This window comes from Mercenaria mercenaria, chromosome 6, assembly GCF_021730395.1.
Source record: "Mercenaria mercenaria strain notata chromosome 6, MADL_Memer_1, whole genome shotgun sequence".
NCBI lineage: Eukaryota > Metazoa > Mollusca > Bivalvia > Venerida > Veneridae > Mercenaria > Mercenaria mercenaria.
Window position 1 is genome coordinate 54,622,510 of NC_069366.1, and position 121,896 is coordinate 54,744,405.

General features: G+C 35.4%; 1 protein-coding gene across 1 annotated transcript; it reads left to right on the plus strand.

Moving 5' to 3' along the window:
* The first annotated feature begins 4,412 nt into the window (after positions 1–4,412).
* On the plus strand, positions 4,413–120,802 carry LOC123548847 (uncharacterized). Its single transcript, XM_045336431.2, has 7 exons — positions 4,413–4,566; positions 24,338–24,585; positions 31,298–31,386; positions 50,127–50,215; positions 84,930–85,076; positions 106,333–106,641; positions 109,960–120,802. Exons 1-7 carry the CDS (start codon positions 4,470–4,472, stop codon positions 110,283–110,285), a joined length of 1,305 nt encoding a protein of 434 aa, XP_045192366.1. The 5' UTR covers positions 4,413–4,469; the 3' UTR covers positions 110,286–120,802.
* Positions 120,803–121,896: the final 1,094 nt, after the last annotated feature.

Consider the following 121,896-nt stretch of genomic DNA (forward strand, 5'->3'; position numbering starts at 1 on the left):
TAATTTCCCTCATCAAATAGAACTATTATTATAAAAAAAATTACAATATTCGTTAATTTTCCAGGTCGGTGCCTCCCGAGACAAGACACGAGCGCTCAGTCATCATATGGAACCTTCTCTCGCAAAGGATTTTACTGAATTATTTCAACTCTATGCGCAGCCGGTGCCAAGCAGTCATCCGAGCTTGATTACTAAATTTCTAACCTTAATATTTGACCTTTATGAAATGGAATAAATAAAGTAACATCGTCGAACTCGAATCCATCACAGTTTATTCGTATCTAATTATTGTATTTTAATACTGCTTTACCATAATTAACAATAATGATAATAAAAGCTGGACAAAAACTTCAAATGTATTGGGTGAACACAACATAATAAACATTGGTTTTCACGGCCATCACCTGTGCGCCAGTTTTGTCGGGAATGAAAGTCAGTACAAGAGATGACAAGGAAGAAAACAAGACAACTGTGATACTGCGTATCACAATCCAAGTCAATATAAGTCAGAAAGGAAAAAAGTATTGAAGTAAACGTAACAATTAGAATTAAAGTATATCTTACGTTGATAAGCTATTAGTTATTAAGGTTCTAATAGCTAAAGATAAAAGTAGTATTATTATCATTTTAATCATAAACATTTATTTATTTATTTATTTATTTGGGTTTTACGGCGCACCAACACAGTATAGGTTATATGGCGCAAAACAGGACTACAAATTTTGGTTTCACATCTCATTTACATCGAAATAAAAACATAAGGTATGGAAAAGCGTTCGCGAAGTCAGTTATTACACTTGCAATTAATTACAGACAAATACATTTGTAAGCGCACCATGAAATGAAGATTAGACTTCTCGGACTGTAACATATTTTCCCCTTGAACAAGGACTTAAATGAGGTCATTGCCTTGAATAACGTCCATAATACACCACTTAGCGCAGATTTATTTTTGTAATCTTTAATCCTTCAAATGAGGGGTGGGGGGGGGGAGAGAGAGAGAGAGAGGGCAAATGAACAAGTAAACCTAGCATTACTACGATACAGATCGGTAATATCACACCAGGCCAGTGTTCTCCACGGTAGAGAGACAATGGTAGCTTACTCCAAACCACTGGACTCTCCTGCTGTTATTGGGTTTACATTCTTTTATGTGGATTCAGATAAACCTAAAGCTACATTCTTAATGTTAATTAATTATATTATTAATTATTAATTATAGTTATATAAGTAAATATTATGAAAATACTAAAATGAATTAAAACACAGGTTAACAATATGTACTAGCAAGGTACTTTGTTCCAGCAGATGCCAACACATATATATCATTGGCGTAAGAGCGATTTTAAAGTTGTTGGGTGGGGTGGGGGGAAGCAAATGTGGATGGAAGGGTAATTTGCCCTTCCAAATTTTCCCTGAAAAAAAGAAAAGAAAAGAAAACAAGAAATATCTTTAAAAATGATGGTCGGCGAATTGTAATAAGGAAAGAAGTTTATGAATTTTTCATCTAACATTCATCTTTCATCTAACATTTTTCAAATTGCAAAACTAAATACCACACTTTAACAATTTAAATGGTTCTCTTTTAATTTTTCGCAAAAGTTTCGTAGGGTTGCAATTTTTGTTTCGTTTATCCTTAGACGAATAATTACAGCAGTAGTTTGATGAAGATTCATGAAGCAGTTTATGAGAAGAGGTCATTAAACGTGTTTATATTTTTAGCTAAATTGGTCCCTATCCCCATTTGTAACAAAATAGCAGGAGACCTTACGATATTGTTACACATCGAGTTTGATAAAAATCCATTATATTTTAGTGGTTAATGCGAAGAAAGGCATATCTACTTTTAGCTATAGTGGTCCATAATAGGGCCCAAGTTCCTATATAAATAAATTTGGAAGAGGACCTTATTATGATGCTCCAGACCAAGTATGACAAAGATCCACCAAGCTGTTCATGAGACGCTGTATAAAGGCATTTCTAGTTTTAGCTCTAGCAGCCCCTAAAAGGGGTCAAATGTCCCAGCTGAACAAAGTCGGCTGCGGGCCTAATAAAGATGCTACAAATCAAGTTTGATTAGAATACATGAGAAAAAATCAATTAAAGGATTTTTTTATATATTATTTTTATTTATTTCTGAAATAGGCCAACTGATCCCGCTTCAACAAATGCATATTCGCTATTCGTGAATCTTTGGACAATGACGTCACACCTATAAAAAGTGAAGGTCAAGCAAAACATACAATTGTAATTATTTCAATATTTCATATATAAACTGTATGCAACGTACCTTCATTTCAGTGTAATGAGATTCAGTCATTATATAGCATATATATAATGAAACAGATTTCAACTGAGTTCAATATTTGCATACCATACTAAAGAAAAATCTTCATATATAACAGATCAGTTAAATAATTTGTAACAAATATATCAAAGCAAACAAGTACTCATTTTAATATGCAAACTGAATAAATCACAAAAGCAAGAAACCTTTTCATATACAGACGATAACAAGGAAAATCTTTTAAAAAGCACTTCTCTACATAAAAGACTCTTATCACATCCTTATTCATGTGATACGCAGACCGTATTCAGCTCTTTCTTTAATTTGATATATGTTGGTATTTGAACAGGTTTTTATCATATTTATTAAACTTACTTATTATTTTGAGATATATCAATATTCTTGCTAAATATACTGAGCCGAAGTTAATTTAAAACTGTGAGTAGCGTCGTTTAGGATAAACGCTTTGTCTACATTTCACTCAGCGTAGCACAATCAACAGAGTGAAAGAAATTGACACTCTTGTCCAATCAGGCAGAGTGTTGCATAAATCTTCCATTTTGATAAATTATCTATGATGCGTTATCAAGTAGTTTGATTGGCAAACTGATGTCACGTGGCATAGGTAAACGAAAACGAATTTAGACGGCGTCGCCGAAAAAAAACGCTTTCCCCATATTGACAGTAGAATTCACATCGATTCCTTAGCAGTGCATCTACATGCTCTCGAAAATTGGCTTTTTTCCTTTATTTACTATTACCTCTAAGAAAAATATTTTTTTTGGGGATCAAGAGTGGCGGAAGAGGTGGGGTGTTGGGGGGGGGGGGGGGGGGCAAACATATGCCCCACTACCCTTAAACTGGAGGGGCTAAACGTAATATTCTTTTTATCCCATGTAAGCTTTTCCTGTTGAAACATCAAAATTTCTTCTTTCTTTACCTATTATAGACCAAGTAAATTCTACCAACGTCCCCTATAAACAAACGACGCCAGTCTACATAAATGTAGTTTGCAATACGTCTTTTACAGCACGAGGGTCATCTTACACCCTGGGCTGTAGGATGTATTTTTCCAGCACCGGTAAAAATACAGGAAATCCCCGTCTGGTATGCAAGAACAAAGCTTTATCACACTAGTGTATTATCTGTAATGGTTTTATTTCACTCCCACGACGCCAAACATGTGATAAGTTAGATTATATCATGCCTAAAGTGTCTGCAATCTCCTTCACTATGGAACGACTATACTTATTAGACCTTTTCCTGCTTCCTGCATTGACTTGTATTAATTTGCTGTATTGCATCTTTCATTGCCTTTTATGACAGACTCCTTCAAACCGAGTTTGCTTTTATTTTACTTTGCTGCATTTTATGTTGCAAAAAAAAAGCATATTCTTATCGATTCTATTAGTTGAGAGGATCACTGGCATGACAAAGAATGGTTTCAACTGCGGAATCTTTCAAAATACAACCACATACACTTGGAGTTCGGGTCCCACTTCCCTGTTATGAATTCAACATGTTTTAAAAATTTCCATATAATTTAATGCATTGATAGTTAATGGATTTTTTAAAAACATGTTAAACTTATAATTAATGATCGACAAGACATGGGCTAAGTTTGCTTTAAAAGGCTAATAATACTAGCTGGCATTTTGCTGGTCCGGAGAGGGAACGGTGTCCTGTAACATCCAAGTGCATGCTGAGATATTTTTGTGCAGTTCGCATGGCAGCTGTCGTTACAGAGTCATTCAGTATATAAATGCATGAACAAGATTTGTAATAAGGCCATATTTAAAAAAAAAAAAGTCAGAAAATCATCTGTTATCAAATAATATTCCGCAGACCCAGATAATGCTCACATTTAAGTATAGGCCTTTAATTAATATAGGCATATATATTTCCATTTTTAAAACTTTAAAGTATATATCATGACAACACTATGATTTAACGAAACGATTTTTGTTTTAACGAAACGATTTTTGTTTAAATAACTCTCAACATTTCTGGGCCAATTTTTCATTTCCGTTTCAAGCACATTGAATATTTGCGGTTGCTGACCGTTCATATACCGCGCCACGTGCTTTTTTCCAATTTACGGGCACTTGTCAATGTTTACAGAGGGCGCTACACGGAAGCGTAATGTACACTGTACATCAATGATCAGCCAGTTGTTACGATCATGGCGAAAGGCCATGGACTGGACTTAAAAACCGGGAGTTTATTATGGATTTTAATTGTGATTTTAGGAAAATCAAACTGCAAATCATCGCATACGTGTAAGTGTTTATCCATGTTGTAAATGTCAAATTTCCGGCGCGTTTTTACACTGATTTCATTGAATGAAGTTTTTGTTTACATTGACACCAACTGACACAGAAATTTGCCCAAGAATTCGTTTTATCTGTTGTATTGTTCTGGAAACGATGTCTTTGTCTGAAGAACTTGCATTATAAACTACGCTCTTAAACAACTGAATTCCTTTTGACAGCATTTTGCGACTTAAATTCCGTTTTTAAATCTCCTTCCGTACTGTAAGTTCACACGTTTTCGTCGCTGTACTGATTTCGTTGAATGATTCATCATTAACTTTAGTTAGAAAAATGGAAATCTCAATTCCTGTGTATTATTTAAAAGGAACAAAAGCAAAATTTAGAATGAATTGGAATTATTTTAGGAAAGTGATTTAAAATTTAAAAGTGATTACAAGAAAATAATATTATAAAACTTTAGAACTAGATGATGGATCAAACCATCAGTTGTGGGGACACTGAAAATTAAGCAGTATTTTACAGACAGCAACCCAGTGTACTCGTTAGCAAAATAATGTTGAATTGTTCTAAGGACACAGTTACTTCTTATTATGATAGGGCACATATTGTCATCAAATGTCATATTTACATTTTGTACAATGTAGATACAACAAAATGTTGATGCCAGATATTCTATGTCCTGTTTTATCAGGGTAGTGGTATCAATTAATGTGTCCCTGCAGGCCAATCCGATCTTTGTTTTTATCCAATGTACAAACAATAAACTAATCCCGGAGCTATTGAAATGACTGAGTGGCGTGTCAATGTGGGACTAATATCTATTGAACTGTGACACCTGTGATCCAAATATCAATATTTTGCAGTTATCCTTGTGCACAAATTTCCCAGTTTTTTTTATGTTTAATAAAGTCAATTAGCTTTATATAATGATTTATTGGTTAATTTGATAATTGAATAACATTATGAGGCAAATTTTGCAGGCTTTTTATCAGTCTTAACAAATGAATGCATTAGAAATATTGTCAATTTGATGATTAGTAAGTTATTGATTTATATCAATAGTATTTATAGTGGTTAGACTTTTATGAAAACAAGCCAGGTAATTTATCATTGTACCCCTTTAATTTTGGAATTGAAAAGTACTTAAGTACTGCTTTGGAATAAAAAGAAACCCAAATAATTCTTGGAGAATAAGACAGGTAAAGAAGCCAATAAAATATATCATCAGATTTCATACTTTTGAATTTCTCATCAAGTTTGTATTAAGACCTTTTGATGATGATGTTACTCTGGTTAAATTAACATCTGGTTTGAGTCCCAAACATACAGCAATAGATTAACTGAGTTTCTAATCATCCCATCGAGTTGTGGTAAATAATATTATTACAACAAATAATGTATTTTAAGGTTGTTTTTACTGTATTGATCTGAAAATGCATGAAAATCATTTTGAAACAGCCATTTGAAACAAACATCACTAAGTGTTTTTTTGTTGTTGTCTTCTGAAATTTGGAATACATGTTGTATGTTCTAAGTCATCTTGGAATATTGAGGGATTTTATGGTGCACCAATTTAGTTTAATTGACTTATCAGAAGTTATCTGTCTATCTTCTGCCCAGTCTATTTAATAAGGTAATAAACATGTAGACATTATCTCAATTGGTCATAATTGGCAATAATATTAAGGTTATTGGTGTCATTTATGGCCACCCTCAGGTGATTTAAGGTCAGCCATTGTAACCTTACCTTCAAAATAAAACATTGCCGGTTTTGGCTATTTTGTGACCACTTCAGTTCAAATTTTAAAGTAAATATTACACTCTTGAACCTGTTTAAGGGGGCATACCTTCAGGTGGACATCACAAAATCAAAAATTTATCAGGTAGCAACACAGTCTTTGAAATAAAACAAAATAGAAGTCTATGAAAGTATGATATATTAAGGTCTGAATTTAAGGACAGCTATTGAAAATGACCACATCACTTTCTTACTTTGTCACATGTATACTTTAAATACAAAATGTACCTTTCCTAAACATTTGAAAATTTACGTAATAAAAACAGAATGGTGCCCAGAATTCATCAAGACTACTTCTACTTTTTATTTATATAAAATCAAACAAAATGTTAGTATTTTATGAATAGAAAAATTGACATAATACTATCAGTCTTGAGGCAAGCCCCTTTAAAATACCAGAATATGTCCGGAGAAAAAAGAAATCAGTTAGAAATTTACATTTTCATCAGCAATTGTTGCAACATCATCAAGAAGTTTCAAGTTCTATTATGCAGATAATAATTGATGCAATGGGAGAATCACAGAGATACTTCTTCTTTTGATCTTTCATGTTCAAAAAATAATTGAAAGCTTGCTCTACTGTAGCTTTTGTCAATAATGTACAAGGTTAATGGGCAGATTAATTAAAATGATGAGCAAATGCTCTGAGCTTCAACGACCCTGTGTTTCCTGTATGAATGATATATTAGGAGCTTTAATAAAACATCAAACAGATAGTTACCACAGAATGGTTGTAGAAAATAGCATTAATCAAGGCTGCAGATTGTGCAGATTTTCAGAATTGGACCATCTGACTTTGCAAGTATGTGTTGGCCTAGGTGCGTAAATGTATGAGAGGTAAAGTCCTTCTTTTGCACTTTTTTTCTTTAACCGTTAGCCTGCTGGTGGCAGGTGATTCTGCCTTTGCGACCAGTGCAGACCAAGATCAGCCTGCATGGATCTGCACTGTTCGCTGCTGCAATGTTCGCTATTCAGTTAGTAAATTTTCAGTGAACACCCCTTCAAATAGTAAATGGTCTCGGCCAATTAAATGATGGACCAGTCCTTTTTAGAAATTTAGCAGGGTAAAGGTTAATAATGTGGGAAAAAACATTTCAGGGAAAGTCAAGACTATCTAGGTAGGAGATCTGATCACCATATCTTTTCCATAATGTTTTGATGTCATATTCTGATGTCATAGTGTGTGAATGTTATTTTTTAATTTACAATATTTTCAAATAATTACTGTAGGCAAGAACAATGATCTAATATGTCTGAGTAAAGCAGGTGTTTTCCCAGCCCTTGGGACAGTGTGGATTAAAACCTCTCTAGGTCTGAGTTTTCCATTCCAGCTGTCCCTTGGGTTTTGGGAAAACCATGTCTTACACAGATAGTCATGTAAGATCCATATAATCTTTAATTGATAATCTTATCCGAAATATCATTGGAAGACAGATGATAAAGAGGCAAAGACTTAAACACATACAGGTGAGATGATAATAAGAATCTGCAAAGTATGAGAAATATCTTAGTCTTGTGGCTAAGGATAAGCTGTACATGGGTTTACAGGTTTAAGTAGCAAATTAGTTTGAATGTCTTTGTTAGGTTAAAATTGCAGAATTCCGAATTTAGTTTGGTGACATCCCACTGTAGGAAGACCCCCAGGTGCCCTTCTGGTCATTATTTCAGGCATAGGCAGACACCTGGGTAACAGTAACCACCGACCTTCTGTAAGCGCGCTGGATGGTTTCCTAATATGAAAGAATTGCACACACCAATCAAGACTTCAAACCTGCAGTTGGGAGAGGCAAATGTTTTCTAAGCCAGCAACCTTAACCACTGGGCCACAGAGGGCCTGCAGCATTTTGAATTTCTGAACCACAGCAGTTCACATTATGCCTACCTGTATAAGTATAAAATCTCAGCGTCTCTAATCTTTTGTGATGGGGATTTATCTACCTATGATTTCAGATATGAATGGCCTGGGGACTTCTTTTCTGATCAGATGCATCCTGTAAACCCTTTGCATGTTTTATGATGTAATAATTGTTTGTTATTGTATACAGATATTGCTAAGTGGGAAACTGTCAATTTGAAGTGTTATGTAAACTTCTGATATTATCAAGTTTTAAAATTGACTTACCATTGAGATAAACGCAATTAAGGAAGCTGATAAAGAGAGGAACAACATGGCTAAAGAAATGATGCTATGTCTGATAAAATATGAGTCATAGAATGAGTTACAAATCAATTACAAATTGAATTTGAAAATGTTCTGGAGAAAACATTGTGGCGAAAGAAAGTTGAAAATTGCTTTGTATGGAAATTCATGAAGGCAAACTTTTTTGTCTGTTTGCCGTCCCTCAACAAATTTATTTTTGAAACAGTGTCTGAGCAAATTTTAGAGCTTTATAAAAAAATTTTGTTTTGTGGATACATGGATACTGAAACGAAACCAAATTGAACAAATTAGGGTGTACTACTGTTGTCAAGGGTTTCATGCATATAAAAGCCATGAAAAAAAAGATGTACATGTATGCATCAGGTCTATTATGAAAGAAATTTGGCAGAAATGTTTCATGTAAAAAAATTGCACCAGTTGGAGTTGTGAAACTCTTGAGGGCGATATTTATAAGGTCATCATGATCCTCTTGTTTAATATGTCTATCATATTCTAAGATCTCTTATGGAAATTTAATATGTTCTTAATCTACTATTGTTATAATGTGTAGCTGGCCTTTTGTGTATCATAAAAGGTTGCTCTGAAAATCAAAATGCCAGTAAATGCTGGTAGAACATAGTAAACCATTGTCATTATGTTGTGCATAATTTATCAACATTCTTCACAATCCGTCAACCAGCAGACTGGTTCCATTTTTCAAATACAGAAGTTAACAGATTTACTAGCACAGACTGGTAATTTCTCAAACTCAAAAGTTAAAACTTTAATGCAGCTTTATTTCATCCTTATACAGATTTTGCAAGAAAATCTGATTATTTCCCAGTTTTTCCATTTAATGTATTTAATGGTATTTTTCACTTGCATTCAAAATGTAAAAGTCAAAAATGTCCCTTTATACATCTTTCCATGGTTTTATTAGCCTCAACAAAGGTTGTGAGTCTGATCCCCAGATTTGGGGGTGGGGGTGGGGTGGGGGGGGTCTGCACATGTTATATTTGTGGGGAAGTTGTGAGTTTGGTCCCCAGATAAAGAGAAATTTTCTGCACTGTTGGTACATGTAGTTGTACTGTAGTTGTGAGTTTCTAGCAAAAAACATGTAAATCAAGATGCAGAATTGTGGTTAATGAGAGACTACCTTGCATTACTGAAAAACAGTATGGCAGTGGTATTTAAGGTTTGAAAGTGGGATTTTAACCAATCATCTTTGACATGGACTATTGATAAATGCTACTAGCATGACTAGTCTAATTTTAGCAATTTGGAATGATCAGGATTGTGTGGTGTTTGGCTTTCTATTTAGCATTGTGTACACAATATGGAACTTGTTATAACTTTTTCATTCAATAATTCCCTGACCTTATTGCTAATTAATCCCTGGTTTATCTCTGTTGTTTGGTAGACTAGAGATTGTTTTTGCCGTGGGGAAAACAGTCTGATTTGTTTCATCAAAGAAAACAGACTGGAAACTGGAAATTAGTTTAATTCCTGTCATTTCTGACAGATTTTCTTGATATAGTCTAAGAGAAAATCCCTAAATTATTAATACTGAACTGTAGTGTAAATTGAAAAATCCATTTGTAATTTTCCTATAGTCAAGTATAACATATCGGGTCACATGCAGCTAGGTTTGAACTTAAACCTGAGGCCTTAGACTTTTGTTTCGATGCTTTACTGACTGAGCTGAGCTACCAGGCAGCAACTTACAAATTTTCTGTGACACATTACGGTAACTGCTCCCCCCCCCCCCCCCCCCCACACACACACACCACCACCACATTCCAGTACCATCAATACCATGTGAAAAATACTGCTTGAATTTCCAGTGGAACAGAAGACATGGTGGACATGATCGTGGAACAGTACAGTTTGGTCTTATGTTTGGGGCAGCATGCTAAAGGGGCCTGCCTGTTACATATTTTTGATCTAGTTTTAAAATAAAGTTTTGTTCAGTGACTGTTTGTTTGAGTGAGTTGGGTTTTATGGCGAATCGACACAAAATGGTCGCATATCGAACGTCAAAGTTTGTCAGCAATGAAAAATGTAGTAGCTGATCACATAAATGGTCTTGTTGATGCTGTGATTGAACAGTACGTCACTGTTACAAAAGGGAAAATTATTTCCAAAAGAAAAATGCCTCTTGAAATTAATTTATTTAAGACACCTCAGAATAAAATATGCAAGGATACAGCATTGGAAGTATAAAAGCCACAGTTGACAATAGTGAAATTATCAGTGAAATTCCATTTGTAAAATTATTTCTTGCTTGTGCATGCTTTTGTTGCAGAAGTTTATTACAAGATAAAGATATTAAAAGGTTCAAGGAACATTTATTGTACTTCCTTGCTTGAAATCATAAAAGAACACTTATTTCTGCGATTAAACCCATAAACTGCAACATGCACGGACGTTTATAGCCATCCAGCAGCCTGGTGAATGCATGAAACATGACGCTAATGGCAGAAACTTGCTGCCATTGGCGTGTTTCCTGGACGGAACATGAGTACGCTGTTGTCGGAACAAGGTATCAGGTGTCACGGAGTCACACTAAAAACTATGACTGCAGAGTCGTAAAAGTGGTTTCGGAATAAATTGCATTCCAGATAAGGGTTCTTTTCCAAGGATTTTATGTAGAAATAGGGAGCATTTCAGTATAATTAGAATTTTTTTTTAATTCTCCGTGATATTTGTAGTATTTCTGTACTAGCAGAGCTTCATATTGTTCAGCCTTTAATACAGATTGCAGAATATTCTATTTAAGTATAGTATAGATTTTGAAAAATCATATAGGACAGGAAGAAAGTCTGCCATTGCTCTTGTTTATCAAATATGAAAACTGTGTCTTTTAAAAAGCTGCTTTTCATATTACTACAGGGTGTCTTGACTTCAGCTGGCACTTGCCGCAGTACTGTAAATTTGAATCTGGTGTGTGCACATTTTTCATTCATTTTGTTGTTTGGTAGGTAACTAATTCCATCTTGTCTGAAAGTGGATAGGGGGAGGAAGGAGATGGGTCGTAGGTATGGGAGTGGGCCTTGGGTCTTTATCATCGGCCACAGTAATCATATCATCATGGGCTTAACTAAGGTATGATTTAATTTTTAGCTCATCTGATTTTTTGAAAAAAAAATGATGAGTTATTGTCATCACTTGAGCGGTTGTTGGCGTCGGCGTCAGCGTCGGCGTCGGCGTTGCCTGGTTAAGTTTTATGTTTAGGTCAGCTTTTCTCCTAAACTATCAAAGCTATTGCTTTGAAACTTGGAATACTTGTTCACCATCATAAGCTGACCCTGTATAGCAAGAAACATAATTCCATCTTGCTTTTTGCAAGATTTATGGCCCCTTTTGTACTTAGAAAATATCAGATTTCTTGGTTAAGTTTTATGTTTAGGTCAACTTTTCTCCTAAACTATCAAAGCTTTTGCTTTGAAACTTGGAATACTTGTTCACCATCATAAGCAGACCCTGTACATCAAGAAACATAACTCCATCTTGCTTTTTGCAAGAATTATTGCCCCTTTTGGACTTAGAAAATCAGTTTTCTTGGTTAAGTTTTATGTTTAGGTCAGCTTTTATCCTAGACTATCAAAGCTATTCCTTTAAAACTTGCAACACTTGTTCACCATCATAAGCTGACCCTGTACAGCAAGAAACATAACTCCATCCTGCTTTTTGCAAGATTTATGGCCCCTTTTGGACTTAGAAAATATCAGATTTCTTGGTTAAGTTTTATGTTTAGGTTAACTTTTTCTCTTAAACTATCAAAGCTATTGCTTTAAAACTTGCAACTCTTGTTCACTATCATAAGCTGACCCTGTACAGCAAGCAACATAACTCCATCCTGCTTTTTGCAATAATTATTGCCCCTTTTGGACTTAGAAAAATCATTTTCTTGGTTGAATATTATGTTTAAGTCAACTTTTCTCATAAACTATCAAAGCTATTGCTTTAAAACTTGCAACAGTTTTTCACCATCATAAGTGGACACTGTACATCAAGAAACATAACTCTATCCTGCTTTTTGCAAGAGTGATGGCCCTTTTTAGACTTAGAAAATCATGGGTAGGACAATATTTCTATTATACAAAAAAAATCAGATGAGCGTCAGCACCCGCAAGGCGGTGCTCTTGTTTTTTACATAATTCCACTTTAATATAGTGTACTATTATATAAAGACGGTATTTGAAAGAGAACTGAAGCAATACACTATTAAAACTGCCCCTATCTAGTTGTGAGGTTTCCATGATGAAACCAATATATCAATTTCAGTGTAGAAAAATAGGAAATGTTTTCTTCATCAAGATTAATACCAAATGTCAGTTTTCTTCATTGCTTTCCAATAGCATTACCCACATTATACCATCGGAAAAGACCAGCAGAGATAATCATTGTACATACAAGTTACATTGAGGTATTAAAGAGAATCTTTAGATTATTTTTGCTTTGTGGCTGGTTAGTTGTTTCCTTTATCTCAACAAGCTCCAGCTTTTCATTAGTCGTGTATTGAATATAATTTAGCTGAAAGCAACCTCAAATGGAAGTGCAGGGACCGATGTGTGTGAGGGGGTGGGGGTGGGAGAGGAGGGGATCTCTTAGCTAGGTGTAAATAGTCAACAATTCTGATGAATTTCAAACCAAACTTTTCTGTTACCGGTATTAGGGGTCCACAACTATACAAAATGATACACCAGGTACCACTGCGTGGAGCAGGATTTTAAAAATGATTTTCCTTTAAACAAGTACATGTATTTGGTTAGAAACATCATCTGCCATTCTGGTGTAAAGGATTCAATTTTTTGTAAGTAATGGTAGCAAACAACCCAAGGGGATGGACACTTCTGGGGTATTACAAGGATTTCTGTTCAAACAACTTCTGGAATTCATCCAGATTTGGTTTGAAGTTGCCTCTAGACGTATTGCTGCAATAATGAATTACTTTGAACCCCCTTGTGGACAACATTTCTTTGCCTGTCTCTTGAATAGATATTTAGGTATTACTTTTATTGGTCTAATCATCTGCCTAATCATCCAAGCCCATTTTATTTTTACCTTATTTAGATGGCTTCTGTCAAAACCAGGAAGCAGATCGCACCCAGGGGATGCTTAAAAGAAATCACTTGAAATTATTATACAGTTTTTACAGACTGATTCAGTTGTATTCAGAGAAGTGAAATTACTTCTGTTCCTATATTTGTGGTAATTAAGATGATTTTTGCTAAGCTTAATGAAAAGTGTAACAGTTAATGGTGGTTGAATAATCATCTTTGCTAGTGTAGAAAATGAATATTAAGTGTCCCCTATCCAATTTTAAATGTAGTAATATGTTACATTTCATAGTGTTTATGTTTTATAAAACATCATTGTGTCATTTTGTAATTATCTTTAGCGCTTAAGGATGACAGAAAACGATATATGGGAGTCCTCGGGAGATAGCTTTTACTATGAGGGACTGTATATTGTTATTTTTTTCTCTTTAATGTCCCCATAAACAAAGAAAAAAATGCCAAAATAATTTGACTGCTGGTTAAAGTCATGAATATAAATAACACACCCAAAAACAGTCCATGATCCAAGGTTGCTCAGAATCCTCTCTTGTCATTGGTCTATTCAAATATTGATCTGTAAATCAGCCAATGAGAAAAGACCAGTGTCCAAGCATTGTGAGCATCAGTTTTTAATTGACCAATGGCAGAGATGCATTTTATTGGTTTCTATCACCTGTTTTATAACTTTGGCTGGAGTTTCCATAATTATGTTTATATAAAACTGCTTTTAGCAGATTGAGCCCCATACACCTATTCTTTATTCTAGGTTATAGGTAAAAAAATCTTAAAAGAAAAAAGCAAGATAAACAAAATGCCAAGCATGCTGAAACTAATTCTCATCAGTTTTGATCATTATCTCTAGAGTTTCAACCCATTTCCTGCACTTTTTCTCAGGTGTATGTGCATCAAAGTCGTTCAAAGGATTGAGTTCGATTTACATGTTTTGGCATTTGCGACTAATGAGCCATGGCCCTGTAATGCTTTCTGGTTTATGTTAAATTGCCTGACAGATTTGAAATATTAGAATAATAATGGGGGAAGTGCATGCACATGTGTGTGCATTTGCATTGTGAAGGCATTTGTTTTTGAGGATGATTTCACCCATTTTTCTCAGGTATCTTTGAATGAGAAGAAATGAGCACCTGTGATACGTATATGGCAGTCTGAGGAATGACAATTTTGTGTCTGAGCCCATGGGATGACCTTGATTTGACATATGGGTGTTTTATGTATGAAATTTTCTTCTGTGTTCAGTAAACTGGTTACAGGTGCAAAAAGGTCTATTGTCATGGTCAGTATCAGCTTGGAGTTGCCTGTGTTGCTGTCAGCCAGCTGTGAAGGGTTGAGTCCAGTAGCATTCGAGGTCAAAGTACAGGCCTAAACTGATACTTCTTCTCTTCAGCTTGCAATATTAAACTTTTTTTCTAGATTAAAGCTGCAAGGAATGCTTAACTGTGCACAGTAGCTTTTGAATGCTAGCACATGTTGAATATTTCAAGCTATGTTATAACTGCAATGTTTTTTCGGCAAAAAAATTATTACTTCTGTATAAAATATATATTTTAATTGTTGTATGTTACATTTCAGCAATTGTTAGTAAAAAAATAAACCAAAAAAGTCAACCTAATTTTTTATCAATTTGACCAAATTCAAGTATGTAGAATTCTTGTAATTATAATAACTAAAAACATTTTTTGGGCTCCTCCTTTGTCATTTTGTAGGGCTTTATCTCGAGCGATAATCAGTAACTGTCAGAAATGTGGGCACCCAGTGGTAACTTTGTAAATTGTTTTTGAGATCGCTATCAGTACAAAACATGAATTGATGACCCTGAATGGATGACTGTGAGCTGGTCCACAGATGATCTGCACAATTTTGGGACAAAATTGGCGATTTATTACTCTGTGTATATTTTGAGTTTTTGCTATTTTACTGCTCTTCCTTGTTTATAGGAGGTTGCATGGTGAAAACATACAGGTAAAATGCAAATTAAATTCAACTTCCCTGTTAGTTTAAGGTCACGGTTGTAAAATATGATATGCAGTATGATCTTGAGGTTATTTATGTTGGTGGTCGCCATTCAGATTATTTGCAATTTTGTTGTTGTTGTTGTTGTTTTTTTTATGCCCCCGAAGATGGGCATGTTAAAATGGCACTGTCCGTCCATCTGTCTGTGTAAATTCTTGTCGGGGCTTTATAACTCTGCCATCCATAAAGGGATTTTGAAATAACTTGGCATAAATGTTCACCATAATGAGAGGGTGTGCCGTGCGCAAGACCCAGACCCCTAGCTCCAAGGTCAAGGTCACACTTAGAAGTCAAAGGTTAACAGGGTCTGTTTCTTGTCCGGTCCATAACTCTGCCATTGATGCAGAGATTTTGAAATTACTTGGCATAAATGTTCCCCATAATGAGACGACTTGTCATGCGCAAGATCCAGACCCCTGGCTCTAAGGTCAAGGTCACACTTAGAGGTTAAAGGTTAACATGGTCTGTTTCTGGTCTGGTCTAATAACTCTGCCAATGATGAAGGGATTTTAAAATTACTTGGCATAAATGTGCCTTATATTGAGATGACATGTTGTGTGCAAGACCCAGATCCCTAGCTCTAAGGTCAAGGTCACACTTAAAAGTCAAAGGTGTGTTTCTTGTCAGGTCCATAACTCTGCCATTTATCAAGGGATTTGAAAATAATTTGACACAAATGTTGACCATTTTGAGAAATTGTGGAACCATGATTGGTAGAGTGAAAGAGTTATCTTAATTTTTGAAAGTTTGTTTTTGAATTCAGTGGAAATCAATGTTACCGGTAGTTTTAATGATTTCCGAATTTAAGACAACGGGTGTTGTTTTTAAAAATTTATACTTTTTTGGGCGAGTTAAATCTGCCTCAGTACAAACATGATCATTTACGGAGTTTGAAGAATCAGTCAGACCTGAATGCAAAAAGCCGAACTTAGTGTATGCAGAGAATAGTACTGCAAGGGAGTCTACTCTATCAGCCAGATAGTGTTGATCAGGTTTGATATAGTATAAACTGTTAGTTGAATGCAAAACTGTTGCAACTCCCTTATTTGTTATGAAAAACAAAAGCTTTGAGTTCATCTCTTGGATGTGAATCATCAGAAAAACTGACATCCTCACATATCTGCATAATTGAACAGAACTTATGTGATTGGTTCTGTACAGTGGTTTGGCAATTTTAGTATTTCAACAAGATGTATTTCAGGAACAACATTAAGTTTACAATAAATTTATCTTTTATAGGGGAAAAACAATTAAAAATTCTTGAAAAAGAACACACAATTTTGCCAATGTTCACATTTTATAAATAAATCACATATTTTACTAGTATTGTCTCATGTTAATAATTTTTACCACATCTCGCCTCATCAGTTTTCTGAAAGTTTGATTTAGGTAAGACAATAATTCATACGATTTGGTATTAAAGTTCCTCCTCGGAAAAAAAAATAAGATAAAATGTAATGCCATCATTATAGGCAGCTATAGTAATTGTCAAGCCTTAGAGGTATAGAGCGATCTTGGAAAGTTGAGATGATGTGATATGAAAAATTAGGAAACCTGAGACTCCATATGATGGTCATCAAATGAAGCCAGAGATTTTTATGGTCATCAAAATGTTGACCGTGGACAGTTTAAAGAATTTATTTCTTTTATATGTCCTCAATTAAACTGCATGACTTGTCATTCGTGAATTCTTGCCCTAATGACTGCACAAATAGATTACAGATTGATTTCTTGGACATTTATGGACTTTGGCGGCCAAATACGGCTCAAGTATTGTCTGGGAGACATACATTACTGCACTAGCATTTTATTATTGAGGCATGTTGCTGCATAATTATTAGGAGTTACGCCCCATTCCCTAGCAATGCAGTTTGAAAATGTATTGACACTAAAAGAAGTTTTTATGAAACAAGAATTCTATGGTTTTTGTTACTTCGTAAGGGCGATTGAAAGGCAAAAAGTTTCAGAGTCAGGTGTTGATATAAGCTGGTACGCTTAGAATTTCAGACATTACTTAGATTACAGAAAAAATACTGTTAGTACTCGGGCTGTTATACTTTTCTCTTCTTCTTCACAGCCTGAACTTTTTTTAAATCTGTTGTTGTTTTTTTTTCATTCTTTCTGATTTATATTGTTAAACAGTAGATTCTACAGTACCGTACATTTACATGCCCTATATTATTAAAGAGTACCGGTAGTAATAAACATCTTTTGCTATCTTATGTATGACATACAAAATAGTCCCAAAGTAAACTAACGCTAAATTAAAGAAAGCAACTTCATTTTATATATCTGATGACATCTCAAATTTATTCAAAATGACAATTTTATATCTGCATATGTAAATGAAGATTTAGCGAATTGTTTATTTAGCTCAAAAGACTTCATCGTATTACTACCTTGTACGCTAAAGAGGCGCTAAATTTCATAAAAGACGCTATTAAACCTGTACAAATATGTTCATTCACAAATAAATCCGACAGTATTTAGAACGATTCATAAGTGGCTCTAGTATTTATATTGTATTATGTTACCTCTATAGTTGAAGTGCAATACCCGTGTACCCGTATCGGATGTACATAATGAGGTTTTTTGTCGTCTTAATTGCCGAAAGGCGGGATAATGTTTTTGTCATCGGCAAGATTACGACTCGAGAGACTTAACACACTGGTTAGAACAATGTTTTGACGATTTTAAAAAATCGGTGTTACAGAATGATTTCATTTTTCCGTGCCATCGATTTTCAAAGGGGAGGTTGTATTTGACGAGCATTAAATCTTGCTGTTTGACAGGCTCCCTGCAAGCAAATGTTGAATAGTCGTTTCATCAATGATTGGGACATTGACAAGTCGTAGTTGGGGGTCCACGTTTGTTCAAATCTGATACAGAATAAGGGCTATTGTGGGTCTCCGAATCGAACAAAGCTGGTTAAATCTTGGTGACTTTGACAGCCAGATTCCCAGCTTCAGAAATTTAGCCCAAGGACAATGCATTTTTGAATATTAAAGCTGGGGACATGTTGTAAAATTATTGTAGGAAACAATAGATGATTACAAATGTTGAGAAGTTGCCATGACAAAAAGGAAAGGACAATGACTTCTGGTATATTAATTGCTATCTGTCAGATCATCACTTCTGTTCTGGAATATAGGAAATTTTGATTTTGTGGATTTCGTGATCAGGTCAATCTATAAATTTAAATCCAAACGAACAAGTAAAATTTCTTCTTATTTCAAATGCTTACCACGAAATCTCTTGTCAGCAAAATTAATTTATTTCGCTATATATATACATGTATATATATATATATATATATATATATATATATATAAATATATATATATATATATATATATATATATATAAAATTTCACTTTATAAATATTGAGCATAGTTTCATGGGAGGTTGAATGGTCTAAATTGTGATCACAGACTATTAACCAAGCGTTAGATATTTGCCTTTAAATGGTGTTGGTCATGCGATTGTCTTTAGTCAGACGATTTATGATTCATTCAGGGCATTTACATTCTACAATCAATCGGCTTGATCTTACTGGATCTTAATTATCCATTGTAAGTTTGTACATAAATAATTATTGATAAATAATACTTCCTTTGTCCAGTAATTTTCCTGGCAAACTTGGTGGTGACTAAACATTAAGATCTCAGTTTCATTCCCTGATGTAACGGTATTAGTTAGAACCACCAGTAGTTCTACTCAAGATTATGCTCAAATACTCATGATATGAAATCATTTAATTCCGTGGACAAGAAATTTTTGTGATTTTAAAGTGAAGAGAAGGGGTCGGTGTTGAGATTTAATTTTTCGCGATTTGACGCGACCACGAAATCCACGAAAATTAGTCACCTACAAATAATAATGATTTCGCAGTTTATAAAATGGTTTATAAAGAAATAATTTAGAATTTAATATTTGAACTTGGTGTCTATAGTGCCCTCATATGTTAATGCACAAGTTCCATTTAAATATATTAATATTGTTGATTGGATGATATTCGTGGTGGTCTTATTTACGAATAGTGACAATAGTGACAACACTATCGTACATCTTACTGGAATGAATTTTCATGGATTTTGTGGTTGTTTCAATCCATAAAATTAAATCTCAACTCTCATTCATTTTTTTCTGTAAAACTGGAAATACACAAATTCAAGTCCTGACAAAGAAACCAACTTGACATTAGCCCAAAAAGTTTACACCAACAAAGTTGATTGATTTCACGGTACTTTAAAATTGTTTATATCCATGGGTGCTACTTTTAACAGATTCTGCGGTCAGGTCAATCCACGAAATTTTATCCAAAGGATACAAACAAAAATCACAGCTATTGTGTCATAATCTGAAATCTACAAACTCATGTCCACACAATAGACATTTTTACCAAAAAGCATAAAATCTTATGTTTGCGAAATTACCGTAATTGATTTCACAGTTAATTATGTCCCTTTGAGAGGCCAAAGCAGGGTTGCATGTCTTTTATCACATGTTTTTAGCTCACCTGAGCAATGCTGAGTTATTGTAATCGCTCAATGTCCGTCTTCCATCGTCTGTCAACATTTAGATTGTGTATGCGATAGAAGCTGTTTTTTTCAATTGATCTTCAAGAAATTTGGTCAGAATGATTGCCTTGATGAAATCTAGGCCAAGTTTGAAAATGGATCGTCTGGGATCAAAAACTAGGTCACTAGGTCAAAACAAAAGAAAAACCTTGTGTATGCAATAGGGACTTTTGTTTGTTTTGGGTTTAACGCCATTTTTCAACAGTATTTCAGTCATGTAACGGCGGGCAGTTAACCTAACCAGTGTTCCTGGATTCTGTACCAGTACAAACCTGTTCTCCACAAGTAACTGCCAACTTCCCCACATGAATCAGAGGTGGAGGACTAATGATTTCAGACACAATTTCGTTTATCAAATAGTCACGGAGAACATACGCCTTGCCCGGGGATCAAACTCGCGACCCCGAGATCCGTAGACCAACGCTCTTACCTACTGAGCTAAGCGGGCGGGCATGCAATAGGGACTGCATTTTACACTGGATGTTCATGAAATTTGATCAGAATGTTTGTCTGGATGAAATCTAGGTCAAGTTCAAATATTGCCTTGATGAAATCAAATATGGGTCATCTTGGGTCAAAAACTAGGTCATCCGGTCTGCATTTTACATTGGATTTCTCATAAAATTTAGTCAAAATGGTTGCCTTGGTGAAATATAGGTCAAGTTAGAATATGGGTAATCTGGGGTCAAAATCTAGGTCGCTAGGTCAAATAAAAAAAAAACCTTGTGTATGCAATAGGGACTACATTTTACACTGAATCTTCATGAAATTTGATCACATTGTTTGTCTGCATGAAATCTAGGTCACATTCATATATGGGTCATCTTGGGTCAAGAACTAGGTCATCCGTTCAAATAAAAGAAAAACCTTGCATATGCGATAGAGGCTGTATTTTTCAATTGCTCTTCATGAAATTTGCTCAGAATGATTGCCTTGATGAAATCTAGGTCTATTTTAAAAATGGGTCATCTGGGGTCAAAAACTAGGTCACTAGGTCAAATCAAAGAAAAACCTTGTGTATGCAATAGGGGCTGCATTTTTCACTGGATTTTCATAAAATTTAGTCAGAATGGTTGCCTTGATAAAATGTAGGTCAAGTTCGAATATGGGTAATCTGGGGTCAAAAACTAGGTCGCTAGGTAAAATCAAATAAAAACCTTGTGTATGCAATAGGGACTGCATTTTACACTGGAACTTCATGAAATTTGATCACAATGTTCGTCTGGATGAAATCTAGGTCAAGTTCAAATATGGGTTATCTCGGGTCAAAATCTAGGTCACCCAGTCAAATCAAAGTCGCATTTAAAGTAGGATATTCATTAAATTTGATCAAGAGCGAACTCTTGTTGATTCTATCTTCATAAAACTTGGTCAGAATGTTTGTTATCATAATGTCTTGGATGATTTCCAATCTGGGTCACATGGGGTCAAAAACTAGGTTACTAGGTCAGATCAAAGGAAAGGCTTATATACACTCAAAAGGCCAATTGTTTGCTCCAGTCTTCCTGAAACTTTGTCAGAATGTTTGTTTTCATGAAATTTTGGATAAGTTCAAATCTGGGTTATGTGGGTTAAAAAACTAGGCCACTAGGTCAAATCAAAGAAAATGCTTGTTTACACTCAAGAGGCCACATTTTTTGGTCCAATCTTAATGAAAATTGGTTAGAATATTTGTCTCCATGAAATCACTAGGTAAAACATGTTTACACTGTTATGGTGTGTTACTCAGGTGAGCGACCTGGGGCCAAGATGGCCCTCTTGTTTCTTTTAAATACCAAAATATTATATTTATGCTGGTAACTATGCAGCTTTATTAAACTTTGATTTTGAGATATGATATTATTTTTAAATACTATGGTATGTATCACACTTAATATTATGTTTTGAAAAAATGAGGTACTGTCTTAGCATGCAGAAGACACTTTTTGTTCCCATCAGAATTGTCATTTAATTCAATGGTGTGGAGTGAAGTCTTGAGAAGTACTTTACGCCTATAATTTAAGACTTTTCATTATTTTCTTAGGACAGATTCCGTGCTGTAATCAGATTATGGCTGGAAGCAGATAAATTCAATTTGAACAAGAAATTCAGGCACATGTCTGCCATTGATTTGTGGAGATTTTAGTGTTTTAGAGAGTGGCTTTGAAGGGGATATTCTTGAATTAATGGACACACTGTATAAAGAAAATTGATGACCATACAAAATTTGCATGCCAGGCAAAGTTTTGAGAGCATGATGTGACTTGGTAAAGCTGCTGTCACACTTTTTATTGCCACCAGAGGGAGAGCAGCATGTTAAATAATTTCACTTATTATCTTTGTTAACTTTAGCTTATACATTAGTGAGCATCCTTGCAAGTCTTTTCCTAATTAAAAAAAATATGAGCCGTGCCATGGGAAAACCAACATAGTGGGTTTGCGACCAGCATGGATCCAGACCAGCCTGCGCATCCGCGCAATCTGGTCAGGATCCATGCTGTTCGCTTTCAAAGCCTAATGCAATTAGAGAAACCGTTAGCGAACAGCATGGATTCTGACCAGATTGCTCGGATGCGTAGGCTGGTCTGGATCCATACTGGTCACAAAGCCACTATGTTGGTTTTCTCACGGTGTGGCTCATATTAAGAAGCTCACATTCATGACTCTTTTGATATATTTTTAAGTGGACTTGGTATGAAGAAGCCATCCAGCTGGCTTTCGGGAAGGGCGGTGGTTCTACCCAGTTGCCCGCTTGTGATGAAATAATGCACGGAGGGGCACCTGGGGTCTTCCTCCACCATCAAAGCTGGAAAGTCACCATATATGACCTATAATTGTGTCAGTGTGACGTTAAACCCAACAAATGGTATTAAGAATGCATTGGCCTGTTCCAGTCTTGGGGTAATAATTCCATGAAAGCTACAGCTCACAATAAGTAAGAAATAATAAAAGAAAACAGCACATGATTGAAACGAAAGTGTTTGAACATAATTAGTCAATACATGAACCTCCTTGAGTTCTCCACTTTAATCATTGCTTACATTTTTATGCCCCTGGCATCTACTGATTCAGGAGGCATATAGTGATTGTCCTGTCCGTCCGTTCGAACGTCCGTCCGGTTAACCAAATGGGACCGTTTCGTCTAGCAACAATACACCTTACTAGAATGACTTGATACTAATGCAGATGTAACCTGTGACCATTCCTCATCTTCAGACATCACCTGACCTCAGTTTGACCTTGACCATGACCTCATTTTGGACTTTGGTTGCTTTATATGGGCCATCTCTTGGTTAACCAAATGGGACCGTTTCGTCTAGCATCAATACCCCTTAGTAGAATGACTTGATAATAATGCAGATGTAACCTGTGACATTCCTCATCTTCACACATCACCTGACCTCAGTTTGACCTTGACCTCATTTTGGGCTTAGGTTGCTTTATATGGGCAATCTTTTGGTTAACCAAATTGGACCGTTTTGTCTAGCGTCAATACCCCTTAGTACAATGACTTGATACTAATGCAGATGTAACCTGTGACCATTCCTCATCTTCACACATCACCTGACCTCAGTTTGACCTTGAACTTGACCTCGTTTTGGACTTACGTTGCTTTGTATCGACAAGGATGCCACCGGGGGCATCAAGCGTTTATTGAACGCAGCTTCTTGTTTTATATTTGTTTTGCTAGAACATTCTTAAGATAGTCTTTTCTAGACGTATGCTAGAATTTGGGGCTAAATTTTTCCCAACAACAGAATTTCTAGGGCAGATAACTCTTTTTCAATACTGGTGACCTATGCTTTTTATTGCATATTTTTGTTTCTTAGATGATTGTCCTTCAATATCCAAAGTTTGAAGAAATTCTGTTATTGGGAAAAATTTTGCCGATCTCATATATAGGGAATTCTAGCATACGCCTTTAAAGTTTTAATGTAGTGGACCTAAAGATTTAATGTAGTGGACCTAAAATGTGAATCAGTATTTTTCTGTTTGATTACATGTGTGAATGTAGCTTTTGCCGGCTGTTATGAAAACACAATTTTCTGTTATGGTCAAATGGTGACGAAATAGCATACAACAACATATTTTATGTATTCATACAGAAATTGCTGATTTTCATTACAGTTTCATTACCTTAAATAAAGATGACATTTTTACATGACAGTTTTGTTTGTCTATTTTCAGATTATATGTCTGGTCAAGACTGTGACTCAACTATCCTACTAGGAGGTGCTGTTGTGTATTCACATTATGTTAACCAGTCTAAATCATATAATAATGAAGTTGATTGTCAAATAAAGTTTAAATCTAAAAAAAGTGATTGGAAAATAATGTTACGGATGTTAGAAATGGATATTCCAGATCGGAGGGAAAATGGAATTTGTAATGATGCTTTATATGTGTCAGACTCAGATAAAATCTATAATACTATGGTAGGTATACCGTATATTTTATTAGCTCACCAGGGGAGCTATTAGTAAAGGTGGATGGTCTGGCATCCATTGTCCAGTTGTCCGTCGTTCTGCTTCAACATCATATTCTTAAACATCTTCTCTGAAACTTCTGGTCAGAATTACACCAAATTTGGTCAGTAACATCATGTTATGGACCTCTATCAAGTTTATTAAAATGATTTACCTTGGCACCTTTTAGGGGCCACGGGAGCTTAAAATAGAACTTCCTTTCATGAACCTTGTGGATGGATATTCATCAAACTTGGTCTGGAGCATTGTTATATTTAGATCCTCTCCCAATTTTGTTCAAATGGGGTAACTGAAAGGGCTTAACAACTTTTCATGAACCGCATGATGGATCTGACATCAAATTTGGTCTGTAGCATCATTATAAGTTCCTCCCAATTTCGTTCAAATGGAGGCACTTGGCCCTTTTTAGGGGCCACTAGAGCTAAAAATAGAAAGACCTTTAAACAAATTCTTCTCATGAATGGCTTGATGAATTTTCATCAAACTTTGTAGCATCGTTATAAGGGCCTCTCCTAGTTTTGTTCAAGGGGTCGAAAGGGCTAAACATGAAAATTTCCTTTAAACAGCATCTTCTCATGAACTGCTTGATGGATCTTAATTAAAGTTGCTGTGTAGCATCACTATAAGGTCCTCTCAAAAACTTGTTCAAATGGAGGCACTTGTGACTACTAGAGCTAAAACTAGAAGTACCTTTAAACGACTTCATCTCATGATTTGCTTGATGGATCTTCATCAGACTTTTTTGGCAGCATCATTATCACGGCCTTATGCCAGATGTATTCAACTGGGGCATTCTGTCCCTTTTAGGAGACTACAGAGCCAGAAATCGAAAGTTATTTAAACAATCTCTCATCAAGTTTGTTATAATATTTATGCATTTTTAATCTATCACAGCAAAATCTAGAAAAAGTCTTAAATAAAATAACTTTTATTTTAATGAACTGTTCACCAAACTTGGTCTGAAGCATATGGTCGGGGTCCTGTTCAGGTGAGCGTCATAGGCCCATTTGGGCCTCTTGAAATGGGCCTCTTGTAATTAAAAAATGTGTGTTTTAGTATATTATGAGATTTAACCACTGAATCAAGGTAAGTGGGCAAACTAAACAAATTTTACAAAAGATATACATAGGAAAAGAAGTCTATTTTTTTTTTCTGGAAATGATGCAAAACCAGAAAGAAAATGTCAGTCACAATTTATGTCTCGTGACAACTTTAAGGCTTTAATAGTGGATGAATAGCTCAGGTGCTGCTTCCAGAATGATTGGAATTGCAATTAAATAATTTCATTTTTTTCCCTCGTTTTAATATGGGATTACTTATTTCATTGAATTGATCTAAATGAAGAAGTCTGAGATGATCTATAGCTGACAGATATTTACAGACTTTAAAGCATTCTTGCAATGGGACTTCTTTATGGTTTTTTTGTAAGGCGGGTCACTTACTGTAAAATCATTTAATTTTGTGGGCACGAAATTTCGTGGTTTTGGTCAAAACTGACATTTCGTGGGAATATGAATTCGTGGATTTCAACTTTTGAACATAAAATGAATGGGAATTTTCCTTGTTCGTTGGGATTAAATTTCGTGGATTGACTCAACCATGAAATCCATGAAAATTAGTACCCCCCCCCCGCAAATATAAATGATTTCACAGTAATAAGGCAAAGTCAGATAGATGTATTGGGTTGACCTTCCACCAACACAATTGTAGGTCATAGCTGGCAGCTTTCCAGCTTTTCATGGTCGAGGAAGACCTAGCTTCCCCTCATTATTTTAGGCATGTTGGACACCAACGTAGAACCACCAACCTTAAGGCAAACCTACTGGATGGATTCCTCACATGAAAGAATTTTAAATAGCCTAAGCAAGGTTTCAAAACCACAGCGGTGAAGGGCCAGTGATTCAAAGCCAGTCACCTTAACCATAATCAGCCAAAGAGCCCCTCAGATGGTCTTTTATAAAACAATTACTCCTGAACATACATATGAGATGTGGTCGGTCTTTGAAGAAGAATTACACCCTCAACGTTACTGCTTTTCTCTGTTTGACAATGTTCCTTATGATCGTTGCTAATTTTTGTTTAGTCACTTTTTACATCTAAATCTTTTTGTTTACAAAGTAACCGGGTAAACCCGAATTTCACAAGAAGATATATATTTCTTATATAAAACAGAATTTGATCTAAGAGTCGGCAACTCTATAAAATTTGTCTAATATGTCTTCTCTTTTTTTTGGACAACTCAACAAGAGATAGCTTTTTAACATCCATGACTCGGCATTATTATATATTACATAAACTTCTCATTTCTCATCATCGCTAGACAAGTTCTCAGAAAATTGCATAACCTGAACAGACCCATACATCATTATCTTTCAACTAACGGAAACATTCCACTACACTCACAGACTGAGAAAGAAAAAAACGAGGAGAAAATGAAATATTTGTAATCAATTCAAAATACACTAATCAATTCAAAATACCATTCCTTTATGGGTTCCTTATGGATTTGCATCACACAATTGGATTATGGGTAATGCTGTAGCCATCTGGCTGCTTCTAGGCTCTGGGGTAATAAATCAAGATGTTGCTTAGAAAACATGTGCCAAGTTTAAGTAAAGATCATGCATTGTGTTTATGTTTTGTCAGAATTGGCGGCCATTTATCATTCATTCAAAGACTTTGTCAGTATACAGAAAGGATGCAAATGTAGGCTTTGGCACAAACAAACATGCTGGAATCATTCTTTGGAATCTTTTTATTCCTCTGATTGATTAGCATTAGTTATTACACATGATTGGTAATCTGGACAATTACCTACCGAATTATTGGGAATCTGTAGGCAGGTTGTCTAGCCACTGGTGACTGGATGGATAAGAATGAATTTACAAGAATGCATAATCAAATTATCTTTTCTTGTAATTTTCTGAGGGAATTGGCTTTTAAGTAGGTTATCTTTATTTGTTTGATTTTTAGTAAAATGCTGTTTTTCAAAAGTATTTCAGTTATTGTATTATTCCCTAGCTAATTAATGTTTTCTCCCTAATAAAAGCCCCCTCCCCAGTAGATTTTAACCCTTAGCCTGCTGGCGGAAAGTGATTTTGCCTTTGCGACCAGTGCAAACCAAGATCTGTGCAGGGCTGAGGCTGATCATGGTTTGCACTGTTCACTGTTCAGTCAGTAAGTATTCAGTGAACACCCTTTGAATAATAAGTGATGCTGCCCAAATTGAATGATGGACAAGTCCATTTTAGAAATTTAGAAGGTTGATATAATTTTTTTTCTTTAGTTAATTTAGGTCTTTAACTTAAGTGGATACCAGGACTATGGTAGTCACTAGTGATGTACATGTAATTGTTAAATTCATTCATTATAAATTGGTTTAGAGTTTATATTTACTGAAAAAAGAAACATTTATAGTTTATACTCATATATTTTAGGTTGATTGTGAAGCAAGTTCTACAACTTACATTTATCACTCTCGACACCTCATTTCTGATGGAATCCATCGCCACGAGGGTATGAGGGACAAGAGAAGCCAGTTTCCCTTTTAATGCTGAGCAACCTCTACCACTAGGCTATTGAGGCGGTTCAGATATTTATGGCCTTATTAAACATCCCCTAAGGCCTTATGCAAAATATACCCCCCCCCCCCCCCCCGGTATGTAGTACCAATAACAGCAGCCTGACAGTATTTCTAGTTTCTGTAACAGGTCAGTCAGTACCAACTTGTTCTCAGCAGGTCACCTTGTCACCAACAAATTCCCAAAATAATGGAATGGTGGAAGAAGAATGAATTCAGACACATTGTCTTCTGTCAGATTGTCAAAGAGAACATATACCTGACCATAGGTTGAACTCCTGACCACAGTTTATAGTCGTGTGCTGTCTCTGCAGAGCTTACCTGAGGTTTAGACCAAGTCTATCCTAACATTTTCCCCCAAAAAGATTACTTAGAGTACTCGAATAATGGAGAATCTTCAGTTGGGTGTTAAAAAAGAACATCATTTATGATTCAAAATGTCAGCCACAATTTATAAACTGGGTTCATAAAGAGACGTGATTTTGTTATATCCTTAGGATGGCCAGCACATATTTATGCAACCTCGCCAGGTATATGTATGTTTTTGACAACACAGAAAATGATGTCACTTGACCTTCAGCTATTTCCGGAAGTAAATAAAATGAAAGTAGAAATGCTAAACTTTGAAGCGAAAGCTGCATTTTGATTCGTAGATAGTCAAGGGTTACGCGCAGGGGTCACCTTGTCTAAATGTATGCGCGTGGACTTTTTTTTTTCCTATTGGGGAGCCAATTTTCAGCACTTTATCGAATTGAAATTACCTGGGCTTTAGTACAGCATGTCAGCTTTTAATCTATTAAAAAGTATTTGAGCTCTGGATAAACACAAATCCCACAGGGGTCCATAACGGACCAAGGGTACATTGATAATTTCGGAACTTCATCAAATCACTCCAATTGTCATTTTTGATGTTGTCTGAGAGTGTCAGTATATGCCTCAGATGTAAGATATAACCGTATTTAAGAGCTGCAAACCTAGACATTTCAGAAATATTTTCAAAATAAGTTTCGTGTAATAAATGTTCTTTCTACGGAAGCGTGAAAGGGCCATCAGACGCTAATACGTTTTAGTATGTTAAGGCTGCGGAAAGGATATAAGTTAAATTTTCAAAGTAGGTAAAAATATCTTTATAAGTATTTTGAAGTTGTAAAATAAACATTGCTTGTTGTTATTGGAGTTTTTTTTGGTCCTACATTTAACCATATGGCAGTTCTAATATGTTTCATGAAAAGAGACACTGATTTATTTCATAAGCTGCCTTCATAAATCTTAACAAAATGAGACTGTATCAAATTGCAAAAGGAAAAGAAAGAATGCCACACATTTCACTTTCATTTTATTTGACTCTGATATTCTATATGAACCAAATTACCAAATGAGATACTAGGGTATCTGGGATAAGAACTAGGTCAGATAGGTGGTACAGGCCTTTAGGGCCCTCTCCTTTTGAAACTTATTAGAAAACATGCGGGGGAGAGGGCGGGGTTCATTAATGGTGTGGGAGGGAGTGATTTACCCCTTCTATAGTGGCCTGAAGCCCCAGCAACTTTTACTGTAGCAGTTCTAAATGGGAGAACCTCTAGACCTCCAACCACTTGGCAACTTTCACCTTCTACTTCTATTATATCAGTGAAATCCCGGAGTTTGATCCTAGGATTGATTTTCTACAGTGTCAAGTATTTACCCAGAAGCGTTTTGTTTTAGATTAACCTAATCCTTAAAACCACACAACAGTTTAGCAGTGTCAAGTAGAACTGCATATGTTTTCCAGGTTTTGATTAATTTACCAGTAGTAAAGTGAAGGATATAATTTCCTGCAATCCATGTTTATTCCATTACCAACAGCTGTATGTGGAAGTTTTATGTATTTTCAGGCAATGAACTACCTGTTAGCATCAAAATAGTAAAGTTTTGAGTGTGTTATAGAAATGAATGAGGAATAAAATGCAAACTACATTAAGTCCAGTATTTATTTTCAGTACAATTATTGTTATAAACACACACTTCAAATTATGCTAAAAACAGCTGCTAAAAAGTGTCCACAAAATTAATTGAATAGATTGTTGCTTGTACAGGTCTGTACCTTGTTTTGAAATGTAAAAATAGGTTTCAAAGGTATTTTGTGAACGTTTGCATGTCAGTAAATACTAACATTCTGAATTTTGGCACTTCAGATGCTGGGTGCGAGATGGTGACATTTATTCGTAATCTCAGAATGCATTGTCTGTACAAAGTCTGTGTAAAATTTGAAACTTGGTTGTCTAGGGTCAAAAACTAGGTCATTAGGTCAGAGCATAATATTATGAAAACTTGGTAAATATGTTCTGCCTGATTTACATAAAACTGTGTCTGCTTTAATGAAATATAGGTCATATTCGATACACGGTCATGTGGGGTAAGAACTAGGCCACGTGAGCTATACAGGGCAATCATGGCCCCATATGTAAGCTGGTATCTTAGTAACTACGAGGTGAAATGGATTTAAATGTAACACTACTGTACACTGTAATTATCTGACTTGCAATGCACAGGTACCATAACTCTTTATGCTTTTCCGTTTCGTATGCCCGTGAAATGGACATAATTATTATGATTGACATATTGTGATCACCTGAGGCGGCAGGCACGATGGGGATAGATTATCCGCTGGAGTTTTCTGCTCACTAACTTGACCTGATGTTCACCAAGCTTGATTGCAATGTCAACAATTTCTCGGCCAAAGTGGATAACCAGCTAGATTGTCCCAGAGGCTCTGGAGTTATGGCCTTTGAATTACTGAAAAATTATTTAAATTGACAGTGTCTGGTCTCTAACTTGAAAAGTTCTTATCCAACATTCACCAAACATGGTCATAATGTTTAAGGATATAAAATCTCAGCCAAGTTATAAAATCTGCTGGATCCTCCAATTAAGTCTGTATGGAGTTACAGCTCCTGAATTACTCAAAATTGCAAAAACGCCAAGTGTCCACTCTTGAAGTACTAATGGCTCTTACAAAGGTACATGTGGCATTTCCATTCTCAGACAACTCCTGCCCAGAGTTCAGCAATATATTTTTCATTAATCTATTTTATATTTCAGGTTGAAGCAGGGGGTAACTTTGGTTTATGTGGGAACAAGCTGCCATCTACTATTTATTCCTCAGGACAGTTTTTAACAGTTCATTTTAGGTAAGGTTTCACAATAATTTTTTTTTCACAATATAAGTATTTCAGAAACGTTTAGCTAACTTTGTTATACATGTAGCTAGTGAAATGCAGGAGACTGTAAGACACTGTGAGAAAGCATAGGCTCATGTCAACAAATATATTTTTTTCCTATAATATTTTAAAAACCAATTATCCTTACATTAGGAAAGGTCATGGGTTCACTGTGCAGAGTCTTAATAACAAACCTCACGGTTATAAAGTAGACCCTAAGACATTGAAGACCAGGCTCACAGTGCAGCATTGCTATTGGCCAATTTCAAGACTGGTCGCAAAATCAACCAATCAGATGCTGTAGATTTAGACTGGCCTCACATCTCAGTTTCATTACTCTCAATAAGCTGAAAGCTTTCTTATCTGCGGTGTGCTAAAATCATTTAGCGTGCTATAACCATTTAACTTAAAAACTGGATGTGGTATCTATATCTTTAAAGTTCTCATTCATAGAAATGAGTAATTTACATATTTTTATTATATTAAGGGCATAAGAAATGCTATAACTTGAAAAGGGTTTCAGAAAATATGTCTGTCAAAATTGACAAGATTTGTGGGGAACTGACTAGGGAAGGCAGCTTTGGAAGACATATTAAAGATGCTATCTCAGGCAGGAGAGTGATGCCGGACATTTAAATGTCAGGATTGGTAATTTAATAGCTTTTCAATCACTATATCTTTGTAAGAAATCTTCATTTGGGGATTATGTATTTTAGTCAGGCATTTTGTTACCAGCGTGACATTTTTTCAAATAAAAGGTGGCATTTTATTTTGTATTAAATATAGCAGGAAAAAATCATTGCAGACAGCATTTAATTGCTGTCTTTGAGACAGCACTGTAGATTTGATAATATTAATAATTATTTTATTTTCTCTGATATTCTTGAACAGATCTGCTTTTGACTTCAGAACAATTCAAGAATAGTTAGCACCATCTTCATTCTTGTGACTGTATGTGACATTGTACTAATGCATTGTTAAGTCCTAAATAAATCATTTTTAGCTCATCTGATTTTTTGAAAAAAAATGATGAGTTATTGTCATCACTTGAGCGGTTGTCGGCGTCGGCGTTGGCCTCGGCGTCTGCGTCGGCGTTGCCTGGTTAAGTTTTATGTTTAGGTAAGCTTTTCTCCTAAACTATCAAAGCTATTGCTTTGAAACTTGGAATACTTGTTCACCATCATAAGCTGACCCTGTATAGCAAGAAACATAACTCCATTTTACTTTTTGCAAGATTTATGGCCCCTTTTGTACTTAGAAAATATCAGATTTCTTGGTTAAGTTTTATGTTTAGGTCAACTTTTCTCCTAAACTATCAAAGCTATTGCTTTGAAACTTGGAATACTTGTTTACCATCATAAGCAGACCCTGTACATCAAGAAACATAACTCCATCTTGCTTTTTGCAAGATTTATTGCCCCTTTTGGACTTAGAAAATCAGTTTTCTTGGTTAAGTTTTATGTTTAGGTCAGCTTTTATCCTAAACTATCAAAGCTATTGCTTTAAAACTTGCAATACTTGTTCACCATCATAAGTTGACCCTGTACAGTAAGAAACATAACTCCGTCCTGCTTTTTGCAAGATTTATGGCCCCTTTTGGACTTAGAAAATATCAGATTTCTTGGTTAAGTTTTATGTTTAGGTCAACTTTTTCTCTTAAACTATCAAAGCTATTGCTTTGAAACTTGCAACACTTGTTCACCATCATAAGCTGACCCTGTACAGCAAGCAACATAACTCCATCCTGCTTTTTGCAATAATTATTGCCCCTTTTGGACTTAGAAAATCATTTTCTTGGTTGAGTATTATGTGTAAGTCAACTTTTCTCATAAACTATCAAAGCTATTGCTTTAAAACTTGCAGCAGTTTTTCACCATCATAAGTGGACACTGTACATCAAGAAACATAACTCTATCCTTCTTTTTGCAAGAATGATGGCCCTTTTTGGACTTAGAAAATCATGGGTAGGACAATATTTCTATTACACAAAAAAAATCAGATGAGCGTCAGCACCCGCAAGGCGGTGCTCTTGTTAAAATTTGTTCTCAAGACATACTAAAAAAAAAAAAAAATATATATATATATTATCACATAAGACCTTATATAAATTGCTGGTCAATAGTTTTTGCTGTTGACCAGTCTGTAGTTCAACAGTAAATTTGGCTGGGATCAAAACTTCAAAGAGCAGCACAATGGTCCAGTGGGTAACTTCCTATTATGAAACCAAGGTCCTAGTTGAGCCGCTACTCCAACAAATATTAAAAACCTTGGGATAAGAGTCCATGTATGATCTTTACACTGGATGCTAAGAACACAAGCTTGTGGGATTGGAGCATTTGAATCTGATATCCTTTACGGTCTCGGAGGTTGCCTATATGGGCTGCGGTGGTGATATATAAATAGCTTACATAGATTCCACATCAAAACTTAAGAAAAAAAACATTTTTTTCTGAGTCAGCTAGTTATAATATTTATGACTGCTTTGCAAGATAAACTATACAGGATTCGGCAAAGTTTGATATACACAAGCTATCAAGAGTGACTCACTCAGGTAATTGTAGTTCTGGATGCCAATCACAAGTACCTTCAAATTAAATGATGATCATCTCAAAGAGTAGCTAAATTAATTTGAAAACCATTGATTTATGGAAACAATAAAAATGTAATGTCGATATCTGATTTAATGAAAGGAAGCTGACTGTGTCATATGTACTTAGTCAAGAGAAATTACCGACTAATTATCTTGATCACCAAACACCAGTGGGTTTTTATAAAGACAGGTGCTCTGTAAAATCGGTATCATAGGTAGCTGTGAAGTTTGTAACAGATTACATCTTTCCATTTTTTGATGATGTCCGATACAAAACTAGAATCTGGAAAAACAGGTAGAAGGTGTTGCAGATATCTGTCCAGTCATCAAGTTCTTATTGTTCGTCATAAAATTGTAAATAGTTGCCCAGATGTATATTGTAATGAGAAATAATGATATTGCATGAACCAGTGAAGATGCATTAAAGCATCTGGCAGTTGAGCATCAAACTTATAAATGTTTTGCAACATAAGTAAATTAAATAATTATGTTTCTTGTGTTTTCATCAAATTTATATTTCTTGCTATAATGTGTTGCATTTTATGTCAGTGTGTGTTGTACAAGTGTGTGATGCTAGAGTGCAGTATACCCTATGCAATTCCTGTTGATGTCTTGAGTGTTGAATTTTCTAACAAAAGTGGTGCCATGCATAACCTTTCATTTCCAAGGCCAGTGCTTCTTTAAATAATATAGGAATAACGTTTTTAAGTGGAACGTTACCTGCTGCTCAAATTAAAAGAATTATTGCCCCTTGCATTTTCATTATAAGCTGTATTTCTTGTGTTCAGTTTTCAATGTACATCTTAATTGTTGCATTCAATTTCGATTCATCCAGGTGTTTTGTATGCTTTTGCATAGGGAGTTCTCTAAATAGAACAAAAAATATACATCCTGTGATGCAGCGTGTCAAGAAAATGAAAACATTCTTGAGACGCAGTTCAGTATTCAACAGAGACAGCAAATGGTATAGGTAAAACTTATGAAACATTCTGAATAGTTTCCAAATAAATGAAAACAGCAACAAAGTTTGTGTGTGTTTTCTTTGGTTAGAAATTTAAGTTATTCCTTGCAAGTTGTCTGATATCCAAGAAGAGCGAATGAAGGCTGTACTTCTATAGAGTCATTTGTAGGGAAGTTTCATTTTACTTGAGAGAAATTGAAAAAGTGTTATGAAGTTGTCAGTTTTAGGAGAAGTTGTTTCTGCTTCTGGAATTAACAATCATGTAATCAGCCTATTAATACTTTGCAGTGTCATTTATTTAAAGATTGACTGAAAAATGCTGGCATTCAGGCAAAATTTTGGCATTATAATAATGACACAGTTTTGTATTATCATTAATTTCAAACATAAATGTAGCAGTAAAGATTATTTCAATTGAATTGTTTTGTCAAGATTTATTTTCAGTATGATTTTTTATTTCTTATCAAAATTGTAGCAAAAAAATAGTCCAGGATGTTCAATAGTAGCAGCAGACACAGCTCCTCTCTGACATTACATTGTTCCTGGTTGACAGAAGTATGCATGCCATTTCAGTGCTCCTGTTTGACAGAAGCTTGCATGTCATTAGAGTGTTCCTGGTTGACAGAAGCATGCATGTCAGACTATACAAACATAAACTGTTATGAATCTCTAACTAACAATGCAAACGTTATGTCATGAAATGATAAACGATGTTTGTTTAGTCATTGATTAAAATAATGAGAAATATGGTTGATTAAATATCTGTTCCTGTCATTAATCTAGATATTTAAAAGCTTTTAAGTTTCTATATGTTCTGGCATCATAAACTTAAAATTTATGTACATTTCTGTGAGTTTAGAGCATTTTATTTGTATTTTAATTACTATTTGAAGAATAGGTAGAGCTGTAGAGCTATTTCACTGACCCATTCATCTGCGTCGGTGTCCCAATTTGGTTAAGCTGGTATCTCAGTAACCCCTTGTGGGAATGGATTGAAACTTCACCCACTTATTCACTGTGAAGAACTGACTTACACTGCACAGGTTCTATAACTCTGTTTTGATTTTTTACAAAATTATGCCCCGTTTTCGACTTCCTGGTTAAGTTTTTTTTATGGTATCAGTTCCATTTGAATCGTGTCTATTGGTTATGTTTCGTACACTTAAAGATGAAATTACACACGTCATGTGATGGTCTGACTCAGGACAGGTTCTCAGTAACCTTGTGGAATGGTTGAAACTTCCCACTTATTCCTTGAAACTGACTTACACGCACAGTTTATAACTGTTTGATTTTTACAAATTAGCCGTTCGACTTCTGGTAGTTTTGTATGTTGCTGTAACTCATTCTCATTAATGGAATCGGTCCATTGGTAAGCTGGTATCTCGTAACCACTTGAGAAATGAATAACACCTGTTCACTGTGATGGTCTGACTTACACTGCACAGGTTCTCAGTAACCCCTTGTGGGAATGGATTGAAACTTCACCCACTTATTCACTGTGAAGAACTGACTTACACTGCACAGGTTCTATAACTCTGTTTTGATTTTTTACAAAATTATGCCCCGTTTTCGACTTCCTGGTTAAGTTTTTGTATGTTAGCTGGTATCTCAGTTCCCATTAATGGGAATCGGTGTCCTGATTTGGTTAAGCTGGTATCTCAGTAACCACTTTTGAGAATGGATTGAAACTTAACACACTCGTTCACAGTGCGTACTTCCATAACTATTCTTTGCATTTTTACAAAATTATGCCCCTTTTTCAACTTAGCCATTTTTGACGAAGTTTTTGTATGTAAGTTGGTATCTCTGAGTAACTACTGACGGGAATGGATTGAAACTTCACACACTTGTTCACTATGTTGATCTGACGTACATTGTACAGGATCAATAACTCTGTTTTGCATTTTTACAAAATTATGCGCCATTTTTGACTTACATTCATTCAATCAACAAGGCTGTTAAATACTCTAGCGTTGCTGGCTTCCGACAGCTCTTGTTTGCTCAGCTATTTGAAATTTTTCAGTAAACAGTTGACTTGCTGTTTCTACATATCATTTTATAGGTGGGATACAATAAGCAATAGAAATTAGATTATTTAACAATGTCTTGTACAATACCTGATATATTTAGACTGGTATCCATCTGAAAAATTAGATAGACTCACAGCATTCAAATATTTTGCTGTATTGTACTGAACAATTTTCATGGATGATCTGATAGTAATTTGGCTTTATATCTCCTTAATTTGTTGATGCCGACTTTCTGACAAGCTAAGCTATTCTTAAAATTGTACATTTACAATAATTTCACACAAATCATGTCCTTTTTCTACGATTTTGTGAGAAACATCTGAGTAATCAATTTCGCATTAACAAAATTGCACAACAGAGGGTAATAAAACAAGAGTGAAAATGGATCTAGTTAGATTCCATTATGATATACGAGTGTTATGATTATAGTTGTTAGTTCTGTTTGACATTTTTTTGTCTTGTAATGTATGGAGAGATAATTTTTATTGCCACATAGTATAGGGCATTACGCAGAGAAACAGACATTGTTTTGAAAGACCTTTAGGCATCAGTCGTAGTGTGTTTTCAAAATTCATAGAAGTGAAAAAGCCTGGTTTTTATGGTTGTCTCATGAGATTAGTGGCAACACCTATCAGTTTCATCAGTGTAAATACTAGAAACGGCCTCTGTAACATTGCACTTTAGAATGGTTGTTTTTGTGTCAGAGCTTTGCAGATACTTTAGACAGAATGCTTTCAAAGTCCAGGCATGACATAATTGGCATCATTTTAGTTCAAGAATGTATTTTGCATCATTTTAATCCAAGCATGTATTTGGCATCATTTTAGTTCAGTCATTTATTTTGTATCATTTTGATCCAGTCGTGTATTTGGCATCATTGTGATCCAGGCATGTATTTGGCATCATTTTGATCCAGGCATGTATTTGGCATCATTCCCAAACCAAAATACAAGCATGCGGCAAGCTTGTGAGAAGTTTGCCATAAGCTTGCGCAAGCTTACAGCAATCTTAAAAAGATTGCAGCTATGTAATATAATGCTTGCGGATGCTTGCATAGAAATTAAGTTTGCGGAGAAGTCTTTCTTCGCAAGCTTGCAGCGAGCATCCTGCGATCTTAATACTATTTAAGGTTGCGACTAAGCTTGCGATAGAAATTAAGTTTGCAGATAAGTCTTGCTTTGCAAGCTTGCAGCGGGCATCCTGCGATCTTAAGACTATTTAAGATTGCAAGATTGCGACTAGCTTGCGATCCTGTAACCTTTTTAAAACTCTTTTAGTTCACTGATACATATAAAAGGGAGGTAATATGTTAAACCATTAAAATTAAACTTTTTATGTAAAAATAAGTTGTTTTAAAAAAATATTGTCACTGACTGTTAAATCTTCATCTACTTAGCACTAAAAATATTGTTTTATGAAAGTGCGAAAGTTTTACAAACTGTGCAGTTTGTCAAATTGAAGGAAGTATATAATTAAATTTTTAGACTTTTACATTATTAAAACTGTCTCACAAACCTAAGTAAGGTTTAGGAAGATAGTATAGTTTGCAAGCTTGCAGGCAACCTTGATATGATTACAAGGTTGCAGGAGGCAAATGATTTAGTCTACACCCATAGAAGTGTGTTTAAGCTTGCAAGATTGCACAAGCTTGCAATCTTGTTATGATTGTGTAAGTTTGCAAGATTGCGCAAGCTTGCAATTTTATTATGATTGTGCAAACTTGCAAGGTCGCAATTAAGATTGCTAGGGTTCCAATCGCAAGCATGCGCAACCTTACAAGCTTGCAAGATCTTAAATAGGTTGCTGGAAGCACGCAAATTAGTTTGCGCAAGCTTAAATTATGGTTGCGATGGTTCCAATCGCAATCTTGCTGCATGCTTGTTAAGATTGCAACTGCAATCTTGCTGCGACCTAAATGCAAGCTTAATTAAGCTCGCCATTTTGGTTTGGGTTTTAATCCAGGCATTTATTTGGCATCATTTTAATCCAGGCATGTTACATATATAAATGGCAAGTTCACATGTGACTGTAAGCTGATGAGAGAGCATTTTCATGAACTTTTTAGATTTTGTCTTTTGAAATAATCATTTACGATACCTGTCCGATAATACCTCATGCAGTCATTGTTACTTGTCATGTCTAAACTTAATCTTTTTGTATAAATTTTGTGCCTCCATTGCTCATCATTCATGTTTCAAAATTAGTCCCTTATGAATTGAAATGAATTAAATCAAGAATAAATTTGATATCTAAAAATTGCTCTTTAGGTAGTGAAGACTGCACATTTGATATATTGAAAGTAATTGCGTAATGTCATTTTTCCAGATAATTAATAAAGCCTTGATTCGGCATATGGAAATGAAAATCATTTTAAAACTTAATGACAACCCGTGAGTAAATTTATTAAATGGCAATATTACTACCTTAAAGATAAAATATGATATTAAAAAGTTTGACACAATAACAGATTCCCAATAATGTCTTAAAATCTGTTTGAAATGCATGGGTGTCTTTAATCATGTGCAAATATAAAAAAAAACAAGCACCTTTACATTTTATTTCACCATGTCATAAGAATTATATGTTTAATGACAGCTATGAGAAGTTTCAGTAAGATCTGCTTGTTAGAAAAATTTCTGTCGGAGAAAATGTAGAAAAAATTATAAGCCGAATGTGCAGAACTACATTAAGGAAAGATAGAATAGTCACAAGTATTCCCCATGCAATCTTCTGTATCCATTATGTCAGAGAAACAGGATGTTTTTTTTTTTTATTGCATGCATAAAAAATGATAAACTCTCAAGATCAAAGAAGAAAAAACAAATTCAAGAAATATAAAATAAAGAGATTTAATACTCAGCAGTAAACACACCTGGAAATTAGTCATCAAATAATAATGTACAAGGCTCATTTTTTTGTTTCACTTACTTTGCTAGTAACTTAGGTCCATATTCATCACGAGTTAGAGTCAGAAACAAAAAAATTAATAGACTTAAGAATGGCAAATATTCCAGTTGTCATAACTTGGTTTCTACTTTCCTATACTAATGAAATTTTGCAAGCTGCCTGTGGCTAAGGAATGAATATTCATGCAGAGTTTCATCACTCTCTATGCTAATTTAAGAATGCTGGAGCAGAATGAATATTTAACATTTGAACGTCTTAAGTTTCAGAATTACAAACCCTGGCTCCAGAGATTGAGTTTGAAATGTAACATTGTCATTGTCCAGTAACTGTTTAAGATTGAGCTCAGAATGCTTGATTTTCAGGAATTGTCTTATTGTCTTATGGCCATATACCATAAACTTGGACCAAGGACTAGACTGCAGTCTTCAAAATTCCCATAACAAAACCGTGGACCAAAGACTAGACTGCAGTCTTCAAACTGCCTATAACAAAACCATGAACCAAAGACTAAACTGCATTCTTTAAAATCATCATAACAAAACCATGGACCAAAGACTAGACTGCAGACTTCAAACTCCCCATAACAAAACCATGGACCAAAGACTAAACTGCATTCTTCAAAATCCACATAACATAACCTTGGACCCAAGACTAACTGCAGTCTAACATTACATTGGACCCATGACCAGTCTGCTGTATTCAAACTCCACATAGAATAACCTTAGATGCAAGACTAGACTGCATTTTTCAAAATCCTCACAACATAACCTTGGACCGAATGAAGGAAAAGTGCTCAAAATCAGTTTATTAGATGTCATTAAAAGCAGAGCATTCTAAATCCAGTTATTAGATGGTTACAGGGGCAAAGTCCTTTAAATCCGGTTATTAGATGGTTATAGGGGCAAAGTCCTCTAAATCAGGTTATTAGATGGTTATAAGAGCAGAGTACTCCAGATCAGGATATGAGATGGGTATAAGGGAAAAGTGCTCTGGATTATATTATTAGATGATTATAGGGGCAAAGTCATCTAAATCAGGTTATTAGATGGTTATAAGCGCAGTGCCATCTAGATCAGGTTGTTAGATAGGGCTCTAGATCAGGTTATTGCATGGTTATATGGGCAAAGGGCTCTAGCTTCAGGTTTATAATATTAGATAGTTACAAGGGCAAAGAAAAGTTTCATAGTTCATTGTCTTTGTTCAAAGTGCTTGTACTGTAGAAAAGAATCAGCAGACTGAAAAGCAATCTTCTGTACAGAAAGCTGTCTGCAATTTCCCTCACTGGAATAATGTGGTTGTAAATTTTGTCTCTTGAATAATAAAGTGACATTGCATGATACCATGCAAGGTGATGAACATGCTTTGAATCATTGAATGTTGAGAAAGCTTGAACATTGTATTTAAGGGTTTTTGTCAAGTCTTCGGTTTGACAGAATAATTGAAAGACAACAAAACCATGCAGGAATTTCCATAAAGAATTAGATCTTGATGGCAGAAATATCTTCTTAATATAGAAGAAAGAAAACTTCTAAAATTATGGTGTCCCGTGAGGCAGAAGTTTCCAAGTGTCACGATGTCCCTTAAGACACGCTTTTCTGTATAACTTTAATAAGTCAGCCAAAATGGAAGTAAATGTAGAATATTTGTCTGCAAACAAAATAACGTTGTGCCCTTATCGTCGTGCAATATTCCATAGAGAGATCTTCTTGTATGTTTAAGATGGTAAATTGCATTAAAGCAACATGTTTTGACATTTTTCACTTATTTATTTAGAGGTTTGTTGAAGAACAAAAAGGTGCCAGATTGCTGTCAAAAGATATACCTTTAAAACATTTTGTGAGTGCTATAAATTCCTTGTTTCACCTTCCTTTTGATAGGGTTTTGAAGAACAAGTAAGCAAGTTTTACTTTTAAGTATATTGTAATGTTAGAAAAGATTAATTTTCAATCCAAGGGGCAGAATGGGTAAGGTCGCTGACATAAAACAACCAGCATCCAATAAGTAACCATGCCAAGTCCAGTGTATGAGATAATAACTGTATGACAAAATAGTAGCAGACTGAATGACAAGATAGTAGCAGATTGAATGACAAGATAGTAACTGACTGAAAGACAAAATAGTAACTGTCTGAATGACAAGATAGTAGCAGATTGAATGACAAGATAGTAGCAGACTGAAAGACAAAATAGTAACTGACTGAATGACAAGATAGGAGCAGATTGAATGACAGGATAGTGGCAGACTGAATGACAAGATAGTGGCAGACTGAAAGACAAAATAGTAACTGACTGAATGACAAGATAGTAGCAGATTGAATGACAAGAAAAGTGGCAGACTGAATAACAAGATAGTGGCAGACTGAAAGACAAAATAGTAACTGACTGAATGACAAGATAGTAGCAGACTGTTTGACAAGATAGTAGCAGACTGAAAGACAAAATAGTAACTGACTGAATGACAAGATAGTAGCAGATTGAATGACAAGATAGTAGCAGACTGAAAGACAAAATAGTAACTGACTGAATGACAAGATAGTAGCAGATTGAATGACAAGATAGTAGCAGACTGAAAGACAAAATAGTAACTGACTGAATGACAATATAGTAGCAGATTGAATGACAAGATAGTGGCAGACTGAATGACAAGATAGTGGCAGACTTAAAGACAAAATAGTAACTGACTGAATGACAAGATAGTAGCAGACTGAAAGACAAAATAGTAACTGACTGAATGACAAGATAGTAGCAGACTGAAAGACAAAATAGTAACTGACTGAATGACAAGATAGTAGCAGACTGAAAGACAAAATAGTAACTGACTGAATGACAAGATAGTAGCAGACTGAAAGACAAAATAGTAACTGACTGAATGACAAGATAGTAGCAGACTGAATGAAAAGATAGTAGCAGACTGAAAGACAAAATAGTAACTGACTGAATGACAAGATAGTAGCAGATTGAATGACAGGATAGTAGCAGACTGAATGACAAGATAGTGGCAGACTGAAAGACAAAATAGTAACTGACTGAATGACAAGATAGTAGCAGATTGAATGACAAGATAGTAGCAGACTGAAAGACAAAATAGTAACTAACTGAATGACAAGATAGTAGCAGACTGAAAGACAAAATAGTAACTGACTGAATGACAAGATAGTAGCAGACTGAATGACATGATAGTAGCAGATTGAATGACAAGATAGTAGCAGACTAAAAGACAAAATAGTAACTGACTGAATGACAAGATAGTAGCAGACTGAATGACAAGATAGTAGCAGATTGAATGACAAGATAGTGGCAGACGGAATGATAAGATAGTAGCAGACTGAAAGACAAAATAGTAACTGACTAAATGACAAGATAGTAGCAGACTGAATGAAAAGATAGTAGCAGACTGAAAGACAAAATAGTAACTGACTGAATGACAAGATAGTAGCAGATTGAATAACAAGATAGTAGCAGACTGAAAGACAAAATAGTAGCAGACTGAATGACAAGATAGTAGCAGATTGAATGACAAGATAGTAGCAGACTGAAAGACAAAATAGTAACTGACTGAATGACAAGATAGTAGCAGATTGAATGACAGGATAGTGGCAGACTGAAAGACAAAATAGTAACTGACTGAATGACAAGATAGTAGCAGATTGAATGACAAGATAGTGGCAGACTGAATGACACGATAGTAGCAGACTGAAAGACAAAATAGTAACTGGCTGAATGACAAGATAGTAGCAGACTGAAAGACAAAATAGTAACTGACTGAATGACAAGATGGTAGCAGACTGAATGAAAAGATAGTAGCAGACTGAATGACAAGATAGTAGCAGACTGAATGTCTGACAAGATAGTGGAAGACTGAATGACAAGATAGTAGCAGACTATGTGACAAAATAGTAACTGACTGAATGACAGGATAGTAGCAGACTGTGTGACAAGATAGTAGCAGACTGTGTGACAAGATAGTAGCAGACTGCATGGCAAGATATTAGCAGACTGTGTGACAAGATAGTAGCAGACTGAATGACAAGCAGTAGCAGACTGCATTACAAGATAGTAGCAGACTTTTTGACAAGATAGTAGCAGACTGCTTGGCAAGATAGTAACAGACTGTTTGACAAGATAGTGGCAGACTGTGTGAGAAGATATCAGCAGACTGAACGACAAGCAGTAGCAGACTGCATTACAAGATAGTAGCAGACTGCATGGCAAGATAGTAGCAGACTGTTTGACAAGATATTAGCAGACTGAATGACAAGACATTAGCAGACTGAATGACAAGCAGTAGCAGACTGCATTATAAGATAGTAGCAGACTGCATGGCAAGATAGTAGCCGATTGTTTGACAAGATATTAGCTGACTGAATGACAAGCAGTAGCAGACTGCATTATAAGATAGTAGCAGTCTGCATGGCAAGATAGTAGCAGACTGTTTGACAAGATAGTAGCAGACTGAATGACAAGATATTAGCAGACTGAATGACAAGCAGTAACAGACTGCATTATAAGATAGTAACAGACTGCATGGCAAGATAGTAGCAGACTGTTTGACATGATAGTAGCAGACTGTGTGACAAGATAGTAGCAGACTGAATGACAAGCAGTAGCAGACTGTGTGACAAGATAGTAGCAAACTGCATGGCAAGATAGTAGCAGACTGCATTACAAGATAGTAGCAGACTGTGTGACAAGATAGTAGCAGACTACGTGGCATGATAGTAGCAGGCTGTTTGACAAGATAGTAGCAGACTGTGTGACAAGATATCAGCAGACTGAACGACAAGCAGTAGCAGATTGCATTACAAGATAGTAGCAGACTGTGTGACAAGATAGTAGCAGACTGCATGGCAAGATAGTGGCAGACTGTTTGACAGGATAGTAGCAGACTGTGTGACAAGGTATCAGCAGACTGAATGGCAAGATAGTAGCAGACTGTTTGACAAGATAGTAGCAGACTGTGTGACAAGAAAGTACACACTGAATTTGAAAACTTATTGAATGAGCTTAGTGCATGATGGTCTACTGTTTATTTTGCATGAATTCCTTCCTTTACTGCACTCTTTTATGTCAGTTTTTGATATGCAGTTTTTGTTTTCTATACTGATTAGTGTATATGCTATGTATATATATTCTGTTTAGTTGTTTATTGGTTACAGTTTCTACTGCAGTGCCAACTCACGCCCTGAAATATTGTCTGGAAGTGAACCTGTGATATTCCACCTCCGTAAAAAGCTGGAAAATTGCCTTAAAGGTCCAATACTAATTAAAGTGAACATTTTAATTTCTTTTAAAAAGCACAGAAACTATTTCATTTTATTGGAAAATGAAAGTTGGTATGTAGAAATTCGAAATAAATCGCAGTATATGTACAATTATTTTTCTATGAAGTATGAAGAAAGTTAAAAAGACCTGGGGGGTCATTCTGTCGATTCATTGACATTTCAACATAATACACATACATTTCTTTGAGTTCCAAAGACCTTCTGTAAATTTTTACCTGCCAGTCTTCATTATTTAGTGTCTTGCAGAAGTCTATGCACTGGCTATGAAAAAAATTGCCAACTCACTTTCCCTTAGTAATGGACCTTTAAGACTAATGATGTGCCGTATAAACATCAAACCAGTAACAGCAATAACAAAGTCAAACAAATTGTTTTCAGTTTCCTACTTTCATGTATGGTTGTATAGTGTGTATGAAAGAAGTAGGGCCTCCTTTGGCGAGGGGTTAAGGTCGCTGACTTAGAATCATTTATCCCTTACTGCTGTAGGTTCAAACCTCTCTTGGGGTTTAGAATTCTTCCATGTGAGGAAGCAGTCCAGTTGTCTTACAGATGGTCTGTGGTTCTTAGTAATCTAAGTGCCTGCCCAGAAATAGTGCCAGGAGGTGTACTTGGGGGTCCTCTTGCACAATCAAAAGCTGGAATGTTGCCACATGACCGCTATAACTATGTCGTTGTGTCGTAAAACTCACCAAAAACAAACAAATAAAAAGGAAAGAAGACTTAATGTTGTCCTTGCAAAATTATTTGCCAACAGAAAATGCATCATCAGTGGCATATACTGCAGTTGCTATTTATGGAACAATTAAATAACTGCAGCAGCGGACATCTTGTTGTCTACCATCGAAAGCTACATGGATGTCCCTGAAGAATTGGCTATTGTCAGTCAATATCTAAGAGCAAAAAACAAACATTCATCATTGGAACTCCAGTTTATCTGTTTTAGATAACAATGCTATTTCCTCAATAGGGTGTTATTTTGATGGATGGACGTGGGTCAAGGGACAGTTGTTCCATGTCCATTTTTGGAGAAATCCTATAGGGATTTGACTGTTTTTTTTGTGCTGGTGAATGTTACTCATGTGTGATGAACATTTGCACAGTTTATTGGCTTTGTACCATGATGTTGCTAGTTTCACCTTTAGATCTATGGATTTGTTTGCCTTGATACCGGTTAATGTCGTTTAATAATTTCTCCTCTGTCTGGGGGAGATAGATTGTTTTTGCTGAGTCCACTTGTGATTAGCTCGACATAGTCGTCAAAATAGCTGTTCAGTACATTTGCATATTTTTAGCGACAATAAGTTGCCTTGAGCAGTCTTGTTTATATTTGGCATTTGAATGTTAACCAAAATGAAACTGAGTGCATGCAGTGCACAATTCCCAGGTCCGCTTCTCAAAGGTCAAGATCACACTCTGGGGGTGGTGGGGGGGGGGGGGGGGGCAAAGGACATTTTAGATATTGTCTGGGCCATAACTTTGAAATGCATGGAGCAATCTTATTTATACATGGCATAAATGTTTGCCTAAATGACACAGTGTCCATGGAATCCCGCAGTTGAATGGTTTTTAGCTCATCTGAGCATGAAGTGCTCAAGTTGAGCTTTTGTGATCGCCCTGTGTCCGGCATCAGTCATCTGTCATCAACAATTTGACTGTTAACACTCTAGAGGTCACAATTTTAGCCCAAACTTAATGAAACTTGGTCACAATGTTACCCTCAATAAAATCTTGGACGAGTTCGATATTGGGTCATCTGGGGTCCAAAACTAGGTCACCAGGTCAAATCAAAGGAAAAGCTTGTTAACACTGTAGAGGCCACATTTATGACTGTATCTTCATGAAACTTGGTCAGAATGTTAATCTTGATGATCTTTAGGTCCAGGTTCAATCTGGGTCATGTAGGATCAAAAACTAGGTCACCAGGTCAAATCAAAGGAAAAGCTTGTTAACACTGTAGAGGCCACATTTATGACTTTATCTTCATGAAACTTGGTCATATTGTTCAAATCTTGATGACGTTTAGGGTAAATTTGGATCGGGTCATCTGGGGTCAAAAACTAGGTCACCAGGTCAAATCAAAGAAAAAGTTAGTTAACACTCTAGAGGCAACATTTATGACCATATATTAATGAAACTTTTGCTGAATATTAATCTTGATGATCTTTAGGTCAAGTTCTTGGTCAGGTGGGGTCAGAAACTACTAGGTCACCAGGTCAAATCAAAGGAAAAGCTAGTTAACACTCTAGAGGCCACATTTATGACCATATCTTAATGAAACTTGGTCAGAATGTTAATCTTGAAGATCTATAGATGAAGTTCAAACCTGGGTCATGTGAGGTCAAAAACTAGGTCACCAGGTCAAATCAGAGGAAAAGCTTGTTAACACTCTAGAGGCCACATTTATGACAATATCTCTATGAAACTTGGTCAGAATGTTAATCTTGGTGATCTTTAGGTTAAGGTCAAATCTGGATCATGTTGGGTCAAAAACTAGGTCACCAGGTCAAATCAAAGGAAAAGCTAGTAAACACTCTAGAGGCCACATTTATGACCGTATCTTAATGAAACTTGGTCAGAATGTTAATCTTGATGATCTGATCTTTAGGTCCATAGGTCAGGTGAGCGATACAGGGCCTTCAGGGCCCTCTTGTTATTGAGTTATGGCCCTTTAATTTTTGTATATAAAGCCCAAATATAGAAATTATAATCTTGACTTCATCAACATATAAACCCTTGTCTTGAATTCAATGAAACGAGCCAAGGTATGCATAACTGACTTGATCGGTCATCTGAACCTGTGTTTCTCGAATTCATACTTGCACTAGTCAACTTTTTCTGTGCAAGTAACTGATTTTGTTGCTTCTCTGCATGTGTTATATTTATGTCTCTTTGATACTGCTTCTCAAGGAAACCCCACTCCTGTTCACAATTTATAAATGCAAGAATACTGTAGTTTAATGACCATCATTAAAATGGATCCAGCAGAGTCATATTATATGGACATTAAAGACTGTTAAAGCATCTGTTTTATGTGGTAAATTAAAGAGGCTTTTTCATCAAGAAATAATTTGTGACCAGACACATTGAAAGCAGATTTTTTAAATTGTATAATTGTTTAAGAATGTTTCTTGTGTATCAACATTAATTTAAAATCTTTGCCGCCAAAATGGCACATCAGCCTTCTTAGCTCAATAAGGAGAGCACAGATCTGTGGGTCGCAAGGTTGTGAGTTTGATCCAAGAGCAATGCATATGTTTCTCTGTGATGACTGATAAAAGAAATTGTGTCTGAAACCATTCGTACCCCACGTCTGATTCATTTGGGTAAGTTGGTAGTTTCTTGCAGAGAACGGAGGACTGGTACAGAATCCAGGAAAAATGGTTAGAACTTAACTGCCTGCTGTTACATAACTGATATACTATTGAAAAAACAGTGCTAGTTACATAACTGATATACTGTTGAAAAAACAGTGCTAGTTACATAACTGATATACTGTTGAAAAAACAATGCTAGTTACATAACTGATGTACTGTTGAAAAAACAGTGCTAAACCAGAAACAAACAAACAGCACTAAGGTGTGTTTAACCAATCGATGTCATTTCATTTGCAATTACAGTCAGGTTTAGGTGATCAGACAAAGACTGACCGCCTGTGTACCTTATTTTCTGTTACCAGACAGCAGCTAGGAAAATTAAATTAGACATTTTTAAACAGACTGTCAGTGGTTAAGAGCTCAGGAGTGTTCTCATAATTTTCCCTTATTTAACCTTTTTTGTATCTGTAACCATCAGAAATGAGGTGTGGCACTGTTATGTTTTGACATGATTAATGTAATATTCGTTGGGGAATAATTTTTGTGGATTTCACGGTTGTGTCAATCTATGAAATTAATCTTTACCCTGCTAACTTTCTAAAATGGACTGATCTATCATTCAGTTTGGGCAGTACCATTTATTATTTGAAGGGGTGTTCACTGAAAATTTACTGACTGTGCTGCACTGGTCACAAAGGCAGAATCACTTGCTGTCAGCAGATTGAAGATTAAATCTCAGTGAACACACAAAATTCATCAAATCTTCAAATGTTGAAAATCCAAAGAAATGGTTCAAACCACGAAATTTTATGCCCACGGAATTTAACGATTTTACTGTATAACAGGAATTATAGCTAGATAATGATCTGTCATGGTTGTTGGAATTATTCCTTATTTGACAGATATTTCTGTCTGGTAAAGACTTCATTTGACACAGTTTATGGTAACACCTGAGACATAAAGTTTCTGCTCCAGTCATACTTCCCAGCAGTCTCACTAATCAAAGGTTTCATACAGTCCCCAGACGAACCTCTCCTCTGACTGATTTATTTATTTCTTCTGTTTATCAATAATTTCAACTGAAAATAATTTCAGTCACTAAGACAATAAAACAAATCATTTTGAAAATACCTGTTACAGAAATACCTTTTAATTGTGATTTAGTGATGGTGATCTTGCTGCAAATCTCATAAAAGTTTGATGTACCTATGATGGTAATGGCTGTGATCATACTGATAATAATTATATCAACATTGTTTTAGAATATTGAGAAATGACTTGATTTCTTCTCTATCAGACACTGCTTTGCAATGTGGAAATTGAGGCAATAATTTCATAACACATTCCAGGAAAGCAGTCTCCATGAAATAAAAAGTCTTTGAACCAGTCTTCATAATACCAGCATTTGATTGGTTGATACTGAGCAATGTTTTGAAATTGACCAATGGCATGGCGGCATGGTCTTTGAACCAATCTTCATAATACCAGCATTTGATTGGCTGATATTGAGCAATGTTTTGAAATTGACCATTGGCATGTTGGCATGAAGGTCTGCAAATCTTTGATTCAAATAATTATGTCTTTTGATATGAAATTGATGTTTTCTTTTCATTTGTATTTTCAGAACAGACAAATATAAACCTCCTACACGTTTTGATGATGGAGGACGTAATGGGAGAGGCTTTAAATTTATCATTACATCTTATAGTGAAGGTGAGTTTTTGCATGTACCAATATAATAATAATTATAGCTTTAATATAGAAATGATTCTGTCTATATTACTGAGTCAAAATTAAAAAAAAAAGTAATTTCTTTTTACAGCCTCATTTGTTATTCTGCTATTATCAAAGATTTTCAAAGGAGTTTAAAATCATCTGTATTGATGTAGATAAATTCTCATTAATATTTGCTTCAGATTGTGGACACTAAGTCAAACACAGGAGACATCTCTTTTCTTGCAAATTACCAGACAAGAATTTCTGTTTCAACATTTTGCTGTAGAAGATAAAAGAAGAATTGTTGTTTGCCTTTGCAAAGTCATGACATCTTTCCTGTTTATAGTTTCCCACACTTTGTGTTGATACACTACTGTCATTTGTGTGATTATTTATTTACTATGAATTGATTTATATAGCATGCAAGCACTGATTGTAGGGGCAGATCATCCGACTTGCAGGTAATTGTTAACAAGGTAACTTTACTGAGCCCCATGTCTTAACAGTTACCGCCACATCGGCATTCTTAAGTCAGCTACAGACAGTGCGGACCTGATTCACTGGATGCTTTAAGGCAGCCACTATCAGTTTAGTTTTTCAGACTGGATAACCAGCTATCCAGAGGCTTGGTTTAAATTTTATTAAACCAGGATGTAGATTGTCTCTCCATTTATTTCTGTTTGTACAAAGCAGATTCTTACCAGTTAACATCACAGTTTATTTTTCAGCTCACCTGAGCCAAAGGCAGGCTCAGGTGAGCTTTTGTGACCACTTGATATCCGTCATCCGTCGTCCGTTGCAAGTCCTTAAACAATTTCTAAAAAAATCCTCTTTTTCAAAACTACTGGGCAGATTTACAGTAAACACCAAACTTCACAGGATTTATCCTTGGGTTGCTCCCTTTCAAAATTGCCCAAAGAATTAAAATCCATGCAGAACTCTGGTTGCCATGGCAACCAAAAGGAAAGATTTTAAAAAACTTCTTGTTCAAAACCACAGATCCTAGGGCTTTGATATTTGGTATGTAGTATCTAGTGGTCCTCTAACAGGATTGTTCAAATTATCCCCTTAGGGTCAAATATGGCCCCCGCCCGGGATCCACATGATTTATATTGACTTATATAGTGGAAAACTTTGAAAATCTTCTTGTCCAAAACCACAGGGCCTAGGGCTTTGATATTTGGTATGTAGCATCATCTAGTGGTCCTCTACCAAGATTGTTTAAATAATCCCCCTAGAGGTTGTTGCTAGTTGTTTGCACTTGTCTTCAGTAGTCAGTTAAAAAGCTCAGTCAGAGCTTATGTTGTATTGTTATATGTCATGCCAACTTAAAATAAAACTTATCTTATCTTATCTTAAGGTCAAATATAGTCCCACCCTGGGGGTCACATGGTTTATATAGACTTATATAGGGAAAAACTTTGAAAATCTTCTTGTCCAAAACCACAGGGCCTAGGGCCTAGGGCTTTGATATTTGGTATGTAGCATCATCTAGTGGTCCTCTACCAAGATTGTTCAAATAATACCCCTAGGGTCAAATATGGCCTAACCCTGGGGGTCACATGGTTTAATTAGACAGATATAGGGAAAAACTTTGAAAATTTTCTTGGGCCCTAGGGCTTTGATATTTTGTATGTAGCATCATCTAATGCTTCATAGTCATCAAGCTTCATAGGATGATTTCCTGTGGTCAGTAGAAAAGCCCCGTGCTTTAGGGGTCAGTAGGTGAAAGGTCAAAAGTCACAGTGACCTTGAAACTGAAAATGGTTTCTTTTGAATAACTCAAGGACACCTTGATCAGCAGCAGTCATAGGATGATACAGTGGTCAGTAGATGACCTCTTTTGTTTTTGGGGATATGTAGGTTTAAGGTCAAGGTCACAATGGTATTGATACTGAAAATGATTTCAGAATGCTTTGGTCCATCAGTACATGACCCTTATTGTGTTGGAGATTAGTAGGGCAAAGGGCAAGGTCATAATAAGACTGAAAATGGGACTGGCCATCATGGGGAGGGGGAGTGGGAGGGGGGCATTTGTCTTATACAAATGCTTCTTGTTTGTGATTTTAATAATCATTCTGTGCTTAGATATTTAATCACAACAAATGGTTTTATGGATTGCACAATGTCATGCAATTTTTGTATGTGTAAAGATACCTGGACAAGTCTGTTGAAGTGCTCCAGTATTTTTATATTCCTTCTTCTACAGAATACAATGGTATAAAATGTTCAATCAAAGCTTTTAGAATCTGAAAATAAGCAGAGTGGCCATTAAATTTTCCACTTAAACAGATAAAGTAAACTGGTAAAAATCCATGCAAAACAGCAATTTGTTAAATCCAAACTTGAAATCTCATAAGAATAGGCCAATTAAGCATATTGAGAAATGAGAAGTGATTTTCCAGACAATATGTCATTTAAAACCAGTCGTCACGAGGAAGAAAAAAATATGAAGATGCGCAAAAAAGCTTATTAAAGTATATATCCTGGAGCGGTAAATAGAATGTCTTCGTTGATTAGGTATGTGACTAGACTCTAATAGGGAAAATCCGATTTATATCAGATTAATGTTGTACGATGGGTTGCCAAGCATTATGTGTTCCCGTACTAGCAAGACACTTTCTGTAATATGTGAAGAAATGCCGCAGAATTTCATTACTTTTACAGATTTCTTTGTTCGAACTTTATTACGTGAGATTTAAGATGTCTGTCAGATAATCTTCAGTCGATTTATATGCAATGTCCAGTTGTAGGGCATTATAAGATTTGTAATGATTATGTTTGCAAATCGTTTTTTCTTTATTTTTGCCATAGAAAGTAACAGACTGTATGCAGATATTTAAGCAGAGTATAGCAGAAATTCTGAGAATGTATGATGATATTGAAAACTGTTGCACAGTGTTTACTACCAAATCATCCCGGAGAACATTAACTCAGGAATTGAACTAGCGATGCAACTAATGGTATTGTTAGATCTAGGGTCTTGTTTCCTGAGCTAAGCAGGCAAGCACAGACTGAATCTAAAATGTGGCTATTTTTTCAATCGTTGTAATCATGAATACCATTTAAAGGACTGTAAATGAGCATTTCAAATAGTTCAGGATTAATTTGTAAAACTGTACCAGCATCCTGATTTAGCCTTAGGCTTATTCGTTTTGGAATGTATGGATAATTTGAATCACAAGTTTCATTTTTCCCCCGATAAAAGAAGAACTAGAGACGTGATGACTTGACGAGATACTGTATTACTTTCCCGAGGAACTTCAGTAAGCAGCATTATGAAAAGAATTTGTTATTTCCGCAGCTGACGACAGCATGTCTGTGTCCTCCAGGAACGTGCGCTAGAATAGCGGAAAAAAATCTAAGTGCATCTTGCCCAAAGGATGATTGAAATAGTCTCATTTACTTCTACAGGAGGGCAGTTTGCACTTATGTAATTATTCCACTTCGATCTGCATTTAGTAAAAGACTGGGAGCGAGCCGTTTGTTTAGATGAATACTGTGACCAAAGTCATGAGAGTGAGCTGTTAGTTTAGATGGATACTGTGACGAAAGTCTTGAGAGTGAGCTGTTAGTTTAGATGGATACTGTGACAAAAGTCATGAGAGTGAGCTGTTAGTTTAGATGGATACTGTGACCAAAGTCATGAGAGTGAGCTGTTAGTTTAGATGGATACTGTGACGAAAGTCATGAGAGTGATCTGTTAGTTTAGATGGATACTGTGACGAAAGTCTTGAGAGTGAGCTGTTAGTTTAGTTGGATACTGTGACGAAAGTCTTGAGAGTGAGCTGTTAGTTTAGATGGATACTGTGACCAAAGTCATGAGAGTGAGCTGTTAGTTTAGATGGATACTGTGACCAAAGTCATGAGAGTGAGCTGTTAGTTTAGATGGATACTGTGACGAAAGTCATGAGAGTGAGCTGTTAGTTTAGATGGATACTGTGACCAAAGTCATGAGAGTGAGCTGTTAGTTTAGATGGATACTGTGATGAAAGTCATGAGAGTGAGCTGTTAGTTTAGATGGATACTGTGACGAAAGTCATGAGAGTGAGCTGTTAGTTTAGATGGATACTGTGACGAAAGTCATGAGAGTGAGCTGTGTGTAGATGGATACTGTGACGAAAGTCTTGAGAGTGAGTTGTTATTTTAGATGGATACTGTGACGAAAGTCATGAGAGGTAGCTGTTAGTTTAGATGGATACTGTGACGAAAGTCATGAGAGTGAGCTGTTAGTTTAGATGGATACTGTGACCAAAGTCATGAGAGTGAGCTGTTAGTTTAGATGGATACTGTGACGAAAGTCTTGAGAGTGATCTGTTAGTTTAGATGGATACTGTGACGAAGGACTGAGAGTGTGCTGTTACTTCAGGTGAATACTTTGGAATCTGTTTGGCATATAGTTTCAACAGTTTTCTCTAGCTGACATCTTCCCCTGAAAGTTTCTTTACAAAGTGTTACCACACTTTGTCTTATGTTGTCCTTCTCCATTAAAAAGCTTGAATGTCACCATATGACCTGAATAGTTGTATGTGATTTAATAAAGAACAAAACAAAAACATCATTGACCTTAAACGAGGATGTGAGAATTTAAAACCTCCTTATCAGTTAAAAAAGCATTCTAAAGGTGTGTCACTTGGGGTTGAAGCAGCTTTTGTTAGACAGGGATGTCAGCAAGAAAAGACATTATTTCCCAGAATGTTGGAAATCCTTTAAGATTCATTCAGTTATTTGATATCTACTTTTCAGTTTGCTAACTCCATATGCTCATGAAAAGACCTATTTATGTCTACATTACCGTCTTAAAGATTATATAAAATGAAATTAATTAGTCCTATATGGCTACTTATTGTATATAAGAAAGTAGTGCACCACCTGCCTACAATTCAAAATGGGCAATTAATTCCAGAAGGCATTGTGGTTGAGTTAATTTCATTTGACTTTTCAAGGAAATTGTTCATAAATTGTTCATAATGTTTTAAATTGGTGTTCATGTTATTTGGCATTGTATGAATAAAAGACAAATCAGTATAATTTACTTCAGGATTTCAATAACAATTGGTTTCAATGTTTTCAAGTTAAAGTGGAATTATGCACATTTTTCAAGTAAAAATCCAGCTGAAATAGATGTGTGTGTAAAAAGGGTTGAGGAAATGATAGCTTTTAACCAAATATACCAAATTCTTCCTGTTACCAGTACGAAATAATAAGTTTCCAAATATGACTTTTCTTATTTTGACTGGGGCAGTCTTTTTAAGAAAAGTGTAACTGCATGCAGGAGTTGCTCCCCTTCAACTTCAGAAATCTCTACCTATAGGTAAGGGAGATCACCGGGTAGAAGATTGAAGAAAAGAACTATCATCTTGTTAGTCCGATTTCTTTATTCCTAAAGCATCAACTTCAAATACTTATGCAGCATTATCATTAATTTAACACATTTAAATGCACAGCAACCGAAAATTGCTTTTATAAAACATTCACCAAAAACACACTATATACAGTAAGATGTGCATAATGCCACTTTAAGTTTAGTTGATACAAATTTATTTGAGCTTGATTTTGATTAGAGCTTTAAGCTTCATTTGAATCACTTTTCAGTCTGTTTCTTTGATGGCTTATGAGAAGGCATGCACTTTCAGAATTTCAGGTTAAAGTATTGATGCACTTTTAATCTATCTTAGTTATTACCACTGGTGCCAGACCAGAAAGAAAATGCCTCTGTACATGTTATACCCTACCCCTAGGTATTCTATAAGAACCATGGTCATGAACGGGAAAATATACTTACCCGTTTCAATCGTACATTTCTCAACCTAAACGGCAGTTCGCTGAATGGGTACCTAGTATATTGAACAAGCGATAATTTATCTTCCATCGTGCACCAGATACATTGTCTCAATATTCCATATTGCTGAGATTATCAACATTTTTTATGCTTTCGTCAACGTTACAGGAAAAACTTGCGTGACCTTCCCTAATGAACATCCGGTCTAGAGGTCACGACAGTGTGCACATGTTTGGCGAAATGTAAACAAACAAAAACAGAATTAAAAAAAAATCACAATTTTACACTAAAACTCGAAATGATGAATGAAATTCATCTTGTATATGATCTTTAATTTGAAATCGTACATTGCTCTGCATCTGTTCTATTTATTTTATTCATTTTGCACATTTATGCTGCATTGTCACATTTTAGCGAACACGTGTAGTAAAATGACGATTGACATACATTTTCACAACAGCCAATCAGAATGGTTTTGTAATCTAGGACGGAACTTCACCAGGGAAGTTCAAGCCAGTTTTTTGTGTAACGTTGAAATAACTGTAAACAACGCGTTGTTTTTCTAAGATATGATGTATTGAAGAAATGTGACCGGTTCACAATGGAAGATAAATTACCACTTGTTTGATTTCCATAGTAAACATTTACCGAACTGCATGTTTAAGGTATGAAATGCGCGATTGAAACGGGTTAGTGTATTTCCCCGTTCATGACCATGGTTCTTATAGAATACCTAGGGGTAAGGTATAACATGTATGCTGCTTTCTCCTTGATTCGAGCCTCTTAAATCTTTTAGGGTTGTGCATATTTTTGTAAACCTGTTCAATTAAATAATTTTTGTTTTTTGTTACAAAAATATTTGCATTTAACAATGGGCAATAAGAATTACAATTTTATCATCTTTAATTATGTATTTTTTGCACGAGACTAAAGGAGGTCAAACTCCACATCATTTTAAAACTTTCTCATGGATTCGAGCCCTTTGTTTGGAAGGTCATTAAGTGTTAATGTCTGCATATTCTATTTCCGTAAAGCAAATTTCTATCAAGACTGACTTCTTGTTCACTCGTTACAACAGCCGAAATATGCTCAAGATGCTTTTAGCTTGAAATTTGGGCCCACAATATTACCCACTATGTAAATTCCTTTTGATATAAGCAATTTTTGACGCAAAATATTAAAACAGGTATTTACTCATTTTTTCAGAGGTTTCATGACTAATATTTTCCAAGGCATTTTAAAATGTAAATGACACAAGTTTCTGATGGAAGAACATGCTACATGAGCATGAATTTTACTAAAACACAAGGGCTCGAATCGATGAGAAAGCTCGAATCGACGAGAAACAGGCATACAGAGGCATTTTCTTTCTGTTCTGGTGCCATGTGCCGTGTTCTTGAGCAATGAAATAGTGCACTGTCTTCCTCCTCTGACAGCTCTGTAAAATGTCTCCAAGGATTCGCTTCCAAAAAAATCTAAGTAATTGAAACAACCATAGAAAATGACACAATAGATAATAAGATTGTATCAGCAAAAACAAAACTAAATAATTTCCATATTGAAAATTAATGTGAGCATGATTTAAAAAAGTGCGAACGTGTGGTTCCTGTATAAATAAAGGCATTTATAATTCTGTATTATACAAAAGAAAACTTTCCTACATTTGACCTTTCATCTTACTGTTATACTGACTTGGTTTATTTCCTTGGGGAAAATTAAGAGAAGGTCTGCAATGCAATTTCCGCTAACAGAACAATTTATGTCATATAAATAATTCACTAACAGGAAAGTTGTTTCTGTTAAAGGGTTATGAGTAGCCTGCTGTTCCAGAGATTTCTACATATAATAACGTAATGAATAATTGATATAAACAAACGGAATTGCTTAACAGTTGCAAACTTTGATTAAATCCTTGGGAAAAGTTTTGTTTCGCATCTGTTTATATTGGTTAATGATAAGGTATCATTTATAGTGACAGAAAATACTACTTTGCTATAAAATGCCAGGAAATGCACTGGCGTAGCTCCTTTAGTGTTTGACTTTACAAAAATCCCCTTTGGTTAACTAAACTCCTCTTTGACTTACTAAAATCCCATTTGGCTTACTAAAATCCTCTTTGACTTACTAAAATGGTCTACTAAATCGAGTCCTACTAAATTCCCTTTTGGCTTACTAAAATCCACTTTAGCTTAATACTAAAATCAAAACAACAATTTACTGGTTTGATTTACTTTCATATCCAATGAAAAGAGCTGCACTACTGTTTTTGCTCATCAGTATTAGATAGAATAATAGTCTCAGAAAGTTACTAGATCTGGTTTTAACAGTAATAAAGTTGCTTTTATTGGATTAAGTAAATGTTTTTTCTCTAGAATCTGTAAAAGCTGTTTATGGAAGCCATTTTGCTTAATTAAAATAAAATCCCTGTAACAGTGCAAACTAAATGAAAGCACTCTGCAAGGTTTCTCAGATAGGAGTTTATGTTTAAAGCGGAAAGATACAAGACAGAACAAAAAAAATGGTTGAAATTCATTTGTAATCAAGAGAAAAGCTGCATATGCATTTGTTCATTGCAAGGGGATGAAAAGGAAAATCTGTCAATTCGTCCCTTCATCAATACAAAGAACTGCCAGTTTGCAAGCCTTCATTGAAAGTCAAAGCAGGGATTGCAGGCCATCATTGGTAGTCATTGCAGAGAATGAACAGTCTGTAATTGCAAGCCTTCATTGACAGTCAAAGCAAAGAAAGAGTTGTCATTGCAAGCCCTCATTGACAGTCAAAGCAAAGAAAGAGTTGTCATTGCAAGCTTTCATTGACAGTCAAAGCAAAGAAAGAGCTGCCATTGCAAGCTTTCATTGACAGTCAAAGCAAAGAAAGAGCTGCCATTGCAAGCTTTCATTGACAGTCAAAGCAAAGAAAGAGTTGTCATTGCAAGCTTTCATTGACAGTCAAAGCAAAGAAAGAGCTGCCATTGCAAGCTTTCGTTGACAGTCAAAGCAAAGAAAGAGCTGCCACTGCAAGCTTTCATTGACAGTCAAAGCAAAGAAGAGTTGTCATTGCAAGCCCTCATTGACAGTCAAAGCAAAGAAAGAGTTTTCATTGCAAGCCCTCAGTGACAGTCAGAGCAAAGAAAGAGTTTTCATTGCAAGCTTTCATTGACAGTCAAAGGATAGAAAGAGCTGCCATTGCAAGCCCTCATTGACAGTCTGTCAATCTGTCAATTCGTCCCTTCATCAACGCAAAGAACTGCCAATTTGCAAGTCTTCATAGAAAATCAAAGCAGGGATTGCAGGCCATCATTGTTAGTCATTGCAGAGAATGAGCAGTCTGTAATTGCAAGCCTTCATTGACAGTCAAAGCAAAGAAAGAGTTGTCATTGCAAGCCCTCATTGAAAGTCAAAGCAAAGAAAGAGTTGTCATTGCAAGCCCTCATTGACAGTCAAAGCAAAGAAAGAGTTGTCATTGCAAGCCCTCATTGACAGTCAAAGCAAAGAAAGTGTTGTCATTGCAAGCCCTCATTGACAGTCATCGCAAAGAAAGAGTTGTCATTGCAAGCCGTCATTGAAAGTCAAAGCAAAGAAAGAGTTGTCATTGCAAGCCCTCATTGACAGTCAGAGCAATGAAAGAGTTGTCATTGCAAGCCCTCATTGACAGTCAGAGCAAAGAAAGGGTTGTCATTGCAAGCCCTCATTGACAGTCAACGCAAAGAAAAAGTTGTCATTGCAAGCCCTCATTGACAGTCAGAGCAAAGAAAGAGTTGTCATTGCAAGCCCTCATTGACAGTCAGAGCAAAGAAAGAGTTGTCATTGCAAGCCCTCATTGAAAGTCAAAGCAAAGAAAGAGTTGTCATTGCAAGCCCTCATTGACAGTCAAAGCAAAGAAAGAGTTGTCATTGCAAGCCCTCATTGACAGTCAACACAAAGAAAGAGTTGTCATTGCAAGCCCTCATTGACAGTCAAAGCAAAGAAAGAGTTTTCATTGCAAGCCCTCATTGACAGTCAGAGCAATGAAAGAGTTGTCATTGCAAGCCCTCATTGACAGTCAAAGCAAAGAAAGGGTTGTCATTGCAAGCCCTCATTTACAGTCAAAGCAAAGAAAGAGTTGTCATTGCAAGCCCTCATTGCAATTCAGAGCAATGAAAGAGTTGCCATTGCAAGCCTTCATTGACAGTCAGAGCAAAGAAAGAGTTGTCATTGCAAGCCCTCATTGACAGTCAGAGCAAAGAAAGAGTTGTCATTGCAAGCCCCCATTGACAGTCAGAGCACTCATTGACAGTCAGAGCAAAGAAAGGGTTGTCATTGCAAGCCCTCATTGAAAGTCAAAGTAAAGAAAGAGTTTTCATTGCAAGCCCTCATTGACAGTCAGAGCAAAGAAAGAGTTGTCATTGCAAGCCCTCATTGACAGTCAAAGCAAAGAAAGAGTTGTCATTGCAAGCCCTCATTGACAGTCAAAGCAAAGAAAGAGTTGTCATTGCAAGCCCTCATTGACAGTCAATGCATAGAAAGAGTTGTCATTGCAAGCCCTCATTGACAGTCAAAGCAAAGAAAGAGTTGTCATTGCAAGCCCTCATTGAAAGTCAAAGCAAAGAAAGAGTTTTCATTGCAAGCCCTCATTGACAGTCAATGCATAGAAAGAGTTGTCATTGCAAGCCCTCATTGACAGTCAACACAAAGAAAGAGTTTTCATTGCAAGCCCTCATTGAAAGTCAAAGCAAAGAAAGAGTTGTCATTGCAAGCCCTCATTGACAGTCAGCAAAGAAAGAGTTGTCATTGCAAGCCCTCATTGACAGTCAGAGCAATGAAAGAGTTGCCATTGCAAGCCCTCATTGAAAGTCAGAGCAATGAAAGAGTTGCCATTGCAAGCCTTCATTGACAGTCAGAGCAAAGAAAGAGTTGTCATTGCAAGCCCTCATTGACAGTCAGAGCAAAGAAAGAGTTGTCATTGCAAGCCCTCATTGACAGTCAGAGCAAAGAAAGAGTTGTCATTGCAAGCCCTCATTGACAGTCAGAGCAAAGAAAGAGTTGTCAGAATGGTTTTGTAATCTAGGACGGAACTTCACCAGGGAAGTTCAAGCCAGTTTTTTGTGTAACGTTGAAATAACTGTAAACAACGCGTTGTTTTTCTAAGATATGATGTATTGAAGAAATGTGACCGGTTCACAATGGAAGATAAATTACCACTTGTTTGATTTCCATAGTAAACATTTACCGAACTGCATGTTTAAGGTATGAAATGCGCGATTGAAACGGGTTAGTGTATTTCCCCGTTCATGACCATGGTTCTTATAGAATACCTTGGGGTAAGGTATAACATGTACAGAGGCATTTTCTTTCTGTTCTGGTGCCATGTGCCGTGTTCTTGAGCAATGAAATAGTGCACTGTCTTCCTCCTCTGACAGCTCTGTAAAATGTCTCCAAGGATTCGCTTCCAAAAAAATCTAAGTAATTGAAACAACCATAGAAAATGACACAATAGATAATAAGATTGTATAAGCAAAAACAAAACTAAATAATTTCCATATTGAAAATTAATGTGAGCATGATTTAAAAAAGTGCGAACGTGTGGTTCCTGTATAAATAAAGGCATTTATAATTCTGTATTATACAAAAGAAAACTTTCCTACATTTGACCTTTCATCTTACTGTTATACTGACTTGGTTTATTTCCTTGGGGAAAATTAAGAGAAGGTCTGCAATGCAATTTCCGCTAACAGAACAATTTATGTCATATAAATAATTCACTAACAGGAAAGTTGTTTCTGTTAAAGGGTTATGAGTAGCCTGCTGTTCCAGAGATTTCTACATATAATAACGTAATGAATAATTGATATAAACAAACGGAATTGCTTAACAGTTGCAAACTTTGATTAAATCCTTGGGAAAAGTTTTGTTTCGCATCTGTTTATATTGGTTAATGATAAGGTATCATTTATAGTGACAGAAAATACTACTTTGCTATAAAATGCCAGGAAATGCACTGGCGTAGCTCCTTTAGTGTTTGACTTTACAAAAATCCCCTTTGGTTAAATAAACTCCTCTTTGACTTACTAAAATCCCATTTGGCTTACTAAAATCCTCTTTGACTTACTAAAATGGTCTACTAAATCGAGTCCTACTAAATTCCCTTTTGGCTTACTAAAATCCACTTTGGCTTAATACTAAAATCAAAACAACAATTTACTGGTTTGATTTACTTTCGTATCCAATGAAAAGAGCTGCACTACTGTTTTTGCTCATCAGTATTAGATAGAATAATAGTCTCAGAAAGTTACTAGATCTGGTTTTAACAGTAATAAAGTTGCTTTTATTGAATTAAGTAAATGTTTTTTCTCTAGAATCTGTAAAAGCTGTTTATGGAAGCCATTTTGCTTAATTAAAATAAAATCCCTGTAACAGTGCAAACTAAATGAAAGCACTCTGCAAGGTTTCTCAGATAGGAGTTTATGTTTAAAGAGGAAAGATACAAGACAGAACAAAAAAAATGTTTGCAAAATGTGGTAGAAATTCATTTGTAATCAAAAGAAAAAGCTGCATATGCATTTGTTCATTGCAAGGGGATGAAAAGAAAAATCTGTCAATTCGTCCCTTCATCAATACAAAGAACTGCCAGTTTGCAAGCCTTCATTGAAAATCAAAGCAGGGATTGCAGGCCATCATTGGTAGTCATTGCAGAGAATGAGCAGTCTGTAATTGCAAGCCTTCATTGACAGTCAAAGCAAAGAAAGAGTTGTCATTGCAAGCCCTCATTGACAGTCAAAGCAAAGAAAGAGTTGTCATTGCAAGCTTTCATTGACAGTCAAAGCAAAGAAAGAGCTGCCATTGCAAGCTTTCGTTGACAGTCAAAGCAAAGAAAGAGCTGCCATTGCAAGCTTTCATTGACAGTCAAAGCAAAGAAAGAGTTGTCATTGCAAGCTTTCATTGACAGTCAAAGCAAAGAAAGAGCTGCCATTGCAAGCTTTCGTTGACAGTCAAAGCAAAGAAAGAGCTGCCACTGCAAGCTTTCATTGACAGTCAAAGCAAAGAAGAGTTGTCATTGCAAGCCCTCATTGACAGTCAAAGCAAAGAAAGAGTTTTCATTGCAAGCCCTCAGTGACAGTCAGAGCAAAGAAAGAGTTTTCATTGCAAGCTTTCATTGACAGTCAAAGGATAGAAAGAGCTGCCATTGCAAGCCCTCATTGACAGTCTGTCAATCTGTCAATTCGTCCCTTCATCAATGCAAAGAACTGCCAATTTGCAAGTCTTCATAGAAAATCAAAGCAGGGATTGCAGGCCATCATTGTTAGTCATTGCAGAGAATGAGCAGTCTGTAATTGCAAGCCTTCATTGACAGTCAAAGCAAAGAAAGAGTTGTCATTGCAAGCCCTCATTGAAAGTCAAAGCAAAGAAAGAGTTGTCATTGCAAGCCCTCATTGACAGTCAAAGCAAAGAAAGAGTTGTCATTGCAAGCCCTCATTGACAGTCAAAGCAAAGAAAGTGTTGTCATTGCAAGCCCTCATTGACAGTCATCGCAAAGAAAGAGTTGTCATTGCAAGCCCTCATTGAAAGTCAAAGCAAAGAAAGAGTTTTCATTGCAAGCCCTCATTGACGTTCAAAGCAAAGAAAGAGTTGTCATTGCAAGCCCTCATTGACAGTCATCACAAAGAAAGAGTTGTCATTGCAAGCCCTCATTGAAAGTCAAAGCAAAGAAAGAGTTTTCATTGCAAGCCCTCATTGACAGTCAGAGCAATGAGAGTTGTCATTGCAAGCCCTCATTGACAGTCAGAGCAAAGAAAGGGTTGTCATTGCAAGCCCTCATTGACAGTCAACGCAAAGAAAAAGTTGTCATTGCAAGCCCTCATTGACAGTCAGAGCAAAGAAAGAGTTGTCATTGCAAGCCCTCATTGACAGTCAGAGCAAAGAAAGAGTTGTCATTGCAAGCCCTCATTGAAAGTCAAAGCAAAGAAAGAGTTGTCATTGCAAGCCCTCATTGACAGTCAGCGCAAAGAAAGAGTTGTCATTGCAAGCCCTCATTGACAGTCAACACAAAGAAAGAGTTGTCATTGCAAGCCCTCATTGAAAGTCAAAGCAAAGAAAGAGTTTTCATTGCAAGCCCTCATTGACAGTCAGAGCAATGAAAGAGTTGTCATTGCAAGCCCTCATTGACAGTCAAAGCAAAGAAAGGGTTGTCATTGCAAGCCCTCATTGACAGTCAAAGCAAAGAAAGAGTTGTCATTGCAAGCCCTCATTGAAAGTCAGAGCAATGAAAGAGTTGCCATTGCAAGCCCTCATTGACAGTCAGAGCAAAGAAAGGGTTGTCATTGCAAGCCCTCATTGACAGTCAGAGCAAAGAAAGAGTTGTCATTGCAAGCCCCCATTGACAGTCAGAGCACTCATTGACAGTCAGAGCAAAGAAAGGGTTGTCATTGCAAGCCCTCATTGAAATTCAAAGTAAAGAAAGAGTTTTCATTGCAAGCCCTCACTGACAGTCAATGCATAGAAAGAGTTGTCATTGCAAGCCCTCATTGACAGTCGGAGCAAAGAAAGAGTTGTCATTGCAAGCCCTCATTGACAGTCAAAGCAAAGAAAGAGCTGTCATTGCAAGCCCTCATTGACAGTCAAAGCAAAGAAAGAGTTGTCATTGCAAGCCCTCATTGACAGTCAATGCATAGAAAGAGTTGTCATTGCAAGCCCTCATTGACAGTCAAAGCAAAGAAAGAGTTGTCATTGCAAGCCCTCATTGAAAGTCCAAGCAAAGAAAGAGTTTTCATTGCAAGCCCTCATTGACAGTCAATGCATAGAAAGAGTTGTCATTGCAAGCCCTCATTGACAGTCAACACAAAGAAAGAGTTTTCATTGCAAGCCCTCATTGAAAGTCAAAGCAAAGAAAGAGTTGTCATTGCAAGCCCTCATTGACAGTCAAAGCAAAGAAAAAGTTGTCATTGCAAGCCCTCATTGACAGTCAAAGCAAAGAAAAAGAAAGAGTTGTCATTACAAGCCCTCATTGACAGTCAGAGCAAAGAAAGAGTTGTCATTGCAAGCCCTCATTGACAGTCAGAGCAAAGAAAGAGTTGTCATTGCAAGCCCTCATTGACAGTCAGAGCAAAGAAAGAGTTGTCATTGCAAGCCCTCATTGACAGTCAGAGCAAAGAAAGAGTTGTCATTGCAAGCTTTCATTGACAGTCAAAGGAAAGAAAGAGCTGCCATTGCAAGCTTTCATTGACAGTCAACGCAAAGAAAGAGCTGCCATTGCAAGCCCTCATTGACAGTAAATACCAATAACTAAGGAGCTATCATTACTCATTCACAGTAAAAACCAAAAAGGAGTTGCCACTGCAAGCCTTCATTGACAATCAAAACCATGAAGGATCTGATATTGCAAGCTTTCACTAACGGTCAAAACAAAGAACTTTTATTGGCAGTCAAAGCAAAGAAATTTGCCATTGCAAGTTCATTGACAGTCAAAGGAAAAAAAGAGCTGCCATTACAAGTCAGAACTAAGATAGAGCTGCCATTGCAAGCTTTCATTGTCAGTCATAGCGAAGAAATTTGCTATTGCAAGCTTTTATTGATGATGAAGGCAAAAAAGAGCTGCCATTGCAAGCTTTTATTGATGATGAAGGCAAAAAAGAGCTGCCATTGCAAGCTTTCATTGATGGTGAAGGCAAAAAAGGGCCATTGCAAGCTTGCATTGATGGTGAAGCAGAAAAAGCGCTGCCATTGCAAGCTTTCATTGATGATGAAGGCAAAAAAGAGCTGCCATTGCAAGCCTTCATTGATGATGAAGGCAAAAAAGCACTGCTGTTGCAAGCTTTCATTGATGATGAAGGCAAAAAAGAGCTGCCATTGCAAGCTTTCATTGATGGTGAAGGCAAAAAAGCACTGCCATTGCAAGCTTTCACTGATAGTGAAGGCAAAAAAGAGCTGCCATTGCAAGCCTTCACTGACAGAACACAAACAAACAGACTCTTTGACAATCAGAGGAAAGAAAAGTCTTCAAAGCAAAATAAGAGTCTGCAATCATTTATGGATTTAACCAAGTTATTAGAACTTGTCATTTCTAGCAGCCATCAAACTAATATACCATCTCTCGAAGGACAACAGAATATACCATTGCAAGCTGCCATTAAAGCATACATTGACAGAAAAATAGGGGAAAAGTCCTATTATGAAAATCTATTGGATACTTACATTTGCAGCCAAAACACAAGAGATTTGATGTCACATCTATGCTAAACTGCCTTTTATAGAAACTCTGTGGGTCAAGTGGCAGTGGTTTGATCTTAAGGTCATGTATGTGGACTCTTTTCTATTGGTTTTTACGTCTATTAGGTCATACGGCATAATTCTTTCTAAGATGGGAGTAAACTTCTAGGCACCCTTCATGGCATTACTGTTGGCATGGGTTGGTACCTGGGCAGAACCACCAACCTTGTTGGAACTGATACGAGCAGTGTTTTATTTTATTATTTTCAGAGAGGTGTAACTAAGGGTGTGCCATCAGAATCCTGATATTAAAACAAGTTTGAGATCAGTATCTGGCTATTTTTTTATGTAAACTGTGTTCAGTTCCATCTTTATAGGTATTAACTCTAGGGGTCCTGATAATTTTTGAGTAGATAATGAGATTATTGGCCATTACATGGCTTTATTATCATGGCACAGAGTACCATTGATCAGACAAGGGCAACTGAGGTGATAGCCAACTGGGATCGCTGGTACAAAACTTTTAACTTGATTAGAGATTATATGGATGTATTAGAGATTATATGGATGTATTAGAGATTATGTTGTACATTTAATAAGAATATTTGATAGGCAGACAAAAATATTTTCTTTTCATCTCAAACATTAAACATTTTGACAAATTATTATTTATGCAAGCTTTGATTCATTTGTAAATGAATTGTTCTTTTTATTAGATTTATTATATTATTTAATTATTTATGTTGAAATTTGGAATTATATAGTGACCTAATTTTATGAATGTTAGGTTAATAAATGAAAAGACATTTTTCATTCTCTGCAAAAACCATTTCCCAAAAAAATGTGTACCACTTGACAAGTTATTGTTTTAATATTTCATTAGCAGATATGAGTGTATGGCTGTTATTACTTGTTTATGTTTCATAATTATAAAGAAGTGTTTAATGAATGATGAGGTTTCTTAGGAGGGTGCTTAATTAGCTAGTTTTCTCAGCAAATTGCATGTTTATGCCTTGTAAAAACGTTTCTTGGGATACCATACTTATACAGGTATAGGCCAGAGGTTGAATGAGTAAAGAGTCTTATTCCGAGTTATTGCAGAATACATAATGATATTTTAACAACTTGAAGGGACTATTGATGCAAAAAAGATTCGGTCAAATTGATCTAAAAAATGCTTTTTTCCTTTGCGAAATGAAACATTACAGTTCATGAACTATTCATGATTTGTTCATTGCAAGTTCACATACACTATTCATAAAAAATCGTGAAAGATTTATCATTGCTAAATGAGAAAAATCTTAAATGGTTCTTAAAAATAGCCGTTCATGAACTGTACATGAACTATGACCACGAACATTTCAAGAACATTTTTTGTCTGAAATGACCTCAAATATTCCTCATTAGTTCACGAACTAGTCAAGCACAACATTTTATGAACAGTTCATTACCTATTCTTGAACTTGTTGTCCTTGAATAGTTCACGAACTTCTTGCTATGTAATTGTATTGTCTCATTTAGCAATCATGAACTTTCTGAAAATGTTCTTCAACAGTTCATGAACTAGTCAAGCAAAACTTTTATATCTACTTCAAGGGCTATGCTTGAACTGGATGTCCTTGAATAGTTCATGAACATTATAAATCAGATATAAAATTTTAAAATAGAACAGGGTTGGTACTGATATAGTTTCCAGGAATACTGGTTACGTTAACTGCCCGCTGGTACATAAATGAAATACTGATGAAAACAGACACTAAACCCCATACAAACCAAACAAGTCTTTTCTAGCTTTTTTTTGTCTTTGAAGAAATAAGCCTAGTTTTTGATCAACTAAGAGGTCTGTGGTTTTGGCATCATCATTTAAAAACTGTGATAAAATACTCATCCATGGATGGAATTGATACATTCTTGCGGTCATGGTCTCGAGAGAAAATTCCTTCATATTCATTTGACATTGACATAAGAGTGACCTTGACATTGGAAAAATGTTCAGTTCATGAAAAGTTCATGAGCTTTTTCAGTGAAAGTTCATGAATAATTCATGAAACTTTCGAGTTAGTTGCAAAGGCAGTAAATACCACCCTGTCGAAAAATTTCATGAACCTCAGATCTTAGCAGGGGCCACAAACAACATTTTTTTTGAAACTGCAATTTTTTAGCAGAGTGACCATCTAAGCCAATGGCACATCCTATGAAATCTGACAACTGTAGTAGTAGCCAGAGACTGTTTTTTTTAAGTCTCTGAGTCACTGTGACAATGACATTTTACACCCTCAACAAATGACACGAGTAAGACAGTAAACTCAGAGCGGGATTGGGAGCATAATAAGAAGTAAACAATTGCTGCATAAAATACAAAACATTACGTTAAACAATGTATAATTTACTTAAATCTCCTCAATTATAAGAAATGTTTCTTATCAAATTTCACACCATTTTCGTCTCTATTTCCAAGAAAGATGTAATACCAGACATATTGCCAAGTTTCATTGTGAAATTCCGAGATTTTGGAGAAATATAGACATTTAATAGAAGCCACCCCATACCATTTACAGGGCTTAATTTTGGCCTTATGGACCTTTATTGTATATTTTGGTAAAAGTTTCACTTTTTTGCATCATTTTTCACTGGGATTCTGAAATATTATTCATTCCGTCATGAATAAGACCCAGAAGGATGCATTTTGTGCGTTTTCTGACATTCTGGAGACAAAGTATTGGCTCTTAAATCCCAGAAATCGCTGCTGAAATAGACGCATCTACATAAAATAAGGTCAAAATTCAAAATTTTTCAAATGTCATTATTATTTTGCATTGGAAACAGTCTTTTATATCATATACAACCGATTTATGGCTATAAAGACTAATTACGATGTGTTTCGAGAATAGTCTTATTTCAGCTCTTATAGGTTAAAGGTCAGTAATTCAAATCCTTCTTTGTTTCATATAAAAAACGACAACTTCATGTCGTCTTTACGTATCTTTAGAGAACATCACTTTTTCCTACACCAATTTTTCATGAAAGTTCTATCACAAATTAACGAAAAAATGAAAAGAAAATAGGGGGTTGAATAGTTCCTAGTGAAATGCCAGTCAGTTGTGGTCTGCTACCCTAAAAATGGCACATATTTGCTCTCCTCCGCGCAATAAACACCTACTTCCGGTTTCGATCTGCAAAACTTGCCATGTGGGTTGTATGAACATGAAAACCGTCTCATTTCATGCAGAATGTATTCTAGTAGCGAAAAAGTGTGATTAAAACACTCGTTCTACACGAATTTGCGCAGAAAATGGGAAAATTAGGATCTATTTATTATGGACTTCTTTCGACTACACCACGGAAGCACATTTTCGACCGAATTACTGACCTTATTCCTATCAAGATTGAAATTCAGAAACTTGCCTTGCTTCAGGGTCGTGAAAACTTGTGACATTTTAAAAGGATTTTATTTGTTTAAAATGAACGATTTATGACAACACCATAATTACTTATTTGATTTTCAGTATACTCATGTTCCTTTTAAACCATTCCTAACTGTAGTATGATATAATTATTTCCTTCTTATTTGCTATAAAAACTTCTAAAAAATTGCGGAATCACATGCAAAAAATTCCCAGCATGCAACAAAATAATGGAAGCTGATCATGTGACATTATTAATTTAATGTTCATAAAAGTTCATGAACTTATTCATTATTGTAAAAGGTTGAATAAACCTGAGTATATAATATTTATTGATACAGTATTTTTTTCAACCAAAGGCAATAATGTACTAGCATTATCTATTCATAAACCTGCTAATTCAGCTAGATCCAAGGATATTTCATGAGTTCTAAAATGTTCCACATTAATTTGTAAAGTGGTCATATATACATATAAAGAGCATTTCATGTGTAAACGTTCATGATACAAATCTAAGAAGAATTCAAGAGCTGTTCATCAACAGTTCCTAGTTGGCTTGAAATGCTCATGAAATCATAAACTACATTTTGCATGGGCAGATCAAGGACAGTTCATGAATTTTAAAATGTTCCACATTCATTCATAAAATGTTCATGAACACATTTTAAGAACAGTTCATGTTCAAAAGTTCATGAACCACATACAAGAACTAATCAAGAGCTGTTCATGAACAGTTCCTGATTGGCTTGAAATGCACATGAAATCATGAATTGCATTTCGCAAAGGCTTGGCCTCTACTAAGTGGTTAACACTTAGCCTGCTGCCGGCAAGTGATTATGCCTTTGCGACCAGTGCAGACCAAGATCAGTCTGCATGGTCTGCACTGTTCGCTATTCAGTCAGTCAATTTTCAGTGAACACCCCTTCGAATAATAATTGGTATTACCCAGATTGAATGATGGACCAGTCCATTTTAGAAATTTAGCAGGCTAAGGGTTAATGTCACAGACTCAAACCACTTGCTCCTAACCACTGTATGCTGAAGCCATTCAGCTGGCTTACAGAAGGTCGGTTGTTTTACCCAGGTGCCTGCAGGTACTCAGGTGCATTTTAAGTCCTCCACCATAAAAAAACTGGAAAGTCACCTTATGCACTAAAATTTTGTTGGTGTGACATTAAACCCAATAAAACAAATGAAACCTGCTCCAAGTGAATGTGAATTTGAGGAGAGCTCTACAATAGAAAGATATATCAGCCACCATAATTTTACTGCATTTTCTTTAAGAAAGAATTATTAGACCTGCAGTCATATAATACAAACTATAGACATGCGATTTATATGTAGTACCTTACACTGATCGTCCTCCAGGCACATGTCACAAGGTGAGAAAAATGTGCAACGTCAGGCCGGGACTCAAAACCGGGGCCTCGGTATACCATTCTGGTGATCTACCGACTGCTACCCAGCCATGTACACACTTTCTCCGTGTTTAAATGATTAAGTCCTAGCTAGGCCTGTACCATGACAATCACTTTCTAGTATAAAACATAGCTACTGCTCCCAATGTGAGAGTTTTTGCTAACGGAGCATAAATGAAATTATTAAGAGTCGCGTAATAATTTGCAGATGATAATTACTTACAAATTAACATCTTGAGAAAACAGTTCAAACTAATTGTACTTCATTTAACAAGCAATATTCACCTAAAAAGAAATCATGTTTTAGAATGAGTTACGCCCGAAGTTAAGAGTGGTGCCAAGATGTTTTCTTGCAAGTCGTCCTTGAAAGGTCGTCACTTCAGCACCTCCCTTTTTGCAGAGCACTTCTGCTGCAGTAACACTCAAGAAGAACAATACTGCCAATTTAATAATGAAGTCCTATGGAACAAAAAATTCATCAATTCAAGAGACTTTCTAAGAGCTTTACTTGCAAGTTGTTTGATTGAAAGGTCGTCTTCAAGCTCATGCGTTTTCTCAGAGCACTTCTTTTGCATTATTTTTTAAAAGAACTATACAGTCAGTCAACATAATGCAAATTTGATTATGAAAATTTACCAACAAACGATATTTCAGTTTGAGTTACCGGTATACAAAAAAGTCGAGGGCTTTGCTTAGAGCATTTCTTACAAAATGTGATCAAAAGGTTGTTATTAAACACTGAGTCTCATCATATTTTCAGTACTTCTGCTGTTTTGACAACATGGGCAGCATCAACAGCATCGCAGGATACCACTTTATGGCAATTTTGTTGATTACATAACAATGATATTTATTTTTTGGAATAGAAATAATCCCGTTATACCTGGCGAAAAAATGTCTGGCACTAATTACGGTTAATGGAAAAGGGGTTGTTAAAAGAGGCTAATGATTATTGAAGGAGGTGATTCTATGAAATACATTTCATCAGGGATGTTTATTGAAAAATGCATTTTTGCATGTTAGCCAAAGCTGTAGTGTAAACTGTTCATGTAAATACTGAGTGTTTAAGATACATATGTTTGATAAACTGTCAAAAATAAGCATTCATATGTTCCACAGGAGAATGGGGTACATTGTATTAAGTTCTTTTTATATTTTTGTTCCCCTGTCACTGAAACAATTTTTTTTTTTGCAATACTTTGTTTATGTATCAAGACTAAAAAGTAAATGGAATAGGTTTGCCTCAACAGAAGACTTTATTGAAGTTTAATCAGATAATTTATACATTGGAAACAGTATATTTTCGCAACCCACAATTTTTTGTTGTGTGCTCTATAAACTCATCTGCCATGCCATGAGAAAAGCAAACTTCAGTATTGTAAAAGGATAAATACAGGCAAAGATCTGATGCTCAGCTTTCCTTATAATTGATTTACATTCTATTCTCACTATTGAACCGCAAAAGGAAAGGTGCCAAGGTGCCAGAGTTACCATAACCTGCAGCTGTTTTAACGACGCCAGCATGTAGTCAGGGAGAACGTTCTTAGATGACGTCACAGTTGTTCTGTCTGTGGTGAAGCAGATTCCAATGTTAAATACAAGATATGTGCATTTTTTAAAAAGAACATGTGAATGTATTGAAAAGAAATATTATAGTGTAAATATAAGAAATGAAAGAGTTTTTTTTGGAATTCATGCGATAATTAAAAACAGATAATTTTGTTATTCATTTCCAATGAACTAGAATATGAACGGTAACTCTATGAATCACTGCTGCAAGTCGTAGATTTGCCGATCATATTGTCAGTCTTTATGCATGAGCTCTGAAAAATAATTTCATATTGGGCATATGGGTAAGATTTTAATTCAGTAGTTTTGCACATATGAAGAAAAGTTTAAATTATATCTTTTGAATTTTAATATTATTTATCTTAGTTGTTATTCAAAAATTTACCATATATGGCAATAGCTCTACAGTAAGCTGGGTAGCATACAGTTTGCTAGAAATAGCTTGGGAACTTCAGTTATCAATGCTTGAGTGAGTGCTATTTCACTGTAAATGCCTAAAAATTGGCCACCGCTGCTCTGGAAGTAAGATTTTGAATTTTAACTGTACCTTTAACATTAATTGTCAGACTTATTTTTTTCATCTCTGTTTATGTTTGAAAATCTTAATCTGATTTCATATGTTTTCAATTTTTTAGCCGTCCCCTTCAAAAATATACATACTTTAGAGATTTTCAGCTGGTGTAAAGAAAGCATCAAGTTTCAACTAGAAGTCTGCCATATAAATAATCAGTCGTTAAAAATTTTGACAGGAACATTAATTAACGTATTTAATGTTATCAGATTTCAAGTTTATAGGATTTTATAAGAATGAAATTAAATTTTATGATGAAGTTAATGACTTATAGGCTACTTGTATGCACATTATCTTCTTGTAAAGCATAATCTATGGCAGCACGATAACAGTTAGCGATCAGTTAGCATCAAGTAGCGATCTTTTTGATGTGCGTAATTTACGAGAAATTACATTTGCTGATTTAATACTGCGGCTATTAAAGCTATAACTAATGAATGAGCTAAATTGAATTTATGTGTAAATGATTTTTGATTGGTTTCAATATGCATTGCCAGATACATCATGCTAAATATGCATTTGCAGATATGATGTTTTATGATTTATTAATTCAAAAAGGCAGTAAATATGTAGCGAAAATGAGAGAAAATTGTTTGTATCACATCTTAAATCTGAATTAAATGTGTGACAATTGAGAATAATGATAAAAGATAATTTAGTGAAAATTGTTTTTATTTAAAGTGTATGTATAATATAATTATTATGTATATGAGACTACCCTAACTGTTCAGGTGTAACTTCAGGCAAGAACAGACAGACACCTTAGGAAAGAATCACAGACCTATTGGACACCTGAGCTGGATAATGATATATTAAAGAATTAACCCAAACAAGGCTTGAACTCGCGCAGCAGTAAGTCCCTAATGATAAGAAGTCGGTGACAATTACCACTTGAGTCACAAACATTTATCATTCAAGTCAGTGACATTAACCACTTATGTCAGTGACATTCACCACTCTTTGTCATTGACATTTACTGTTAACGTCAGTGACATTTACCAGTCATGTCAGTGTCATTTACAACTGTCTGAGACATTTACTGTTAAAGTCATTGACTTTTACTGCTCATGTCAGTGGCATTTACCACCCTTTGTCAGTGACATTTATTGTTAAAGTCAGTGGCATTTACCGCTCATATCATTGTCATTTACCGTTCATGTCAGTGTCCTTTATCACTGGTCAGGTTCATTTACCACTGATCAGTGTCATTTACTGCTCATTTCAGTGACAGTTACCACTCCTGTCAGTGATATTTACCACTCCAGTGTCATTTTCTGCTCGAGTCAGTAACATTTACCATTCATGTCAGTGACAGCTTTACTGCTCAAGTCAGAAACATTTACCATTCATGTCAGTGACAACTTTACTGCTCAAGTCAGTAGCATTTACCATTCATGTCAGTGACAACTTTACTGCTCAAGTCAGTAGCATTTACCATTTATGTCAGTGACAACTTTACTGCTCAAGTCAGTAGCATTTACCATTCATGTCAGTGACAACTTTACTGCTCATTTCAGTAACATTTACCATTCATGTCAGTGACAACTTTACTGCTCAAGTCAGAAATATTTACTGCTTGATCACAAAGGTCTCTATTTTAAGACGAAGTTCAACTTTACAGTATAATAAGTCATGAGAATTAAAATCTAATAGCTCAAAAACTGATAAGCACCTTGGCAGGGTATGGCTTTTATATTTCATCGAGAGCACTTAGTAGGTAATTAGTTATCTGAGGTGGGCTAAACATTTGTATTAAGAAGGCATTTTGATGCTTGTTTGATGATAAGAGGGTTTATTTTCCCTTCTGACAGTGTCAGAATTTGAAACATAAACATATTGTTCCCATGAAGTGGGTTTCTGACAACTGACATGCTTTTGGAATTTAAGAAATTGGCTAATATTTTCTTTGAAAAATGATTTTTTTTTCGCTTTGCATTAATGGTTTTATACTGTAAGTTTATCTGTTTGCCCTCAGATACTAGAGAATTTACAGAACGATTGCAACAAAATGTGTTTGATTTCGTGCAAGGAAGGTTAAAGCAGGTAACTGAATGGTAGAAATATTAGAAACAGTTAGAAGCATGGGTATTTAACCTTTATAGCCTGCTAAATTTCTGGAATGGATTGTTCCATCATTCAGTTTTGGCAGTACCACTTGATTATCAAAGGTGTGTTCACTGAAAATTTACTGACTGAATAGCGACCAGTGCAGACTATTGATCTTGGTCTGCACTTGTCGCAAAGGCGGAATCACTTGCCCGACCAGCAGGGTAAAGGTTAAAGAAGCCATAAAGGGAGGTAATCAAAACAGTGGATTTAATAATACCTTGTGCAATGTTTATTAAAAAATAAGATTGATCTCAAATATCTCAGATAACAATTACAGAAAAAGAAGAAAAAAAAACAACAACAATTAAGGAATTAAAATATTTAATGTTCATGTAAAAATGTTTTAGCCATGTTTTCAAACAAAGCCTTTAAAAACATTAGGATAAAATGTAAAAGTAGTTATATCTATATCACAAATTGTTAGGTTCCATTCGAAATAGGTTATCTCCTAGTTTTGAAAACCAGGTGAAAATTGATGATAAAAATGTAGCAAATGGAGAAATTGATAATTATGTCTAAGAAATATTGATGCCAGCACCTGCCAAATGTGAGGGTATTATCATTTGTGATAGTGATCAAAAACTGTTACAAAAGTCCATACATGAATAATATCAGATTGTGATTGTGAAATAAGGAGGAATATTTTTTTTTATAGCTTCACGTTGGTGCTAAAACACAAATATGAAATCTAAAATATAGTGTTTGATTACCAACTTTAAGTTTTGTGAAAAAAGTCACCTAATTTGTATGTATCTGCTCACCTATAAGGCAGATCGCTTATAAGACAGGGCCCCAAGTTTACAACAAAACTGGCATTTTTTAAGACCCACCCATAAGACAGAATGATTCAGACCGTCTAAAGGAAACTTAAAGGTAAGATGAGGGGATGACTACATTATCAATTGACAACACAGGACAGATGAAAGGAAAAAATGCTGGTAGTACTGATAAAGTCCAAGATTTGTCGCTTTGTTAACATACAGACTTTCTATAACTGACAGACTATTGGAAATGCAGCTTTGACAAAATAAATTAAAACTGAATTCAAGAACTTACTGTTGAGTTCTGAATTATCAAACAAATTAAAACTTTAACACAGAAATACTGTTTAAAAATTGTAGTTAACTCTGAAATAAAAGAATGAAACAAAGAAATTTCTGCTGTCAATGATAAGTCAGATAATGTATTAATAAAAGGAAGTAGCAAGCTGGTTTCAAATGACAAAACAAGAAAAAAATCAGCTTGAAATAGTAACAAAACAGTGCAATACAAAACAATAGTAATTAGTTTAATTGATTAATTGATTGAAGTAGAATGTACCATGTCTGCTGATAATAAACATGCAAGCTTCTTGACATAAGGCAGCTTTCAGCCATTTTTGCTCTTACACTATCTAGATGAAGATAGAGTGTATATGAAATATTAATAAAGGTAATCATTTGTGTCAATTACAGATCTATTTCAGTCAATTACCGCTGGGCCTTGTTCAAAGGAAATCCGTTGATAAAATTTTGTGAATCATATCTCATTGGATTTTCTTGTAATGTGTGTAATAGGAAATGCGGCAGATGCTGAATACCATTATAAACACAGTTCTGGCACTGAAGCCAAGTTTCGTGAAGAAGTCTCCATTTGAAATGTTAGTATTGAACTTACAAAAGATAAATTATTTGATCTTTTTTGTTGTATTTTCAGTTTCGTTGAAGATCATTTAGTTTAAAAATTGGTAATAATTACATGTAAGTTATTAGATGTAGTGAATGTCACTTGATGTCACTTATTCAGAAAATGATGGTCTTTTATAATATTTTTAGCTCACCTGTCAAGTAGTGACAAGGTGAACTCTTTTGATTGCCCTTCGTCCGTTGTCTGTCCACAGAACACGATAGAGACTACATTTTGTAATCAATTTAAATCAAAATTGCAGACAGCTTGTATTGGCATAATATTTCTGTTCCCTCCGAAAACTGGCCAGATCCCATCATGGGTTCTAGAGTTATGGTCCCTTAAATGGCCAAAATTTGCTATTTTGGCTTTTGCATGCAGCGATAGAGAGACTTCGTTTATGGTTTGATTTGATACAAACTTGCAAAATATCTGTAACAACATAGGTCTTGAATTCCTTGATGAATCCTTCAGATCCAATCATAGGTTCCGGAGTTACGGCCCCTGATTAACCCCTGAAAGAGCCAAAATTTGTTAATTTTTACCTTATGAACACGATAGAAATGACATTTTACATTCGATTTTAAGTACACTTACAAACAACTTAAGAGACAATAAGAACTTGGTTCCATTCGAAAACCAGCTAGATTCCTTAATGGGTTTTAGAGTTACTGCCCCTGAAAGGGGCAAAATTTTCTATAGAATGTTCATCTTGATGATCTCTAGGCAAGTTCGAAACTGGGTCATGTGGGGTTAAAAATTAGGTCTCTAGGTCAAATCAAAGGAAAAGCTTGTTAACACCCTAGAGGCCACATTTATGACCCTATCTACATGAAACTTGGTCAGAATGTTATCTTGATGATTCCTAGGCCAAATTGTAAACTGGGTCATGTGGGGTCAAAAACTAGGTCACCCAGTCATATCAGAGGAAAAGCTTGTGAACACTCTAGAGGCTATATTTAGGACCATATCTTCATGAAACTTGGTAAGAATGTTTATCTTGATGATTCCTAGGCCATGTTCAAAACTGGGTCATATGGAGTAAAAAACTAGGTCACCACTGAAATCAAAGGAAAAGCTTGTTAACACTGTAGAGGGCACATTTATGATCCTATCGTCACGAAACTTGGTCAGAATGTTTACCTTAATGATTCCAAGGCCAAGTTTGAATCTGAGTGATGTTGATTCAAAAACTAGGTCACTCGCTCAAATCAAAGGAAAAGCTTGTTAATTTTAACACTCAAGAGACCACATTTATGACCATATATCATGACCCCTAGGGTTACATAGACATATGTAGTAGTAAACTTAAAATCTTCTGGAACCACATGGTGCAAACCTTACATATATTGCATATAGCATATTTAACAGGTGAGCGATATAGGGTCATCATGACCCTTTTGTTAGCTCACCTGAGCAATGCTCAGGTGAGTTTTTCTGATCGCTCGATGTCCGGCGTCCGTCGTCTGTCGTCTGTCGTCAGTCGTCAGTCAACATTTAGCTTGTGTATGCGATAGAGGGTGTATTTTTCAATTAATCTTCATGAATATTGGTCAGAATGATAACCTTTATAAAATCTAGGCCGAGTTCGAAAATGGGTCATCTCGGGTCAAAAACTAGGTCACTAGGTCAAATCAAAGAAAAACCTTGTGTATGTGATAGAGGCTGTATTTTTCAATCAATCTTCATGAATATTAGTCAGAATGATAACCTTGATGAAATCTAGGCCAAGTTCAAAAATGGGTCATCTGGGGTCAAAAACTAGGTCACTAGGTCAAATCAAAGAAAAACCTTGTGTATGCAATAGAGGCTGTATTTTTCAATTAATCTTAATGAATATTGGTCAGAATGATTGCCTTGAAAAAATCTAGGCCGAGTTCGAAATTGGGTCATCTCGGGTCAAAAACTAGGTCATTAGGTCAAATCAAAGAAAAACCTTTTGTATGTGATAAAGGCTGTATTTTTCAATTATTCTTCATGAATATTGGTCAGAATGATAACCTTGATGAAATCTAGGCCGAGTTCGAAAATGGGTCATCTCGGGTCAAAAACTAGGTCACTAGGTCAAATCAAAGAAAAACCTTTTGTATGCGATAGAGGCTGTATTTTTCAATTGATCTTCATGAATTTTGGTCAGAATGATTACCTTGATGAAATCTAGGCCGAGTTCTAAAATGGGTCATCTCGGGTCAAAAACTAGGTCACTAGGTCAAATCAAGGAAAAACCTTGTGTATACGAAAGAGGCTGTATTTTCAACTGATCTTCATGAAATTTAGCCAGAATGATTACCTTGATAAAATCTAGGCCGAGTTTGAAAATGTATCATCTGGGGTCAAAAACTAGGTCACTAGGTCAAATCAAAGAAAAACATTTTGTATGCAATAGAGGATGTAGTTTTCAATTGATCTTCATGAAATTTGGTCTGAGTGATTGCCTTGATGAAATCTAGGTTGAGTTTGAATATGGGTTATCTGAGGTCAAAAACTAGGTCACTAGGTCAAATTAAAGAAAAATCTTGTGTATGCGATAGAGACTGTTTTTTTCAATTGATTTTTATGAAATTTGGTCAGGATGATTGCCTTAATGAAATCTAGGTTGAATTTGAATATGGGTCATCTGAGTTCAAAAACTAGGTCACTTTGTCAAATCAAAGAAAAAACTTGTGTATGTGATAGAGGCTGTATTTTTCAATTGATCTTCATGAATTTTGGTCAGAATGATTGCCTTGATAAAATCTAGGTCGAGTTTGAACATGGGTCATCTAGGGTCAAAAACTATGTCATATCTAAGAAAATGCTTGTTTTATCGCAAGAGACCAATTTTTTGGTCCAATCTTAATGAAAATTGGTCAGAATATTTGTTTCCATGAAATCACTAGGTCAAACATGTTTTACACTGTTATGGTGTGTTTCTTAGGTGAGCGACCTAGGGCCATCTTGGCCCTCTTGTTTTAAAGTACTTTCCACACTTTTCTTACCAAGCATGCAATAACAGTATCGATTTTAGAATGTCTGAATTTCTGTAATATCACTGTGCATTACTTTGACTCTTAGTGAGAAAACCTTCATCCCGTGAACATAATGGCTGGAATAATAGTATATAAAATTACAATTCTCAGTAAGCCCTGCTGTAATGCAGTGTCTTTCAAAGTAATAAATTGATCAGTAGTCTAGTCTAATGTAAATGAATTTCTTTTAGTTACTGGGATGTTTCTTCACAATAAATATTAGAAGCTGTGTCGTCTGCTTTCTTATTGCTTTCCATTGCACTTCTTGTTATAAATTGGATATCAATTTAGTAGATGCCATGTTTTTGATGACCTGGTGCCATATACCGTTTACTATAAAGTGTTGTGTCTGCTTTCTAAATAGGGAACATGTTTTTATCATTTTTGCAAAAATTTGCAAAATGTAACGTTTTATTACATATTTTTTTACTTGTTAACTAAATTCCCTCTCAGGGAGGTAAATCACATGCCTGAATTCATAACTTATACATACAGCAGAATGGGTGGCATGAAAAGTAACATGCATGAAAAATGCATCAGATGTTGATATTATGTTCTGGTAAATTAAATAAAGTAATGCCAGTTGTTTTTAAGTTTGCCAGAGCAGAAAACTGCAGGCAGTTTTATTGCCCTAATTCATTTTTACATCTGCGGACAATAGTTTTATTAGTGAAAATGCAAAACAGATTCTCCGAATGAAAATTCAAATTTTACATTTAATTGTTTTAACATCGAATAAGCATTGTTTTTGTAAGTCTGTGTATAACTAGGTTGTAAAAGACCAGTCTGAAAATTCCAGCATATGATTGGTTGATTTTTAACTCGGTCTCAAATTGACCAATGGCAATGCTGCATTTGTTAGACTTGTCTCCAACCAAAATGCTTGTCTCTGTTAAAACATGCTTACGCTAGAATGATGTCACGTTAACGTGCGGTGACAGTGTTTTTTTTTGCAACCAAGAAAGAGCGCTACTATATTTTATCTACTGTTTTAAATTCAGGGCATATTAGAATTGAAATAATTTATAGCAAAACCGTGTTTTAACACTATTTATACACTCGGGCGGTAATATGTCGTACAAATAATTTCACAAGGGCTGTGCCGTGCCCTCGTAAAATTATTTAGCTCGACGTATAACCGCCCATCATGCATAAATAGTATTAAAACACTCTTTTGCTATAAATTATTTCTTAAATATTTACCTCAAAGCCAGTACTTTGTTTTAACTGAAAATGACAACAAGATTTAGACTTTAAAAATGATTCTTTCCTGTAAAATGATGAGGAAAAGAAATTAACATACATATTGAAGTAGAAATGCAGTATCCATTTAAGGCAAATATTCCACTCTTGCGGCTGATATACAAATATTTTGATAAACATTTATCATTATTCATTAAATCTGATATAATATGGTAATTTCTTTTGTGATACTCTAAGCGTGACCTTTTAAATAAATTTAAAAATTGATGACAAACTCTTAGGTAAACCACCATTTCATCAAGATAGCTCAACATGCAGAAAATCATATGAGCACCATGAGAAAACCAACATAGTGTGTTTGCGACCAGCATGGATCCAGACCAGCCTGCACATCCGCGCAGTCTTGTCAGGATCCTTGCTGTTCGCTAACGGTTTCTCTCATTGTAATAGGCTTTGAAAGTGAACAGCAAGGATCCTGATCAGACTGCTTGGGTGCGCAGGCTGGTCTGGATCCATGCTGGTCGCAAATGCACTTTATATAACGTTGGCTTTCTCATGGCGCTGCTCATATTTTCATTATAATTGTTATCAACCTTTATTCATTATGCCCACAATAGACATTTTTATGCCCCCGAAGGGAGGCATATAGTTTTTGAACCGTCTGTCCATCTGTCGGTCTGTCGGTCTGTCAGTCTGTCCGCAATTTTCGTGTCCGGTCCATATCTTTGTCATCGATGGATGGATTTTCAAATAACTTGGCATGAATGTGTACCACAGTAAGACGATGTGTCGCACGCAAGACCCAGGTCCGTAGCTCAAAGGTCAAGGTCACACTTAGACATTAAAGGATAGTGCATTGATGGCTAGTCCCGTCCATATCTTTGTCATCGATGGATGGATTTTCAAATAACTTGGCATGAATGTGAACCACAGTAAGACGACGTGTCGCACACAAGACCCAGGTCCGTAGCTCAAAGGTCAAGGTCACACTTAGACATTAAAGGATAGTGCATTGATGGGCGTGTCCGGTCCATATCTTTGTCATCGATGGATAGATTTTCAAATAACTTGGCATGAATGTGTACCACAGTAAGACGACGTGTCGCGCGCAAGACCCAGGTCCATAGCTCAAAGGTCAAGGTCACACTTAGACTTAAAAGGATAGTGCTTTGATGGGCGTGTCCGGTCCATATCTTTGTCAACCATGGATGGATTTTCAAATAACTTGGCATGAATGTGTACCACAGTAAGACGACATGTCGCGCGCAAGACCCAGGTCCGTAGCTCAAAGGTCAAGGTCACACTTAGACGTTAAAGGTCATTTTTCATGATAGTGCATTGATGGGCGTGTCCGGTCCATATCTTTGTCATTCATGCATGGATTTTTAAATAACTACGCATGAATGTGTGACACAGTAAGACGACGTGTCGCGCGCAAGACCCAGCTCCGTAGGTCAAAGGTCCTAAACTCTAACATCGGCCATAACTACTCATTCAAAGTGCCATCGGGGCCATATGTCATCCTATGGAGACAGCTCTTGTTCAAAAATCTATTGTTGAAGCATTGTAACACCACAAGACCAATTAACTTTAGGTTATTTTGGAATGATGGAAATGCAAGAAGTATTACTGGGCAGATTGAGATATAAGAGACTTTGTGTGACATCAACACATCACTATTTTCAATCACATCAGCATCACATAGGAAAGCGTTTTACAATGTTAAAAGACCTAACACTTTTTTAAATTGAAAATATTGATCGGTTTAATTACTTTTTTGGTTTAACAACTTTTACAGATATTCGTTACAGACTATCAAAACTCTATATATATCCGAATAAAATTCACCCGAATGTGAGTTTCACAGGTGGTAGTTACATCAGTTAAAACACAAACTCAAATTGTCACAGAGAACATGCATCTCACTCGGGAATTAAAACACAAACTCCACCTGCACATGTGACAAAACTCATGTATCAAGTATCAGTATAAAGCTGTTCCCTGCAAGTCACTGCCAACTTCTCCACATGAATCAAAGATGGAGGACAAATATCAAATCGTCAAAGAGAACATACATCTCACTCAGGAATTGAACTTATGGTCATGCAATCCATAGATCTGGTCATGCAATCCATAGATCTGCGCTCTATATTGAATGAGAAAAGCAGGCAGGTTAATATGATAGCATTGCAACTTTTCCTGGATTCTCCTGGTAAAGTGATTTTATGTTCCTTTTATATGTCTCTGATGGACGAAATCTTCTCTGTGTATAGAATTTATGTGGTTGTTTTGTCATGTCTACAACAATATGCTGTTCTCAGATGGCCACATAAAAACCCTGCAGATGTGTCAGTTTTGTCATATTTCCGTGGAATTACCAAGTTTAAGAGCAGGCAAGTCAACCACTGCTGCTTACAAGGTTTAAATTTGGACATAAAAAAGGTTGGGATGTCATATTTGTATGTAGTCTTCAGAACATTTCAGTTTTAAACAATTCAGGCTGGTTAGGAGGGGTTATAAAAGTTTGCTTTACATATGACATCCCAACCTCTTTTTATGTCCAAATTTAAACCTTGTTAGCAGCAGTAGTTGACTTGCCTGCTTAAACTTGGTAATTTTAAGGAAATATGACAATACTGACACATCTGCAGAGTTTTTACAAAACACAGCAATGTATCTGTCTTTTGATATGATAAACACAAATGAAAAGTAAGACCATAAAAATACAACAAAGTGAAATCATGTGCATTTCAGTGTATAGAAAGGGTGTTTCTGTTTCAGATTGTGACAAAAAGCAACCCTGTTGCTGAGCGATTCAATGTATAGAAAGGGTTTTTACTTTACAGATTATGACAAAGTGAAATCATGTTGCTCAGCAATTCAATGTATAGAAAGGGTTTATGACAAAGTGAAATCATGTGGCTCTGCAGTTCAGTGTATAGAAAGGGTGTTTCCATTTACAGATAATGACAAAGTGAAATCATGTTGCTCAGCAATTCTGTTGATGTATAGAAAGGGTGTTTCCATTTACAGATTATGACAAAGTGAAATCATGCTGCTCTGCATTTCAGTTGATGTATAGAAAGGGTGTTTCTATTTACAGATTATGACATAGTGAAATCATGTTGCTCAGCAATTCAGTTGATGTATGGAAAGGGTGTTTCTATTTACAGATTATGACATAGTGAAATCATGTTGCTCAGCATTTCAGTTGATGTATGGAAAGGGTGTTTCTATTTACAGATTATGACATAGTGAAATCATGTTGCTCAGCATTTCAGTTGATGTATGGAAAGGGTGTTTCCATTTACAGATTATGACAAAGTGAAATCATGTTGCTCAGCATTTCAGTTGATGTATAGAAAGGGTGTTTCTATTTACAGATTATGACATAGTGAAATCATGTTGCTCAGCATTTCAGTTGATGTATGGAAAGGGTGTTTCCATTTACAGATTATGACAAAGTGAAATCATGTTGCTCAGCAATTCAGTTGATGTATGGAAAGGGTGTTTCTATTTACAGATTATGACATAGTGAAATCATGTTGCTCAGCATTTCAGTTGATGTATGGAAAGGGTGTTTCCATTTACAGATTATGACAAAGTGAAATCATGTTGCTCAGCATTTCAGTTGATGTATAGAAAGGGTGTTTCCATTTACAGATTATGACAAAGAGAAATCATGTTGCTCAGCAATTCAATGTAAAGAAAGGTTGTTTCTGTTTTCAGATTGATGTATTACAAATGCAGTCATTTTGGTAAATTTTTCAGTGTATAGAAAGGATGTTTTTCTCTTTTCAGATTATGACAAAGTGCAATCATGTGGCTCAGCATTTCAGTGTGATAATCACAAATGTATAGAAAGAGATTTAACTTGTGATAGAGTGGATCATTGTGGAGATTATTCAGACGAAGCTGCTGAGGGGCCAGCAGAATGTGGAGTATCACGTAAGTCTTTATTTGCCATAATTAAAGGGAGTATGTCATATGTCTTCATTTTTAGCTCACCTGGAGTTTTTTCAGCTATTTTTGTGAGATTTTTCTTCTTCTAAGTAATAGATGGTAATAGTTTTGGAGAAAATCTGTCAGTTTATAAAGAAAATATTACCAAAGTTATTTCACAGTCCCTTCTTCTCCTGATATATTTTTTATCTGCACTTTTGGACAGAGTTCGAATCCTGAATTAATGCTCACATATTTTTAATGTTATGTAATATGTTTAATAGAAAAGGATAACAGGTTAGAATAAAATATTAACCTTTAGCCTTCTGGCGGCAAGTGGTTCTGCTTTTGCGACCAGTGCAGACCAAGATCAGCCTGCACATCCATGCAGTCTGATCATGGTCTGCACTGTTCACTATTCAGTCAGTAAATTTTCAGTAAACTCCCCTTCGAATAATAAATGGTATTGCCCAAATTGAATGATGGACCAGTCCTTTTAGAAATTTAGCAGAGTAAGGGTTAAACATACAGGAGAACCATATTTGTGGAACTGTTACAGGTTATTAATTATGAAGGGGTATTCTACTTATTTGTTACTTGTGATTTTTAACTTAAGTTTAGAAATTGACCAATGGCTTAATGCCAGCATTCTTTGACTGGTTAAACCTAACCCTAACCCTCCAGGTCTCTCAGGTCAAGGTCAAGGTCACAAACCCTAACCCCTAACCCTAAACCCTAGCACAAATGTTCATCTAATCCCAAGGATTGCTTTGGGGGCATTTGTCACTAATAGTGACAGCTCTTGTTTCTTCACAATCGGGCTGTTTACCATTATCATATGGTATGTATAAAGTAACTAAATACTAATTTGTACTTTAATACTCTGGAGACTTATTCGGTTGCATGTCAAGTTAATGTTCTCTTACAAATAGCTTACATTTCACAATTTTCCCAGTTTTTACCAATTTTTCTCCTGTGAAGCAATTATAGTCAGGTGATGACTTTGTCAAATTTAGTCCATTTTAAGTAATATTTGTTAAATAACAGGCCACCCTTAAAGTCTCTTGGGTATTATTTTGTCCTTTTTATTTACAAAAAATTCTGGAAATGATGAGAAGTTATTAGAAGGAAGCAAATGTCATGGAAAGAGGAATTTCTTAACCTTTACCCTGCTATATTTCTAAAATGGACTGGTCCGCCATTCAATTTTTGGCAGTACCATTTATTATTTGAAGGAATGTTCACTGAAAATTTACTGACTGAATAGCGAATAGTGCAGACCATGATCAGCCTGCACAGATCTTGGTCTGCACTGGTCACAAAGGCAGAATCTCTTGCCACCAGCAGGCTAAAGGTTAAAAGTGAATGTTATTTAGACTGAAAAATGTTTTAGTTTCAGATATCTTGGGGAATGCTTACATCTTCATAGGATGATTGCCTGTTGACAGTAGAACTATCTGATGACCCTTGTTGTTTTTAATATCCCCGAATGTCAAAGACCCAGGAGGCGACTATAGTGTTATTTAGGAAATTGCTATATAGAAATCAATTTTTTTTGCTGAAGTTTTTACATTAAAGCCATCTTATTTTATTACCCGAAATCATAACCAGAAGACAAGTAACATTCACATTTTTACATGTTTATTTGTACATTTCAGATATGAATACAGTCACATATTTCAATTACCGGCGCGTAAGATACTGTAAACAGTGCTAATTTAACCTATGAAATATTCCTTTCAATATAAAAGTTATTATCAATATGTTGGCAGAGTATGGCCACTCCAATGAAAGCTATTTGAAAAACCAGTCAACCGGGAGGAAACCAGACGTACTCGTAAAGCACCACGTCATTGCTCCACGTTACCTGTAGAGCAACAAGCAGCACCACACGGACGCAAGGAATACCACAGTACACCACAGTTAATTAAACATCCCCCAAAACTCGACGTTACCTGCAAAGCAATGAGGAATATTTAGCGGACCAACGGAGCAAGGCAAAGTACTGTGGTTCTAAGCAACGAGCAAGGCTACAGTACACAACAATATTTAGCGGACCAACGGGGCAAGGCAACGTACTGTAATTCTAAGCAACGAGCAAGGCTACAGTACACCACAATATTTAGCGGACCAATGGAGCAAGGCAACGTACTGTACTTCTAAGCAAGGCAAATACTATAATGAGCAAGGCTACAGTACACCACAGTAAATTAAATATTCCCCATAACTCGACATTACCTGCAAAGTAATGAGGAACATTTAGCGGACCAATGGAGCAAGGCAACGTACTGTAATTCTAAGCGAAGCAAATACTATATGATGAGCAAGGCTATGACATCAGCAAGGCTATGATACATTTAAGCAAGGCTAGTCAGATATTGCCAAGGCACTAGAGCAATACCTTTAATATACACCATAACATCCGTACCATCAAAACGTCCCAAAGCACGCCCGATCGCCCCCACGGTCGACAGAATTTTTCCAGGCCACAATAAATTTGCCAAAATTTATCCCCCAAAAATTCTGTGCAACGATTTCTTAAATTCTAAAACATACTATCTCAGCTTTACAACAATTATACTTGTTCTTTAAAACCAAACTGGTTCATCCATATAACTATAACATAATCGAATAGGCTATTTGAAAGACAAGTAGAGCAAATCCCACCAACATCACGTGATCACGTTTTGCCAATGTATTAAACAAGGAGCAGAAGGATTATCGATCGTCTTGAGTGATTCGGATCATTTGTTCATCATCATGATGATAATCTATAGTTCTATCTTTGAAAGAAATAGCTAACTTAAATGCTTACCTAAAATATATTTGTTTGGATACATGTTTTATCTTAAGATTTATGTCCTAATGTAATCCAATTAAAATTCAATTCCAACCATGTTGATATGTACTCCTACAAGGCTATACATCAATATCTAGAAAGACCATTATCCCTTTTATCTGCAAGCATTATGTTGTTACTGCATTTTGGTTAGCTTTTCAATGAGTTTACCAGGCCTCAATCGGGTCGGGCATGACAACACAATCCAATACACTACGGTACCAATTTAAACATAGTATTATTGTATAGATCAACATGATACTAATTAAAACGACTGCATGTATCGTTTGCTTGTTATGGTTCTCATGCATCGTTGAACTCAAGAAGATTGTCAATGAAAGAAGTAAAGTGCATACAGAAATGTTTTATACAAAATGTTTTCTGTATTGAAACGTTTTAATGAAGAAAATCATAATTATCAAACATTTTATCGTTTAAGTTACTGTGTGAGATTTATACATCAAGGCATGTCTGGACTATTAATTTATAATAATACTGCGGTAAAATACCGACGATAGCGGATGGGTCACACATCCCGAAAAATTGTCGTGCAATTATAAATGTATTTATAGATGAATAGATCTACTGCGGAACTAGGTCGATATATTTATCAATTTTGTACTTCTGTCGAATCGTATATTAAAAGAAAACCATGCTTTACTATGAAGACCCTGAATAATCGACTTTTCCAATAATGTTTCGCTATCGCTTTTTACTTATAAATACGTAATCGTTCTATAAATAGATTGCACTATGTCAAGATACTCAACTTAGTCAACCTTATTTGTAGATCTAAATCTAATACATAATGACGTTAACATAACACTGATTTATGAAATCCCGGTTCCGGGCTAAGGTCAAAAAACTACAGAATTTCGTTAACATGATATAGTGCTACATGAGCTATTCGAAGAGAATTCACTTACTGGAACAGGAGAAAAATTAAGACAACCAAAAACAATTTTATTCATACATAACGTAACAAACGACTGGTAGTTTGTTACAGATTTCAACCAAATCCCATGATAACCAACTCTGAAGTTTTTGCTCACTACACATACATACTCCAATGGTAAAATCAACAGTCAAGAATGTTGTAATACAGTATGATTACTTCCAAAATTTTAAGAACCATAATATGATCTGTGATATTGGATTCGGCTAAATATTGGCAGTATATCTTAACGCTACATATTTACAACTATGATGACCTAATCTTATATTAGTTAGCTTGTAACGCCAAACAAAAACGTGACACTATATAATGGGAAACCAACTGCAAAACGGTTCTCTCTTGTTATTTGCAATGTCACGCCCTTTTAAAATGTCATGTTAACTGACACCAGTGCCCTTAGAATAAATACTAACAGCTCTAACTAAATACTATCAAGAATTAATGACAACCAATAAAAATATCATAGGAAAGCTAGCCACATATACATGTATAAATTCAATTTGATTTCTCTTTAGTTTTAAAAGTTTAGAATGGTGTAAAAAGATTTGAGGCCGCAACTTGAATTAACAAAGTTTCCGTGATATCTTATTTGACTCTGGTAACGATTTAATCTATATAATAATATAATAGAATCCGGTGCTGTATGGAAAATAACAAAATATATATTGTTTTTCAGCCTCTAAATTGACAAACACCACGATTCTGACCCCGTTTCTTCGAAAAATTCAAGTAACAATGTGTTTCGGGAAACGTAACAATCGTTTCAAATTTAATGTACGGAAAGTTGAGCTTCAACGAAACAGAATTTCCTCACAAAATTAACAAATGTAGTAGTGAAACAATTAACAATCCTGAACACCAATTTAACATCGATCTGAAGCGCTAGCCAATACACCTTTAGTTCAACTGAGAAGATTGCACGTGCTCTCGATTTAATATAACGCTTGAGTGGTTCCCTGACGAATAGGCGTTTATCATTCATCTGTTATGTTTAGACAAGGAACTAGAAAACTGGATTACTTGACAACGACGATAGTTTATAGCTAACACACCTAGCAACGAGATAGATATTAATTTCGGGAAAAAATAAATGTAATTATTTTTAGGCAAAATAATTTCTTATTATTTACACAACTTCCTTTTTACCATTGCAGAAAAAAAAAGATTGATCCAATATCACTATTACAAGCTACAGCTGTTTTCTGCCTCTTCAGTGCCTTTGTCTTTTATCGAAAAAATTCTCAATGATACTCAACACCATTTATCAGATACTATAGCTTCCTTTGGGATCAAACGAACATAAAAGGTCTAAATGTAAATTGTAATTATTTCATTTTTGATCTTTTTTTTCTACTCCAGTAGATATTGGTATTGAATTAATAGCATATTGATGGGTATGTCATGTTGTTTTTTACAATAAAATCTCTGCATTGTACTGATACTGGGATTTTCTTGTTCTCAAAATAGATTCATGCAATTTTATGGAAACTCCGGGCAATAAAAAAATGACTATTCAGAATTAAGTGTGCGTAAAAATAAGAGGAAATTCAGAAAAGGTATCACAAATACTGTATCAGGGATAATTATTTTTAAGTGTGGTAGGTTTTACAGGATCACCCATGCAGATGCTTCAAAAGTTGCCAGTTTTCAAACTTGAGCAGTTTGTATGACTGTGATGTTGGCTAAAGTTCACCACAATGTTTATTGGCAGATTATCTCCGCTAAGTCAAGGATCACCCTTGCAGATGCCAGTTTTCAAACTTGAGCAGTTTGTATGACTGCGATGTTCGCTGGAGTTAAAATGCTACAATATTTATTGGCAGATTATCTCTGCCAAGTCCAATAACAAGCTGGAACATCCCAAAGTTATGGTCCTTGTATTAATCAAAATTGCAAAATATGAACATTGTACGCTTAGCTACAACTTATAAGAACATTTTTTAGCTCATCTGATTTTTTGAAAAAAAATGATGAGTTATTGTCATCACTTGAGCGGTTGTCGGCGTCGGCGTCGGCGTTGCCTGGTTAAGTTTTATGTTTAGGTCAGCTTTTCTCCTAAACTATCAAAGCTATTGCTTTGAAACTTGGAATACTTGTTCACCATCATAAGCTGACCCTGTATAGCAAGAAACATAACTCCATCTTGCTTTTTGCAAGATTTATGGCCCCTTTTGTACTTAGAAAATATCAGATTTCTTGGTTAAGTTTTATGTTTAGGTCAACTTTTCTCCTAAACTATCAAAGCTATTGCTTTGAAACTTGGAATACTTGTTCACCATCATAAGCAGACCCTGTACATCAAGAAACATAACTCCATCTTTCTTTTTGCAAAATTTATTGCCCTTTTGGACTTAGAAAATCAGTTTTCTTGGTTAAGTTTTATGTTTAGGTCAGCTTTTATCCTAAACTATCAATGCTATTGCTTTAAAACTTGCAACACTTGTTCACCATCATAAGTTGACCCTGTATAGCAAGAAACATAACTCCGTCCTGCTTTTTGCAAGATTTATGGCCCCTTTTGGACTTAGAAAATATCAGATTTCTCGGTTAAGTTTTATGTTTAAGTCAACTTTTTCTCTTAAACTATCAAAGCTATTGCTTTGAAACTTGCAACACTTGTTCACCATCATAAGCTGACCCTGTACAGCAAGCAACATAACTCCATCCTGCTTTTTGCAATAATTATTGCCCCTTTTGGACTTAGAAAATCATTTTCTTGGTTGAGTATTATGTTTAAGTCAACTTTTCTCATAAACTATCAAAGCTATTGCTTTAAAACTTGCAACAGTTTTTCACCATCATAAGTGGACACTGTACATCAAGAAACATAACTCTATCCTGCTTTTTGCAAGAATGATGGCCCTTTTTAGACTTAGAAAATCATGGGTAGGACAATATTTCTATTACACAAAAAAAATCAGATGAGCGTCAGCACCCGCAAGGCGGTGCTCTTGTTTCTACAAGCAATGCTAGATTTTAACAGAATATTAAACTTTACAAAAATTATAAGGCCAAGTTTTATATCCAGCTAAGATGGAGTGGTATCACCAAAGTAATGGCCCTTGAATTTATTAAAATCATTATAAAATATAGGCCAAGTTCCATAACCGGCCAGTTTTCTACAACATTTTCTACTTCTTTATTAGAATGTTTGTTTCTATGAAATCTAGGTAAAGTTTAAAACTTAATTACCCTAGGTCTTAAATTAGGTTACTCGGTCAATTCATGGAAAAATATAGTTCACACTGCTACATTTTCTTCTTGATCTTGATAAAACTTTGTCAGAATGTTTGTATCTTGAAATCTAAATCAGGTTCTAAACTGGGTTTCCTTAGGTCAAAATCTAGGTCACTAGGTCATATATTAGAAAAACCTTGTTAAAAACTCTAGATGCCACATTTTCTACTTGATTTTCATAAAACTTTGTCAGAATGAATGTCTCTATGAAATCTAGATTACTTTCAAAACTGGATTATCTGGGTAAAAAAACTAGATCACTATGTCAAATCATAGAAAGACATTGTTAACACTTTAAAAGGCCACTTTTTTACCTGGTCTTGATGGGACTTGGCCAGAAGGTTTGTCTGTTTAAAATCTGGGATAAACTTGTAATTGGGTCACTTGGGAAAAAGCTAAATAATTAAGTCAAATTATAGAAAACTTTGATAACATAATCTTTGTCAATTTTACATAAAACATGGTCAAAATATTTGCCTCTATTAAATCTAGGCCGAATCAAATACTTAGTTATATGGGGTAAGAAATAGGTCTGATGAGTGATACAAGGCCTTCGGGCCCTCTTGTTTTTCTATTTGTTTGTTTATTTGTCCACATCTAAACTATTCATGTCTGAACTATAACATATTATATGATTCATAGGATTCCAATGAAACTTCACACAAGTATTTAGGATGATGAGAAGGTGTACCATGTGCAAGAGTTGGGTATGTTCCTCCAAGGTCAAGGTCACAGGCAAAGGCCCTAATCCTAACCTTGTTGAGTCTGTAAACTTTTAACTACAACCTGCAGGGCAAGGCCACTCCCATTTTGGAGGCAGAGGCATTCATTCACTTGCTTGTGACATCTCTTGTTCTGAGCGTGTAACAGGTTGTATCATACATATGAAAATTATTCTTCATAATCACTATCATTTACGGATCTATCAAATTCTCTCATCTCTTAATGTTGAAGAACTATAACTTCCAAGTAGTGTGCATGTTAGATTAAGAAAAACCTTTCTGCCCTCAAACGTTTCCTGAGAAAGATCATTAAAAACACTGCAGGAAGCCCTGATTGGCGTGTTTCGGTTCACTTCTTGTACATAATCCTACATCTATCATATGTATTTTGATTGTTAAATAACAATTAAGACAGCTTTCGACAGTTTTCATCATTCTAAGCATGGGCTTTCATTCATGAAGTTGCCACTGAGCCTGTTAATGTATTTTGCAGAACTCGTTGAGATGTGTTCAATTACTGGTGTAATGACTTTAGAAACATGGCAAGTTATTTTGGTTTACGTATTCTCCGGAGTAGTTTTTTCCCGTATTGATGAATAAATGATAACCTTAGACAGAAACGTGATGAAGATTTACAAAAGTTGGTTAATTTTTACTTTAACATGTACTCCATTGACAGCAGAATATGGTTAAACTTAACAGTAACTAAACTTCATTGACAGCCAAATGAATTTGAACATACTTTTATCTAAACTTCCGTGGGTGTTTTTATGCCCTGGCTTTGTCTAGAATGTTTTAACGAAATCAGGGTTCTTAAAATAGACTGTAATTGTGTAAGTAGAGAAGTAAACTGAGTTTTATGGTCCGCCATGTAGAACTTGCAGTAACAGTCAGCAGGACTGGTGTCCCAACTCAAAAGTTAAAAGTTAAGTTTGCATTGAGACCAGTGTAAGATTACAACTTTTTCATTGGTCAGTTTCAAGATTGAGTTTAGAAATAGCCAATCTGATGTTGATGTTTTAAAACTGTGGTCTTCAGACTTAATTTGCTTGAAACACTTGCTATTGTGGTGTGACTACCTTAAAAATAGAACAGAATCTAAAACAACCACAAACGTGATTGGCAATTAGAAGGTTTGGACAGCGTCAGCAAACAGCATGGTTCTTAACCATGATGGGACGTGCGAGGTGCCGCCAGGCTGGTCTGGATCCATGTTTGTGCACCATGAGAAAACCAACATAGTGGCTTTCAAAACCTATTGCAATTAGAGAAACCGTTAGCGAACAGCATGGATCCTGACCAGACTGTGCGGCCGCGCAGTCTGGTCAGGATCCATGCTGTTCGCTTTCAAAACCTATTGCAATTAGAGAAACTGTTAGCGAACAGCATGGATCCTGACCAGACTGCGCGGATGCGCAGGCTGGTCTGGATCCATGCTGGTCGCAAAGCCACTATGTTGGTTTTCTCATGGCGCGGCTCAATTGTTATGATAATTTTTTTCTTGGATGATAAATAAAATTAGTACTATAAGTTAAGAGTAATAAGATTTTTTTTCCCTAATGTACAAATAACAATCACATAAACACATTTTTCTGCTAGAAAGTAGTGTTTTAGAATTATACAGGTTATATATACTGTAGTTAACCATGATCTCGCAGCATGTTTATTCTCTCGGGTTATTATGGTACATATATTTTCCATTTTGATCTCAGTTATTGGCGATTTAAATTTATATAAATGGCCTGAAATGTCCCTTATTCAGCAGTTTTGTTTTAGTGATTCTGCTCTTCTCTCAGTTCTTTGTAATTGTTGCTGAAGGCTTCAAGCAGAGAAATTGCTTTCTTGTTTAAGTGAAATGCATGTGAATGAAATTAAATGAATTTAAAGGTACTTTTGCAATGACGTCTCTAAGAGTTTTTACATGTGATCAGCGCTCTATTTCTCAGATTTCAAAATGAGAGCCATTATTTCAGAAATAGCTATAAACTGACATAGTTTCTCAATTTACATTTAACTCAATTTTAACTGGAAGCTTTCAGAGATTGATAAGAAGAAAAAAACCATAAATGAGCCGTGCCATGAGAAATCCAACATAGTGGGTTTGCGACCAGCATGGATCCAGACCAGCCTGCGCATCCGCGCAGTCTGGTCAGAATCCATGCTGTTCGCTAACAGTTTCTCTAATTCCAATCGGCTTTGAAAGCGAACAGCATGGATCCTGACCAGACTGCGCGGATGCGCAGGCTGGTCTGGATCCATGCTGGTCACAAACCCACTATGTTGGTTTTCTCATGGCACGGCTCAAATAAAGTCTTAAGACACTTGAAGTGGTAATTCTGAGAACATGCTGGTGTAAAGGGTTACACCTTTCGATACATTAGTGCCTGAGTTACAAGATAACTGGAACTTGTAAATATAAGATAGACAGGCCATGTGCTGTAAGATTTGATAAGTGTTGAAGTAAACTTCACCAGGTTGGCTACTTAATCTACACGGGATTGATGGGGGAAATGTCAAGATTTTTTTCTTAAAGTTTACAGGTTGGTCTTTGATTACAGTTGGTTTGGGCATTGACTACATTTGGCTTTGTCTTTGATTACACTTGGCTTGATCCTTGACTACAGTTGGTTTAGTCCTTGGGTATACGGTCCTTGATTACAGTGGGTTTGGTCATAGATTGCAGTTGAATTGGTCCTTGATGCCCGTTGGTTTTGTCTGTGGGTTTGGTCCTTGATTACAGTTGGTTTTGTCTTTGGGTTTGATCCTTGATTACAGTTGGGTTGGTGGGTTCGGTCATTCATTCATTTTAATTGGTTTGTCATTGATTACAGTTGGTTTGGTAATTGATTACAATTGGTTATGTCATTGATTACAGTCTGCTTGATCCTTGGGTTTGGTCCTTTAAATTACAGTTTGCTTGAGATAGCAAGGGGTCAGTCTGAGCCACATTGTAATACTGAAACATTTATAGTTTTAGATATATTGAGCATACAGTTATGTTCAGATATATTAATGTCTACATTTATGTATTTTATTGTAAGAATTATTGAAGTATATCACTGGTTTTATCCACTTGAACTGTCTTACTCTTGTTCTAAATAAATAAGAATGTTATTGCAGTCCTTGTAATCAGCCGATCACTTGTTCAGACCTGATTGAGCTCTGTCCTGATACAACTTGAGGGGTTTCGTTGGACACTTATATAGATTCACTCAATCAGCTGGTTCTTCAAGCTTATTGATGGAATTACTCTCATTGTAAAATGTATGCAGTTATTAAGAAAGAACGATGGTTGTAAAAAAAAACATATATTCAGAACTTTGGTACCCACTTTGAGGTCATACTGTGTCAGAAAAATGCGTGATTAAGTTAAAAATCTTAATTAGTGAAACAATGTTGGAAGCAGTTTGATAATGGCAAATGATTGACAATTTTTTCTTCTTTTTTTTTTCTGTTGAAAATCTAATCTGTAAGTCAATAAGGTGCTTTCATGTTGGAATTAACAGGCAGAAAGATTCAATAATTGCATGGGAAGTTTATTTTTATGATCAGAAACAGAAGGTCTTGCTTGCAGGAGAAACTCCCCGAACTCTATTATTTTTGTTAACTAAAAGCCTTTGGCAATAACAGCATATTAAACCCTTGAAAGCTGCAGCATAAAAACAAATTTTCCAATCAATTCTGTAATTAGAGAGGGAATAGCAGTTCATTTTTACCAAGTATGTGAGGAAATCGGGATATAAACCTCAATATTGTCTTGTGATTCATGAGGAAAAATGTGAGCAAAATGAGGAGTCAGAGAAACCAGATAGTTTGTCACAGCATTTTGGTATTTAGGAATTTAACTTAACACAGGTTTTCATTAATGATTTTGAGAAGTATTTAGAAAACAAAATAAGTTACAAGGTTGAAATTTCTTTGTTGTTTTCAGAATACTTAACACTGTAAAGAGTTCATAAAATTCAGGAGTTTTTTTACCATTTTCAAATGTACCCAAAGTTTCTTATGCACCAAAAAGTTGTCTTTTTCCAACCTCAAAAAATGTACCCAAAGTTTCTTTAAATACTCCAGAATGGTTTGTTTTTCCAGTTGTAAACAACATTCCCAGAGTTTCTTAGACCCCAGAAAAAGATTTGTTTTTCTAACGTCAAAAATTTAAATGTGCCCAAAGTAACTTATACTCCAGAATGGTTTGTTTTTTTCCAGTTGAAAATAATATTCCCAAAGTTTCTTAAACCCAGAAAACTTGGTTTATTTTTCCAGCCTAAAAAAAATGTACCCAAAGTTTTTTATACTGCAGAATGGTTTGTTTTTCCAACCACAAAAATGTACCCAAAGAAAATTCAGTTCTGTTAACTTGTTTTTGTAATAATGAGAAAAGAGATAAGGAAGTTTCTTATCCCTTTTGATAATATCTTGGCCACTGTATAGAGATATGTAACTGATTGTAATGCTGTGTTAGTCTGCTGTGCCACCCTGATTATAGGTCAACCTTTTTTTCAGATCTGTTATTATATTTTCATGAGTTTGTTGGTGGGTGATATCCCAGATTTATCAAATCATACAGTGTTTTATAGGATTTTTTTTCTCTAGGAAATCAGCCCTCCTCAGGGCAGATAGGTTTTATCATTTGTACCAGTGTTTTAACAGCATAAAATAAGAATGTTGATGAATAAATATTTTGATGTTGTTTTAATTCTTTAAATACATGAATCCCTAACTTTAATGTGATGGTAGATGAAATTCATTTGAAATACAGCAGTGTAACTCAGAATTAACTCTTTTCTACATGATTCTACAGAAATGTTTAAAAAAAAACAAATGATTTTTTTTGTCTAAAAATTCTGCAGTTGTCTTAGATCTTCTTTTTACCTATCAAGAAAAGCACTTAACTACTTAACCTGTGTACAGTATAGTTTTGTTTTTATATTCTAAGTATCTTATAATTTTTGCATGAAAAAAAATTAGACCTGGCAGTTCTGTTTGAAGGAAAGAATATAAAAAGAATGCAATATCTGTATTATTGACATTCTTTGCCATGTTTACTGCTGAGGCATCAAATTTTGTATCTGCAATGCACTTTTTGTCTGATTTTTGCCAAGTGCAGGTGAGCATACTTAATGACAGTATCATCAGACTCTTAATTACACAAGTATAAATCAGAATTCAGACGACCTGATGTTAAAGTGGCAGGGGCCAAATATGTATTTGGCCCCAGTACGTTTCTTAAATAAAATTGACAGAATGATGTACTTTAAAGGCATTTATATTCAACTGGTTATTTATGATGTTTATAGAACTGAGGATTCCTGCGTACAAGTAGTTATTGTGTAAAATAGATACGTGCTTGAATCTATTTTCCTAGCTCTGTGTAGATGGCCGGGTCTAAAATCTTACCTTAGGTAACGGAAGTCAGACGGAATGGAAACGGTCGTACATCCATCCAGATTCAGCTCAAATTTGCGGAAAAAGTAAACGGTTATGAGACACTTTTCTTCCCACCATTATTTTTGTCTGATCACATGCTTTAAAAATATACATGTATTTTAGGTCAGTCATTTGCAGATAATATGGTACAGGTCTCGCAAGGTGTGCATTTTGGGTCATTTTTGCCTCAAAATTTAATGTCCTGAAACCGGAGTTTTACCCATTTTTATCATAGAAACAACAGAATTGGCAGGCTAAAAATGTCTCATAATGCAATGCTAAGTATGTGCAATACATCCGCTCAACATTTACATGGAATTTCTCAAAATTGGATTTTTAAAGATTTTTTTCGCACTGGTATCAGCACAGATTTGTGGAATTTTGAAATCTACTGACCCTTGCCCCCTAAGCAAGAGGTTGCAGAGTAAGGTCAATGTCTCAAAAAATTTGTTTGTTATGCAGTGAGGAACAAAAAACAGACAGACCAAATTAGATCACCTTTAAAGTAATTTGATTAAATGGATTTGATTGTCTGGGGAAATTATGACTGAGTATTGTCAACAAATAGGAATGCATTTTTTTGGTTTAATTTCCCTAAGTAAGCAACAACATTGAAATACCAGACTGTTAATTTGATGTAAATGAGACTTAATGAGACATAAAATAGTTATCTGCCTCCAGGGTCTTGGGAGACCAGTCTGAGAATGCAGTATTTTGATTGGTCAATTTCAAGATGGCGTAAAGAAAATAGCCAATCAGATACTAGAGTCTACAGACTGACTATCAATTTAATTTTGTTTAAATTCCAGACAATAGAACTAATTGAATGATTTTTTGTCGAGCCAGCTTGCGGAAGCAAAGACATAGTTGTCTAAAAGGCTGTTCAGTTTATGTGCATCCGTACCTGCGTCAGTGCATGCACCATGGCGTGCTTCCATCCGGATTTGTTTGTCCCAACCATAACTTTGACATGCATGGAGCAATCTTGTTTATATTTGGCATGAATGCTAACCTCAGTAAGACGGAGTGTCGGAGAGGAATTTTGTTTATATTTTGCATGAATGTTGAACTCAATGAGACTGACTCTATCTCAAAGATCAAGGTCACAGTTAGGGGTCAAAGGGTGGGCTCGACATGTTGCCCGTGGACATCTAGTTTTATTTAAAAAATGAATAGATAATATGCCACTTACCTACTCACTTAAGAAAAAAAACTTAACAAAAATATGTTTGCTTTTTTTATTATACGAAATGGAACCTTTGATTTTTGAAGACACTATGATAAGCTATTCCCTAGAAACTTACCATGAAACTTTCTTGCAATGCTGACCTAGAAACAGGAAAATAGATTAACTTTGATGGACATGTACACATAATTATCTATCTTCTGTAGTTTTAGTGAGAAAACTTACACTTCTATGACAATGATGGAACTGAAAGTGTACATTATAAATCTTCCTACATGTAGTAATTGACATAACAAGACTTAATCCTGACAGGCTTTCTCCACTTATGAAAAGTAATGACCAGTTAATCAGCTCGAAACCTGAAAAATGCCGATCTGTTCAAACTGTTCATTACTAGCGGAAAGAGCCGCTGATATATGTCATTTTCTTCATTACTGGAGTTAAGAAAAAATTCCTAGATATAGAGCAAAATTGATAGGTCAGCAGTTTTGGCATATCTTAAACAAATTCTGTGAATTTGTTAGAATTATTTCTTTGGCAAGGTTTCTAATTTTGAAACTAAGTATTAAGATGTTTTGATTTGATAAATGTAGAAATAATGCATTGCAATATGGAAGCACATTAGCAACATAATTATGTGGACAAAAATTTTATGTGTGTGTGGTTGGGGTGGGGGTGCAAATGGCAATAGCCCAGTCGAAATTGACGGTTTATTACCATGGTAATTCATGGTTTACCATGGTAGTTCATGGTAATGGGACAATGGTCGGCCATGGTTGTGGACCACAGCCAACCATGGTCCACCAAGGTCCATGACCATGGTCGACCGTGGTGATTATTAACTATCAAAAACTGTATAAATGTTGTGAAAATACATGACAACAGTCTTTATCTATTTTTGCAAGTCAGTTATTTATTTGCCATAAAATTGCTAAGATGACAACAAATTATAGTCAGACTATGAAAGTTTACCTTTGAATCTGTCTATAAATGCAGGAAAACTATTCTATAACTAGGAAAACTGCAGTCAGGCATCTTTGGTGCATTGTAAAACTTGATTAGTGTGAAAATTACTAACATGACCATGGTAGTCCATGGTCAACCGTGGTTGAAAAAAGTTGACAATGGTAGACCATGGTCAAACTGTTGATTGTCTTTTCTGACCATGGCCGACTGTGCTCCTGACCATGTTTTCACCATGTTCACCACATTGACCCTGTTAGTCATCAAAAACCGTGGTGACCATAGTCATCATTTCGCCTGGGTGATATTTATGTCTCCCACCACACTGTGGTGTGGGAGACATATTGATTTACTCCAGTCTGTGTGTGTGTCTGTCTGTCTGTCTGTCTGTCACAAATCTTGCCCGCACTCTGAGTCAAACATTTCTCATCCGATCTTCACTAAACTTAAACAGAATCTGTTTGACCATAATTATGTCCTCATCCAAGTTCGATAACTAGCCAAATTGGCCCAAGCACTTTGGAGTTATGGCCCTTGAATTACCGAAAATTGGCCTTTTTACTCTTGTCCGCACTCTAAGTCGAACATTTCTCATCCGATCTACACCAAACTTGGACAAAATTTGTTTGACTATAAGTCCTCGGCCAAGTTCAATAACTAGCCAAATCGGCCAAGGCACTTCGGAATTGTGGCCCTTGAATTACCGAAAATAGGCCTTTTTAGCTCACCTGTCACATAGTGACAAGGTGAGCTTTTGTGATCACTCTTCGTCCGTCGTCCGTCGTCAGTCCGTGCGTGCGTGCGTGCGTGCGTGCGTGCGTGCGTGTGTCAACAATTTCGTGTCTGCACGATAGTGGTTTCGTTTATGATTTTATTTTAACCAAACTTGCACACAACTTGTATCACCATAAGATCACGGTTCCTTTCTTGAACTGGCCAGATCCCATTATGGGTTCCAGAATTATGGCCCCTGAAAGGGCCAAAATTAGCTATTTTGACCTTGTCTGCATAATAGCAGCTTTATTTATGATTTGATTTTTACCAAACTGGCACACAACTTGTATCACCATAAGATCTTGGTTCCTTTCTTGAACTGGCCAGATTCCATCATGGGTTCCAGAGTTATGGCCCCTGAAAGGGCCAGAATTAGCTATTTTGGCCTTGTCTGCACAATAGCAGCTTCATTTGTGATTTTGTTTTAACCAAACTTGCACACAACTTGTATCACCATAAGATCTTGGCTCTTTTCTTGAACTGGCAAGATTCCTTCATGGGTTCCAGAGTTATGGCCCCTGAAAGGGCCAGAATGAGCTATTTTGACCTTGTCTGCACAATAGCAGCTTCATTTATGATTTGAATTTAATCAAACTTGCACAAAACTTGTGTCACCATAAGATCTCGGTTTCTTTTTTGAACCGGCCAGATCCCATAATGGGTTCCAGAGTTATGGCCCCTGAAAGGGCCAAAATAAGCTATTTCGACCTTGTCTGCACAATAGTAGCTTCATTTATGATTTGATTTTAACCAAACTTGCACACAACTTGTATCACCACAAGATCTTGCTTCCTTTCTTGAACTGGCCAGATTCCATCATGGGTTCCCGAGTTATGGCCCCTTAAAAGTCCAAAATTGGCTGTTTGGGCTTTTGCAGCCATATAGAGACTTCATTTATGGTTTTATTTGATACAAATGTCCAAAATGTCTTCAACAACAATAAATCTTGGATTTCATGACATATCAGATCCAATCGTAGGTTCCAGAGTTATTTTATATCTGATTACCTCCCCTGATTGTAATCAAAATGGATTTATATCAGTAAGTACTTATAGGACCTATTTGAAATTTCATTATTGTTATTAGTTGGAGTGAGACAATCAGGATAGATAACTATGGACTGATTTTATGTCAAATTACCTCCCTTTATTTCAAATTAAAATGGGTATATCGCCGTAACTAATGAAGATACTGATCTGAAATTTCATTTATGTCAACAGATTTATTTGGCAGATCTTTCTTTTGTTCACTTACAATATTTTTTTTTTTAATTACTTCCCTTTTTCGTTACTATAAATAGCTTATTTTTAGTAACTTTTTTATTATTGGCCGTAGGGAAAAACCGAGACCACTTTTCTGTGGTACAACATGGATGGTACCTCCAATTTTTAGGTGTATTTTGACACATCTATACCTTGTAAGAATTTTTTTTTTCTTTTTGTTTAAATTCTTCCCTTTGTTGTTCCTGTCCTTTGGATTTAGATATTTTTTCTGAGGACCTTCTTATCCTCAAGTGCAATGATAACAGGTGAGCGATATAGGGCCATCATGGCCCTCTTGTTACTCTTGTCTGCGCTCTAAGTCAAGTATTTCTCATCCGATCTTCACCAAACTTGAACAAAATGTGTTTGACCATAAGTCCTTGGCCAAGTTCAATAAACAGCCAAATCGGCCCAGGCACTTCGGAATTATGGCCCTTGAATTACCGAAAATGTGCCTTTTTACTCTTGTCCGCACTCTAAGTCAAACATTTCTCATCCTATCTTCACCAAACTTTAACAAAATGTGTTTGACCATAAGTCCTCAGCCAAGTTCGATAACTAGCCAAATCGGCCCAGGCGCTTCGAAATTATGGCCCTTGAATTATCCAAAATCAGCCTTTTTGCTGTTCAAAGGTATATTTGTAGTGAGTAAATGGTATATAAAGACTGACTTACTAGTTAGATCATTAGGCAGTTGTGGGAGACGTGCGCTTTTCTCAAAAGCAGCTCTAGTTCACTATAAATGTTTGCAAAAGTTTCCTTTTTATGCCCCCGAAGGGAGGCATATAGTTTTTGAACCATCTGTCGGTCTGTCAGTCTGTCAGTCTGTCTGTTTCATGTAATGTTTGAAAATCATTATGATATCAGTGAGCTCAGTTCTAATGACAGAACACTATTGAAGAACACGTTTTATTTGGGGGGTAGGGAGGGGGTTATTTCGTTTTAAAGTCATTAGTATAAAACACAATTATAAAATGAAAAGTGGAATTTACTTAGCCTTCATCAAAAGCTTTTTACAGTGCTTTCAAAGATATCTGAGAATGGCAAATTGGTTATAAACAAAAATTAACTGGTCAGCCAGTCAGAATCGTTAAAAGTATTTGATTGATCAATGATATGATGCAAATTAAAAGAAGGACATTCTCAGTTAAATTTGAAAGGACAGTATTTAAAGACTTGTCAGATAAAAAGATTTTCCAAAACATTAGACCTAAAGGTATTTGTCAGACTTTCTGGAATTTGGCAGGACTTGATGACATCAGTTAAGTTCTTAAGTGCATCAGAAAGATATTCTGAGGGGAAAGCAGATTTCTGGACTAATCTTATTTTGTATATTGAAATTTCCAACTTAGTCTGGTTCTAGGATTATTTTGACAGACTTTGTGACCTGTTATCAGCGGAAGCCAAAATCTTGGAAAAAAAACACAACCTGTTACACTCAATTTCATATGCTACATTAAGACTGGTTATCTGTTGCTTATCTTTTGAAAAAAAATAATATAAAGAACCCATGCAGTCACAGATGAGGCCAAAGATACTTTAACTACAGACAAGGTGGTAGCTTTCCTGTAAATTATTACAACAATAATTTCCTGAGCTATGAATCCCTATGGATAATGATTAGAGTTAGTAAATTACTCTTTGATCCCCAATGAAATGCCATTACTTCCCAAATGATTTAATGATATAAAATCATAAAAATATCTGATACTGTAATAGATAATATTAGCAAACAAATTTTTATTGTAAAACATCTTGAAATTTACATATTAATACTAATGTTTTATCAGCAGAGGTATAAAATGAATGAAAATCCGTTTTTAATTCCATAGTTTTAAACAATAAACTCTTCAAAGCATGGTAGTAATGTTCACAAGTTAAAATAGCTTTATCATATTCATCTAGAGAGATGAAATGATAAAAAATTATTGGAATGGTTAATAACTTGTCTTTGTTCTTGGACATTTTTAGCTACATTGCTACTTTTAGCTCTGTAGATCAGGAAGATGCTAATTTTAGTATGAAGATTATCTAATGGAAAAGAAAACATCTGCCTTTGTAGAGAGTTCAAGTCTGAGGTGACTGTGTCTTTAATATTCAAGACTCATCTATTTAGTAGAATTTGCCGGTACTTGGGGGCAGTTAGGGGTGTTAGTCTGTGTTCAGACCCTGTGTTTTGTTCGCAGGAGATAACTCCTGAGGCTATTGAAATTTTGTGTAATTTTGTCCCTTTTCTTCTTGTCAGAATATATATAAGAGAAAGGATTATATTTTTTTAAAAAAGGTTATCAAGTTGGTACTGTAGCCAGACTAGAGGGGTGTTGCACTTGGTACTGTAGCCAGACTAGAGGGGTGTTGGAATTTACATTACCTCTCATGAACAAACTCAGTCTAACTGTGTCTGCTGTTATTTTGCTTGGTTGCATTTTATGTTTCTGAAGGATCTTCTTGCAGTGGACCCGTTATGACAATCAGAAATTTCTGTTCGATTACTTTTTCTGCGTGTGCGATTTCTGTACTTTCCCGTATGGATTGAAAGCAAGATGCAACTACATTGTCAAACAGAAGAATGCTGAATTGCCATAGAATATTTGTAATGATACAGAGATTATCATTTGACATATTACTGGTCCTTAAGGTGAATACTTGATGCTAACCTTTAGCCTGCTAAATTTCTAAAATGGATGGTCCATCATTCAGTTTGGGCAGCACCACTTAAAAATAATCGAACAGAAATTTCGGATTGTCATTAAGGGTCCACTGCAAGAAGAAAGCAAAAAACAGCAGACCCCTTTGAATAATAAGGGTGTTCACTGAAAATTTACTGACTGAATAGCGAACAGTGCAGACCAGAGTCAGCCTGCACAGATGTGCAGGCTGACCCTGGTCAGCACTGGTCGCAAAGGCAGAATCAGTTGCTGCCAGCAGGCTAAAGGTTAATAAAGGGTAGCAGCAAGTCTGTATTCAAATGGTGTTTTATTCATGCGAGATAACTCTTATGACTATTTAAAATTTTGTGTAATTTTCGAAATGTACAATCTGTATATAAACAGAGCTAACCCTGAAATTGCTGTGATCATAAAAGCGAAAAAAGTAAAACTATAGAAAATTTAGAAAGGTTATCTCATCTGACAAGATTTTTGAGATTGCTCATCAGGGATTTGAGTTTTCAAAACAGAGAATTAAGGGTTTCAGTAGGTTAGAAACTGGTAACCAGAGGTTTATGGTTGATCACCAATACTTTGAGGATGGAAACCAAATATTCAAAGCTTTTGTCTTCATAATTAATTCCATAGCTGACTATGTAGGGATTGCCTTGATTTTTACTGTGTCTCATCTTGTATTAAAAACTTCAAACAGTAGTCTCTGTTTGAGCAAGCAGAAAAACAAGAATTGCTGATCTTACGTTATTCTCAACGGATAAGACTGCTTTATATCTTAATTTTTCCTTATATGGACAGAGATTGATGTTGTAGACACAATTTTGTTCCGAATAGTTACTTGGCAGTTTATTAGAAATTACTAATTAGATAGAATTTGTAAAGCTACACACTCCTACCTACAGGGGTTTGTCTCGAGATTGGTAAATTAAAAACGTAGAAGGCAAACCATATATATTATTATTATGTGGTAGCAAGATTGAAAATTTCACAGTTTGTCTGCATGCTGCGTGTATAATGTCAGTGGGACTTTCTTTTAAAAATACGACCATATGTAAATTGTCATTCAAAGCAATTTGAAAATCTTTTATTCTTTTTTATCTTTTTCAGCTGACATGTGTCAAAGTCACTAACTGGAAGATAGATAGATAGATAGATAAATTGAAAAAATTCAAAGAATTTTCAAAACTGTGACAAACATCTTTTATGATGCTTCTTTTTTCTCTTTTCTTTTCAGATGAAACCATATTTAGTAAATTCCTGTCATTAGGAGTGGCAGCGTCAGTTGGTATTATAGTCGGTGGAATGATTGTCTGTGTTTTCTGTACCGTGTCACTCGTTTGTTGTTGTCGACAGTCCGTCTGCAAAAAGGCACCAAGTAGCAGCTCCAGCGGAATGGCATCGGGAACAACATCTGTGATGACCAATGGTGGGCCGGGAAGTCATCATGGTAGCGTACACGGTAGCCACCATGGCAGCCATCATGGTGGCAGTCATCATGGAGGGAATCACCATGGTAATGGTCACATGACACAAATAGATAGAGGTAAATAAGTTGTTTGATGAAAAGAATATTTTAAAAAGACAATACAAAATAGGTAATCTTTAACATAATATATTCTAGATGGGATGACTTCAAGTTTTAGCTTTGTCCGATATCATATACAAGGGAAAGTAGTCTTTTACACTCGAGGGAGCATTGTTTCACTGTTATTTAACAAAACCAACAATTCCGCTCAATAAATCAGCAGGTTTTTTTTGTGCCATAAAACACAGTAGGAATGTATAGTCTTTGCAGTACTATTGGTTTGATGGTGATTATAGGTTGTTCAGTGCAGTAGCACCCAGTTTTCAGATTATCTTTATTGATTTGAGGAAAAAAACACTTTGGAAAAAATAGAGAGTGCTCTTGCTCCGGAAATAAAGTAAAGTCATTTTGATATTTCTTTTTGTAAATATTCAGTCATACAAATTTTTCTTAATTTTTTACAGTCAAAAGTGCAGAATAAAGATGTTATGGCCAATTTTTAGCTCACCTGAGCAATGCTCAGGTGAGTTTTTCTGATCGCTCGATGTCCGGCGTCTGTCGTCTGTCTGTCTGTCTGTCGTCTGTCGTCTGTCGTCCGTCAACATTTAGCTTGTGTATGCGATAGAGGCTGTATTTTTCAACTGATCTTCATGAAACTTGGTCAGAATGATTACCTTTATGAAATCTAGGCCGAGTTCGAAAATGGGTCATCTCGGGTCAAAAACTAGGTCACTAGGTCAAATCAAAGAAAAACCTTGTGTATGCGATAGAGGCTGTATTTTTCAATTAATCTTCATGAATATTGGTCAGAATGATAACCTTGATGAAATCTAGGCCGAGTTTGAAAATGGGTCATCTGGGTTCAAAAACTAGGTCACTAGGTCAAATCAAAGAAAAACCTTGTGTATGCGATAGAGGCTGTATTTTTCAATTGATCTTCATGAATATTGGTCAGAATGATTGCCTTGATGAAATCTAGGCAGAGTTCGAAAATGGGTCATCTCAGGTCAAAAACTAGGTCACTAGGTCAAATCAAAGAAAAACCTTGTGTATGCGATAGAGGCTGTATTTTTCAATTATTCTTCATGAATATTGGTCAGAATGATAACCTTGATGAAATCTAGGCCGAGTTCGAAAATGGGTCATCTCGGGTCAAAAACTAGGTCACTAGGTCAAATCAAAGAAAAACCTTGTGTATGCGATAGAGGCTGTATTTTTCAATTGATATTCATGAATGTTGGTCAGAATGATTGCATTGATGAAATCTAGGCCGAGTTCAAAAATGGGTCATCTCGGGTCAAAAACTAGGTCACTAGGTCAAATCAAAGAAAAACCTTGTGTATGCGATAGAGGCGGTATTTTTCAATTGATCTTCATGAATTTTGGTCAGAATGATAACCTTGATGAAATCTAGGCCGAGTTCGAAAATGGGTCATCTGGGTTCAAAAACTAGGTCACTAGGTCAAATCAAGGAAAAACCTTGTGTATGCGATAGAGGCTGTATTTTTCAACTGATCTTCATGAAATTTAGCCAGAATGATTACCTTGATAAAATCTAGGCCGAGTTCGAAAATGGGTCATCTGGGTTCAAAAACTAGGTCACTAGGTCTAATTGAAGAAAAACATTGTGTATGCAATAGAGGATGTAGTTTTCAATTGATCTTCATGAAATTTGGTCAGAGTGATTGTCTTGATGAAATCTAGGTCGAGTTTGAATATGGGTTATCTGAGATCAAAAACTAGGTCACTAGGTCAAATTAAAGAAAAATCTTGTGTATGCGATAGAGACTGTTTTTTTCAATTGATTTTATGAAATTTGGTCAGGATGATTGCCTTAATGAAATCTAGGTCGAATTTGAATATGGGTCATCTGAGGTCAAAAACTAGGTCACTTGGTCAAATCCAAGAAAAAACTTGTGTATGTGATAGAGGCTGTATTTTTCAACTGATCTTCATGAATTTTGGTCAGAATGATTGCCTTGATAAAATCTAGGTCGACTTTGAACATGGGTCATCTAGGGTCAAAAACTAGGTCATATCTAAGAAAATGCTTGTTTTATCGCAAGAGACCAATTTTTTGGTCCAATCTTAATGAAAATTGGTCAGAATATTTGTTTCCATGAAATCACTAGGTCAAACATGTTTTACACTGTTATGGTGTGTTTCTTAGGTGAGCGACCTAGGGCCATCTTGGCCCTCTTGTTTGAAGTTTTCCTTTTGTTGTTCCAGTCCTTTGGGGCTTCAACAGTCAAGTTCTTAAAATTTTGCTCCCATCCTTTGATGTAAGCCTTCGGGCGTATATTGCCCCGCTTGGCGGCGCTCTTGTTTATTCTTATGAAAAGTGTTGAAAACCTGGTTTCGTGGCATTGCCGCGTTTCTTGTTTCAGATTGAAATGGGTATATCTCCGTAACTAACGAAGATACTGATCTGAAATTTCATTTATGTCAGCAGATTTATTTGGCAGATCCTTCTTTTGTTCACTTGCAATAATTGTTTTTTTAATTACTTCCCTTTTACGTTACTATAAATAGCTTATTTTTAGTAACTTTTTTATTATTGGCTGTAGGGAAAAACCGAGACAACTTTTCTGTGGTACAACATGGATGTTCCTCCAATTTTTAGGTGTATTTTGACATATCTGTACCTTGTAAGAATTTTGTTTTCTTTTTGGTTAAATTTCTTCCCTTTGTTGTTCCTGTCCTTTGGACTTAGATATTTTTTCTGAGGACCTTCTTGTCCTCAAGTGCAATGATAACAGGTGAGAGATATAGGGCCATCATGGCCCTCTTGTTTTTTTTAATGACTGCTAGTAAAGGTTTCTAACCACAGTTTTATCCCCCGTTTCTGTAACAAGGTTTTTCCCTGATTTATCTTTAATTCTGAGACAATACCATTGATATTTTCCACTATTCTAAAGAATTGCGAGGGTGGTAATTGGAACTTTTTAAATTTTCAAAATATCTTGATTAATTTTTAATTTATCATCAAAAACCAGTTCTGTTGGAGGAAATTTCCATTGTAAATTTAGGTGGATCAAAAAGTAAAGTGATTGAAAATGTTTCATATATTGCTTTTAAAAAGTTTTTATTAATGTGGACAATTTTTCAGAATGAGTCTTTGTATTTTAAGTGTTGTTATTTCTTTTATACCTAAAGCAAATTGACTGAATGCATTTTGGGATCTGTATTTGTCAGTATAACACGGATCATCTGCTTCAATTTTTCCAATATCCGGTTTTGTTCCAGTCTTAAGTTACTTTATAAGTAAAAGCAGATTGTCCTCTTTCCTTGACAAGTCACAGAATAATTGAATACATTCTTTATATATTATTCTAGGTCCACCACCACCACCACAGGCACATCAGATGAATCCATTTGGAAATCCGATGCACCAGGGTTACTATCCCATGCACCCCGTGTACCCGTCCCCACATGGGTCTGTGTATTCCGCTCATACTCAAAACTCAGCATTTACTCGTGATTCTGGATATAATCCTAACCAGTTCGGCTACTCGAGTAGCGTGTACTCAAACTCTCAGGCACCCTCGTATCACAGATCGCACACGCCGACTAGTAGTAAGTCGGGAAAATCTCACCATTCAAACAATAGCGTGACATATACCCATAACACAGACAAAGTTATGCTACCAGTGAACTTGTAGTTATCAAACTATGGTAGTTACGATACGTGTCATCATAATTTAACGTGTAAGGACAGATTGTGATGAAAAGGCAGATGTGAGGAAGTTGGTAGAGTATGGCATAATGCAGAAAGATATTTTACTCAAGTATGAATCCCTGTATTATGAAAGGTGGCTATAAACTGCTCAGCACAGTCGGCATCCTGCAGAAAGATGAGGCTCATAGAGTGCAATTCTGGAAAAGGCGATAAATGGCCAGTATATACCGGTAATGCGGGAAAAGACTTCGTGGATGTGTTGAAGAAGAGAAATGAAAGGAAAATGCAGCTAATCTCATTATGTAATAGGTCTAGAATGACTGTGTGTAGATAGTGGACATGTGTCACACTAGTAACCAATCATATTTGTTACCAAAGGACAGTGATGGTAACAGTACTATTACTATGAGTACCAAATGTAACATTTTGTTAAAAAAATTAATATCCGTGAATCAGAAAATAGTGTTAAATTACATATCCAAGTATTTGTGAACATGTAAAAGTGTGCAATGAAACATTTAAAAGGTTTCTGAAATCATGGCCTTTTTAAGAGGGGTAATGTTTTAAAAGCTCAATTTTTATGCTTATGTTTCAAAGTTCGGAAGTATAATTTATTTAAAATTGTATTTAAAACCAGAAAACCATGCATATTTGTTAAATCAGAATGCATAATTCAAAAGTGTCATTTAATGAAACTTTCTAAGATCATCAAGACCTGATGATCTTCAAAATTATTATTTGATGCTCTAAAAGTCTTAGTCTAAAGCTGACGGTCCATATTCAGCGATGTTTTAAATCTGAAACGTAAATCTTTTTGCTCTATAGTTGCTAAATAAGCACAGATTGTGACGAAGCTTCACATGAATAAATTTGCATTCTACGACTTCTGGTAGCTCAACAAAATTTCATCAGTGTAAATTGGCTATGGGCAAAGCAGTGGCCGTTCATAAGTTTTAAGTTGCAGTCTTTAAACATTGAAGAAAATAGGGTCAGGTCACAATATTTTTAATCTCTAAAATAAAATGATACGTAAGGCGTTTTATTACCATAAATTGTTTATTATTTATGAGTTATGAACTTCACAATATTTTTTTTAATCTTAAAAGTAACACATGTGTTTTATTAAAAAAAATATGATCAGCATTTAGTATCGTAAGAAATGAAACTAAAACTTGATACATCTTTACTTTTAACATACCTGTATAGGTGAATTATAGTGCTTCTATTTATTAGTTAGAGATTTAGTTAAGGTAGTTTTGCATGTTTGATTAACCTTTAGCCTGCTAAATTTCTATAATAGACTGGTCCATCATTCAATTTGGGCAGTACCATTTATCATTTGAAGGGGCGTTTACTGAAAATTTACTGACTGAATAGCGAACAGTGCAGACCATGATCAGACTGCACCTGTTAATATTTGACGAATTATGAACAGTTGAGGAACAGACCTATAAGAAAAATTTCCATTAAAATCTATGTTGTGAAACTTTTTTTTTGTATGGAAAAAGGTCCTCAAAAGTCTGATTTTCCTGTTGACGCCCGTTGTGAAAACTGACTGGAGGACCAATATTTCAAATTGGTCTAACAAAAAATCAAGCACATGACTTACATTTTTTGTAAGTTGAATTTCTTTCAGGTAGTGTATTACAATGATGCTCTAAATGTATGCTTTGATAAAATTCTACATTATAGGACATTTGTTTCAAACATGTAGAACTACCTTAATTCTGAAATCCAGAAATTCAGCTGTGTGTATGTACCAGTAAGCTAATGTTATGTGTTTTGAAATTTTTGAAAGTTTTATATGAATTGTACAGTTATGTCCTCATAGGTTGTACAGTAAACTCAACATAATTGTGAAAATGTCATAAATTGTACAGAATTCATGAATTTACATGAACTGATAAGCTATCCCTCTCTCCCAATGGTTTCCCCCATTTTTTTTGTAAGGGTCAAAGAAACTGACAACTATTCATGTGAAACTGACAAATATCATGTGAAACTGACAAATATTTATGTGAAACTGACAAATATCAAAAGATTAACCTCTGACAACAACATGTTAGAAGACAAATATATTTCTATTCTAATTAGATAAGATTGTTAGTTAAATGAACCTCATTAGGGTGACGTGTGTATAACAGACACATTTTGACCTTGTTGGAACTGATGTCACTCTGAGAGGTTCTCCATGTAAAAAGTAAAAATGAGCCGCGCCATGAGAAAACTAACATAGTGGCTTTGTGACCAGCATGGATCCAGACCAGCCTGCGCATCTGCGCAGTCTGGTCAGGATCTATGCTGTTCACTAACCGTTTCTCTGATTGCAGTAGGCTTTAAAAGCGAACAGCATGGACCCTGACCAGACTGTGCGGATGCGCAGGCTGGTCTGGATCCATGCTGGTCGCAAAGCCACTATGTTGGTTTTCCCATGGCGTGGCTCAAATGTTCTAGACAGATATGCTTTAAACATGCACGTGTATCATAAATAATGTAATAACATATCTTATTTATGTGTATACACAAGGACTGTTGTTAAAAATATTTTGATTTGATTCGTATCTTAAAATCATGCCCTGTCAAGTCAGGAAACACCGTTTGGGCGTCTGGAGTTCTTTGTTCATGTAACAAATCAGTGATGAAATTTTCCACAGGAAATGTTGTTAAAAATTATAATCTTGCCATGAAATGTTGCCATGTAGTTTAATTAGTGATTCATTTATTTTCTTAAAGAGTATCTGATTGGAAAATGTGAAATATTTGGTTCGCTAATTGGGAAGTTAAAAGTATGTGTGCTGGCTGCGATATTATAGGAAAATACAGGTACCAGCATTTTTTAATGAGATAGATCCATTTTATTGCTCAGTTTAATTAAAAGAAACAAGAATATGTGTTTTATCAAACATAAAAATTTTCCCATAAAAGCTGTTATCAGACTATAATTATGTGATATTAAGAAATATTCTGACAAATGTCAAATGGAAATCATAAAATGAAAATCTTAAATTGTTTTGTAGTAAAAATAAGAAAATCTCATAAAGGTGGTATAGTTGATTCTATAGCAGTTTTCATGTAATATCATTTTTGTGATAGTCACATTTTTCTGAGTCATGTTTGTGAACACGAGATTATACTGATAATGCACGCATTTTATTGAACTGAGAAAAAGTATATGTTTTTAAATACGTCTTAGAATCATTTTTGTTTTAATCTTATATAAAATTTAAATTTATATTGAGTATTAATTGAGTTGTATTTTCCTTTAATATTGCACATCATTTTTTTTCTGCACACTTGTACTGATTTTTTTTTCCATATGAAATAGTTACTATATAAGATGTTATTATAAAATAGTATTGTATGCCTGTTTTAAACCAACTGTCATAAATATGTCTACCCTTTCAGCAATTTTAGAAATATTTTATATAATAATTCAGATATATAACCAAACCTTTGACTATGAATGAAATTAATGATTGAGTTTTTGGCGCTTTAACTTATTTTGAGAACTTAGCACAAAAACCACCATAGCTGCATGTGTCTGTGTAGTGAGTTTCACAGTTTTCTGTTAACCTTTGATTTGGATTTCATTTGACTTACCAGTAATTTTTTTTTTGACAAAACCAATATTTCTTGGACTGAAGAAAGACAGAAGAACTGAACATTTCAAATTCTTTATTTTAATGTTGTTTTTATACTTAGTCCAGGTGCTTTGTCATTTGGCTGCATGCCAAGTCCAGTGTTGTGTTTAAAAACTTGTGACAAAATGCTTTCCAAGGATTTCTGAAGTTAAAATTGCATATAGCATACTACTGAGCTTACCCATTTCACTAGAAGGGTATATGACTGGAAGACTTTATCATTATTTTTATATGTTTCATAATTATTGTTGTTGTTTTGTTTGTTTGTTTTTCCTTTCTTTCCAGGGTAATTTTGTCATCTTTTTGTTTTAACCAAGAATATAATGTTCTGTTAATTTAAACATTAATTTGGTTGTGCATTACAGTATTGCTTTTTATGTGCAGTTAGACATCTGCCCCTTTTGTAGAGAGTGGCATAACCACTTTAACTTCTAGGTAATATATTGTCAAACTTGAACTGAAGAAATCCTCCATATTAAAACTACATAAGTTACAATAAAAACTTGATTTTGAAGGGTCAGCCTGATCTTGAGGCCATCGTAACTGGCATGTTCGAGTCACTAGAAATGCCCGGTGACCTGGGCCAATATGTATGCCTCAAGCATGCTGTCCTCTGGATGACACTGCAGGTTGTGTTTTGAGTCCGTCCTCTGGATGACATTGCAGATTATGTTTGAGTCATTCTTTGGGATGACATTGCAGATTATGTTAGAGTCAGAAGAGGTTTAGAAATTCATATATTGTAATGCTATATATAAATAAAAAAATATCAGTATGCCATTTTGAAACTTGATCACCATAACAAATCTGTTTTGATGCCAATTTTATTTCAAAATTGCAAATTTAGAGTCAGTTGATGTAGAAAGTCATTTATAATGCGCCTTTTAAATTGTTTCTAGAATTTCTCTGGAGACCTATCACAATAAATATTTAGATATTTCCAGACAAAAAGGTTTCAGGAATAAGCCTTGGTTTACATCTTAAATCTATCTTTTTCCATGCAGACTTATTGTCTTATAGATGAGACTGATGTGTGCAATATCTTGTTCTGTATTTTGCAGTGGGGCTGGAGGATTTAAGTAGACTGAATAAGTAAATAATAAGCCAGATTTATTCCAGTAGAATTCATAATGATTTATATAGTGACTTTTCCGTTAAATTTTGTTCACATGTACAGAAACTTTGAATCACAGTGTACAATGGTTCGGCAACACCATATTGGGATATGTATGATAATATTATCTTTTTTCAAATAAACTCAGTAAATAGAATGGTACATGTTTCAACTTGCCTATTTGCTATACTGGCACCATAACTAATAAAATTATTAAATATGTATGGAGAAATTTACAACAAACACATCCATTGAACAAGCTATCGTAAGAGATACAATTAAATTTTCTAACATTTTCCTCTGATGGATATACTGATGCAGCAAAAATAACTTGTTACAGGTTTTATTATATTATCGCATTTTTGTCTGCAGTTGAACGTTTTCATCCGACAGCCAATTTGCAGATTACGAAATCTAAATGACATACACTCCACAACCTTGTAAATATAGCGAGGTCTTTTTTGAGTGTTTTTTAAAAATACCATGTTTTACATTATTAAAAATACTTCCAGTATACAGTTGCAGACCCAAGAATGGTCAGTCGACGGAGCATGTATGTAAATTATTGAGCATAGCTATGTCGCATTAAGCAGATATTTTGAAAATCAAAGTGAGCCGCCATGAGAAAACCAACATAGTGGCTTTGCGACCAGCATGGATCCAGACCAGCCTGCGCATCCGCGCAGTCTGGTCAGGATACATGCTGTTCACTTTCAATGTCTATTGCAATTAGAGAAACCGTTAGCAAACAGCATGGATCCATGCTGGTCGCAAACCCACTATGTTGGTTTTCTCATGGCGCGGCTCATTTATTTTCCCAGCAAGTGATAGTACCAACTTTTGCATGGTTTCTTTCTCCAATTGCTCTGCAAAATCTGAAAATAAAATCATCCTTGCGGGTTTTTTTTTTTAAAGTTATTTCAATTTTCTTGATGACAGTTCCACTTTTAAGCTAAGTCAGTGAAGGCGGATTTTCGCAAGTCATTTCATAATTTTAATCTAGTACTTAACCAGTCATTACTCAGTAACTGGAACTCGGTAATATTACTTCCCGCTGAAACTTTTGCATGGTTTCTTTCTCCAATTGCTCTGCAAAATCTGAAAATAAAATCATCCTTGCGGGTTTTTTTTTTAAAGTTATTTCAATTTTCTTGATGACAGTTCCACTTTTAAGCTAAGTCAGTGAAGGCGGATTTTCGCAAGTCATTTCATAATTTTAATCTAGTACTTAACCAGTCATTACTCAGTAACTGGAACTCGGTAATATTACTTCCCGCTGAAACTTGAATTTTAGCCTGTATTTATTATTTTAAAGTATAAAAATGAACTTCAATCTGTAAATTGTCTCTGATTTGTAACTTTGACTCTGGTCAATATGACACTAACTGCTGAAAGCTGTTGACTGCCTCCTCAATAGTCGAAATACTGAACTGTTTCTTAGGACAAGTAATTATGGGCCATAATGCTATATGTCTTTACGCAGTTTGAAGGGAAGTAACTCTTTGTTCTCACTGTTTGTTCTCCTTATACATATGGAAGACAGTATTTTGAAATTTTATGTAAATTGTACAGTAGTTGTACAGAAAACAAATATTAGAGAGGTTGAAAAACACAGTGACTGTACTTTTTAGCTCACCTGTCACATAGTGACAGGGTAAGCTTTTGTGATCGCCCTTCATCATCTGTCTGTCGTCCGTCCGTCCACAATTTCTTATGAACACTATAGAGACCACATTTTGCAAGCAATTTTGATCAAACTTGTACAAAACTTGTATTGGCATGATATCTCGGTTCCTTTCTAAAACTGGCCAGATCCCATCATGGATTCTAGGGTTATTGCCCCTTAAAGGGCCAGAACTTGCTATTGTGCATGCATCAACAATTTCTTGTCTGCACAATAGTGGTTTCATTTATGGTTTTATTTTAACCAAACGTGCACACAACTTGTATCACCATAAGATCTTGGTTCTTTTCTTGAACTGGCCAGATCCCATTATGGGTTCCAGAGTTATGGCCCCTGAAAGGGCCAGAATTAGCTATTTTGACCTTGTCTGCACAATAGCAGCTTCATTTATGATTTGATTTTAACCAAACTTACACACAACTTGTATCACCATAAGATCTTGGTCCTTTCTTGAACTGGCCAGATTCCATTATGGGTTCCAGAGTTATGGCCCCTGAAGGGCCAGAATTAGCTATTTTGACCTTGTCTGCACAATAACAGCTTCATTTATGATTTTATTTTAACCAAACTTGCACACAACTTGTATCACCATAAGATCTTGGTTCCTTTCTTGAACTGGCCAGATATCATAATGGGTTCCAGAGTTTAGCAATTTTGACCTTGTCTGCACAATAGCAGCTTCATTTATGATTTGAATTTAATTAAACTTGCACAAAACTTGTGTCACCATAAGATCTTGGTTCCTTTCTTGAACCGTCCAGATCCCATAATAGGTTCCAGAGTTATGGCCCCTGAAAGGGCCAAAAATTTCGTTTTTGACCTTGTCTGCACAATAGCAGCTTCATTTATGATTTGATTTTAACCAAACTTGCACACAACTTGTATCACCATAAGATCTTGATTCCTTTTTATACGCCCAAAGGGACGTATTATGTTATCGCCTCGGTGTCCGTCTGTCTGTCTGTTGGTTAGCAATTTCCCTTCTGCTCTGTAACTCTGACACAAATGTTCACTTTGTCGAAACAACGTGCAGAGTGCATGTTTCGGATGGCTCACTTCAAGGTCAAGGTCACACGTAGGGGTCAAAGGTCATATGACTTTGTTTTATGTGTATATTGCTCTGCATTTGCGTTGCATTGCAGTACTCTTGTTTTTATTTGGCAGATCCTTCTTTTGTTCACTTTCAATAATTTTTTTTTAATTACTTCCCTTTTATGTTACTATAAATAGCTTATTTAGTAACTTTTTATTATTGGCTTTAGGGGAAAACTGAGACCACTTTTCTGTGGTACAACATGGATGGTACCTCCAATTTTTAGGTGTATTTTTACATTTCTGTACCTTGTAAGAATTTTTTTTTCTTTTTGGTTAAATTTCTTCCCTTTGTTGTTCCTGTCCTTTGGACTTATGGCTATATAGGAAACTGATTTCAAAACAATTTTACACAAGACTAGTGTTCCTTGGGTGACCCTCTACTATATTCCTTCAAATAATTTTGATTCAGCGAAAAACATGGCCCCCAAGGGGTTTTTGCTTTTCCCTCTATGCCTATATAGAACTTTGAAAATCTTTTTGTCAGAAACTGCTGGTCTGTTTTCAAAATAATTTTACATAAATGTTTCTTGAGTGACCCTCTACCAAATTCCTTCAAATAATTTTGATTCATTGAAAAAGTGGCCGCCTGGGGGAGGGGCTCATTTTCCCATATGGCTATACAGAAAACTTCTTGTATGAAACTACTGGCCTGATTTGAAAATAATTTTATTTGAAGTAACTTTAAGAAAATTTCAACTATATTTTCTCATAATTCTTTTGATTGATCTTGATTATGATTTTTTAACCTTCTTGTCCTTAAGTGTAATGATAACAGGTGAGCGATATAGGGCCATTATGGCCCTCTTCAGCCTCTTGTTATGTAGTTCTAAGCATTTGCTTGGAATTGTCTGAAAAACTTAATTGAGTTGCTTCCTCATGTTTAAATGTTATTAAGATTGAAGATTCGCAAAAGATATAAGATTCGCAAGTACTGTATATTTAGACAGTGTATAGCTACATTGTGTGCTTTGATGCCCAAAATGCCTATCAAATACTTAGAATGAAATCCCACTTGTACACATATCTGCACAAGTATAAAATACTGACTTCTCTGTTATTGTAAACTTTTGTTTTAATTGTATAAAATCAGGATTTTTAAAGAAAAAAGCCATTGTTTTATGGTCTGGACTCTGTGAAAACTTAATTCTGTTTGCATAGATAATAATTTAATGCACATATTCTTCATTGACAGACAACAATGTTGTTTTTTGACAGCCTATTTTGTTTTATTCTTGTGTTTTACCAGTATTTTCTTCTTCTGACAATCATTTTCTCATGAACTTGAATCTTTGTTTATATTTTCCCTTTTACTATTATCTATTAATTGTTATACAACTTTTTTATTCTGATGCTGTTTTTACTGATTTTAATACCTAATGCTCTTAATATATAGATGGAAATTTGTCATTAATCTTTTACTTGTTTCTGTCGTAGTTTGAAAATGTTTGATTCCCTATGCAAGAAATTTTATGCTTTTGGCCGAAATCGCTGTTTCTTGGGAATGTGAATGTGTGGGTTAGAACTTTAGAATATAAAAGAAATGGAGTTTTTTCTTGTTTGTTTTAATATTTTAGATTGACTCAGCTATGAAATCCATGAAAATTATTCCCATATGAATATTATTGATTTCACAGTATTTTATAAATACCCTTTGTGGAATGAAATAGTTTCAATAATCCCCTTCTATGATGAGTTATTTCCCCTCAGGAAATCACTGTTTTGGCCAAAACCAGTCAATTTCATGCCCGGGAAAATAAACATTTTCACAGTGAATAGATAAGTTGTAATATATATATATATATTTAGTGCTGAAAACTGAATATTTTAATCAGTACTGCATCAGTTCAACATACTTTGAATTTCACTGTATTAGTGCCATTATTATTATATATAGGCTAATTTACTGGTAGAGTACTTGGTTAAAATGTACTTTTTTAACCAAAGTAGAGACTAAAGCTACTTGTGGTTGTCATTTACCTTAGTTGATATTTTATGTAGAAATAATCCTGTTAAAATATACAGTCAATTTTTAATTCACGCACTTTGTTGATTCATAATACCAAAATGCATTGAACAAATACATGACTACCTCACTCCATATAATCACTTCATAGAAATGTCTGTTTGGTTTACTATAGTTTGAGCCGCACCATGAGAAAACCAGCATAGTGCATTTGCGACCAGCATGGATCCAGACCAACCTGCGCACCCATGCAGTCTGGTCAGGATCCATGCTGTTCGCTAACCGTTTCTCTAATTGTACTAGGCTTTGAAAGTGAACAGCATAGATCCTGCGCTAGTCTGGATCCATGCTGGTCGCAAACGCACTATGTTGGTTTTCTCATGGCACGGCACAATTTCATAAATGAGGCCTTGAAATGGCTGAATATTTGTCTCAGTTGCAATAGTTAAATGGCACTGCTAATAATCAAAGACTTGTGCAATATTCTAGTAAATATGCACAGCCCAAGTCATTTTTGTAATCAAATTGTTGTCAAGTTGGTGAGCATTAAATTTCTAATTGTTTATTGTTACAAAATCCACTCTTTTATGACTGTACCTTATAGCATTATAATGCCCTGCTTGTCAATGTATCTTCTACTCTCCTCAGTGCAAAATTTGTACGAGATCCTCTCCTATATAAGATTACAAGTTATGCTCTGAGGCCATAATGCATGTCTTAAACCAGATATATTTTTACCAAAACCTAAAATCTGTAGAGTATTTTATTGAACAGAGATCCAGTTTTGGTATTGTTGATTATTTATACATGTCTATTTATTTTCTGTCATTTGAATTAATCACGATTCAAGTGGTTGTTTAATTGTAACATGTTATAGTCATGTGGATTAAATCTTTTGTATTTCAGCATCTGTTATGATACATATTGTCATCCGTATTGTATGATTTGTTTATTTTACGTCTTTGGAATTGATCTTTGAAGGGTAATAAACAGTGAAACTAGATTCTCTTGTTTGTTCTGTATTTATGATATAGTTCTGATTCACTTAAAAAAATAAATTGCTGTTTTAGCTATTGTGTGATCTGTATTTATGATATAGTTCTGATTCACTTAAAAAAATAAATTGCTGTTTTAGCTATTGTGTGATAGTAAATTTATTTGGAGGTTGTGTACACCACTCAGCCTGGAATTTATATCTTTTATTTACAGTTTTATTAGCTTACCTGAGCCAGAGACTTAAGGTGAGCTTTTGTGACCTCTCGATGCCAATCGTCCATCATGAGTCGTTCGTCAGCAATTTGTAAAAAAATCTTCTTCTTCCAAACCACTGGGCAGATTTACACCAAACTTCACAGGAATGATCCTTAGGTGGCTCCCTTTCAGAATTGCCCAAAGAATTGAAATACATGCAAAACTTTGGTTGCCATGGTAACAGGAAGGAAAATCTTTAAAAAAATCTTCTTGTCAGAAACTGTTAGACAGATTTCAAAAGTATTTTGTAGAAATAATCTCTAGGTGACCCTTTATCAATTAAAATGGCCCATTAAAATTGCCAAAGTTTAGGTAAAAAATGTGGCTGCCAGGGAGCATATGACTATATTGTAAATTTCAAAAATCTTCCAACCTAAAAGAAAAACTTCTAAAATCTTCTTGTCCAAAACCACAGTAGCTAGGGTGTTGATCAATATTTAGTATGTGGCATCATCTAATGGTCCTCTACCAAGTTGGATCAAATTTTCCACCAAGGGTCAAATATGGCCCCACCCTGGGGGTCATATGGTTGCACATACTTATATAGGAAAAAGGTTGAAAATCTTCTTGTCCAAAACCACAAGGCTTAGGGCTTTGACATTTTGTTTGCATTCATCTAGTGGTCCTCTACTAAGATTGTTAAAATTTTCCCCCTCAAGTTAAATATGGCCCGCCCTAGGGTTAAATATGGCCCACCCAAGGGGTCACATGGCCTGCCCGCTTAGCTCAATAGGTAGAGCGTTGGTCTGCGGATCGCGGGGTCGTGAGTTCAATCCTCGGGCGGGGCAAATGTTCTCTGTGACTATTTGATAAACAACATTGTGTCTGAAATCATTAGTCCCCCTC

Bases quoted from the DNA above. Each gene is read 5' to 3' on its own strand.
- LOC123548847 (XM_045336431.2), top strand. From the start codon at position 4,470: ATGGCGAAAGGCCATGGACTGGACTTAAAAACCGGGAGTTTATTATGG. The intron at 31,387-50,126 runs GTAAGGTTTCAC...TTGTATTTTCAG, and splicing joins TTTTTAACAGTTCATTTTAG to AACAGACAAATATAAACCTC. The intron at 85,077-106,332 runs GTAAGTCTTTAT...TTTTCTTTTCAG, and splicing joins AGCAGAATGTGGAGTATCAC to ATGAAACCATATTTAGTAAA.